Source organism: Bos taurus, chromosome 22 (genome assembly GCF_002263795.3).
Source record: "Bos taurus isolate L1 Dominette 01449 registration number 42190680 breed Hereford chromosome 22, ARS-UCD2.0, whole genome shotgun sequence".
Lineage (NCBI taxonomy): Eukaryota > Metazoa > Chordata > Mammalia > Artiodactyla > Bovidae > Bos > Bos taurus.
In genome coordinates, this window is record NC_037349.1 from 7,172,494 (window position 1) to 7,276,007 (window position 103,514).

General features: G+C 47.7%; 1 protein-coding gene across 1 annotated transcript; it reads left to right on the forward strand.

The window, feature by feature from the left end:
• Positions 1–35,534: 35,534 nt before the first annotated feature.
• TRIM71 (tripartite motif containing 71) lies at positions 35,535–96,694 on the forward strand. Its single transcript, XM_024983326.2, has 4 exons — positions 35,535–36,633; positions 83,950–84,117; positions 90,000–90,134; positions 94,724–96,694. Exons 1-4 carry the CDS (start codon positions 35,758–35,760, stop codon positions 96,173–96,175), a joined length of 2,631 nt encoding a protein of 876 aa, XP_024839094.1. The 5' UTR covers positions 35,535–35,757; the 3' UTR covers positions 96,176–96,694.
• Positions 96,695–103,514: the final 6,820 nt, after the last annotated feature.

Genomic DNA, 103,514 nt, shown 5'->3' on the forward strand with positions numbered 1-103,514 from the left:
GAGAAGCACATGGTTTTATCAGAAACTGCATCTGAATTATTCTGTTGCTGAAACCAAACATTTTAGTTAGGGATCTACAGGAACTGAGTGTGATGTGACCAGACACTACCCAGGAGTGACTCGGAGAAGGGGGCGCGGTTTTCCTTCCGTTTGAACGTGGGATGGGTGTGCACAGGTCTCCTGCTCTTGGCATGTGCCAGTTGCTTTCCCTGGTGGCTCCGCAGTCAAGAGTCCGCCTGCCCGTGCAGGAGACGCAGGTTCGATCCCTGGGTCAGGAAGATTCCCTGGAGAAGGAAATGGCAACCCACTCCAGTATGCTTGTCTGGAGAATCCCATGGACAGAGGAGCCTGGCGGGGCTACAGTCCATAGGGTTGCAAAAGAGTCGGACACGACTTAGTGATTAAACAACAAGTTGTTTTATATACAGAGTAGATTCCTTCCTGGAGGATACGGAAAACAGAGGTGGGGGCCCTCTCGAAGCCTTTTCCAGATGAGATGGGAGTCGTAGGCTGCACCGGTATTTGTCCAAATCTGCAGGAGCTGCTTCCCCAAGCCCCAGATCTGCGGCAGGTCTGTGGGACCCACATGTGTGCCGCAGGATGGTGGCAGCTTTGCCTGTTGCTGTTCAGTCGCTCAGTCGTTTCCAGCTCTTTGGGACCCCATGGACCGCAGCACACCAGGCTTCCCTGTCCTTGACTGCCTCTCCAAGTTTGCTCAAACTCACATCCATTGAGTCATTGATGCCACATCTCCTGTCACCCCCTTCTCCTCCTGCCCTCTGTCTGTCCCAGCATCAGCGTCTTTGGCAGTGAGTCAGCTTTTCGCATCAGGTGGCCAAAGGATTAGAGCTTAACCAGGGCATTTTCCAGACAAAGCCCACCTGCTTCATAAATTGCGAGCCCACCAGGTCTTGGTAGCATATGGGTGGTAAAAGGCCTGTAATTGAATCGAAGGCAATACATCTTTGGAGACATCTCAAGAAACTGAAACTTCCCCCACTTGCTGATTAGTTAGAGGGAAAGCAGGAAGAGCTAAGAGGCCGATGAGGCCCCAGGTTGCTGTTTAAGAATACCCTTGGCTGTGAGTAGCACAAAGTGGATCCGTGACTTAAAGATAGTCTCTATCCCACTTGAGAAGGGGTTCCGAAGGCAGCTGGTGACCTTGGCTTTGGTGCCCAGTGATGCTATCAGGGACTCAGCTCTGTTTTCCCACAGAGCACCTGGACGTTTGTCCCCCTGGTCACAGGATGTTCCAGCATCATATCTGCACTGAAGCAAGAAGACGCAGGCAAGACCTCCCTGGGGGTCCAGTGGTGAAGAGTCCTCTTGCCAGTGCAGGGAACACAGGTTGGATCCCTGGTCCAGGAAGATTCCATGCACCGCGGGGCAACGAAGCCCATGCTCCGCAGCAAGAAAAACCACCACGAGGAGAGCCCTGAGCTGCGCAGCGAAGAGTAGCCCCCACTCACCGCAATTAGAGAAAGCCCGCTCGAAGCAGCAAAGACCCAGCGCAGCCAAAAATAAAATTTGAAAAGAAGAGGGTAAAGGCACCCTGTCGTGATCAGAAACCATCAGGAACAAAGTTTCCCCAGAAACCCTCAGCAAACCTCAGCCTCCATCTCCTCTGTAGTTCAAATCATGTATCCATCCTTAGCTGCAGGTGCTGGTACAACGCTGCACGTCTTACGAGAAGGCTGGTGAAGGGTTTTCCCAGCCGGAGCGCTCTAGATCTGATGCACTGTTGTCAAATTCTGACCCCAGCAGTCCAGCTCTCCCCTCCACAGCTGCTCTCAGCAGATCTGGGCACAGTAAATGTAGGCTCTTCACCTCTGTGACTTGTCTTTCTGAGTCCATCAGCCAGGAAGGCTTCTCCCACTCATTTTTTCCACCACAGTCTGAACCACCATCTCTGCTAATGGAGGGGCTTCCCTGGTAGCTCAGCTGGTAAAGAATCTGCCTGCAGAAAACAACAAAATTCTGTAAAGCCATTATACTTCAATAAAAGAAGAAAAGAATCCTCCTGCAATGCAGGAGACGCTGGTTCGATTCCTGGGTCGGGAAGATCCCCTGGAGAAGGGATAGGCTACCCATTCCAGTATCCTTGGGCTTCCCTGGTGGCTCAGCTGGTAAAGAAGCTCCATATTCTGGCCTGGAAAATTCCATATAGTCCATGGGGTCACAGAGTCAGACACAACTGAGCAACTTTCGCTTACTGCTAATGGAGTTAACCCTAACTGTGCTGAGAGGTTTTAGATGCCATGTCCTGGAAGTTTTTCCTCACTGTCCCAATTTCTCCACCCACCCTCCGCCTCCCCCAACCCTTTGTGTCTCGATCATACCTTTCTTCTATGGTAGATGATGTTCTGCAGTTTAACAGGTGGGGGCTCTCAAAGGGTGGTGTCATAGCTGATGGGGTTGTGGATTCTGAGACAGGCCTCCTTAGCTTTTGTTCAAGCCCCACCACCTGTTCAGCAGCCCAGTGGGCCAGAATTCACGGCATGGGTCCCTTCACAGACTGCACAGGGCGGTCCCCAGCAGAGCCAGTGCCTTTAAGGGTCTCTCCTGTCCCGCTTGTACCCCCACCCCCTTCTCAGAACAGCACTCTGGGTGTTCCCACCATGCAGAACCCCTTATGGGCCAGTCTGCTGGGAGCTCTGCCCCTAACACAACCCAAGTGCCTTGATCTCTGTTGAGCTTTTTGACCCTCTGCACAATGAAGCTAACTTTCCTCAGGTCCTCCTGTGAAAATTAAAATGAGATGCCCGAATGCAAAGCCATTCACTACAGGTGAGTGCATTTACCTTCCTGTTGCCCAAAGGACCTGCTCAGCCCAGTCATCCTCGATGACTTGGAAGCCACCTGGAGGAAGGTGACCAGTGCCATTGTGAACCCTAGAGCCAGACTGCTGGACTGGCTTCAAATCTCAGCTCTCTCACCAAGACAGACTTGATCTGCAACATGGTATTTTGCCTCTTTGTGCCTGTTTCTTTCTTCATCTGTGAAGTGAGGACAATAACAGTCCCTCTCTCACAGACTTCAAATGAGGTTTAAAGCCCTGGACATTGTTGTTGCCGGATATGAGCTCCAGCTGTTCAAAAGGAAATTCTTAATTTTTTTACTGTGTAATATGAAGGATAATCAAAGCAGACTGCTGAGCCACTGGAACTAGGGAGTTGGGTGGTAGAGAGCGAGGGGACCCTTCCAGGTAAATGACTGCCTCCTGAGCTCCAGCTGTGTCCAGTGTCTGGGCCACGAGGGGTGTTCAGTATATAGGGGTATCATCCTATGTTCTCATCCTATACGTAACCTGCCTCACCCAGGCCCTCCTCCTTTGACAGGAGGTCCCTTCCCCACCCTTTCCTCCTCTCATCGGCACCGCAGCACAGCTCCAACCCCCCAGAGAGGTCTCTGCACACCAACCACTCCCCTCTCCCCACTGAACCTCTCTTACATCCAGCGTGTTACAACCAGACTGGAATCTGCTGTCCCCCAGAGTGGTCACCATTTCCCATCCCTAGGACTCGGCTCCTGTTTCAGTGTGTACACACTCTGGCCCTTTCACTCGGCCCCTTGGTCCCTAACTCCCAGGGAGATTCCCTGCTCTGTCCCAAGCCTTCATTCATTCCACACATGCTACCCAGAGGTACTTCGGGGATGGTAAGCTTTTCGGGGGAGCCCCCATGGTAGCCTGGCGGATTTTTCAGTCTGAATCTACTTCTTTTCTTCATCATCTTTTCTTCCCCTTCCTGGATCCTGAATACTTTGAAAACAGGACTGTGTGTGTACAGTGTGTGGATTGTTCTAGATAATAAAGTCTGCAGCACAGATTCTGGGTGCCTTCCTTTCTGGGTCGGGCAGTGTCACAGGAACTGCTTCTCTCAAGGTGGGGATGGCTTATTAACATAATCCCAGGGTTTGCGGGGGGCCTCAGCATCCTTGACCCTCTGAGCCTCATCAAGCCAGTTAAATAGTGACCCAGCATGGGTGGGTTACTGGTCAAACTCAGCCAGCCCAGCCTAAAGCAACCAAACCTATACCTTCACAGAGCAGTTTGCACACTAGGCGTGGCTTCCTCCCTGGGAAGAACCGGGCCGACGTGCCGGCTCCCGGGTGGGAGTGGGAGTGCCCCGGGAGGAGGCACCGCAGTTCATTAGCCCCCTCATTTGGGGCAAAGGGGATCCGTGTGGTGACAAACAATTGTCCAGGAGGATTTAGGCGGATTTGGCCAAGTGTCCCTGTGGGCCCCAAGCCTCCTCCTAATCCAGTCCACATTTCTGGCTACTTAGGATCACATTAAATGTCAAAGCCGGCGTTTAGGGAAATATCTACATTTCGGATGCATCGCCCTAGTCAAAAGAAAAGCTGGAGCGAACCTTCGAGCATTTGGCGCGAGAGGCGCTCTGTGTGGTCCGAAGTGTGAATGGGGAGAGGGGGGCGGCGCCCTCGCGGCCTCCCCGCCCAGGAATGCGGGCTTTTCACATGTAGAAAATGCTAATGCTTTGTCCCAGCCTCGGCCTCCCGGAGGCGCGGAGGCGCCCGGCCGGATTGTCCCAGCTGCATTTGCATGTGAGCGGCCCCTGGTCCCCGCGTCCCCACCCCCTGCGCGCCCCGGCCTCCCCCAGCGCGGCTTTCCAGGGGCTTGTGGGACTGCGCGCCGGCCGCCTGCAAGCGCCCTCTGCCCTCACTGAATCCCTGCTAAAGCCACAGGTAGCTAGCTACTCTGGACGAATAGCCTTTCCCCGGAGGCAGCAGGCAGGTGAATTTTATTTTTTTTACTCCCGTTTCAAAATTTTATTTCACACTTTCAGTTACTTTATAGGACACAGTGTAAGTCCATCGAGGCAGATCAAGAGTTTGCATGAACCATCCTCTCCAGTCTCCGCGATGGTCTGTGGCAAGAACCTGGCGTTTGATGTGACATTTTTCCCCCCCAGGGGCTGCAAAGTCACCATTACTCGCGCGGCTCATCCTCAGAAGGAGCAGCCGAGGGCCCGCAGGTGGCGGGGGCAGGGGAGACTCCAAAGGACTAAGCGCGGGCCGCGGCGAAGGCGCGCGCGGTCTGGGAGGAACCTGCTCGGCCAGCGCGGTGCGCGGGCCTCGGGGCTCAGGGCGCCACCTGCTGGCGGCTGGGTCGACGCCGCGAACCGGCCCAGAGGAGCCGAGGTGGTGCCGACCCGGGGAGCCCCTCTTTCCCCGCCAGGCTCCACGTTTACCGGCTCGGAAAGCCATCCCACCCGAGGGCGCCGCGAATTAGCGACCCAGCATGTCCCAGCGCCGAGCTTTCGTTCTGGCCGACACCCGGGGGCCCAAATGCAGGCGGAAAACATAACGAGATCCTGCCCAACAAACGTAACTCCCTTCCCTCCAATCCTTACAGTGTTTCTTTGATTAATTACATTCCTTCTCATTTTACTAATTTTCTTATATTTATTGTGTTGGCTTTATTTTTAGTTGTTATAGTAATTTTCTTCTATTTCATTTTTGTTTCGTTATTCCACTTTATTATTTTACTCGGCCTATTATTTCATTTTATATTCATTTTGTTTTTACTAGCTTTATTTCATTTGATCTGCTTTTATTTTTATTTTCTCTTTATTCTATTTTTATTCATTTTATCTCATTAATTCATTTGTTTTTATTGTCTATTACTTTATTTGTGGTTGAAGGGAAAAGATGGATATCTTTTTCATCCTGTCCTGAGGTGTATGTATTTTCCTGCCTCTGAGTTTTAATAGTGAAAATGAATACACTTCAGCTCATTATTTGCAGTGTCTGTCTCATCTCCACAACTAAATTGGAAGCACCTGGAAAGTCGGGAACAAGGTTTGATGTCATCATTCGGCCAGGGACATGTGTTGACCAAAAGCCATTAATAAATATTTCTCCAGTTGACACAATGTGCAACCCACACTGCATGTTTGATCAATCAGATATTTAAACTCCATCAAGGTACCTGCTCTGGGCACAGACTCCCAGTCTCTAGAGCTCCAAGCCAAAATTAGGATGGGAGACAAGGACCCAGGAACTGGAACAAAGCATCATGGAGGAAGTTTCACTTCAGGTGGTCAGGTAGAGGGGGCAGGAGACAGCCGCAGGTGACTGGACCTCAGGGGGTACGTTTCAGATTAAATTAGGAAAGAAGTTCTAAGATGTGTTTTGTTTTTGTTTTTCTTGTCACACTGCAGTGGGTCTTAGCTGCTGGAGAGAGAGTGGTATGTAATTTGAGGTAGGTAAGGGTTCATTTGTCAGCGCTGAAACCCTATGGTTCTTTGAGTTCCACAGTGCTCCCCACTTCCCCGAAGACCTTGTGCAATAAGGTGTATGTCTTATGTTATTTGGGGGGAAGAGAAAAATGAGTCACTATTTGCTATCAGTTCTCTGGAAAGCACTGTGAATTGCACTTACGAATTTTCACCTTCAGATCAGATCAGTCGCTCAGTCGTGTCCGACTCTTTGCGACCCCATGAATCACAGCACGCCAGGCCTCCCTGTCTATCACCAACTCCCGGAGTTCACCCAGACTCACGTCCATCGAGTCAGTGATGCCATCCAGCCATCTCATCCTCTGTCGTCCCCTTCTTCTCTTGCCCCCAATCCCTCCCAGCATCAGAGTCTTTTCCAATGAGTCAACTCTTCGCATGAGGTGGTCAAAGTACTGGAGTTTCAGCTTTAGCATCATTCCTTCCAAAGAAATCCCAGGGCTGATCTCCTTCAGAATGGACTGGTTGGATCTCCTTGCAGTCCAAGGGACTCTCAAGGGTCTTCTCCAACACCACAGTTCAAAAGCATCAATTCTTCGGCACTCAGCCTTCTTCACAGTCCAACTCTCACATCCATACATGACCACAGGAAAAACCATAGCCTTGACTAGATGAACCTTTGTTGGCAAAGTAATGTCTCTGCTTTTGAATATGCTATCTAGGTTGGTCATAACTTTCCTTCCAAGGAGTAAGCTTCTTTTAATTTCATGGCTGCAGTCACCATCTGCAGTGATTTTGGAGCCCAGAAAAATAAAGTCTGACACTGTTTCCACTCTTTCCCCATCTATTTCCCATGAAGTGATGGGACCGGATGCCATGATCTTCGTTTTCTGAATGTTGAGCTTTAAGCCAACTTTTTCACTCTCCACTTTCACTTTCATCAAGAGGCTTTTTAGTTCCTCTTCACTTTCTGCCATAAGGGTGATGTCATCTGCATATCTGAGGTTATTGATATTTCTCCCGGCAATCTTGATTCCAGCTTGTGTTTCTTCCAGTCCAGCATTTCTCATGATGTACTCTGCATATAAGTTAAATAAACAGGGTGACAATATACAGCCTTGACGTACTCCTTTTCCTATTTGGAACCAGTCTGTTGTTGCATGTCCAGTTCTAACTGTTGCTTCCTAACCTGCATACAAATTTCTCAAGAGGCAGATCAGGTGGTCTGGTATTCCCATCTCTTGAAGAATTTTCCACAGTTTATTGTGACTCACACAGTCAAAGGCTTTGGCATAGTCAATAACGCAGAAATAGATGTTTTTCTGGAACTCTCTTGCTTTTTCCATGATCCAGCTGATGTTGGCAATTTGATCTCTGGTTCCTCTTCCTTTTCTAAAACCAGCTTGAGCATCAGGAAGTTCACAGTTCACATATTGCTGAAGCCTGGCTTGGAGAATTTTGAGCATTACTTTACTAGCGTGTGAGATGAGTGCAATTGTGCAGTAGTTTGAGCATTCTTTGGCATTACCTTTCTTTGGGATTGGTTGAAAACTGACCTTTTCCAGTCTTGTGGTCACTGCTGAGTTTTCCAAATTTGCTGGCATATTGAGTGCAGCACTTTCACAGCATCACTTTTCAGGATTTGGAATAGCTCAACTGGAATTCTATCACCTCCACTAGCTTTGTTCGTAGTGATGCTTTCTAAGGCCCACTTGACTTCGCATTCCAGGATGTCTGGCTCTAGGTGAGTGATCACACCATCGTGATTATCTGGGTCGTGAAGATCTTTTTTGTATAGTTCTTCTGTGTATTCTTACCATCTCTTCTTAATATCTTCTGCTTCTGTTAGGTCCATACCATTTCTGTCCTTTATCGAGCCCATCTTTGCATGAAATGTTCCTTTGGTATCTCTGATTTTCTTGAAGAGATCTCTAGTCTTTCCCATTCTGTTGTTTTCCTCTATTTCTCTGCATTGATCGCTGAAGAAGGCTTTCTTATCTCTTCTTGCTATTCTTTGGAACTCTGCATTCAGATGTTTATATCTTTCCTTTTCTCCTTTGCTTTTTGCTTCTCTTCTTTTCACAGCTATTTGTAAGGCCTCCCCAGACAGCCATTTTGCTTTTTTGCATTTCTTTTCCATGGGGATGGTCTTGATCCCTGTCTCCTGTACAATGTCACGAACCTCATTCCATAGTTCATCACACACTCTATCAATCAGATCTAGGCCCTTAAATCTATTTCTCACTTCTACTGTATAATCATAAGTGATTTGATTTAGGTCATACCTGAATGGTCTAGTGGTTTTCCCTACTTTCTTAAATTTTCACCTTATCTTCCCTCAACTTATTATTCTGAAAAAGATTAAATTTATGGAAAAGATGAAAAAGAGGTTTGGTGAACACGCTTATACCCTAGATACACCAGTTAACACTTTGCTAATATTTGCTTTGGGCTTTCCAGGTGGTGTAGTGATGAAGAATCCCCCTGTGAATGCAGGAGACTTGGGTTCAGGTTCGATCTCTGAGTCGGGAAGATCTCCTGGAGGAGGGGCATGGCAACCCACTCCAGTATTCTTGCCTGGAGAACCTCATGGACAAAGACGCCTGGCGGGGTATAGACCATGGGGCCACAAAGAGTCAGACACGAGTTAGTGACTAAACAAAAAGCTCACATAGGGTGTCTACCGCCTGGCATGGGCTGGGAAGGGTAGAAAGAAAGAAGCTTTCTTCCAGTCCTGAACCCTGTGGCTCCTGTAGCCACAGCCAGCAGTAGGGCCAAGGGTCCTTCTTGAACACCATTTCTGCTGTTCCCACAGGAAAGGACTCCGTGGGAATGGCAGGGTTGACAAGAAGCCTGGTGAAGACACCGCCCAGATATGACTTTCGGTGAGGCTCTTGTCATTCAAACTGGGCAAAAGATGGGTTTCTAATCCATGAATTTTGGGGAGGTGTCCCATTCTGCTTTTTCATTGGTTGGTGTACCATCTCCTTGCCCACCCTCTCCTCCTGGATCTGGCTTCAGGGAATGTAGGGAACATTCACTCTGAAACCCAGCAGCCTGGGTCCAGATGCCAATCCCACTTACCACTTCCTGTGTGACTTTGGGTGAGTTACTGCACCTCTCTGTGCTGCAGTTTCCTCATTTGTAAAATGGCACCAGAGTAATAGGAACCCCATAGGCCTGTTATGAAGCTCAAGTGAGTTGTTCTAGGAAAAGAGCCTGGCACCTAGTAAGTACCAGTTCAGTGAAGGTTAAACAAATGAATGCAGAAGCTACTATAAAATGCCTTGTGGAGATCCCGAGTCGGGCTCTCTTCTGCAGTCTGGGAGAGAAAGAAGGATGGGTTCATGGCAAAGTCCTGGGCATTGCTCTGCTACTTCCTGGCTGTGTGACTATGTGCAAACTGCTTGCTCTCTCTGGACCCCAGCTTCCACCTCTATAAAATGAGAGTGATGCCCACTTCAGAGGGCAGAGTCAAGAAGTGCTTCCTTAGCAAAGCTGCTCAGCAGATGGTCTCTAGCTGTTTCAAGAGGGGTGTCCTGAGTTTTTGATTTCTGCTTGTTAAAAGCCAAGGTGTACTGCTGTCATGAATTAGGGGGAAAAGAGCCTGCCTTGGCTGCCCCTTGCCTGGAGTTGTTACTAAAACTTTTTCCACAACAGAAGGCAGGCTGAGGTTATGGGAGGAAATCAGGGGTCCCCAACCTCTGGGGTCTAATGCCTGATAAAATGAGGTGGAGCTGATGTAATAATAATAATAGAAATAAAGGACGCAATCAATGTAGTGTGCTTGAGCATCCCCACACCATCCCCTGTACTCCTGGTCCTTAGAAAAATTGTCTTCTATGAATCCTGTCCCTGGTGCCAAAATGCTTGGGGGCTGCTGGGGACTAGGACCGCAGAGAAGGGTCCTCTGTTTCAATCCCCCCACCCCTTTTTTGTGATATTTCTCAATCTTGAGGAGGAATGGGTACAGAACAAGAAAGGGAATACAGTTTTGAACACAGAGGTTAACATACACTCAGCAGAGGAATTTGGTTTTGGTTCCATTTCCATTCCAATTTGTTCCAACCCTTCAAGGGAATGGGGCAACCACCACTTACTACTTCCTGCTGAAATGGGGTGTTGTTGCTGTTGTTTGGTTGCTAACTCCTTCTCTTTTGTGACCCTGTGAACTGTAGCCTACCAGCCTCCCTCTATGCATGGGATTTCCCCAACAAGAATACTGGAGTGGGTTGCTTTTTCCTTCTCCAGGTTATCTTCCTGACCCAGGGATTGAACCTGTGTCTCCTGCATTGGCAAGTGGATTCTTTACCCACTGAGCCACCAGGGAAGCCCAGCCTAACTTGGGGAATGGACACGGAGTTGGAAATAATCTCAGTTTCCAAGCTTAGCATCAGTATTTTATAGCATGCAAACATTGCCTCTCTCTGATTATTTTGTCATAGCACCTGGACAAAATTTTGAAAATGAGTAGACATTACAATGAGGATAACAATCAAAATGTATTTTTGTACTATTTTCTGAATGTATCTTTTCCACCCTGGACATTGGGGTCAAAAATTTGGTTTGGGGGCTTCCCTGGGGGGTTCAGTGGTAAAGAATCCACCTGTCTATTCAGGAGACATGGGTTTGATCCCTGTCTGGGAAGATCCCACATGCTGCAGAGCAGCTAAGCCCATGCATAACTATTAAGCTTGTGTTCTAAAGCCTGAGAGCAGCAAATACTGAGCCCATGTCCCGGAGCCCAAGCACCAATACAAGTGAAGCCCATGCACTGCAACTAGAGAAAAGCCCACACAGCAAAGAAGACCCAGCACAGCCAAAAATAAATACATAAAATTATTGTTTTTTAAAATAATATACGGTTTGAAGGCATGTCCCTGGTGGTGCAGCAATTAAGACTCTGTGCTTCCACTGCAGAGGCCTCAGGTTCTATTCCTGGTTGGGGAACTAAGATCCCACATGCCAAGTGGTTCAGCCAAAAGGTTTTTTAAAATACCAAAAGTAAAAAAAAAATAATAATAAAATGAAATATGGTTTGCAACAAAACAATAGCTTTCCATAATATTATTTAAATTTCTTACCCAGTCCAACAGTATGATCTGAAAGTTATCAAGTGTTTCTAATATAATTTAATATACCAAATAATCCAATTTACTTTACTATTTTTCCTGAGATGCCTCGGGGCCCTTGGGAATACTCAAACTTAGCTAGAGAAAGAAACGTACAGTCTGTTATCAAAAAAAGCCCCATATTCCAGGAAATCTTTGTTCTTTTAACAGGGAGAAAGAAAACCAAATTCCAGGGAATTTCCTGGCTGACCGGTGGTTAGGACTCAGTGCTCGCACTGCTGAGGATGCAGGTTCAGTCCGTGGTCCTGAAAGTAAGATCCCACAAGCTGCATGGCAGAGCAGGAAGAAAAAAATTCCCATCTTCTACCAGTTTACTATTAGTAACAAAGTTGATTTACCTAATTAAATCCATTCTAATTTTAATCACTCCTGACAACCCACAAAAGTCTTCTCTTAAAGTTCCCTTTTCTCACAAACCTTTTACCACTTTTTGTATCCATACGATCTGTCTCTTATTTTTCCCCATCCAGAAACAGCTCTTGAACAAAATTTTCACCATTTTTCCTCAACAAAAACATCTCCATTCTGTATACCTTTTCTCACCTACAACGCATATAGTTCTTTACACTCTGAAATGCTTTCCTTGTCATGCTAGTAGCGTTCATTACATATTTACAATTTTTAACCCTTAAAAGCCTTAACAAAACCAAGAAACAAGTAATTGAATTGTTATACCAGCATTTTACTTAACATATTCCCTAATCTCCAAAAACTTAAATTTTTCTCATAGCACCCTTTCTCTTTAATGTGGAACAAGAGTGTTTAATAAACCCCAAACATCTTTTGAAGTTCTACCGATTAACCTAAGACTGAAGTCTCAGGCAAAGTGGGCTTTGTTTGTATTTTAAGGACACGATAAGAGCTCACGTCAAGCTTTCTCCTAGGCACATTTTTGTTCTCTCAGGATTAGAATTCTGAAAACAGTATTTTATCAGCCCAGCTTTCTCTGCTACAAAAATTGTCCTCCACATCAGACACAAATCACAACCAATTTACAAAATGCCAAAATAGCACAGTTCATACTCAAAAGAGAAGTTATCCGGGTGCACGCTGGTGGACTTAGAGGTGTCTTGGAACTTGTCAGCTCTCCTCAGAGGTGTCTTTTCGTCCCACCAAGGAAAAGCATAGTATGGTCGTAAGGGCTGAGCAGGGGAGAAACAGAGAGGATCCCCAAAACAAATGGTTTCCACTGGGAACGTCCTCTCAAACCTCCTCCTGGGGCCAGCGGCTCCTCACAGCCTTCCCAGTGCGTCATGAAGGTGGTGCCTTGGCTCGGGAACGACTCCCTCCCTGGAGCCCGATGTTGCAAGAACACAGCCTGACATTGGGCACCAACATCTGTTAGCGGGACTTCCCTGGTGGTTCAGTGCCTAAGACTGCATTCCCAATCCAGGGGCCCCGGGTTTGATCCCTGATCAGGGAACTAGATCTTAGGTGCTGCAACTATAAAGATCCCGCATGTGGCAACGAAGCTCCTGAGTGCTGCAACTCAGACTCAGCGAAGCCAAAAAAAGTGAGTAGGCACTCCAAGACAGGGCCAGATCTCCAAAATGCAATGCTCCTTAGCATACAGATATATATAGTAAGTAAGTGAAGTCGCTCAGTCATGTCCGACTCTTTGCAACCCCATGGACTGTAGCCCACCAGGATTCTCTGTCCATGGGATTCTCCAGGCAAGAATACTGGAGTGGGTTTCATTTTCTTCGCCAGGGGATCTTCCCGACCCAGGGATTGAACCTGGGTCTCCAGCACTGCGGGTAGACACTTTAACCTCTCAGCCACCAGGGATATAGATGCATAGATATGGGTTCAATGCCTTTCAAAAGTATAAACTTTGGAATCCAATAAAATAAGATTAAAGAAAGAAAAAAAAAACCTGTTTGTAGGTCCAGGTGCTCCCAGCTTAAAAGCCAGCAAACAAGCAAGAAACACCTGGAATAACAGGCAAACTTGGCCTTGGAGTACAGAATGAAGCAGGGCTAAGACTAATAGAGTTTTGCCAAGAGAGCACACTGGTCATAGCAAACACCCTCTTCCAACAACACAAGAGAAGACTCTACACATGGACATCACCAGATGGTCAACACTGAAATCAGATTGATTATATTCTTTGCAGCCAAAGATGGAGAAGCTCTATACAGTCAGCAAAAACAAGACTGGGAGCTGACTGTGGCTCAGATCATGAACTCCTTATTGCCAGATTCAGACTTAAACTGAACAAAGTGGGGAAAACCACTAGACCATTCAGGTATGACCTAAATCAAATCACTTATGATTATACAGTGGAAGTGAAAAAATAGATTTAAGGGACTAGATCTGATAGAGTGCCCGATGAACTATGGACAGAGGTTCGTGACATTGTACAGGAGACAAGGAGCAAGACCATCCCCAAGAAAAAGAAATGCAAAAAAGCAAAACAGCTGTTTGAGGAGGCCTTACAAATAGCTATGAAAAGAGAAGTAAAAAGCAAAGGAGAAAAGGAAAGATATACCCATTTGAATGTGGAGTTCCAAAGAATAGCAAGGAGAGGTAAGAAACCCTTCTTCAGTGATGAGTGCAAAGAAATAGAGGAAAACAATAGAATGGGAAAGACTAGAGATCTCTTCAAGAAAATTAGAGATACCAAGGGAAGATTTCACGCAAAGATGGGCTCAATAAAGGACAGAAATAGTATGGGCCTAACAGAAGCAGAAGATATTAAGAAGAGGTGGCAAGAATACACAGAAGAACTGTACAAAAAAGATCTTCACAACCCAGATAATCATGATGATATGATCACTCACCAAGAGCCAGACATCCTGGAATGTGAAGTCAAGTGGGCCTTAGGAAGCATCACTACGAACAAAGCTATTGAAGGTGATGGAATTCCAGTTGAGCTATTTCAAATCCTGGAAGATGATGCTGTGAAAGTGCTGCACTCAATATGCCAGCAAATTTGGAAAACTCAGCAGTGGCCACAGGACTGGAAAAGGTCAGTTTTCACTCCCATCCCAAAGAAAGGCAATGCCAAAGAATGTTCAAACTACCACACAATTATACTCATCTCACACTCTGGCAAAGTAATGCTCAAAATTCTCCAAGCCAAGCTTCAGTAATATGTGAACTGTGAACTTCCTGATGCTCAAGCTGGTTTTAGAAAAGGCAGAGGAACCAGAGATCAAATTGCCAACATCTGCTGGATCATTGAAAAAGCAAGAGAGTTCAGAAAAACATCTATTTCTGCTTTACTGACTACGCCAAAGCCTTTGACTGTGTGAGTCACAATAAACTGTGGAAAATTCTTCAAGAGATGGGAATACCAGACCACCTGATCTGCCTCTTGAGAAATCTGTATGCAGGTCAGGAAGCAACAGTGAGAACTGGACGTAGAACAACAGACTGGTTCCAAATAGGAAAAGGAGGACGTCAAGGCTGTATATTGTCACCCTGTTTATTTAACTTATATGCAGAGTACATCATGAGAAATGCTGGGCTGGAAGAAGCACAAGCTGGAATCAAGATTGCCGGGAGAAATATCAATAACCTCAGATATGCAGATGACACCACCCTTATAGCAGAAAGTGAAGCAGAACGAAAGAGCCTCTTGATGAAAGTGAAAGAGGAGAGTGAAAAAGTTGGCTTAAAGTTCAACATTCAGAAAAAGATCATGGCATCTGGTCCCATCACTTCATGGCAAATAGATGGGGAAACAGTGCAAACAGTGGCTGACTTTATTTTTCTGGGCTCCAAAATCACTGCAGATGGCAACTGCAGCCATGAAATTAAAAGACTTTTACTCTTTGGAAGGAAAGTTATGACTAACCTAGACAGCATATAAAAAACAGAGACATTACTTTGCCAACAAAAGTCCGTCTAGTCAAGGCTGTGGTTTTTCCAGTAGTCATGCATGGATGTGAGAGTTGGACTGTAAAAAAAGCTGAGCGCCAAAGAATTGATGCTTTTGAACTGTGGTGTTGGAGAAGACTGTGGTGTTGCAATCCCTTGGACTGTAATGAGATCCAACCAGTCCATCCCTAAAGGAGTTCAGTCCTGGGTGTTCACTGGAAGGACTGATGCTGAAGCTGAAACTCCAATACTTTGGCCACCTGATGAGAAGAGCTAACTCATTGGAAAATACCCTGATGCTGGGAAATATTGAGTGCAGGAGGAGAAGGGGACCACAGAGGATGAGATGGTTGGATGGCATCACCGGCACAATGGACATGGATTTGGGTGAACTCCGGGAGTTGGTGATGGACAAGGAGGCCTGGCATGCTGCAGTCCATGGGGTTGCAAAGAGTCAGACACCATGAATTACTGAACTGAATTGAACTAAAACAAGCAAGGCTGGTGGAAAGGAAAATTAGCTTTATTTTGGATGCATGCAACCTGGAGAGTAGGGCGGACTCCTGTCCGAAAGCCAACTCCCCCCCAACTCCACACAATCCTCGGACAAAAGCTTTCATAGGCTCCTTGCAGAAACAGCATGGTCAGCTCTAACGGTCATCTTGAAATTGGTCACAGGTGGTCTGTCCAGCATCATCTTGATTGTCTTAAGTAGAGTCAGTCTTCAATTCCAGGGTCGGTTTGTCCCCATTTCTTTGATGCCAGTTCTCAGAATTGTGGTAGCGTATGGCACACATACCCTACATGGCTACAGCTTGGTTCTCATGTAGTTAACGTCTTCCACCTGGTGGGGGTTTCAGCCTTTAGCACACAGCTCACAGGATATGGTTCAGAATATTATCTATCGCCCTTGAGGAGAAACTGAAGGTCCTTGACTTTGCTTAATGACTAATCCACTATTAGTCATTAAGTTAAAGTTCAACACCATTCAGAAAACTAAGATCATGGCATCCGTTCTCATCACTTCATGGCAAATTATTGAGTCTTGTTGAACTGTTTTCCTTTATTTCTGCATTCTCTCACTTGTCTGATTACACTTATTCTTTGGCTAAAGGTTTTCCACAGACCAAAGGCAGGAGGAGGACATGGGGAGCAAGGACCACACAATTCTGCTCCACTTCAAAACCTTCCTTTTGGGGAAAAGGCCTGCCCAGAAGGCTGCCCTTTGTCTGGAGTCTGAGTTTTCCAGGCATCCTCTCTTGGGGAAGGAAATAGGGGTTTTCTTCCTTTCTGCCCTTCACTAAGAACAGTGTGAAAATCCCTGAGAAAGCCAACAGCGGCTGGGAGTTCCCTGGCGTTCCAGAGGTTAGGACTCGTTGCTTTCACTGCTGTGGCCTAAGCTGGATCCCTGGTCAGGAAACTAAGATCCTGCAAGCTGTGTGGCATGACAAAAAAAGAAAGAAAAACGAACCCTGGCTTTGTGGATCAGGAATCTGAGGTCAATAGCAGCCCCCATTTGGCCTGTCAGTCCCTCAGATACCATCGAAGTGGAGTGGCTGTGGCTAGTTTGATATTTCTCGTTTGATAATTGTTCTGTCCACTTAAGTCAGAACGTTTTCTAGAACTCTCAGTATGGGTTGTCTTTATCTATCATCTATCTATCTATCTATAACTCTAGTCCAGGCCAGGCTGATCAGGAAAATAGTGGGCAGGATTCTAGGAGGAAATAACAAGCTTTGGTTCACGGATTCATTCAGTAAAATTCATTCAGTTAAGTTCAAGTCCTCTGGGCCAGAAACAACTCTGAACAGTGGGACTGAGGCCAGAACGGTGGGATTGAGGCCAGAATTCGGGAGAGAAAGTCTGCTTTCCTTGGTATGGTGCTGCTGCTGCTGCTAAGTCGCTTCAGTCGTGTCCGACTCTGTGCGACCTTGGTATAGTCCTTCGTAATTTGGGGAATTTCAACTATTTTTCAGTTTAGTTCAGTCGCTCAGTGGTGTCCGACACTTTGCGACCCCATGAATCGCAGCACGCCAGGCCTCCCTGTCCGTTGCCAACTCCCGGAGTTTACTCAAACTCATGTCCATTGAGTCAGTGATGCCATCCAACCATCTCATCCTCCGTCATCCCCTTCTCCTCCTGCCCTCAATCTTTCCTAACATCAGGGTCTTTTCCAGTGAGTCAGTTCTTCACATCAGTATTGGATGCGAAAGTATTGGAGTTTCAGCTTCAGTATCAGTCCTTCCAATGAATATTCAGGACTGATTGCCTTTAGGATGGACTGGTTGGATCTCCTCGAAGTCCAAGGGACTTTCAAAAGTCTTCTCCAACACCACAGTTCAAAAGTCAACTATGTTTAGCTGTTCAAAAAAAATTTGTAAAGGAAGAACAGGGAGGCTAATATGAGTAGCCAACAGGAGAATGGTCTCAGGACCCCCACCCACCAAAGGCAGGGGCCTTAAATATGACAGGTGAGTTTTGGGAGCCCAGAAAACCCTGGTGGCTGGCTTCCCTTCATAGGCCTACCAGAATTCCCTTTGCTGGGAAGGGAAAGGACATTTCAGGACTTCCCTGATGGTCCGGTAGGTAAGATTCCATGCTGCTAATGCAGGGGCCTGGGTTCCATCCCTGGTCAGGGAGCGAGATCCCCCATGCTGCAACTACTCAGCCAAATACATAAATTATTAAATATGTTTTAAAAACAAAGAAAAGGGGGCTTTTTTTTCTTTTCTTTTTTTTTCCTTTTTTTGCCACACCATGCAGTATGCAAGATCTTAGTTCCCCAACCAGAGACTGAACCCATGTCTCCTGCAAGAGAAGATTGGAGTCCTAATCACTGGACCACCCAGGAATTCTTAAGGGATTTCTTCATTATGATCCAAAATAGACATGAGTTTAGGGTGCTGCTTGGCTGGACTTTCTCACCTTCAGAATCCCACTCTGTTGGAGAAAGCCCTTAATTAGGTGGAACAGCCCTGACCCGACCCGCAGAGCTAGTGTCTCTCTTTTTAGAGAGTGATCCCACTGAATTAAAATTCAATTAATCCAACTTTAAGGGCAAGAAAGACTATTTGTGAAAAATCATTAAACAGCACATAAAATCCTTTGAGGAAGGGGGAATACTAGAAGTACAGCCTGGCTTTTGTTAAGACACTTTGGGCCCAATGAGTTAACTTTTTTGAGGAATTTTAACAAGATAGTGGTCAAAGTGGAATTTGTCCATGTCGTTTATTTAAGGTTTTACAAGGCCCTGCAAAGAGTCCTCCCCTGAGTCTGGACAAGAAGAGGGTTTAGTAACAACGTGGTGAGACCTATGAGGAAACCAAGCAACTGGCCTTGATGCTCCAAAAATGTCAGGTCTTGGGAATTCCCTGGCGGGCCAGTGGTTCAGACTCTGGGCTTCCACAGCAGGGGCCATGGGTTCCATCCCTGGTCAGGGAACTATAATTCCCCCATGCCTCGTGGGGCAGCCAAAAAAAAAAAAAAAAAAGTAAGGTCCTAAAAGACACAGGAGGGCTGAGGGTCTGCCCTGATTAAAGAGGATTGTCCTACTGAATAGCACAGGAAACTCTGCTCAGTATTATGTGCCAGGCTGGGTGGCAGGAAGGTTTGGAAGAGAATGGATTCATGTATATGGATGACTGAGTCTTTTGCTGTCCACCTGTAACTATCACACATTTTTAATCAGCTATTTTCCAATATAAAATAAAAAGTTAAAAAATAAAAAAATTTTAAAAGTGTGTATTTTGCTCTCCGCGCCCGCTTGCGCCCAGACCCCATCGGCTGGGCCTTCTGGGTCGGCGGTGCGGGTGTATCGGGCTCATTGCGTGGAACGAAGGCTAGTGAAGGCCCTGTGGCGGCCTCCATGCCCAAGACCTCCAGGCCTAGAGAGGTGGAGCTTCGAGAGGCTGAAGAGAGATTCTCCCAGCAGAGCCGCTGGGCTGCGGGGATTCCCTTCCTAACAGGGCCGGCAGGATGTGGGGCCATGTTGAAGCTGGAATGACCCCAGAGGCTAAGGAGAAAGCACTGCCTTCTGAAGACTCTGTCCTTCTTCAGGAAGAGGAGGAAATGCCCAGATTACAGGGGCTTCCCTGGTGGCTCAGTGGTAAAGAATCCGCCTACCAATGCAGGAGACACAGCTTCGACCCCTCGTCTGGGAAGATCCTACGTGCGGCGGAGCAACCAAGGCTGTGCACCACAACTATTGAGCCTGTGCTCTAGAGCCTGGGAACTGCAACTATTGCACCTACTAAAGCCCATGAGCCCTAGAGCCTGTGCTCTGCAACAAGAGAAGCCTCTACAGTGAGAAGTCTGCGCACTGCAACTAGACAAGAGCCTACGTGCAGCAACGAAGACCCAGCACAGCCAAAACTAAATACAATTATATTAAAAAATAATAATAATAAAATAAAAGTGTGTATTTTACTGCTGAAAGAAATAGAGACACATATAAAAATAATAATAAAATAAAAGAGGATTGGAGAGACAGGACCTCGGACTGTGGCCTGTGGTCCTGGACTGGACCCTAGGAAGGGAAAAACAAACTCTCCCGGAAAGGAGCTGATTGAGACAACTGGCGAAATGTGAATACAGTCTGTGCATGAGATAGTAGTCTTGTAGCAATGCTAAATTTCCTGATTTAGACACTGTACTTTGGTTACATAAGATAATGTTTGTATTCTTAGGAAAGGCACAGGAAGTGATTAAGAACAGAGAAGGTCATCGTACTCCCTCCCAAATGGTTCACAAAAACAAATTTTAATCTATAGCTATAGGTATTTTACATCTATCTGTATTTTATATATAGGTACACATTTAACATATATACATGCACAATACACATACATTATGTGCTATCTACATATTATCTGTATATAATAATACACATGTATGGGACTTCTCTAGTGGTCCAGTGGTTAGGACTCTATACTTTCAATGCAGGAGCCCCGGGTTTGATCCCTGGTCAGGGAACTTGGATCCCTAGCCAAAAATGAATTCATTAACTAAAATAATTATAATACACATGTATATATGGAGAGAGAGAGAGGGTGTGACCATGAATATGGGGAAAAGGTTAATCTTTAGGGATCCTGGGTGAAGGATAGGTGGGAATTCTTTGTATTGTCATTGTAATTTTTCTCTCCAACTAAAATGATTTTGAAATACAAAGTTAGAAAAAATAAAAATCAGTAAAACTGATAAATTAAGAAGAGATAAAAGCTAGGAAAGGGGACTTCCCCGGTGGTCCAGTGGCTAAGACTCTGTGCTCTCAATGCAGGGGGCCCAGGTTCCATCCCTAGTCAGGGAACTAGACCTCATATGCCTCAACTAAGAGTTTGCATGCCCCTACTAAGAGAGCCCACATGCTACAGTGAAGATCGAGGATCCTAAGTGTGACAATTAAGACTTGGCACAGGCAAAAAAAAAAAAAGCTAAGAAAGAAAGAAAGAGGCAGGAAGGAATGAAGGAACGAAGAAGGAAGAACAGTTTATGGCACTAAAGGAAACAGACAAAGTGTTCATGTCTGATGACACATTTATTGGTTTCCTCCTGCCCTAAAATAGGTACCAACAAACTGCACAAGAATTAGGAATCCCCCTAAGAGAGATTTCTAAGCAGACTGGGAAGACCAAAGTCACCTGCTTGCAGTCACTGAAAATGCATGGTCATCCACGTGTCTAGAGTTCAACCAAGAGTTCCTGAAGGCCACTGGAGCCCAGACCCCAGCTGATGACTTAGCTCCACCTCCAAGGAGCTGGCAGTTGCATACGGGAGAGGGATGTGTAAAGTAACTGCAAAGTGATTTGCCGGGAAACAAGACAGAAGCAGGAATGTGGAAGGAAACCTGCCAGAAATGTCTTACTCCCCAGGTGGAGCACTTGAAGTAGGTTTTGAAGGCTGAGTAGGAGTTTTCCAGTAAAGGGACCTTGTGAGCAATAGTAAAGGGGACCGTCTGCCAAGCACAGAGGTGGAAGACAGGATGCAATACTGAGAGATTGGTCAGCAAGTGGTTTTTCATTGAGCCAAGGCCGCAGGCTGGGGGCTGGACAGGTGAGCCATTGGTGTCAGGCATACAGGAGGTCACGGGTTCTGAGCTGGGGTTGAAAGCCGGTGAGGGGGGGTTGCCTTGGATGCACAGATATCACATTTTGCACACAGACAGAGGGAATGTCAGGTACAAAAGTGCAGAGGTCGGGAATGAGCAAATCCCAAGGTGAAGGTCTGGTAAACACCTTGGAGCCTGGGAGTCTGCCCCAGGTGGGGCTGGGCTGCTCTGCTGCTCCCCTGAGCCTGCACATGTACACTTGAATCTTCAACCTAGATTACTATGGTCAGGGGCAAGGCAGAAAAACAAATGACTTTACATATTTATAACAGAGAGAATTGAATGGAGAGGTTTGGCTGGACAGGAGATAGAACCCAGAGGTCAGGCAGAGCCATGGCCTCCAACTTTTTTGGCACCAAGCACCGGTTTTGTGGAAGATCATTGTTCCACATACCCAGAATTGACGGGCTGGTGTGAGGCTGATTCAAGAGCACTACATTCATTGTGCACTTAATTTCTAATCTAATGTCCCAACTAGTAGGACAGGAGGTACCGGTCTGCTGCCCTGAGCTACAGCCGGAAGCCACGGCCACTTCATCTGGCTGGAAGGCCAAAGGAGGGGATGGACGTGCTGAACTCAGGGGTCCCCTGCTGGAAGCCGGAATCACAGCAGGCCTGGAGATGGAACCAGGAAGAGATGCAACCATGGCTGGAGACTAGAGCTGCTACCCAAGGCAGAGAGAGAAGGGGACAAAGTCCTGGACTTTCTCTTCTTTTAGCTCTCTAATCAACCGTGTGTGTGTATGCTGTGCCCAGCCGTGTCCCACTCTTTGCGACTCCATGGACTATCACCTGCCAGACTCCTCCGTCCATGGGATTTTCCAGTAAAGAATACTAGAGTGGGTGGCCATGCTCTTCTCCAGGGGGTCTTCCTGACCCAGGGATCGAACCTGCGTTTCTTGTGTCTTCTGCATTGGCAGGCGAATTCTTTCCCACTAGAGCCAGCTGGAAAGTGTGTGTGAGTCGCTCAGAGTGTCAGACTCTGCGACCCCATGGACGGAAGCCCACCAGGCTCTTCTGCTCAAGGGATTTCTCAGGCAAGTATACTGGAGTAGGTTGCCATTTCCTTCTCCATGGGATCTTCCCAACCCAGGAATTGAAGCCCAGTCTCCTGCATTGCAGGCAGATTCTTTACCATCTAAGTCACCAGAGAAGCCCCCTCTAATCAACTACTGGCTTCCTATTGGCCAAACCCAGCCAGAATCTGACTCAGGAACCTGGGAGCAGGACCTGGAGTTATCAGCCCTCTGACTCTCAGAACAGAGCTGGACAGAGAACAGATCTGAGGGCATACAGGACCAGAAGTAGCCTTGCCAGGACGTCTCCGGGAATTGCTTTCTGTCCTACACATAGGTTGCACAGTCCTTTTAGTAACATGATCAAGCCAAACTCACTCAATTCCCCAACATTCTGTAACCTGGGAAATGTATCCAAGTATCCAACTACTCAGGCAAAAAACTTTGGAGTCATCCCCTTTCCCACCTCTTGATTGCTATCTTTTTTCATTCAAGCCATCAGCACATCTTACTAACTCAACTTTCAAACTGCAGTGTATTTCATTACCTTGAGTAGGCACATTTTTCCATATGGTAATCATGGTATATGCATGTTATCCATTGCCTGCCTGCCGCCTTATAAACCATTCCTATGGCAGAAAGTGAAGAGGAACCAAAAAGCCTCTTGATGAAGGTGAAAGTGGACAGTGAAAAAGTTGGCTTAAAGCTCAACATTCAGAAAACGAAGATCATGGCATCCGGTCCCATCACTTCATGGCAAATAGATGGGGAACCAGTGGAAACAGTGTCAGACTTTATTTTTCTGGGCTCCAAAATCACTGCCGATGGTGACTGCAGCCATGAAATTAAAAGACGCTTACTCCTTGGAAGGAAAGTTATGACCAACCTAGATAGGATTTTCAAAAGCAGAGACATTACTTTGCCAACAAAGGTCTGTCTAGTCAAGGCTATGGTTTTTCCTGTGGTCATGTATGGATGTGAGAGTTGGACTGTGAAGAAGGCTGAGCGCCGAATAATTGATGCTTTTGAAGTGTGGTGTTGGAGAAGACTCTTGAGAGTCCCTTGGACTGCAAGGAGATCCAACCAGTCCATTCTGAAGGAGATCAGCCCTGGGATTTCTTTGGAAGGAATGATGCTAAAGCTGAAACTCCAGTACTTTGGCCACCTCATGTGAAGAGTTGACTCAGAGGATGAGATGGCTGGATGGCATCACTGACTCGATGGACGTGAGTCTGAGTGAACTCTGGGAGTTGGTGATGGACAGGGAGGCCTGGCGTGCTGTGATTCATGGGGTCACAAAGAGTCGGACACGACTGAGCGACTGATCTGATCTGATCTGAAATGAAGTTGCATAAACAATCACCATTTTACTATGCTCACAGGTTGTGTGGGTCTGGAATTCAGACAAGACAGAGCAGAGGTGCTGGCTGGTGTCAGCTTCACAGTGCCTGAAATCTCAGCTGGGAAGATTTGAACAGCTGGGGCGATTCTAAGGGTTTGAGACTAGAATCATCTAGAGATGACTTCACACATATATCTAACTTCATAGCTGGGAAGCCATGAATAGTTGGGGCTCCCTGGAAATCTATTCATCCATCATAATCGATCTAATAATCTATCATTTCTCTACCTGTCCATCTCTCCATCCATCATTATAAATGTTCAGAACCTCTCCACATGGCCCCTTTATTATGGTAGCTCAGGGTTTTCAAGATGAGTGCCCCATTGAGCAAAGTCTTGTTACAACCTTGTGTCCTAGTTCAGATCAGATCAGTCGCTCAGTCGTGTCCGACTCTTTGCCACCCCATGAATCGCAGCACGCCAGGCCTCCCTGTCCATCACCAACTCCTGGAGTTCACTCAGACTCACGTCCATGTGATGTGAGTCAGTGATGCCATCCAGCCATCTCATCCTCTGTCATCCCCTTCTCCTCCTGCCCCCAATCCCTCCCAGCATCAGAGTCTTTTCCAATGAGTCAACTCTTCACATGAGGTGGCCAAAGTACTGGAGTTGCAGCTTTAGCATCATTCCCTTCAAAGAAATCTCAGAGCTGATCTCCTTCAGAATGGACTGGTTGGATCTCCTTGCAGTCCAAGGGACTCTCAAGAGTCTTCTCCAACACCACACTTCAAAACATCAATTCTTCGGCGCTCAGCCTTCTTCACAGTCCAACTCTCACATCCATACATGACCACAGGAAAAACCATAGCCTTGACTAGACGAACCTTTGTTGGCAAAGTAATGTCTCTGCTTTTCAATATGCTATCTAGGTTGGTCATAACTTTCCTTCCAAGGAGTAAGCGTCTTTTAATTTCATGGCTGCAGTCACCATTGGCAGTGATTTTGGAGCCCAGAAAAATAAAGTCTGACACTGTTTTCCCTATCTATTTGCCATGAAGTGATGGGACCGGATGCCATGATCTTCGTTTTCTGAATGTTGAGCTTTAAGCCAACTTTTTCACTCTCCACTTTCACCTTCATCAAGAGGCTTTTTGGTTCCTCTTCATTTTCTGCCATAAGGGTGGTGTCATCTGCGTATCTGAGGTTATTGATATTTCTCCCAGCAATCTTGATTCCAGCTTGTGTTTCTTCCAGTCCAGCGTTTCTCATGATGTACTCTGCATATAAGTTAAATAAGCAGAGTGACAATATACAGCCTTGACGTACTCCTTTTCCTATTTGGAACCAGTCTGTTGTTGCATGTCCAGTTCTAACTGTTGCTTCCTGACCTGCATACAAATTTCTCAAGAGGCAGATCAGGTGGTCTGGTATTCCCATCTCTTGAAGAATTTTCCACAGTTTATTGTGACCCACACAGTCAAAGGCTTTGGCATAATCAATAACGCAGAAATAGATGTTTTTCTGGAACTCTCTTGCTTTTTCCATCATCCAGTGGATGTTGGCAATTTGATGTCTGGTTCCTCTTCCTTTTCTAAAACTGGTTCCTCTTCCTTTTCTAAAACCAGCTTGAACATCAGGAAGTTCACGGTTCACATATTGCTGAAGCCTGGCTTGGAGAATTTTGAGCATTACTTTACTAGCGTGTGAGATGAGTGCAATTGTGTGGTAGTTTGAGCATTCTTTGGCATTGCCTTTCTTTGGGATTGGAATGAAAACTGACCTTTTCCAGTCCTGTGGCCACTGCTGAGTTTTCCAAATTTGCTGGCATATTGAGTGCAGCACTTTCACAGCATCATCTTTCAGGATTTGGAACACAACCTAAAACTATTAGGTGTACAGCAAAGTGATTCACACATATATAGTCTTTTTCAGACTTTTCCATTACAGGTTATTACAAGATATTGAGGGGGGCTTCCCTTGTAGCTCAGTCGGTAAAGAATCTGCCTGCAGTGCAGGAGACCTGGGTTCGATCCCTGTGTTGAGAAGATCCCCTGGAGAAGGAAATGGCAACCCATTCCAGTATTCTTGCCTGGAAAATGTCATGGACAGAGGAGCCTGGTGGTCTGCAGTCCATGGGGTTGCAAAGAGTCGGGCACGACTGAGCGACTAACACTTACTTACTTACAAGATACTGAATATAAGTCTCTGTACTATATAGTAGGACCTTGCTGTTTATCTGTTTTATTATTTTTAGTTTTGGCCACGAGGCATGTGGGATCTTAGTTTCCCGACCAGGGACTGAACTCACACTTTTTGCATTGGAAGCATGGAGTCTTAACCACTGGACTGCCAGGGAATTCTCCTTGTTTATTTATTTTATATAAAGTTGTACACATCTGTTAATACCAATTCCCAATTTACTAGCAGATATTTTATCCCAATTTTATAGAAAAGGGAAACAAGGTGTAGAGAAAGATTTTTACATACAGTAAAAAATTCACAATCCCTAAAAGAATAAATTGACATGGTCCTAGATGCTTCACCTTTTACTACTAAATTCAAGCGCTGGTCTTTGGGTGTCTGACCTTGACGTTCTAGTTTATGCAGTGTCTTCAGAGAATTCTGTGCACTGGCCACTGTGAGGGAACCGTTGGGCCAGAAGTGCTCTAGGTTTAGTAGTAGTGATTCTGCCAAAGTTGATGTTGTAACATGAATATGCAAATGTCAAAAATTAGCAGAGGTCTTGGTCCATATATCAGCGGACAATTTTGTCTGTTTTGTCAGTATATTTTGCAGCCTTAAAGTCCTCAGTGACAAGTTTCTTCTGATGTGTTCTTATTCTCGGGTTTTAACCCTTTGTATCTTTAATGTTAGGACTTGTCTGCTAGAGGTCTTTATTCTTTAAAACTCTTTTTGAGGAACTTCTCTGGTGGTCCAGTGGCTAAGACTCCCAAGGCAGGCAGGGGGCCTGGGTTCCATCGCTGGTCAGGGAACTAGATTCAACAAGCTGCAACCAAGACCCAGCGCAGCCAAATAAAGTACATATATATATTTTAAAGTGATTAAAATGGTAAATTAGAAAAAAAAAAACTCCTTTTGTTTTCTGCAACACTATCTGTGGTTAACAAAAAAGATTCTTCCTCTGCTTCAATATTTGATAGTTGACATCTAAAGAGAATTCTCCATATATAAAACCCATACTCTCTGAAGATTATGGAAAATGACATCTTTCAGATTTCTAGAAGTTTAAGTGTCATGCAACAAAGCAGGAACCCCTGTTTCTCTTATGGACCTCATTTCAATATACCATTTACAGTTTGACAGAATGTATAATGTAAGATTTCTCTTGTTCTGTAGTTTATATTTATTTACAGATAAATATAATAGATATTTTTTCAAATCGTGTGATTTAAAATTTTTCTTCCTTGCTATGATTCACACTTATGTAGGAGAGCACTTATGATTGAATTAAACTTTTGGTTTGATTGCATTTGCACTACATTAAATTTTTTAATGCATGTTCTGATTTTTAAAAAATATTTATTTGGCTGCATCGGGTCTTATTGCTGCACTTGGGATCTTGGATCTTCACTGCAGCCTGTGGGATCTTTAGTTGCGGCGTGTGAACTATTACTTGCAGCATGTGGGATCTAGTTCCTGACCAGGGATTGAACCTGAGCCCCCTGCGTTGCGAGTACAGACTGTTAGCCATTGGACCACCAGGGAAGTCCTCATTTTGGACTGGACTGAAATAAGCCATGTCTTAATGTATGTGATAAACATTTAAAACTTTAATCCATGAGGTTCTCTTTTTTGGCTCTGTATATCAAATGCACTATTTCTTTGGTGAGTGTGTAAGATTTAATAGCTCCATTGTGTGACTTGACAATGACATTTTGGGAAACATTCCCAGCGGTAATGTTGTCTACAGTAGTTCTCATCGGATGCTAGACTTTTCAAAACCACTTTTCTAATAAATTTTGTTGTGAAAACTTAAAAAAAAAAAAAACAGATAAATTGAGCTTCATTAAAATGTAAAATTCATTCAAAAGAGAATGAAGACATAGACTGGGAGAAAAATCTCTGCAAAGCATGTATCTGATAAAGGATTCATAGCCAAAATGCATAAAGAACTCTGAATTAATAAGGAAGCAAAAAACCCAATTTTTAAAAAGCAAAAGCTGTAAACAGACACTGCACTAAAGAAGATCTATGATTTTTAAATAAAACACATGAAAAAAGGCTCAATATCATTAGACATCAGGGAAACACAATTAAAGCCACAGAGAGCTACCACCATTCACCTATGCTGCTAAGTCGCTTCAGTTGTGTCCGACTCTGTTCGACCCCAGAGACGGCAGCCCACCAGGCTCCCCCGTCCCTGGGATTCTCCAGGCAAGAACACTGGAGTGGGTTGCCATTTCCTTCTCCAATGCATGGAAGTAAAAAGTGAAAGTGAAGTCGCTCAGTTGTGCCCGACTCTTAGCGACCCCGTGGACTGCAGCCTACCAGGCTCCTCCGTCTATGGGATTCTCCAGGCAAGAGTACTGGAGTGGGGTGCCATTGCCTTCTCTGCCATTCACCTGTAAGAATGGCTAAAATGAAACAAAACACGTAACTGACTGTACAAAGCTTGGTGAGGATGTGGACGAGACTGAACTCACATTCTGTGGGTAGAAATGTAAAATGGTACAAGCACTATTTAAAACCACTTTGTGGTTCCTTGAAAACTTAATACACACCTGCCATGTGATCCAGCCATCCCACACACATGTATTTTTCCAAGAGAAAATAGATACTAGTCCAAAGAAAGATTTGTGTATGAATATTTATAGCAATCTTATTTGTAATGGCCAAAGCTTGAAAACAAACCCAAATGACCCATAAACCCAAATGACCCATAAACCAAGCAAACTGGTAAGTCAGCAAATTGCAGAGCATCCATACCATGGAATATTACTCAGCAATAGTATTACTGAGAAGAAAGGCAGTACCTATCCACACATCATTATGAATTAATCACAAAGTAAATATGCAGATAAATCGGAAGATTGGGAATGACACATACATACTTCTATATATATAATAGATAGCTGAAAAGGACCTACTGTATAGTACAGGGACCTCTACTCAATACTCTGTAATGACCTCTATGGGAAAAGAATCTCAAAAAGAGTGGAGATATGTCCATGTATAATGAAATCACTTTTCTGTACACCTGAAACTAACACAATATTGTAAATCAACTATACTCCAATAAAAATTAAAAACAAATAGCAAAGTAATTATGCTGAGTTAAAGAAGCCAGAGCTCCATACCCCCAAGAAAAGTACAAATTATACAAAAGAACATGTATTATAGGGTTCCATGTACATAAAACTCTAGAAAATGCAAACCAACCTATAGTTATAGAAAGCAATGGGTGAGAGCCTGGGGAGAGGTTACATGGTGGGTTTATCAAAGGGTCCAAGAAAAACTTCGGGGAGTGAGATACATTTGTTCTCTTGCTGTGGTGACATCCATATATCCAAACTTACCAAACCGTGTACTTTTAAAAGTGTGTAGTTAATTTACTGTATGTCAATTATACCTCAATTAAACTGTTTTATTTATTTTTTGGTCATGCAGCTTGTGGGATCTTAGTTCCCTGACCAGGGAGAGAGGCTGGGCCCTCGGCAGCAAACCACTAGAGTTCCAGGGAATTCCCTAAAGCTGTTTGAAAAAAAAAAAGCTGTGTAAAGCTGTTTTGAAAGAAAGAAAGAGAGAGAGAGGAAGGAAAGGAGGAAGAAAGAAAGAAAGGAGGGAAGGGAAGGAGGCAGGGCGAGAGGAAGGAAGAAAGAAACTTAGGGATGGTAATCTGGCAGAAAATGTGGGGCAGGAGGGGAAGGCAGTGTCCATTCGTCTCCTGCTGTGTAACAAATGACCCCCAAATTTAGTGGCTTACAACAACCACATTATTATATTTCACAATTTTGTAAATCTGGAATTCAGATCGGCTCAGTGGAGAGAAGCCCTGTGGCACCAACTGGGTGGTATTCAGACTGGGATGGTCTAGGCGATCCATATGGCTTCCGCCACTTGCCTGGCGCCTGGCGGGGACGGCAGGGAGGCTGGGCTCAAACGGCCCCCTCTCTCTGTCCATGCTGATTCAGGGACCCTCCATGTGGGTCCCTCTTGACTTCCCTCTTGACTTCCTGTACCCTGAGCCACTATGGAGACCAAGGTGGAAGCCGTCAGGTCTTTCAGAGACGGGGCCGGAACAGGCAGAGCATCCCTTCTGCCATACTCTGTACTGGCTGAAGCAGCCAGGCGCCAGCCCAGACTCTAGGGAAGGGGCAACAGACCCCACCTCTCAGGGAAAGCCTTGAGTTGGAACGGTCTGGCCAGGCTGAAGACTTACTGGGTGCTAAGCAGATGAGTTGGGTATCTATGGGTAGTGGGAAGTGCTTGTGTGGAAGACGTACAGAAAGGGAGATTTGAGACAGGGCAGAGACGTCCTTAGGCTTCCCTAGTGGCTCAGTGGTAAAGAATGTGCCTGCCAACACAGGAGACTCGGATTGGATCCCTGGGTCAGGAAGATCCCCTGGAGAAGGAAATGGCAACCCACTCCAGTATCCTTGCCTGGGAAATCCCATGGACAGAGGAGCCTGGCCGGCTTACAGTCCGTGGGGTTGTAAAAGAGTGGGACGTGACTTAGTGACTAAACAACAGAGAGGTCCTTGGCCATCAGGGTGAGCAGTCTGACTTCTTTAGGTAAAAGGGAGCCCTTTCAGCTACAAAATTGGAGACTCTGGAATAAGAGGCCGGTCAGGCTTAACAGTATGTATTGATTTACGTATCTTTTGATTTTCTGCTGTTTATTTAAAAGACAACTTTTATAGTTTCTGCCCCCTGACTATGAAAGACACACATTTCATTTCATAAAACATAAGGTGAGACCTACGCTTAAACCTGGTGGGCCACACGCAGCTACTGCGGGGTCTTGAGCTGTGAGTGACAGGAGGCAAGACCACATCTCTCTATTATGGAGGGGAAGAAGGGCATGATTGGTGATCTGAAATGCTGAGATCCAGGGGAGGGTGACAAAGTTAAGGGGTAGGCAGGCAGTTTGTAAACCCCTCCACTGAATAAACAAAATGAAAACAAAAAGGTAATATTTAACTGTGTGCTTGAACACTTATATGTATTTGGTATTATATTAAGCACTGTACATTTAGCGGCTCATTTAACCCTGATAGGCTAAGTACTTGGCCCAGTCCTGCTATAAGCATGAGGAATCAGAGGCACAGAGAGATTAAGTAACTTGCCTAAGATCACAGAGTGCTGAGCTGGGAGAGAAGCCTGACTGAGCCCTGGAGTACTTTTAACCATTCAAGCTGGATATTGACTTTTCAAGCTTCTTTACTGTAGTCTATAAAGGTCTAGGTGACTAGAGCTTATATATTCTCTGACTTGTTGCTATTCTGGACTCTGGGCTGTTAAAAGCAGCTGATACGTGCTAAGCCACTTCAGTCACTCTTGGAGACCCTATGGACTCATAGCCCACAAGGCTCCTCAGTCCGTGGGGATGCTCCAGGTAAGAATACTGGAGTGGGTTGCCATGCCCTCCTCATTATAATAACTCCAAGGCCAGAGTCAGGGCAGAGTTAAGAGTTCGCCAGGTGTGTTGAACTCCATTCCCCTTCAACTGACAGGATACAGACAAGGATTCAAGGGTAGTCTCTTTGGCTGGTAACACTTCCCCTGCTCCTAGTGGTTTAAAAGAGTTATTATGATATAAAGTGTTTTTTTTTTAATATTCAAAAAGAATATTCTAGTGATTCATGTATTTTAAAATTATGTGAATGTACCGAGGATGATGGTGAAAGATGCAATTTTACATCAAAACAAGCTGGTATATCAAATATTTAATGAAAGGATCAGATTAAAAAAAAAAATGTAGTCGCTCTGATGGATGGAAATGTGGTAGAACCCCAAGCCCAGGCCTGAGAGAACGGAAGAGGCCAGTGTCCTCTTTGAAAAGAAAATATGGTTACAGATGAATTTGAGAAAGACTGCAAATTTACTGTCTACATAATTTTAGGGCTTTTTTTTTTTTTTTTTAAAGTAGTTCCTTATTAAAATACGAATGATTGATTTTCAGGTTTCAGAAAGATGTTTACGTATTCCCTTTCTAATTTAGGCAAAACTGGACGGCTGCTTGTTCCTCTCTTGCTAAGAAAGGGTGTTTATTAGCTAGGATGGCAATGAAAAATTTAATACTAGTTTATAGCAGGGGACTGTCTTTGACCTTTCATCTGGATATACAGCTCCCGTTCCTCTCATGGATAAGCTACAGCCTTATTAAAATCTCTTCCTAATTTGGTCTTCTCACTACACCATATTAAAAAAAATCGTAACTTTATTTCTCTACAATTGGGATTGAATGAGTTGCTTTAAAAATTTTCCTCTTTCCCAAGGTATGGTGAATTAAGTCTTAATGGAAATTAGATAAGTGCTAATTTAACAATTTACACTGCAGCCCTGCTTCCTGGCAATGTCCTGTCAATTCAGGAAAGGAAAGAAAGGGAAGCTACTTCATGAAGAGAAATCGACGTCTTTTTCCTCCTTCTCTTTCTTTTTGCCTTATTCTGAGCAATTTGATTCCTCTTTCTGGAGTTACAGTCTTCCTGCTCCTCGGAGATGTCTCAGCTGACTTTCCATCTCTGCCATCCACTTGTAAGATATTTAGAGTCATAGGACCAGAAGAGCTGCTAATTCTCCCCTCCCCCTCTCTGGTCATCTTTTTTTTTTAAAACCTTTTTAGATGCTGGTGGGTGGGGCCAACCAAGAGGGAGACAGCAGGTCTGGCCCATCCCTTTTCTGACCCTCTGGGGCCATCTTCCTTCTGGCAATTCTCTTCCCCCATCTGTTTTCCTCTTGTTTTTGTTAAAAAAAAAAAAAAGAAATTAAAAACAATCAAAGAAAGGAAAAGAAACAAAAACCACAGAATACATCCACACCTCTGTTGAAGCAAGGCCAGCGTGGTACAAAATTCTGTAGGAAAATTCATGTGCCAGCATGCACACACTTATTCACAGGTCTCAAACTGGAAGAAACTTGTGTTGGCATGAAAAACTCCTAATATGTATTAAATTTTTATATTGGAGTGTAGCTGATACACAATGTTATTTCTAATATTCAAAGCATAAAATGTTAACTTCTCTTCATTGGTCAAAGAAGGAAATCTGTCCCCCACCCGCCGCCCCATTTTATTGAGATATAACTGATACGTTCTGGGTTTATTCCATAATAATTTTTGCACTCCTCCCACATTTGGGTGAATGTTCACTCAGTTCAGATTTGCTCCAGGTGCCAAGGAGACAGCAGCAGCAGACTAGGTCTGCCGGCTTGTCCTAGAGTTCTTCCCATCTCAAGGCAGCACCAGGCCCCATGATGGCTTTGTCCCACTAGGGTGGTGTTTCTGCAGCATGGGGCCTTCAGCATGTTAAGAGTTCCCTGCAAATCTCTGTGAAATCTGGTGAGCTGCAAATGTGTATGTAGTTTTTTTCTTTTATATTTCACATTTATGATACAAGCATGGATGTTTAGCTTGGGCACCAAGTTATTATTTTTTGAACTTAGTTTACAGCCAGTTTTAATTTTGCACAGATCTTAAATGGCATATCTAGAAGTTTTGACAAATGTACACACAAATACCCTTTCATTTCCCCAGAAGGTTCTCTCCTATCCCCTTTCCCAGTCACTACTCTCTCACCCTCGAGGGTTCTTTTCCTATCTCAAAGCTTAGTTATGCCTGTTCTAGAATTTTCCGTATACAGAATCACACAGTTTGAACTTTGTGTTTGGTTCCTTTCTTCTAACATGATGTTTTTGAGATTCATCCAGGTTGTTTGCATAAGTGGGAGCCAAGCTGTCACTCACAGCTTGATGCTGTTAAGACTGGGACAATCGGTCCACCCGATGGCCTCACTATATACCCTCTAAATCCTGCTATTTGGCCCTCTCCACTCTACCAAGTCAGTCTCTCTCCAGGGCCCAGCGAGTTCCTCTAACCAGAACCGCCCAGGCAGCCTCGGGTAGCACCCAGATGGCCGCGGGGCCATCACCCGGGACCTCCCCCGAACAGCTGCCCTCTGCCCCCTATCTCCACCCCCCCAGTAAAACGCCAAAAGAAACTGGCCCCCAGCAGGTCGAAATTCAGATTCGTTTAATTCCAAACTGCGTTGATGTTTTGCTGTTGATCACAGATATGCAGAGTCCTTAAGAAAACGAAAAAAAGAGAAAGAAACCGGTGTCTGGGGCGGGGGTGGGGGTGAGATCTCACGGGCAGTGGATATCAGCCTCTGCAGATTCAGAATGAAATCTTTTCTTTTTTAAATAAACGGAAGAGTCGCTCTCCACTCCGCGCTCAGAGGGTTTCAAAGGTCGTCACACTGAAGCCCGGGGGCGTTCATCTCCCCAGCTGCCGGGAGAAGGGAGGAGGTTGGAAGGAGGAGGGAGGGAGCACACAAAAGCGAGCCGTGCAGAGAGGGCTAATGTTTCCTGTTTGCCTGGAACCCCCTCCTCTGTGTCCCCTCCCCCAGCCCCCTCCCAGCACTCGGGCGGAAGTGAGTTTGCTCCTTTGGAGATTAAAAGGATTCCGAATTCCGATCAGTCCCAATAACCAATGTACTGAGAGGAGGAGGAGGAGAAGGAGGAGGAAGAGGCGGCAAAGCTGAGAAAGGGGGGACGCGCGCGCGTGCACGCACGCAGCCCGAATTGCGGAGTTGTTCAAAGCCCCAGGCGGTCAGGGCGCACAGCGCGAGCCAAGCCCGGTAGGCGCAACGCTGCCGGGGCCACCCGTCTCTCTCGGCGACTCGTTTTCAGAAAGAAGATGACGCGGGCGCGGGCCGGCGGCGTTGACCACGCGGCTCCTGATCTCACCGCGCTGGGCCGTTGCCGGTTCCACTGATTCCGGCGCGCCTCGGTGGTGGTTCCGTCCTCGCGGCTCGGGATCGGAGGGGGGGACCAAGGCGAGGGCGAAATGGCCCGATGACAAAGGAAATGTGATCCCCCTTCGCTGCCAAGGTTTCAGAGAGGACGGACGCGAGGAGGAGGAGGGGCGCGGGGCGCGCGCAGAGCTCGGATAGCATTGCACGACGGCTCGCGCGGAGCAGGCAGCGGGTACATCTAATATCTTCCTGCCGATGAATAATTCACGACGGCCCTCGGGGACCTGCGGCCCCGCGCAGCGGCGCGGCTAAACCGGAGGAGAAGGAGCGCGTGGGAGGCGCCCAGGCCCTACAAGGCCGGGGCAAGAGGGCCCCGGGCCGCGTGGGGCGCGCGTGCGTGTTAAGCGCCGGCAGCTCCGCGGGGCTCGGCGGGCGCGCGGGAGACTCCAGGCGCGTGGGGCGCGCGTGCGTACTACCCGCGTGCGGCCGCGGCGGGCCCCACTATCTGCAGCTGCGGCGGGGCTCACCGCCCTTGCAGAGAGGCCGCGCCCGGCCGTGCGCAAGCCCGGAGCGCAGCACGCCGGGCCACCCAGGAGCCCCTGGCCGCCGCGTCATGCGGTGGGGCGGCTGGCATCGCGCGGGGGGACACGGGCTCGGCGTCGCGCCGCTCCCGCCTTTACTAGTTTGGGGAGCCTTCCTGTCCCAAGAAGAGACTAAATCCATTTAAAGAAAAGCCCACGCACGATATACTCGTCGAACCAAATTCTGCCTCTCAAGCCGGGACTGGGATTGCACAGCGGACTTAACTTGGGGGTGGGGGACAATTCCCCTCGGCTGGCGAGAAGCTAAGCTGCAGCTGCTCCAGGAGTCCTCTGACCTCCCTGCCCCCGCTCGCCCCTCGCGTGTCGGGACTTGTTCCGGCGCTCCCGCCTCGGAAGGCGCACGGCTCCCGCGTCCTCCTCCGGGAGAAATCCTTGTCGCCTCTGGAAAGTGGCATTTAATGCCCGCTGCGTCGCGGGTGGCAGCGCGCGGGCCGGACGCGGCGAGGCCGAGCCGGCCGCGCCGCTCTGGTGCCGGCTCCCGTGCGTAGGCCTAATCGATGCCTTTTTTCTGAGTGAGTCGGCGGCTCCCCCACCCACCTCGTCGGCGCTCTCCTCCTCCTCTTCCTCTCTGGTCTCCTCCCTCCTCCGGGCCTGGTTGCAAATGGCTTCGTTCCCTGAGACCGACTTCCAGATCTGCCTGCTGTGCAAGGAGATGTGCGGCTCGCCGGCGCCGCTCTCCTCCAACTCGTCGGCGTCGTCGTCATCCTCGCAGACGTCCACGTCGTCGGGGGGCGGCGGCGGGGGCCCTGGGGCCGCGGCGCGCCGCCTGCACGTCCTGCCCTGCCTGCACGCCTTCTGCCGCCCGTGCCTCGAGGCGCACCGGCTGCCGGCGGCGGGCGGCGGCGGCGGCGCGCCGGGAGAGCCGCTCAAGCTGCGCTGCCCCGTGTGCGACCAGAAGGTCGTTCTGGCCGAGGCGGCGGGCATGGACGCACTGCCCTCGTCCGCCTTCCTGCTCAGCAACCTGCTCGACGCCGTGGTGGCCACGGCCGACGAGCCGCCGCCGAAGAACGGGCGGGCCGGCGCCGCAGCGGGCGCGGGCGGCCACGGCAGCAACCATCGGCACCACGCGCACCACGCGCACCCGCGCGCGGCCGCCTCGGCGCCGCCGCCGCCGCTCCCTCCCGCGCCGCCGCCGCCTGCGCCGCCGCGCTCGGCGCCTGGCGGCCCCGCAGGCTCCCCGTCGGCGCTGCTGCTGCGCCGGCCCCATGGCTGCAGCTCCTGCGACGAGGGCAACGCGGCCTCGTCGCGTTGCCTCGACTGCCAGGAGCACCTGTGCGACAACTGCGTCCGCGCGCACCAGCGCGTGCGCCTCACCAAGGACCACTACATCGAACGCGGCCCGCCAGGTCCCGCTGCAGCCGCTGCTGCGGCGGCGGCGCAACAGCTCGGGCTCGGGCCGCCCTTCCCAGGCGCTCCCTTCTCCCTCCTCTCCGTCTTCCCGGAGCGCCTCGGCTTCTGCCAGCACCACGACGACGAGGTGAGTGTGGGGACCGCTCCCGCGGGGGACTGAGGCCCGGCGACTTGGGCAGCGGGTCTGGCCCCAGGGGAGCTGCGGGGGTGTTCGCAGGGGTCTCCGGGCAGGTCCCCGACTGAAGGAGAGAGTCTTCTCCCCCTTCCGGATTTTTACATTTTTCTTTTTGACTACGTGGCAGTCAACTGCCATGGAGCCGACGACCCTGTGTGTGCGGAGAAGAGCTGGCTTCTGTGTGCTGGCCACAGAGGGTCCCAGACGCGAACTTCCCCTCCTCCCGCTTCCATATCTAATTTTCTGGCTGGCCAAACGTGGTAATCGCTGTCTCCAGTATAGGCAGGAGCTGGGGTAACACAGATGTTTGACTGTGTAGACCTGGCCTCCGTGGCCGAGGGTCCCTACTCTGCTCCCCCAGACAGCTCCCGAGGTTGGAGATACCCCCCCTCTTTAGAGACTTTGGTTTCCTCATTTCTGTTTGACAAAACGGGCAGGCTATTGTTTTAAGTAAGGCACGGGATGGAGGCGTGTGTGTGTGTGCGTGCGTAGATGTGGTCTTGTGGGGGTACACTAGAGGCCTCCTGGCATACTGAGGGCTCCTGTTTAGGTTTTTCCCCCACTTTAGTTTTGTTTGTTTAAAGTTCCTCGATGGTTGCTTTTAAGTAAGGCATTGGCCAGGAGTTAGGGGATCGAGTGGGTGAGTGTGGGGTACACGTGCCCGAAATGCCCTGGTTTTCCACGTGCGCGATCAGGAGGGCGGACTATACTTGTAGTTGGGATACCTCCTTGTGTGGGATAAGCGGGCAGTTGCGGATCTGTGAGGGCCTTGGGTCTCCACCTCCCGAGGTTCCGTTTCCGTAACGTGGAGAAAAAGCGCGTTCTGGCCCCTGAACCTCCCTTGTGTGGACATGAGCCTCGTGGGCCACCGCTGCGCCCGGAGCTGCGCGTTGGGGCGGGGGGGGAGGGGGGTACCTTGCTGCTTGCCCTCACCCAGCTGGAAGTCCTCGGGCTGCCCCCGCCTGCCCCGGCTTCGGTCTCTCCGGGAACCGGTTTCCCAGGTTGGGAGGTGTCCCCACCCCGTTCAGCCTGTGGCTCGACTGCCCCTGGGGAACAAGCCGATCCCGGCTGTACGCGGCTCGAACCGGGCACGTAGAGCCCGCGGGCTGAAGGGCAGCCTTTGGGCTCACTTGGCTCTTGGCTGTTGGTGGAATAAACCTTTCTTGTATATTTTTCACCTCGTGTACCACTTTAAAGTTATTGGAGCCCATGAGTGGAAGGGGCCGAACGTTTTGAGGCTCAGCCTCTGCTGAGAGGGTCGGTGCCTTGATGGGATCTACCTGTAGTCCCTCGGGGAGACGTGATGCTAGACTCGCCTTGCAGGGGAATAGGAGTCCTTGTGGGAGTCGCCGCCTGCGAGGTGGGGTGGGCGTGCTGGCTGCGAGCGCGGCTGAGGCTTGCCCCGCGCAGCCTTTTCCACTTCTAACCTGTTATTTGGGGAGGAGGGCGGAGCTATTGCTTGCTGGCCTTAAGCCGGCTTCTATTGGAAAAAAGTTGAAATTCTAATCTACTTCTTGTGGATCCCTCATTTTCAAAGTTTCTTTCTGGGTACGAAGCCTAGGCGGGCCGTTATTCTTTGCCTTCCTTTTTTAAAGCTTTGAATGGACTCTTCTGAAAGTTTTCCCACATTCAGGGCTGAATGTTTCTAGCAGATTCTTTCAAAAAATGGATTGAGGTAAAAGAGATCTGAATCCCAATCTCGGGAATGGAAAGAGGGAACCAACTCACTGGGAAGTTTAGTGTCAACGGGGAGGAGGCGGGAGAGGGCGCCTCGAATCCGCCCCCGTTTCCCTCCTGGCAGGGGCGTAGATGGAACCCTCCCTCTCAGCAGTTGAGTTTAAATGTCAGGTTTTATTTATATTCCCAGTTAAAGATCCGTATACGTTTTATTTGGGTTAAAACAGTACATGCTCAGTGTTGCCAGACTTGTAAAAGGTTTATATACTTTTCAAATTATAAAACCATTCAAATAGTATGGGAGTGTGTGAAGTGAGCGGTGTTCCCCTCACCCTGGGAGGTACCTGGATGCCCTGAACATTTCTATTTTTTAACGTGTGCAGTTCTGATGAAGTTGTTGGGCAGAGGCATTAAGATACTACACTGTTAGACCAACTAACCTTTAAAAACACGAAATTTTCTCAGTTTTGAGCAAACTCTACTCCCCCTGCCCCCCTGTTGGTTTTAAAGAAGAAAACTTGGAAATTAATTTTTAGACCTTTTTAATATTTCCTGGGTTTGGAATGTTACCGAATTTAAGTTTAAAGGGACAGACCAGGGCTGTGAATGGGAAAGTCAGATGTTCAGAGGAAAAGCACCTGGTTCACCCAGGGGGTCCCAGCCCTGGCCTAAATTCTTTCTCTCCTTCCAAGGGAGTGATCTTTAATAGTTTCGGAATGATGTGCCTTCAGAAAGCCCCTTTTCCGATTGGGAAAAGAGCCTGAGGTCACTATCGAAGATGACCGCCTTGTCCTCTGATAGTGATGAAAGGAATGCCTAAATCCGTGTGATTTTCAATGGGTACAGTCTGCTTCGATTTTTGAAATGTGCTGTTCTGAGTTGCTCCGGTGTCAACAGGCTCTATGAAATAATTCAGCTTGCCCTTGTCTCATGGTGACTGATGCCACCTGACCTTGGGCAAGGGGACCCCCATGCCTGGCTCTTCCCCTTTAATTTTAGGGAGAGTGCGTCCAACAGTTGGCATCGAGGAGGGTAGCCGGTCGGGTCTCTTCCCCCAAACTGCGTTCCTTAAGCATCCCCGCTAGCGTGACAAGATGGTTCTCTGAGCGTTGGTTTAAAACATTAACCGGAAAACTAAAAGAAGGGAGCTGGGTTTTCCAGCGGAATGAAGGTTGCTTCCTCCTACTCTGTATTTGGTCCAGGCAAGAAACGAGAGTTTGGGTTTTTTGCCTCGGTGGCGGTCAGTCCAAAAGGCCTGCTGGCGGGCGGCCTGGCTGGGAATCGAGCGGGGGGTGGGTGGTCGGCGCCCCGGGACCGCTGGCCGCGCGCCTCCCACGGGGCCTGGGAGTGGCGGGCGGAGGCGGCTCGACCAGTCCGGAGCCGGTCTCCGCCAGCCGGACGCGGCGGGCCCGAGACAGGGTCGGCAGGCATCTGCGGGGAGAACTGGGGCGCAGATCTGGACCGGAGCGCGCGGCTCCCGTCGTCACGAGGTGCCCTTAAATGTTGTGTTGCTTGCACGTGGGAAGCAAGCTCTTCCTTGGCTGCCTCGGAGGCGACACTGGGAGCAGAAAGGGTGTGTGTGTGTTCAGGGCCGGGCGGCAGCGCTCTGTAAATGGGAGAAGCTGAGTGGGGTCTGAGCCTGTTCCGGTCCCCGGAAAGGCCCTGTCACTTGGGAGTAGGGCAGGGGTGACCTAGTTGCCATCTTGAGCTGAGGGTTTCTTTGTAGACCCCGAAGATGGCAATGTTGGTTCCCAGTTAGGAAGGTGGGAGTGGGGGTGGATTTTCCTGAGTTTGCTGAATGGAAAGTGGGATGAAGGGACTAATGCAGTTTATTTCTGTGTGTGTGTGTATGTAACAAACTCCCTGGAAGATAGGTTCTAGAATTCCAATTCAATATGATCCTAAATGTTGACCCCAAATATTGAGGAAACCACTCTCCAAAAATCAGCTCCAAACAACCTGGAGGAAGAAGGTTTGCTGCCTAAAATAATTGATTGTGGAATGTACTCTTGTATCTTATTTTGAATAAGTTCCTATGAATGGCGACTTTACCCGAATTGGCATCAATATATTTTATTCTGTATTTGCAGAGGCTAAGTTTTCTCAGGCATGCATCCCTTTGTGTTTTAAAATTATGTGTGTGCCTTGTAAATTGTAAAATTTATAGTAAGAGGTTTTTTTGTTTGAGGACAAGAGTAAAAAATGAGTAAAAATGTGCATTCTAGTTGTTTCTGCTCTGCATCCTCTACCAGTTCGATAGGACTTGGTAGATGTATGTCTACTTAGCACACACATCTCACCTATTTACCGGAAAATCAGACCTTCCATACCTTGGAAATAGTTGGAAAGTTCCTGCTTTGAATCCAGTTCAGCAGGTGGATATTTGTAGATTGAAATCTGTTGAATTATGAAAATGTTTGAGGAAAACCTCCGGGAGAGAAATGTTCACTATTGACTTGTCAGTATGTTAATTTTGAATATAATCTCTACACTGTGAACTTTAAAAAAATATTCACATGTGATTGGAGGAATGTGCCTGGTCTTCCATAAACTGCACAAAGATGAGTTTCACCAACATGGTTCCCAGGCAAGTGGCTAGTTTGGCAAGCTGTGCTGGTAAGGTTGCCTCACAGGCACAGCCGAGAGTCAGAAAGGATGCTGGTGATCCTGAGGCTGTTGTGGAATAAGTGCTGTCTCTGGAGACTTATGACCAATTTTTCTTGCTAAGGAGTAAACACTAGTTTGAGAGTTGCATAGACTTAGTTTTGGTCTACAGGATCTTTATTTCCAATGCTAGGAATATATATTTTGCAAACAAGGAAAATATTTTAGGAAGAAAATGGGTACTTTCAGTTCGTTTGATAGCACTATACGTTCTTTATGATTCAGTGTTTACAAGTTAAATAGTTGTAGGACTAAAGCAGTCTGAAAGTGTTTAAAGACTGAGTAAAATTGCCTTTTTCCATCCCAGCTTTCCTTCCCATTTTAGCTACTTATAAATGCTAATTCCAGGGAGTCCTTTTCAGATTTCAGGGCACTAAAACCAACATTAAAATGTAGAGTTTCCTAATTTCTCTGCACATGTAAAATTTTGAGCACAACTGTTTTGCTTCTTATGTTTTCATTAAAAAAAAAAAAAAACAACCAACTTCGCATATGTAGAAAGGGAGTTAGCTTTGGAGGAAGCCATAAATGAGGTGAAATGGTTCAGATTCTTTTGTTGTTGAAGTAGTTTGCCAGGAGAAGAAAGAGTTTATAAACTTTTTTTGCTTATGAAGAATTTTAACTTACTTGATAATTCTATATAGCTCTCACATTTAACCCCCTCCAAATTTTATTTCCTTTGGGGCTTACTGAAGTCACATGGGTTGCTTATTCTCACCAGTTCCTCTCACGGGGCAAGGTTTATTTCAGATGTATTCATTCTTAGGGAATAAAGGACCAATTCGATGTCATTCTTCATGACACTTGAACGAAAGATTGAGAAGAATTCTACCACTCAGACGGTTTCCTCCTGCCTTTCCCCATAACACTAACAAAGAGTTCAGGGCTTGACTCACTGAGGCTGTTTGTGCCACCTCTGTTATTTTGGAAGGGAGGGAAAAGGTACTGATAAGAATTACAGTCGCCCAAAGGGAGCAAGATGCCACCCTCGCAGCCCACTCTGTTCTGGCTGAGCTTTCAAGTTTTGTGACTTGGAGGAGGAAGCCTGAGCCATCTTTCCTCTTCAGCTGATGCGACCTCCCGCTTCTTCAGTCCTAAATTATTCTCCTCCCTTTGAGGTTTTGTCTGTATCCACAAACCTAGTTGACTGAAACCAGATTGACTGTTTTGATTGACAAGGCTCTGACTTGTTAACAGAAAAATTGGGAGGGGTGTGGGGGGTTGAGCGTAGGCAATTTACATCTGAAACTTTGGCTTAAACCCTATTCCAGCGTAATTCTTTGCCTCCTCAGAGGGCATCTTCCACTTCCTTCGTGTTTTACTTTGCTTGCGGTTGGCTTTGAAGGTAGGGTGGAATGAAACAGGGGAAGACCCCTAACTCCTGGCTTTCATCTCCCACTCAAAACCATCTGAAATTTGGGGAGATTCTGGTTTAATCTGAAGCTATCAGACCAATGTTTTGTTTTGTCCTCTTTTATGTAGATTTTTCTTACCTGAGTGTCAGTTCCTACCCAGTGAGTCCTGTTTTTAGTACATCTGTATAATGATCCCAGTTTAAGGATCAGTAGACATGAGAAATTAGTAATTTGTTCAAAAACAATATTCCACACAGTTGCCCTAAGGAAGTGGTGGTCTTTTTTTTTTTTTTTTTTTAATTAAGTTTTTATTGAAGGATAATTGCTTTGCAGAAGGAAGTGGTATTCTTTAGTGATACTGCTTTCAGTAATATACAGACTACAAGTTGAAGTTGTAAATATTGGGAAGAGGAGTCCTGATCATGAATAAGGGCATAATTTATTTAAAAAAATTTTTTGGCTACACCAGGGGGCATGTGGTATCTTAGTTCCCCAACCAGGTATCAAACCCACGCTCCCTGCAGTGGAAGTGCGGGAGTCTTAACCCCTGGACTGCCAGGGCTAAATTCTTGACTGTGATTGCTTATCTGACAAACTTGTGCAAATTGCACATTCTGCCGACATTAATGGGACTTGCATGAAGCAGAGCAGTGTGCATGAGACAATGAAGTGGATCAGGTCAGTTGTGTAGACTAGGGGCTCCCTTCCTGGCTCCCACACCCTATGAATTTTGAGGGTCCCTGAGTTGGTTTTGAGCCTCTGTCAAAGGTCAGCAACTGTATCCTTTAGTTGTCACTCCTGAAAAGTTCAGTCAGCCGTTTCCTTCCATCTAGCCTTAACTGTTCACAATTGAAGATGTGTGTGTGTGTGTTTTCTTTTCTTGAAATGACAATAGGTTTTTGCAAACTTCTTTCATATCTTTGACCAACTGACATAATTCTAAAGGTGTTCTTCTAAGAAAAAGTCTGGACACGGAGATTTTGCTGCACATGGATCTGATAGAACATCTTCAGCACAGGTGTTTAAAAAAACCAGAATGGTGAAGAGGTGGCATCAGCAGTCATGATTACGGTGTGTTTGGGCAGACCACATTGAAGATTTTGGTCTGTATCCTCTACCTCTCTTTAAGATAAGTGTCAGAGGAAGATCTTTTTCTGAGGATCATCTCTAGGCTTGTACTGGATAAGTGCTGAGCAGAAAAGTGGATATAGTAGAGGACATTTTGGTATAGTTGGAAAAATGTTTTTTTTAGGTTTATTTTTACTTAACCACTCTTAGACAATGTGGTTTTGAGATTTCTTGTGCTACCTTAGTTTTCTCATCTGTAACACTTAGCAGTGTTGTAAGCATTCCAATTAATATATTTAAAGTGTCTTATAGCACACTAGAAGGCAATTGTAAATATTTTTAAAATTATTTATTTACTTATTTGTGTTGGGTCTTAGCAGGCATGCCGATTTAGTTGCTCCCTGGCATGTGGGATCTTAGTTCCCCAACCAGGGATGGAATCTGCTTCACCTGCCTTGGTAAGCCAGATTCTTAACCACTGGACCACCAGGGAAGTCCCTGTAAACATTGTTTTTAATTTTTTTAATTGATGTGTAGTTCATTTATAATATTATTAATTTTGTTAAATAGCAAAGTAATTCAGTTAATACATATATACATTATTCCTTTTTTTAGTATTTGTTTTCCATTATGGTTTATCATAGGATACTGAATAATGGTTCCCTGTGCTGTACAGTAAGAGGACCTTGCTGTTTGTAATTAATAAGCTGTTGAGTTTTGAAGCAGACTCCTCACCCCATCCTTTTGCCTCCAAAGAGGATGCTGTAGAAGAAAACTGTTTGCCGATGTTGGAAACTGGCTTCTGTCAGTTTACTCTGGTCTAATTGGAAAGATGCAGTGATTCTTTCAAGTAATGGAAGGTAAACTGGAGAGACATGCATAAACTTCATTTCACTCTAGAAAAACTAGCCCTCAACTTTAACTTCTGGTCTAGACCGTCTTTGGGTTACAGGGCTCCCTGAGCCCAGTGGAAAGATGGGCACAAGTGTCTTTACAGGCTACATCAATGCTTGTGGCTTTTTTATTTTTGGTGGAAGGCCAGTGTTTGTGTTTACATTTTATATAATGTGTTGAGAATCATTAATCTTTAAAGTCTTGATTTTTGGGGGGACCGTGGCATTTCAAGGAAAGAGATCACCTTGCTCAAGGGAACAGTTTGATTTCATAGACTGGAATATTTTATAAGCTCTAATTTCACGGTGTTATCAGTTGCGTGTTTAGGTGTTCCCGAAGAGGAAACTTCAGTTATCACAAGAAAGGCCTTAAATCATTATAGAAAAACTGCTGCTTTACAAATGGGGAGACAGGCTGGGGTGGTGAAGTGACTTTAGCAGGAACTTGCCTGGTCCAGCACTCTGCTCTGCTAATTTATGTACAGTATTTGGCAAATATATTATTATGTCTTAAAATATTTCTGTATTTATGTGGCTGCACTGCGTCTTAGCAGCGGCATAGGAACTCTTAGTTGCAGTGTGTGTAACTTAGTTCCCTGACCAGGGGTGGAACCTGGACTCTGCATTGGGAGTGCAGTCTTAGCCAGGGAAGTCCAGAATTATATTTTTGAAACTAGTCCTTAAAAGTCTGAAATTTAATGCTAAATTTATTGTTTGAATCTTTAGCTTCTTGTGTTTTATTTTGGTTTTGGTCTTTTTTTTTTTTTTTTTTAATAAGGAGAAAATTAGACATACATGTAATTTACAGCTGGAGCCTTCCTGGGCTCAGTGGTAAAGATGCCAGCTGCCAGTGCAGGAAACACGGGTTCAGTCTCTGAGTTAAAAAGATCCCCTGGAGAAGGAAAGGGCAACCCACTCCAGTATTCTTGCCTGGAGAACTCCATGGACAGAGGAGCCTGGTGGGCTACAGTCCATGGGATCACAAGGAGTCAAACACGACTTTGTGACTGAGAATGCACGCACAGGTACAGCTTGGCAAAAGCAAGTGTGACCGTTGTTGCTGTGACTGCCTCTCCTTCTAGGGTTAATGTGTTGTCAGAGCAGTAATTTAGCAAGGAAGAGGCCTTGAGTTTAATCTCTTGAAATGATGCATAAGTCTCATAGGAGGTCTCTCAGTATCGAAGTGAGAAGGATGCTTCCTCTGCCAACCACCTCTAACACAGGCTCACCCTGAGGCCTCAGCACGTCAGAGCAAATATTCTAACACCAGTGGGTTTGGGGCTTTTATGCCAGATCTGGCCTTGGTTGATGTTGGTGGCCTTAAGGACCAAATTGAGAAAGATGATTTCTGGATTGCTGGTTCCCAGTGGTGATGGAAAATGGTGGTGCTGCCTTTATTTTCTTATCAGAAACAAAGGAGACTTCTTTTTCAAGCCACGGAATGGGAAGATGCTTGTAGCTTCTTGGTAAGAAGACCTGGGCTCACAGCCCAGTGTCATCCTGAAGTAACTGTGAGACCTTGGACAAGTCACTTATCCTTGATTTCTGATCTTTCAGATGGAAATGGTTGAAGTAGTTTTTGAGAACTTTATGGAGGGAAGTTATGATTTACATGAAGATGCTTTGAAGAAGGAGCTAGAAAAAATGTTTATCGTGAAAAAAATTTGGCTTCAACGTTTCCTGCAAGTTGCAGTCAAACGGGTAAAATTCCTTCTTCATGAAATTAAATAAGCTGCTTATCTTTCTTAAAAAATGTTTTCTGGTTGATGGCCAAATGATATTTGATACCATGAAATAATTGGGGCAGTTCCTTATTGCTGACAGAGGACTTGATGTGTTAGGATTTGTCATCAAAACACTTGGATGTCTGCTGCTTAGAATTGTGCTCTTTGCCAAGCCTCTGGTTAGTCTCGCTGGGAGGATGAAACTGGAAGAAAGTTGTTTGAACGGGGCAGAGGGATTCTTGGCTTCCTGTGTGTCTACTTTATATGTGGTTTTATTTACATTACTAGAGGAAATCTAAATGTTAAAGCAAGCTCTCATGGCCTCTGAACAGGTTCTGATAGGGAGCTGAGTTTGGGCTGAAAGACAGGAATCTTGGAGAACGATGGGATTTAGGTAGAAGATGGAAAGAAGGCAGGAGTGGTTTTTGGCTTCTAGCAGCTGCATTGGCTTGACTATAGAGTGTTTGTGATTGCGATCTTTTATCTGATTTTGCCTTTCAGCATCCCTAAGAAAGGTGTTAGGCTCCCTCTCCCCATCTTGTAAAATTGAAGTATAGTTGATTTACTGTAGTATATTAATTTCAGGTGTACAGCATAGTGATTCAGTATTTTTATAGATTATACTGTTAAAAGTTATTCCTAAATAATGAGTATGAGTTCCTCTGTTGCACAGTATATCCTTGTTGCTTGTCCATTTTATACACAGTACTCTGTCCCTCTTGATCCCATGCCCCGATCTTGCCCCTCCCCACTGGTAACCACTAGTTTGTTTTCTGTGTCTGTGCGTGTTTCTGTTTTGCTGTTTCCTGTGTTTTATTTTTTAGATTCCACAAATAAGTGATGTCATACTTTTTGTCTGACTTTTCACTAAGCATATTATATTCTCTGGGTCATTTACATTGCTGCAAGTGGCAAAGTTTCTTTTTGTGGCTGAGTAGTGTATATATCTCTTTTATCCCTTCATCTGTGGAGGGACACTTCAGTTGCTTTCTTGTCTTCGTTATGTAAGTAGTGCTGCTGTGAACATTGGGTGCAGGTATCTTGTTGAAGTTTTAATTTTTCCAGATACCTATCCAAGAGTGAAATTACTGTAGTTTTAGAGGTCCATTCCTTTTTTTTTTCCTCCTGCCATCTGCACACCTTGCGTGATCTCCCTTCCCTGACCAGGGACCAGACTCAATAGCTGCAGTGAAAGCACTGAGCCCTAACCGCTGGACTGCCAGGGACTTCCCTTTTTAGGAGGGTGACTATTGATAAGTAGAGGAAATAGCTGAGCTTATTAGTCTGGAGCCAGAGTCACGTTTAGTTACTGTAACAGGTAATTTAACGTAAAGCGTTATTGACTGTTATTTGAGTTCTTCGTGAGTTTTTATTTGGGAAATTGCAGTGCAAGGAGAGACACTACTTACATGCCTGGCTGGCAGGTAGCAGCTGTGGGAAGCAGCTCCCCTCCTTGGGTTGGGAGATGAGAAGAGGAAAAAGTTGGGAGTTATTAATACTCCTGTGGGTTCCTGCGGGTCGGGTCAGCGTTAGAAACCTGGAATCAGGTGCTGCCACTGGAACGACTCGTGACGCTGGATTAGAGAAGTCTGTTGAAGGAAGTGCACACCCAGGAAGCAGAACTCCTAGAGCAAAACCTTTCTCCCCGTCAAGTTCCCTAGTGTCGGAGTCACAGGGATGCAGCTGGCAAAGCAGAGGTGTGGCCCACTCAGGGGGTGGGTTTAAGCTAAGAAGCAGTCAGACCTCGGTCAGCAGCACTTCGTGGAAGATGGACTCCCCCTTGGTGCTTGATTCCATTTGAAAATTTCATGGAAACGTGGGGGAGACCCTGGGCTGAGGGGGACTAGAAGGTAGCCGGAGTTAGCAGTGCCCAGTCCCGTCTGTGTGTTCACACTCGTGCTAACCCAGCTTGCTATTCGCTAACCCAGCGTGCTAACCCAGCAGGCAGCACTCAGCCGTGCCCTGGGCTTGCTTACAGGGGGGACACAGCCTCTGTTGTTCCCAGACCTGTGTGTGTCCTCCCGTGTGCGTACGTGGTCAGGCTTTCCGTCGTGTCCGACTCTTTTTCGACCCAAAGGGCTGTAGCCCTGTTTCCTTCTCCAGAGGATCTTCCTGTCCCAGGGATTGAACCCACATCTCCTGTGGCTCTTGCATTGCAGGCTGATTCTTTACCGCTGAGCCACCTGGGAAGCCCTGTGTCCTCCGTACTTGTTTGTATAAATTACACAGTTTTAAGTAAAAATGAAATCGGTGCAGAAAATTTCTGTGTAAGCAGACCTGTATGCCTATGAACTCAGCTTTGGTGGAAAGTAGGAGGCCCTGGGGACAGAGCAGTGAGCAGAACAGCCTTGAATCCCTTTTCTTCATGGGGCCTGTTTATCCAGCCAGCTTGCTACTGGGGGACTCGCCCTTCTTCCTCAAAGGCAGTGCTCTGGGCCAACAGCTCTGGTGTACAGGGACTGCTGTGGGAACCTCCCTGACTGCACTCTAGACCCTTCCAGCCCATCAGGGCTCTGACCTCATGGAGGGGAGGAGCCTTGGCCCTGCAGGAAGGAGCTCGGGTCCCTGCTTCCCCTTCCTCTCCTCCGCCTTTGGGATGACCTGCCCCCCAGGCTTTGCCCTACAGTTGAGGGGGCAGTTTCAGCTGCAGAGCCCAAGGCTGAGAGGGAAAACCTCATTTCTGACTAAGTTCAGTGATTCCTTCTTTAGTGTTTTTGGCATTGGTTTTTGCGTATTGAGGTAAACATATACATCGTAAAATTGATCTTTCTTTTTTAGCGTACACTTCTGCACCTTTTGACAAGGGCGGAGAGTGCCATCACTCCAGGCTCTAAAGAGCACCTCATCACCCCACAATACCCGTCTCAGAGCCTCAGGCAGCCTCCGACCTCTTCTCCAGTCCTCTGGTCTGGTCTTCTCCAGAAGGTCATGAAATGGCATCTGAGATTGTTGGATCCTCGAATCTGGGCCTTTTCCACTTGCCAGGCTGCGTTCACAAGTCCTCGAAGGTGGCAGGTGGCTGGTGTCAGTGGTTCCTCCCTATTTCTTGCTGAGTCGTTTTCCACCGTATGAATGTACCATAGTTTTCACATTCCCCAGCTGAAGGGCGCGTTGTTTCCTGTTTTCAGCCATGGTGACTGTGTTGATGCCTGAAATAGGAGCAGTACTGTGTTGAGTCTTGGTGGTCACTGTCACCAGCTGGAGTCCCGATTTTCATCCTGGAACATTTGTCAGCAACGTTGAGTGGCTCTGAGACTAGTTCCCACATCACTCTGTAGGATGCTAACAGTTGCATTTGTCTGCCTAGGGCTGTCTTTTCTGTTTGAGGATCAGATGGGGTATTGCCTGATGAAAAAGTGCAGGGTACACTACATATATATTTACGTGAACAAGGACTCACTGTAGATCACAGTGGGTGATCTGTACTCAGTATTTTGTATTAACCTATAAGGGAAAAGAATCTGAAAAGGAAGGAATATATACTTTAACGTAGGTGTGAAACCGAATCCTTGTGCCATACACCTGACACTAACGTGATACTGTAAATCATCTTTTCTTTTTTTAATACAAAATTTAAAAATATAAGTGAAGACAGAAATTCAGAGTTGCAGGAGCTGCTTTGGAGGCTGTGCTGCAGGGGACAGGGGAAGCATCTGTCTGCCCCCCAGTAGCCTTGCCCTTTGTTGATTTTTTTTTTCCCTCTGCCCTTTATTAATAACTTTACAGAACAATTCTCTTTGGTTTTTATTTCCATTTTATTATATTAACTTTATCAGAGCTTTCAGGAGGCATATACAAAGAGGAAAATTTGTCTTTACCAGTTTAACCACATTTTTTAAAAGCTACATGGGTGCATGTAAAAAATAAATATAACTCTGATCAGTGGTGGACCACCCCAGATATCTGGAGCTTTTAGGGGAGTCCTGGAAAGAATCGCTTCCGTGGAGTGTAGATGGACAAGTGTCTCCATTGTAAATGGGAGATTAATAGGGGAAAGGGACGTTTCATATTGAGGTTGTTGATACTTATGGTGGTGAATAGAACCTAGTTACGAGGGCCTAGCAGAATCCTTTCCGAGCCCGAGATAGCAGTTCCTTGTAGGCAACATTTGAGGTTCACAGCAGCTGCTAAGTCTCAAATCTTGTTATTCTCCCTTAAGTATGCTGTACAGTAAAAAGACAGGTGTGCCTTGAGATCTAAGAACGGAGGTGAAGTTGTTAATTACATTGAAATCTTAGTAACATACAGGAACATGCAAAGAACGGCACTCTATCTGGGCATCTCAGACTGAAAATGCAGCTTGTTTAGAATTGGGAAAGTAACCATTTTTCCCTCATAAAAGGGATGGTGTTCACACTTGACTGTTTCCAGCATTCATATACGTGTTTTCTCCCCCTGCATTGGTTGTATGGGGTCTACTGCAGAACCAAGCTCAGAATTTTTCTGAATGTAATGTTCATCAGTGTCTATTTGTTCTAGCCTCCTGGAACTTACTTTCAAGGTTTTTTTCGATGGTTTGCCTGTTGGGATGCAAAATCAATTCTCTTCTTCTCCACCAAAGGAAAAAAAACATCGTGGAAAGCCACAGATAAATATATGGGAATAAAATCTAAGAAATGCATAAGATGGAATGATGAGGATGAGGAGGAGATATTTGGCCTTAGTTTGGGAGAAAGGATTGCGTTTCCAACTCAATACAATACAAGCCCCGATGTTGGCTTGTATAGCTTGGTGAGGCTTGGGTGTTGCATGGGGGGAAGCCCACAGTGTTCTGAGGTTCCAACAGGTTAAGAAAACAGGAGTCTAAACAAATAATTGGGGCGGTATCTCTGTCCTGTCTGCCAAGCTTTTCTCATTTTGGTTCCTTGACTTTCACTTGGCATTTGCACATGTTGCCACTCACGGTGGGAAGGTCTCATCCCATCTTGGGGGTAAAGGCAGACAGGTTTGCCTCAGTGACCTCAAAAGAGGAACCCGGATGAGTGCGTGCTTAATAAAAACCTTTCAACATTTGCAAACATTTGATCGGGTCCATGAAAGGGGGAAGAGGTAACAGTTTTGTTTAAAATTTGTGTTCTTTTAACAACATTGAGAAGTTTTTTTCCTTTCTTTCTTTGACTGACTTGGGTTTTTTTCCCTTAACTGAGTTTTGTTTTGCCTTTTCCTTACCTGAGTTGTGCCTAAGACTTCCCAGCGCTTGTCATTCCGGTGGTGATTTTTCTGAATACGTATATGTCTGTGACTGTTATTTATTTGACCTTTCCTTCCTTCCTTCAGCCTGCTCAGCTTGTAGTTGCTGGATGAATGAAAAATTGAGAGTTTTCTCAGAGCGACTTTGTGTTCCCTCCCAGGAATACTTGATTTGGCCCACTTAACTTGAATCTTTGTTTTTAATTATGCAAGTAACACATAAATGTCTTTGTTAGGATGATCTGTAAGAAACTTTTTTTAAGTATACCCCCAGACAAAGTGTGTAATTTGGGTGTGTTTCCTACCAAACCTTTACAGCTGTTCACACACACACAGACACACACACACGGAGTATAGAAATACAGTCTTAATATAGACATTTTCCTGTACTTACTTTGCTAGTGATTACTGCTCCAGGCTTGGTGTTTGTGCTGTGGAATTTATTTAGCTGTTCCTTTATGTGGGATTTTTCTCTGCATTGGCCATTGCCACTTATTTGTGTCCCTGTGACTCAAGAGCCCCCCAGCCAGGGACTTACGCAGATACCAGCAAGGCACATTTGAAATGTTAATTTGCCTTCCTGCCAGCCACATTTCCTCCCACCCAATCCGGCCCTGTTGCCATCAATCTAATGGGAGAAAAATGGCTCGTCCGTTGACTGACTTCGCATTTCTGTGATTGCTGTGGGGCGGGTGTCTTTTTGTTTATTGACCATTTGGATTCCCTCCCCAAATTGCCTTGGTTCCTGGGCCTCTTTTCTGGGTTTAAAAAAAAAATCAATTCGTAGGCATTTTGGATAAATACTGCTCTTTCTTCCAGCAGATTTTTCAGAGTCCTTGGCTAGCCTCAGTTTAATTTAACTTGGTATACATTTTAAATTTCAGTGTTACTGACGATTGTCTTTCATTGTCTCTGCATACTGTGTCTTTAATCATATCTTACAATATTTTCTTAGTGTATCTTAGGAGGTGGGATCTAATTTTATCTGGAATGAACAATGATCCTGAGGTCCTGACTGTGAGTGAACGGTCTCATTTCCCCTCTTTCTCTGAACCCTTAAATTTCTGGGAAACAGTTGTGATTGTCCACGGGGGGCGAAGAGAAGGGAGTATTAAGACCTTTGCTCAGTGAATGCCAACTGGGTTGCAGTTTAATGTATGTATATTGGATGTTCGTGCTCTGTGGTCGTATACAGGTGATCTCTTAAAAATCTCTTTGGTGTTGGATGGCTATTAAGGAAATAGACAGCAGGTAAATGGTAATGCTTGGTTTGGTGTAGGCCCATTAGACATCAGTCAGTGGGCTTTTGTTTGTTATTATGTTTTTAAAATTGTATTTTTAGCTGCACTAGGTCTTGGTTGCTGCTCGCGGGCTTTCTCTTGAGATGGCTTCTCTTGCTGTAAAGCACGGGCTTAGTTCCCTTGTGGCCTGTGGGATCTTCCTGGGCCAGGGACAGAACCTGTGTCCCCTGCTTTGGCAGGCAGAGTCTTAACACTGGACCACCAGGGAAGCCCATTGGTCAGTGTTTAAGCACAGGTTGTTCTGTCGCCTACTGTGTGCCAGTTATTGGGCAGGGTCCTGCAGACCTGCCTTTTCTTCCCTGAGTTTTTAATCTTCATTGGGTTTTTTAACTGGAAGAGAAGCAAGTAGTCATTTTAATCCAGGCAAGTGCGAAGTAGCTAAAAATATACAATTTGCTAATTCCACTCCCCAGATGTAACTCCTGGTAACAGGCTGGATTCTGTCATTGGTCTCCTTTCCTGTGCTTTTGCACCATTATCTTCATGACTGTATTTGTCATTTAATCTGTAATAGGGCACACTCTGATGTTAATAAAGTTGCTTGGAAAGCATCATTTGTAATACACCTGTTGTTCTACATCTCGCTTTGTCTTTGAGACCTAGTAGCCATTTATCATCATCTTTGCTGAGGTGTAGTGTAGGCATAATCAAATGCACCCATTTTAAAGCATTTATTACTATTTGACTTCGCCAGGTCTTAGTTGCCGTTGGAGGGATTTTTAGTTGCAGCATGCAAATTCTGAGTTGGGGGACCTAGTTCCCTGACCAGGGATCGAAAATTGGTCCTCTGCTTTGGGATTGTGGAGCCTTAGCCACACTCGACCACCAGGGAAGTCCCAAACACATTTTGGTGGTGAGTTCGGGCAAATTTATACATCTGTGGTACCACCACCACGATCATGATGGAACATTTCTACCACCTTAGAAGGTTCCGTTGCCACAGTAATCTTTCAGAGCTCGTGTCTGGAGAATTTGGCCTGCTGCTCTGGTCTTGGGAGGATTTATGGAGACGAGAGCGGGACACAGACCTTTGGATGTGAATTAGACGGATGGCAGCGTTGCCGGGTCTGATGTCCTGGTTTACTGCTGAGGTGGGGGGAGCTGTAAAACACCCTAAAATCTTGACCCTTGAGAGGCATTTTATCCTCTGCAAAGGCCCAGATTCTCTCTTTTTTTCCTGTCTTAAACATTTGCCTTTTCAGGGCCACAATGCAAATGGTCAGGGAACATTGTTTTCCAGCAAGCAGTTGCCTGCTGGGAGGCAAATTCCTCAAGGATTGCTCGGAAAATGTGGAAGTAAATTCCGTTCAATCAACACACTTCTCATTGAACCCCGGCCGAGTGTCTGCCCTCTCCGGGTGTTTGAAGACACAAAGGACTGGAACGGAGGTTGCCTTCTGGGGACCCTTACTTACATCACCATACAGGGAACTAGAGCAACCAGGGATTTGGGGTATTCTGGGGAGTCATGTGCGTGTAAAAGCATTAAGTTGTTGATGAGATGTTACATGCTCACATGTTAAAAAAAAATAACTGTTCCAGGGCTCAGGAAGGCGTAATGCAGTAGAGGGGATGAAGTCCTCCCAGCAGAGTGCTGGAGTCCTGTGTCCTTTGAGCAGGGTCCCCCAGCCTCCGGGATCTGGTGCCTGGCAATCTGAGGTGAAGCTGATGTAATAATAATAGAAATAAAGTGCGCAATAAATGCAATGCCCTTGGATCATCCCAAGCCACCCCCACCCCATCCATGGAAAAATTGTCTTCCACAAAACTGGTCCCTGGTTCCAAAAAGGTTGGGGACCGCTGCTTTAGAGGGTTCTTATCATTGAATCTAGGCCCATGTGGTCCCAAACATTTCTGAAAAAAACTCATAGCTTTCCAGGCCTGCCAAGTCAGTTGGGGTGACCAGTTGGTAACTTCCATTGCTGAAGACTCCCTGTTCAGAAAATTTTGGTTTTGAATTTCTTGGAAAAGTCTTGAGTTGTTACTGAGGAGACACACTGCACTTTGGGGTGGTGGCAGTTCCCTGCCCCAAACGGGCTGTGGCTGTGTCCTTCACAGCCACCTTCCACTGGTTTTAGGCTGCTTTCATGTGCAGACCCGAGGAGCTTCTTTAGTAAGTTGATCATTGAGTGCTGTTGCAGGGGAGGAGTCCTTAACCCCCAGGCACTGTCGGGATCCAGAGTTGGTTTCTGCCGTTTTCCTCTTTCCTGAGGTTTGGCGTCCGCCCCCAGCGAAACCTGGGTCTGCCTGCAAAGGAAGTAGTATTTTGCTGAGCCGAAGCTGGGACGGAATCAGGGTTGGATACTGTGAGAACCGGATACAAGGCCTGAAAGAGAATTTTTTTTTTTCTTGCAAGGGGAGAGGGGTGAGAGTGAGGTGGGACCCACCCAGGTAGAGGGCGAGGACCTCCGGGAAGAAAGGCCTGGGAGCCTTTGAGGGCGTCTGCAAAACTGGGAAGCGCTTTGCTGGGTACCCTGTGGCGATTAGAACGTTATCTGCAGAAAAGCAAATGTTCAACCAGTGTTTGCGGAGTTAATTCAAACAGGCTCCAGGGAGCGGTTGGGCCCCTTGCAAACCTGTGGCTGGGGATGCTGAAAGGAGTCACCCTTGCTTGGAACCATCTCCGCCCTCAAAAAGGGAACGCTACAGTTGTGTCAGCCTTCCCGTCGTCTTCACTGAGGCCCTGGAGTCTCTCATCTCCCCTCAGGTTGTCTGCAGGCTCTGTCCACTGTGGTCCCCAAAAGCGGGTGCCCAGCACACCCGCCAGAGCCCAGGCTAATCTCCCCAGACCCCACCCCAGCTGCACCCCTCCTTCCAAATGTCTTTGGTGCTGGGGATCCCTGAGTGGAACCTGTCTGGCATCATCTGTGGTGATGCAGGAGCTGTCGTTTTAAAAAACCGGCCCGCGAATCCTACCCTCTGGTTTTGAAGGACAGTGAAATGTTTGCAAAGGGTTACTGTAAAAGCCAGCCCCTGGCGGGAATACAAAGAAGACCCTCAAGATAGAGTTAATGATTACATTTGGAGCTTTTGACCTGCTTCCTTTAGAGAGTTTTCTCTCTTGAACTTTACTCCATCACAGCTAGGGACCCTGCCCCCCCAAACTGCATTCTGTGTTGAGAAGGTTGGATTTTAGTGTCTGAGATGGAGTTCTTCCTTGGGCCTTCCTGTCCGTGTGAGGGGCGCGAGGGGCGCGGAGGGGAGTGGGCTTCTTCCCCAGGGCCTCTGGCTGGGGGCGCTTTTTTCTGCCCAGTTTTGTTTGGATACCACCCCACCCCCATGCTTGGGGCAGCAGGAGTTCCTCCCCAGGCCCTTTGTTCCTCCTGAGGGCGGGAATGGCGGCCTCCTGGAATGTGGATGCCCTGGCCTGAGTGGCCAGCACCACTGAAGCCTGGTCTCTGCTCCTGGGGCAGCTCTTAGGGCTCGGGTGGTGGGGGTTGGGGGGTGATGCGTCAGACCAGCTCAGTCACCCCTGGGCTGCGTTAAGTGGACCCGTTTTAGTGCTTACCGTAGTCACACGAAACACCCCTCCGCCCATTAAAAACAAAACTAAAAAAACCCTGGCTGCTGTGCTAATGAGTAACCTCAAAATTCCAGGCTCCCCTTCTCAGGGAGTCACTTCACCCAGCTGGGACACCCCCCCTCCCCAAATCACCAGGAAGCCTCCTGACCAAGATTGCAGGCTCTGGCACGCCCCGCTTCATGCCTAGTTTGTAAATAGTAAGCAATTTCTTAATATGTCCCGTGCAGTGTTTGGGACACGCTTGCCAAACATTGTTGTCTGTTGGAAATTAAAATTTAACTGGGCTGTGCTATAGTTTGTATGACTGTTCTCCGGACACTCCTTAAAGCTACTGCAGGGGCTGAAATCCAGTGAAAGGCTCCCGCGGCCACCCAGCCCCCTGGCAGGACCCACCCCTCCCCCACGCTGCCTTTGGGCCCTACAGACCAGGGGGCCTCAACCTCTGGGAGCTAATGCCTGATGCTCTGAGATGGAGCAGATGTAACAATAATAGAAGTAAAATGCATGATAAATGGGATGCGCTTGAATCATCACGAAACCATTCCTGGTTTTTGGGAAAAAATGTCTTCCATGAAACCAGTCCGGGTCCCTGGTGCCTAAGGGTTGGGGGCTGCTATAGACTCTTTTGGTGAAGAGTTCTCCTAGGTGACAGCAGTTAGTCACAGGACAGAATGCCCAGAACAGGAGCCCTCTGACCTCTTCACCCCCACCCCAGCCACTGGGGATCCTTGCTGAAAATGGTGGCGGAGAGATGGAGGCTCCGCTTGGAAACCAGATGCCAGCTCAGAGGTGGGAGAAGCTTAGCTCTCGACCGTACTCCTGGTGCGTTGCTGCCGAAGACCCCAGCCATCATGGGGAGTGGGGAGGCACACTCCTGTCTGAAGCGTTTGGGCAGTAGTTTAGGAAAAGCAGTTTTGGGATTTCTACAAGAGGATTTTAGGGGAGTCTCGTCCCACATACCATAGGGCTTCTGGGCACTTGTATCTGCTTTTCTCTAGCAAGAGAGAGAAAGATGGTCTCTTCAGGATTTCAGCAGGAGTTTCTGTACCGCGGGGAAGAGAAGCCCAGCGAGCAGGCTGCAGGAGTGAGTGTGTGTTGGGGAGTTTGGAGAAGGGGGCTTCCAGGCTCACTGCTGTGTCTCCATCTGCTGCCCGGAGAACTCATGGTTTGACAGTGTAGTTGTGGCGAATTGCCCATTTTGCTCTGACTGCCAGGAAGCTCGGAGCCAAACTCCTGGTTTCAGTGTAGGGAGATTCGCTGACTTGCTTCTCCTTAGCCAACTTGTTGTTCAGTTGCTCAGTCATGTCTGACTCTTTGAGACCCCATGGACTGCAGCACTCCAGGCTTCCCTGTCTTTTACCATCTCCCGAAGCTTATTCAAACTCATGTCCATTGAGATGTTGATACCATCCAACCATCTCGTCCTCTTTTGTCCCCTTCTCTTCCTGCTTTCAATCTTTTCCAGCATCAGGGCCTTTTCTAATGAGTTGGCTCAAACTTAGTTTACATGTATGTTACTGGCTTTTCTTTGTAAGCTGCTCTTCCTAGATCTGTGTAAGAGTTACTGAAATCAGTTTCAATAAAAATCGAGTGAAAGATGAGGGTGTTGTCAACTGCCCAGGAATGGGACCGTTTCAATCCAATAAATTGGGCTGATGAGTATGTAAAGAAGCATAGCACTTGCAGGGAGCATAGCACTTGTCAGATAAACACATGATCCTCATGTACGCCAGTCCCTCCCTGGACAGGGTCCAGCCCCATGCTGAGGGGCAAGGAGACTTGGTAGAGTGTCCCCACGAACCTCCGGGGGCAACAGGACCCAAAAAGCACCCACCTGTAAAAATCAAAGCATCCTGAAAGACGCCGGGGTGAGTCATGTCCCCTGGAAGAGGCTATGGCTGGGTGTCGTATCATTGGACCCCCGTCCCCCATTTCCCCCACCCAGGGAGCCCTTCTGCAATTTGGTGGAGCTTGAAACCCTTTTTTGAGGAGTGGGAGGAAGTGGTTAATCCCCACTTCCTTCCCTGGGAGTTTTATGGGCCTCTGGGAGCCTGCCTTACTTTGGCCGTAATGGTCATAAATGACCCTCTCCCAGGGCAGGGGCCAGGCCCCTCTGAATCTTTAGGCAGTTAGGTGCTTGAATACGTGGTTTTTTGATCGAGGTGCCTTTGGTTTTCTGTAATTGGGAGGTGGAGTGGGAAGCCTTGTAGGATTACTGGGGTGGTGGCTGGAGCCCTTCCCAGCAGGGCCTGGGCTGCAGAGATTGTGACAGAGCAAGGGCCCCCTGGGTGCTGTAGCCAGGTGGGGCTGGGTGGGGACTGCTGGGGAATCCTGGCAGGTTGGACAGGGTGGAGCAAGGGGAGATGAGAAGGGCTGAGAGATTAGTGTACTTCTGAGGATCCCTCCCCACCCAGTTCCCTTTTTTTATCATTCGTCAGCATTTTAAGATACAGCAGTAACTCATTTTTCATTTTTGATGAAGAAAGCACTTGGGGTGGCCCAGCTCTTGGGACAGGCTTTACCGAGTGGCCTTTCAGTAAGGGCTGCTGGGACTTGTCCAGTGGAGTGATGGCTGGATTGGATCTTGTTGAGGGAGAGATCGCTGGGTTACGCAGGCCCTACCCCTCCTGCTAGCAGTTCCCTCCTTTCCTCCTGTGAGCTAATCCTCTGCCTCCCATTCTGCAGGATTTTAATTAACTGTTTAATCTTCCTCTCTATGCTTATCCCAATAGCTGCTGGATTTTCTGTTCCAGAGATGAGTAACATTCTGGGAGGGAGTCTTCTGGCCCTAGGGCTATTAGAACCTCCCTGAAAACACCTCTGTCTTGCTGTCTCCAGGGAAGGTGCAGAGCCAGACCAGAAGGCGGCTTGGATGTGGGCCTGTGGGCCCTGCTCTTGAAACACACAGCACCAGCCCTTCTTTGCAGGAACTCCTGGATTGAATGTTATGCAAATAACATCAGACAATGTACTTTTTCTGTTAAGGTGCCTGGAGGTGAAACAAAGAACAAATGTCCTAAGCTGTTCGAAAAATAAAGTATTTTATGCAAAGAGCATTTTTGGTGACTGCCCATTTTGCGCTTGTATTTTCTGTTTCAGGGCTTCTTGTTTAAATCAGCCTTGTCCAGTTTTAACAACTGAAGTTGTTGGAGTTCATTGATTAACCCCAGGGCTCCTAACCCCACAGAGATTCTGATTGTTTAAAACCAGGGTGGGGTTCCAACATGCATTTTAAAAAATATTTCTGTGTTGGGTCTTAGTGTCCTGTGGGCTCTTCTGTTGCAGCGTACTGACTCTAGTTGTGGCTCGCAGACTCCACTTGCAGTGCGTGGTTTAGTTGCCCAGTGACATGTGGGATCTTAGTTCCCCCCCCAGGGATCAAACCCGTATCTCCTGCATTGCAAGGCAGATTCTTAACCTCTGGACCACTAGGGAAGGTCCCAGTTTGCATTTTTAAAAAGTACCTTGGGGTTCTAGTGCAGATGGCTCCCTTGAGAGAGAAGTTTTAAGCGGTAACCCAGGAGAGGAGATTTAAGGTCACTGCAGAGCCGCAGCTCTGTATTTTTTTGTATTAGTATTTTAATCCCCAATTACCAATCATTAATTATGTCATGTATCCCATCTAAGTGATTGCACCTGAGTCCTAACCTGTTTTATTGTCAGCTGCCCTGGTTTCAGCGGCCCTTGATTAAAAAATATGATGCTTTAACATGCTGTTTGGTGTTTAGCTTCAAACCATAACATGGGATTTGAAGGCAGTCCTTTCCTCTGAGCCACTTTTTGATTGTTTGTTTGCTTTAAAAAGACACCGGTGCTCGTTATTTTTGGCTGTGCTGGGTCCTTGGTGTGCGGGCTTTCTCTGGCTATGGAGTGTGGGCTGCTCTCCAGTTGCGGGGCAGGGGTTTCTCTTGCTGTGGAGCACAGGCTTTAGGATGTGCAAGGCTTCAGCAGTTGGCGCCGGGGCCCTAAGAGCACAGACTCAGAAGTTGTGGTACATGGGCTTCGTTGCTCCAAGGCACGTGGAATCTTCCAGGACCAGGGACCGAACCTGTCTGTGTTCGCAGGCTGATGGATTCTTAACCACCGTGAGCCACTTTGAAGAGGGTCAAGGGGCCCATTAGTTGATATCCTCCAAAGTTCTCTTGTCTTACTGATGTGGTGATGACAATCCGACTTAGGTCCAGAAGACAGCATTCTGGCCTGTGTTGGAGTGAGAAGCCCCACAGTAGCAGTCTGCAGACCTCTGCCGTCGCTGCAGACCAAAAGCAGCTGGAACTAGGTTAGCCCCTCTGGGACTGGGCACCGGGACCAGAGTCCCAGAGTCTACACAACTGCCAAAGGCTGTTGCCAAGTCTTCAGCCGCTGCTCCTGCTGCCAGTTGGCACCGCCTCTGTCTAAACAGAGCCACGAGGGAGCTCCCTGGAGGCCTTCCAGGGACCTGTCTGCAGGGCACGGGCGGGCCTGGCAGGCACTGCAGGAGCATCTCAGGATGGCTTATGGGGGACACGATTGTAGCACTGCCTAAGAAGTCCAGGCTCTCCTCCCCAGGGCTGCTGAGCACATTCAGCTTGAATTTTGGCTTGAGAAATAATGGGGCTTCCCTGGTGGCTCGGATGGTAAAGAATCTATCTGCCTGTGTGGGAGACCCAGGTTTGATCCCTGGGTCAGGAAGATCCCCTGGAGAAGGAAATGGCTACCCACTCCAGTATTCTTGCTTCGAGAGTCCCATGGATACAGGCGCTAGCTGGGGTAGAGTCCATGAGGTTGCAAAGAGTCAGACACGACTGAGCGACTTAACACTTAAGAAATAATACATGTTTTCTTTTTGACTGCACCACGAAGCTTTCAGGATTTTCCCCTGCACTGGAAGCTCAGTGTCCTGACCACTGGACCACCAGGGAATTCCCGAGAAATAATTCTTGTATAGCTACATTTCTCTTCCTTGGGAAATTGATCTATTGATACTGTCTATCCCAGTTTTTTCTTTTTTTTTTAACCCCCTAAATCTCCATGTTTCCTTGAAAGACTTAAGTCAGTAAATAAAGCTTTTCTTTTTCACCCCCCTCTAAGTCCTCTGTTGTTTCATCCAAACTCTTTAGAGTGGCAGAGCCCACCTGGAATCCATCCACTGCCCCACGCCCCTACCCTAGGAGAGGAGCTCTGACAGGTGCAAGGACAAATGTTCTAAACTGAACACATCTTCTTGAGTGTCCCTTTCATTTGAAGATTGTATTAAAGCAGCCACTGCTATGGAAAGATGGGGCTGAAAAGGTGAGCGGATGGCTGTGACTCCCCCACACCCACCCCAAGGGCTGCCGTTTACTGCCCAGGGTGAATTCCACTGCTTGGGTGGAGACTGGGAGATAGTGACCTGCTCTGATCCAGACTGGCCTACCCTGCTCCTGATACAGAACTAGACTTAAAAAAAGACCTTGTGAAAAATGTAGCATGCCCTTGGGACAAGGAGGATGGGAGAAGGCAGCTCCAGGGGTGGCTGGCTTCTTTTCTTGCTCCCTCCCTCTCTCCTTCCTTCATCCTTCCATCATTCTTTTCTGTCTTACCCGCAGAGCAGTTAGCTCTTTGATAAACCGTGATTTTGTGCCTTTGGCGCACTTCAGCAGGGCTGCAGGGAGTTGTTTAGGGTTACAAACCTCCAAGCTGAGGCACCAGGTAACTGAGCATTACATACCATCACAAACCAGTTGTGCGTGCTGCGGCTTAATAACAGTAACCTGCCCAGTCCCTTGAGGGAACAAAGCACCTTGATCTCTTCCACGGGGTTTCTGGGTCAGGTTGCGCACCAGCCATCTGACCCGGGCCAGACATCAGTTTCCACCATCTGTAAAGATGGAGATGGGGCTATGGCTTGTTAATCGTGCTTTCTATTTATTTCTAAAATTTTCATTAATCTATCTTTGGCCACATGGCACTAGGTGTGGTGGGATCTTAGTTCCTTGACCAGGGATGGAACCCGCGCCCCCTGCAGAGTCTTAGGAGCCGGACCTCCAGGAAGTCCCCGGCGTGCTTTTTTAAACGTGATGATGCGGGGCGGTATCCAGCCCAGTGCCTGACTTTTTGCATCCATCCAGTTGGCAAGCATCCATTGAGTATCTGTGCTTAGTTAAACGCGGCCCCTTCCTCATGTTGGCAAAGGAAGGTCCCGACAACCAGGCAGATCTGCAAGGGTCTGCCCCATCCCCGCAGCCTCTGAGTCTTAGCTCAGGTGGCTCTTTGTCCTGGGCTCTTTTTCCTTTTGAGTTGCGTTAAGACATATTTTGGAAGGAATGTTTGTGTGTCTCCCTGCGAAAGCAGCCAGGACCGAAGCACTACTGACTACCCTGTGACCTCGAGCAGGGCCATTCCTCTCTCCCTTTGCCCTGGTTTTCTTTATGTGTTGCCTAGGGATCAGGGTAGCTACATTCCTGTACCCACAATCTGATCTGTGTTGAGTTCTGACAGTTGCACACCTCGGGGTAGGGTGCGTTTCTCTCTGCCCTCCCTCTTGTTCTTTTGGGGCAAGGAATCCTGCCCAGGGAGTTCCACAGGTCTGGCCTATCCATCGGCTTCTGCACCAGTCAGCAGCTTTCCTCCCTGCTATCTGGGACCACCCCTCTGGCCTGGGGGCCTGAGTCACGGGGCATCAGGTTGTTGGAAATGTCTGTCTGAGGACACAAGGAGATGGTTTTTGCTGATTCTTTGCCCCCTGTTCCTCATTTCGTGTTTCTAATGGCAACATGACTTGCTTTGTTGCTGTGCACAGTCGTGTCCGGCTCCCTGCAACCCAACGGTCTGCAGCCCGCCAGGCTCCTCCATCCATGGGCTTCTCCAGGCAAGAATACTGCAGTGGGTCGCCAAGCCGTCCTCCAGGGGATCTTCCCCGCCCAGGGATCGAACCCACATCTCTTGTGTCACTTGCATTGGCAGGCAGATTCTTTATCACTGCACTGCCCAGGAAGCTCTCATATTTCTAAGGATTGCTTCGTTTCATGCTCCTTTTGGGGAACGAAGCTCAAAAACACACTATACTGCATCCGGGAACAAGAGGATGAGGTTACTTTCCCCTTGTCAGCCATTTTTATCTTATTACTTTTTTAAAAGATATTTATTTGGCTGTTCCTGGTCTTCACTGCAGCACATGGGATCTTTAGTTGCAGCATATGGGATCTAGTTCCCCGACCAGGGATTGAACCCAGGCCCCTTGCATTGTGAGCAAGAAATCTTAGCCACTGGACCACCAGGGAAGTCCGAGCCAGGTGTTTTTAACCATGCTGTGTGTTCTTCATCTTTACCCTTTGGCCACCACTCGTGGCAGCTGAGTAAAGCCCAGGCCAGTAGCTAGGGTGTCAGGGAACCAGTCGAAGAGCAGCCGGGACTCAAGGTGGCAAGAAAATCCAGAGAGCCAAGCAAACCTCCTGTGGCTGCAGCTCAAGGTGGTGGTGGTGGTAGGGGGTTGACCCTCCTGCCCCGACCCCCGCCAGTCACACCAGCCTCCCCTGGAGGAGCCTGGGCCCTGCTGCAGGGGACCCGCAGCCCCCAGCACCCCCCACCTCCACATCAGCGAGCCAGCTCCTTGCAGCCTCAGTGTCTGGGGGTGGGGGAGGGTTAAGACACTATTTTAAAAATTTCAAGGACTCTCTTGTTTTAGGAAATGGGATCCTGGGGATGCTGGCCCTGGGAGGTCAGGGGGGCCTTAAGCAGAGAGCTGGGGGGATGGGCAGGATAATTGCAATTTAAAGTTAAAAGCGATGCTTTGGAAAATAGGCCGCACAAGGTCAGACGGAAGCAGATCTTTTCTTTGGGGTTGAGCTGAGTCTCCCCCCTCCAAAGGCCTTAGACTATAAACCTGGCATCGGGATCCCCTCCTAGGATGGATTTGTAAACAGCCTGGCTGGAGGAAGGAGCCTGTAGAGGGGCCCTGGAGGACTGAGTTTTGATCCTTACTCCTGCACACACCATGCTTGTTTTACCCGAACAAACAGCCCTCCTTTGGCTCCACTGTTTGTCTGATGGAAGGGGCAGAGTTGAGCACACTGGATTCTTCACCGTTTTCTTTTTAATAGGCAGAGACTTACAAGAAGGTAATACCTGTGTGCCCCAAAGCAACATGCACTCTCACAGTTGAGGGCTGCTCCCCTGTAGCGTGTAAGATTTTTGTGGTTGATAGCATTCTTGGGGGATGTCTTGAGTGCCTTTCAATCTAGATCGTCATCTGTTAACCATGAATTTTTACAAGTGGAACGGAACTCCACCCAGCTTGGATGGTGTCAGGATTGAGCCCCCTGAGGAAGCCGTTCTGTCTCTGGGCTCGTGCTTTTTTGAGGGGGATGAGGTGGGGAAAGGGGCAGACGGGTGCAATGACAGCCCTGTGGGCCAATCTGGCTTAAGCCGTGTTTGTGCAGGAGAGTGTGGTGATTAGAGGGGGGTAGTTGTGCATCATTCATTAGAAATACGAATTTTTTTGCGTGTGATGCTCTAAAAGCATGCAAGTATTAGTCAGGGTGAGAAAAGCTAAGAGGAAAATTGTCTCCCAGAGGATTTTTGTAAGGCCTTTCCCTCCCCCTCCTCGTGTTTGACCTATTTATGTATTTTCAGAGCGTTGATGTCATAGCTTTTCAAAGGGATATTGTATGTCTGGACTGCTAACTTCTTTTAAGTAGGCCTGAAATATCCCTGTCTCCATTAATGACAGCATGGTTCCCTCCAGTAATGGAAATTGTCATAGAGTGTCTAGTCATCCAGATGACTGAGGTCATTCTCCCCCCCCCCCACCCCCCCCCGATTTTGGACCCCCTCCGGCAACAGCTGGAATGCAATCGGCCAATAAAAATAACCCAAAGGAAGACTGGCTTGTGTGGACTAATGTTCTTTGGATTCTAAAAACTATTTTGGGATGAACTGCTGAGTCTGGGTTGGGGAGAAAACCTTGCTCACCAGAGTATCTTTTTTTTTTCTTTTTTTAAATCTTCTGACCTATTTATTAGTGAGGCTTTTGTAGGGGAGCTGGTCCCTGCCCCATCCGCCTGTTTCTCTTGTGGGATTAATCATTTCCTTTTGACCTTGTGCTCTGCCCCTAACATGTTGCATTGATCAAATCCCGAAATCTCAAGTCATTTCTCCACCCCCACCAGCCACCCCATTCACATTAGAAAACCTAAGGGTGAGAGTGGGGGAGGGGTTTGAATGGAGAACGTGATTTGTCAAAATATGCAAAATGGAAAACAGTATGACTTTTAAAAAACAACCTTCTCCACCTTCCTGTTGTCTCTTGGACTTCTATGAACAGGCCTTTAAAAAAGCCCCCTTTCCCCAAATACAACTGGAAATATCACTAGCCCAGCCCCTGCATTTTAAAACCTGTTTGACAGTGTTTCTTCAGGAGAACAACAAAAGTTTGTTCTTTTTTGAGAAGCGTTGGTTTTAATTCCATCCCCTCCCCACCACTTTAAAATTCTGCAAATCCTGAAATTGACATTTCAGCCTACAGGGAGCGAATAGATGAATGCAGTGGGTAATAGCCCAGTGCGGACAATTAGCAAAAGAGCTGTGTCCATAACAAGCGTCTGCAGGGTTGACTTTGATTGTAGGCCTTCCTCCTCCTCCACTGAGTTCGCGCAGCTAATATAAAGTTGTTTGAAGTCTCTTGGTCGCCATTATCCACACCTTTTCTTCCGATTGGTAATGATATTAGAGCTGGCAGCTTTGAGAGGGATGGGGCCATTGGGTTTAAAGTAACGACCTCCCGTGTGACAGTCATAGAAATTTACTTTTTGGAGCTTGACGATTTCAGGGTGGCAAGTGACGAGAAGGAAATTTTTCTAAAAAAAGGAAACCTCATTTTACCATCTTGCCGACATCCATGGTTATCTCTTGGGGGTTGGGGAAGGGATTTTCTGTCAGCTTCCCTCTTGCAGGGCGGGAGGGAGAGTGTGAACCGGAGGAAGCTTGTAGGAACAAAGGCTCTGTATTGGGCCAGCCGCCATCTTGGACCCACCTATCAATATTTTATGATTGACTAAGCCTTGCACCAAATTGATCACAGAGTCCCTGGGGAGGGGGTTAAAACTGGAGCCCTGGGGCACATCCTGGAGCAGGACATTGAGAGCTGTGTTCTTCCCTCTGAGTACTAGAGGGGTGTGTGTTATCCAGATTTACCCTGTGTCTGCTGAGTGGTTGGGATGAATGCTCTGTAGAGGGTGAGGGTCTCCATAAGAGTTAGGGGGAGCGTGGGGCTCTCCACGCTGCACACTTAAGAGCAGAGAGGCCAGAGCAAGACAGAAAGCTTTGGGCATCATGCTAAACTCATTTCAGAGTGCCTGGGGAATGTGCTTTTAAGATAAGATGTGTTTGACTTGAGGACTTTATTTTTGACCCATAGGTAGTGGGGAGCCATGGAGGGTTGTTGAGTTTGGGAGTCATGAAAAAAAATTGGAGGATCGATGTTAGCAGTGGTTGTTGGCACACGGCACAGGTTGCCTGTATCACAGGCACATGTATCCATGGGAAATTACAGAGGTGAGTTTTCCAAGGCAGTGGGACAGGGACTGTTGTTACTTTTAATAGAGCCGGCAAACCTCATGGCTCTGACACCTTACTTGTGTGCCTGGGCCAGTTATTGTGTATTCCTCCATTTCTTCGCCTGTAAAATGGAGAATAATAGTAGCTGTACCCCATAAGACTGTGAGGAGGATTAAACAAGTTAATATGTGTCGAGTGTCTGGTCTAGGGCCTGACCTCAGTAAACACTTCGGAGAAATGTTTGCCAATATAAAATTCCTGTTGGCTCTGAGGCTGTTTGGGTAAATGAACCTTCAAGCCCTGTGGGGGAACACAACAACAACAAAAAAATATATATAGAAGATTAAGTTGCTGGTTATCCTAACCCAGAATTAATAATTTGGTTTATATCATTCTTTTTTTTTTGACTATTCCTCGTGGTTTGTGGCATCTTACCCCAGTCAGGGATTGGACCTGGGTAGTGAAAGCGCTGAATCTTAACCACTGGACCAACAGGCATTTCCCTGGCTTGATAACATTCTAGATTTTGTGGCTTACAAGCAACTTCATTCCCCTATTTAGATCATACCATAAATACTGTTCGTATTCTGTTTTTCACTGCACATTACATCACGATAATATCTGCTTTTAGTTTAGTGTAAACAGTAATTAAACATGTAGCTTATCTTAGCAAATATTTTAGGAATGTGAAGGGAATAGCAGAAAGTATTTACAGTTTCATGAGGTTCTAAATAACTATATAATCATGCCCCATTTGGGCATGGAGTGAAAAATATTACAGAACAGTATCCTATGGCATCTAAGCACATTCACGTACCCCTCACTGTAGAATGAGTTAGCAAGGAGTTCCTGTACCTGTTTTCTTCCTTTACACAAACAGCACGCCGTGTATACCACTCCTTCCTTGTTTTCCCCTCAATTGTGTATTTTGGAGTTCATTCTGTTGCTCATATTCTTTTTTATGGTTGCCCAGTAATCAGTCTATTTAATAACTGTAACCAGTTCCCTATTGATGGACATTTAGTTTGCATCTAATCTCAGACGTGGTGCCACAGACCATCTGTTTTTGTTTTTTTTTTTCCTCCAAGGAAGTGCCAAGTTCCTAGCTGGATGGCTTGAACATATACATTGTAGAAGTTCTTGTTTACTGGAGAAATAATATGCCCTCTCTTCTTCCCTGAGAAGAAATAGAGGTTAAGGCTTTTCCTGGGATCGCAGTCGGCTGTGTTGGGAAATACAAATCAGAGCTCTGGACTCCACGTGAGTCAGATCTAGTTTGTCAAAAGTGAGTGGGACACAATGGCTTAGGGGAGACCCCTGGGAAGACACTTAGGGTTGACCCTTTTGGAAGCTTCCTGGGGATTTAAACTCTCCCTTTCCCCATTTTGGGCTTCCCTGGTAGCTCAGATGACAAAGAATGTGCTTGCAGTGCAGGAGAGCCGGGTTTAATCTCTGGGTCTGGAAGATCCCCTGGAGGAGGGAAATGGCAACCCAGTCCAGTATTCTTGCCTGGAGAATTTCATGGACAGAGGAGGAGCCTGGCGGATACAGTCCACGGGGTCACAAAGAGTTGGACTCAACCAAGCAACGAATGCTTTCACTTTTCCCCGTTTTAATGGTTTTCTATTGCATTCTCCTAGGTAGCTACTTCTAGAGAACCGCTTATTCAGAGACCTGGCCTCAGACACAGAAAGATGCTTCTGGTTGGACTGAGTAGGCTGTTGAGGTTCTGAGAGGTTGTGGCCAGCTCTTGGGGTTTGGGGAATCTGCATTTTCTTTGGGCTTTCCCTCTGTGGATGCTGCCTGATCAGGGTCTGGAATGGAATCTGTGAACTGAATTTTGATGGAACCAGCTGTGGGCAGAGCTGGGAAGGACCCGTGACTATCTCATTTAATCCCTAGGCCTTACTCCGCTTCCCTGGTGACTCAGATAGTAAAGAAATGGCCTGCAGTGGCTGGAGACCTGGGTTCAATCCTTGGGTCTGGAAGATCCCCTGGAGGAGGGCATGACAACCCACTCCAATCTTCTTGCCTGGAGAATCCCATGGACAGAGGAGCCTGGCGGGCTATGGTCCTTGGGGTCGCAGAGAGACCCAGCTGAAAGGACTGAGTATGCACGTGTGCCTCCAGGTCTCACTCAAGAATGGAAGAAGGCGTTATCTCTCAGTGAAAAACTTCTTCTTTTCTAATGGATAAGATTGAAATGGTGTTTTAATTATTGATTGTTTCTCATGAGTCAGCAGCAGAGCCTGCCTTTTTACCTTGTCATTGGAGGTGGAAGGCTAGCTGGCCTGGAAGATTGAAGAAGGTGCGCTCCCCTGGCTGGTGATCAGCTGGGGCTGGCGGCCAGGGCTCCTAGTTTCTTCCTGGCCTGGGTTTCTCAGGGCGCTGCTGCTGGACTCAGAGAGAGAGGGCTCCATCGGGGTTTATAGAATGGCCACCACACATTTGATTGGGCAAGGGAAGTTGCACGACCAGCTCTGATTCAAGCAGAGGGGAAGTAGATGGTGTGTGTGTGTGTGTGTGTGTGTGTATTTTAAATATTTACTGATCTATTTGGCTGCACTGGGTCTTAGCTGTGGCATGTGGGATCTAGTTCCCTGATCCAGGGATCTAACCAAGGCCCTCTGCATTGGGAGCACATAGTCTTAGCCGCTGGTTTACCAGGGAAGTCCCAGATTTTATATTTTGATGAGAGGAATAGCAAAACGCCTGCCGCTGTCTTCGATTGCGCACGAGTGGCTTTTCTCTGAAAAGCGCAGAAGGGCACCCTGGTGCTCCCCGCCAGTGATGAGAGCTGGACTTCCCCATCACATCCTGGATTTCTGTCCACGTTTTAATTAAACCTGCACACCGTGGAACCTGCAGTTCTGTCATACCTCCCAGCCTGTGTCCTTCCCCTCTCCTTGTTTTCTGTTTTGTTTTCATCGTGATGTGGGGTGTTTTTCATCAGCAGTTAGAGAGATGGCTAGACAAGGTCCAACAGGTGGCCAAGAACTTGTCCGTTCATCTGGGGACCTGCTGCCAGACGCATGGCCCCTTTCCTGTGTATTCTGCTGGTTACAGCGCCAGTCTCCCACCCGAGTAGTCACTCAAATGTTTATTGGGCTTTCATGTGCCAGACACATGAAAGGAAGCACAGAACAAGCAGAGGAAAGCGTTAAACCGAGAAAATTCAGGAGAGGGCTTCCCTGGTGGCTCAGAGAGTACACAGCACCACCTAGGAAGGAGTCTCTTTAAAACTGATCTCTGGCTCTCCTTCCTGGTGGCTCAGCGGTTAAAGAGTCTGCCTGCCAGTTCAGGAGACACGGGTTCGATCCCCGATCCAGGAAGATCCCACATGCTGTGGAGCACCTAAGCCTGGGCGCCGCAGCTACTGAACCTGTGCCCTAGGGCCCACGCTCTGCCGCCGGGGAAGCCGCCGAAATGAGAAGCCTGCACCCTGCAGCTAGAGAGAAGTCCCCACTCTCTGCAACTGGAGAAGAGCCTACGCCGCAAGGAAGACCCAGCACAGCCAGAAGTAAATAAATAAGATAATTTTTAAAAAAGAATTCAGAGGAAGCCAGGAACCCAGGACCTTAGTGCTAGTAGTCAGGGGAAGGATCTGTCTGAGGAAGCGATACTGACTGGCAGGAACTGAGGGAGGGACGGGGGCAGCTGGGCGCTGGTGGTGCGAGGGGTAGGGTTTTCAAGCAGGGGGAAGCAGGTGGAGCTTGTGTGAAGCAGCCAGGAGTCCAGGACAGCCCAGTGAAACCCCGCAGGCCGAGGGGGCTCAGGCTTGCAGTGGGAACCATGGAGGGCTTCAAGGAGGGGGCACTGCCTCTGACTCTAAGAGGCGCTCTTGGGACTTCTAGCGGTCCAGGGATTAAGACTCAGCTTCCACTGCAGGTTTGATCCCTGGTCAGGGAAAAGTAAATGGGGGGAAAAAAAAAGATTTAAAAAATACGCAGAAGGTACTCTCTGCGTGAGGAGACGCAGGGGAGCAGTGGTGGAAGGGTGGGCAGTGGAGTGAGACAGTACTTTCGTTTCTCTAGCAGCGTCCCCCTGGTGTGGACCTTTTGAGACTTAGGTTCCCCTTCCTCCTGGAAGTCTGCTGAGATTACCCGAGGCGGCCCAGTGTTCAATTTCTTCCCCCATTCCTGATCTTGCGGGCCTCGTTCATCGCCCCTCCTGGTGGGCTGTCCCCTCTTTGAGGGGAAGGAAAGGGCATGGTCCCAGGAGCAGGTGTAGTGAGGAAGCATGCCTGCCTTGGGGATTCCTGTTGAACACATGACCTCTGTTGGTGGGGGCCGAACGGGGCTGGTCTGAGAGTGGCGGGGCAGCTCCGTGGCCGCATAGGAAGTTGGAGACGTTTATCTTTTTAAATTGATTTGGCTGACCCAGTCTTAGTTGCAGCATGGGGGATCTAGTCCCCTGACCAGTGATAGAACCTGGGTCCCCAGCATTTGGAGCATTAACCACTGGACCACCAGAGAAGTCCCCAGTCTGCCTTTTCCGGTTGTATTTATGGGCTATGTAAATATTCCCTTCAGTGGGCAAAGAAAGTCACAGCCCTGGAGAAAGGTCATTGACCATGGGAGGGGCTTGGCAGCCCGTATCAGCCCTGCCTTGCAAACACAGCCAGCCTTGCAGACAGGATTCTGGAGTTGGATTTACCTTACCTCTTGGTTCACTGACCTAACTGGAGCCTTCAAGGCAGGCCACCATCCCTTTCCCCACTGCTAGAACTGCTCTTAGCATCTGGGTTTCATGCACTTGCGAACTCTTCACTACCAACCGTGAGATGAAGTATACACTCCCCACCTTGGGGGGATGGAAAGTGCTCAGTGAGCCCGCTTAACCAAAAGAGCTGGAGAAGGAAGGACCACATCAGCATCTGAACCTGGGTTTTCGGACTTCTCAACAAAAAGGTGGCCCCAGGCTGTGCCCTGGCCTCCTTCCGTGTAGCCCCCTCTGGTGCTTGAGCTCCCAGCTAACTTCGCCTTCAGTCTGCTGCAGGGTCTTCCCTGCACCTAGGCTGAGAAAAGTGCGCGTCTGCTCATAGTGTTCTTTTTAATTGAATTTGTAAATCTTGCATCTCGGTCCCTGTCCTTTTTTTTTTTTTTTGCTGCACTTCGTGGCTTGTGTGTGATTTTAGTTCCACCAGGGATTGAACTCGCACCCCGTGCAATGGAAGCACAGAGTCCTAAGCGCTGGGTTACCGGGGAAGCCCCATAAAAAGTCATTTCTGACTTACCTGCCTCACCCTTAGGCCATGTGACCCCAGTAAATCCTAAGGGATTTTGTACTTCTCTGGATGGCAGTCTTTCCTCTCTGCCCTCGTGTATTTTGGTTAATTCCCCATTTGTCTTAATGATCCTGTCCAGTGAGTTTTCATACTGGGCCATTTTTGAGAGTGAAAGAGGCCGTTGTTAATAATCACATGTAGACAACATGACCATGACCTCCCCAGGCTGACCACCCAAGACTTCTAGGAGACTGGAAGCTTCATGAGTTGATTTTTTTTTTTTTTTTTTTAAATCTCATAAGGCTCTTAGCTCAGAGCCTGAAATCCAGTGTAAATGGTTTTTTTTTTTTTTTAAATAAAGTATGCAAACACTGCATACTTAATGCAGACATCATGGCCTCAGAGTCTACAAACCACCTGTATTAGTGCTGTTTGTGAAACGGTGACATTCACTCCAGGAGGCAACTGTTGGGAGAGCAGGGGGATAAGTGGACAGGCCAGCCTGAGACGTCCCAGTGGGCCTGTTACTTGGGGAAGGCCCTTGGAGTATTAGGTGCAGTGGGTTCTTCTGTCGAAGGGCTGAGGAAGAACCACCTGGGGCCAGAAGTTCAAAACACACCAGTTTGGGGCTTCCCTGACAATCCGGTGGTTAAGACTCTGCACTTCACAGAGGAGAGTGATGGTTCGATCCCTAGTCAGGAAACTAAGATCCCACATGTCGCACAGTGTGGCCAAAAATAAAAACAGAGACACCAATTTGAAGATCCATCACAGACAAATGCCTCCTGCACCTCCCAGGCCTTGCATCTCAGCTGGTTAGGTGCCAGCTAAAGTAAGGGTGACTCCCTCCCAGCGGTCTCCACACAGAGCCAAACTAAGTAAGCAAGTCAGCAGTTTAAAAACCCAAGGAGAGACCTCTTTAAGGACTGTTCCTTTACTGTCTACCTTGAACTTTGGATTACGTAACACTCCACCTGATTGTTTCCCAGCTCAGAGCGAGTGCATTTTGTCTTTCCTCCACCCTGTCAAGTCTGGCCTTTGAACTGGCGTTTATCCTTGAGTATCTGCGTGGTGGGGCGGGGATGCTGGGGAGGCGCAGCCCCCTCCCCTCCTGTACCTCCTGGTTGCCTTACCTGCTGGGTCAGGGTCAGTGGGGCCATCCATTAAATTCTATTGAACAGCACACAGGTGCAGAGCAAAGAGGTGAAGCGCAGGCCTCCTCTGTTGGAATGAAGTGGGGTTTCTGAGGCAGTGCCGTCCATTTCTGAGGCTAGAATTATTCTCATTATCGTTACTGTCTCATTAGACCTTCATTCACGCAGGATGAGTGGTCCTGGGAATTCAGGCTTCTAACAGGAGTTGGACTCTAATCGTTCTACCCCAGTGGATGATCTTTTTTTCTGATTGCATCTTGTTTCTGTCAGTTGGCATTTCCTTGCCTGAAATCCCGCTGGCCTGTGTTGGAGTTCCCCGACTCCTTGTCAAATCCTGCTGTCAGTGCTTCTTTAGGACCACAGCCAACAGGATCCACACGCACTGGTGGGATGGAGGTGGGTGAACTCCAAGGACTCCGCATTCCTGCTGGCCTCACATCTCCATTGCTCACTGAGGTTTGGGTTTTCCCCTGGGGATGGGGACGGGGGGGTAATACCCGCCCTTGTAAACTGCCTGGATCACAGAATCAGGGTCCTATTCGTGTCTCCCAGCCCTGCATGGGTGACAGGTGACTCTTGAAATAAAGCTGGTCTCCTGGCTTGGCCTGGCCCTGATGCATTTGTAGGGGTGTCTGTGGGGCTTCTCTGGTGGCTCAGATGGTAAAGAATCCTGTAATGCAGGAGACCTGGGTTCAATCCCTGGGTTGGGAAGATCCCCTGGAGAAGTAAATAGTAACCCACTCCAGTATTCTTGCCTGGAGAATTTCATGGACAGAAGAACCTGGCGGGCTATAGTCCATGGGGTTACATACACGACTGAACAACTAACATATGGTGGGATTAAGTTTCTTGTTTTGGAGTCCAAGTAGAGTGCGATTTTTAAATTGACTGTCTAAAAGTGCTGACTTGAAAAGGGTTTTAGAAAGAAATCCATGTCTTGATAAGACATAGGCCTGTCGTATCACCTCCAGCTGCTGCACTGGAGCTGCGGTTTGAGGTCCCTCTGCTCTTGGTCACAGAGCGGTGATTCCTGAGGTGTCACAGGGGTCAAGGAGTGTGTCTGTCCATCTCTATTTGATGCTTTCCTTGATGGGGGTGGTTTTAAGGAGTGTCACCAAAACGTGAGGCTTGGGACTCTACAGATGCATGGGAGCCCTTGCCCCAGTCCTGTGCCAAGGGTCGCCCCTCACTGGCATTGAGAGAATTCACAGAAGCCATCCAGTGCTTCCTTAAACTTTTTTTTTTTTTTTTTAATGCCAGATATTAAGTTTGCCGACCAGGGATCGAACCTGTGCCCCTGCAGTGGAGGCATGGAGTCTTAACCACTAGGATGCCATGAAAGTCCCATCTACTGCTTCTTTGGTTGGCTTCCTTCCCCTATTTGATTTTTTTTTTTTAATTCATTTTTCACTCGGTGTGTGAAATCTTTACTTCTCTGACCAGGAATCAAATCCGGGCCCCCTACAGGAACATTCCCCTGCCCCGTCCCCACTTCCCAATTTAAATCATTTCCTGCCTGTGAACAAGGTTCTTAGAGCAATAAATACTCTTGATTTGGAGGCAGTGCTTGATAAGGTTACTGTCCCTGAGAATCGTCAGCAGGTGTGACTGTCACAGTGAGCCACTGGGAAGGCCAGTGTTGGATCTGTCTTGTCTTGCCCATGGCAGCAGACAACCGAGTCCAGAAGGCGTTCAGTTCAAAATAACAGAACTTGTCCAGCTGGGGAGAGAGAGGAAGGAACATTTTTGTTGGTTGTGTTGGAGGGATAAGATTCGCCTTGTGTGCGTGTGTGCTCAGTGGAGTCCGACTCTGTGACCCCATGGACTGTAGCCCGCCAGGCTCCTCTGGCCCTGGGATGTCCCAGGCAAGAATCCTCAAGTGTGGGTTGCCGTTTCTTCCTCCAGATCGAACCCAAGTTTCCTGCATCGTCAGGTGGTTTCTTTACCCTGAGCCACTAGGGAAGCCCCGAGATACGGCTTACTAGGAAGAATTTAAAACCTTCTTCATCTTGCATTTTTTTTCTTATCTGAGCCTTTTATTTTTTTTTGGCTGCGCTGGGTCTTCAGTGCGGCACCGGGCTTCTCTAGTTGTGGCCAGCGGGCTTAGTTGCCCTGCAGCCACATGGATCTTAGTTCCCTCACCAGGGATCAAACCCACCGCCCCTGCATTGCAAGATGTACTCTTCATCAATGGACCACCAGGGAGGCCCCTTGCTTGAGTCTTAGTTTCTGCTTCCTTTCTGGAGATAAGTGCTTTTCCCTTGGTTTTTACATCCACCTGTCCACGTGGTCTCAGCCACAGCGGCCACTGAGACCCCTTAAGCAGCTTCAAGGGGCGAAAGGGCTCAGGTGCATGGCATCACACACTTTTTTTTTAAGAGGTGAGGGCTGAGTTACACGGCCACCTACAGAGTCTGGCCATTTCTTAAAGTCAGCCCCTCTGCTTCCCCGAATCTGGTCCAGAACACAGCAGATTAAAATTGGACCTTGGTTTTTCGACCTCAGAGGCAAACAGGAAAACTGTGTATCTGTGTCAGAATCTATCTTATTGTGCCTGGCTTGAAAATCTGTCCACGGGCAGTGATCTCCGTTGTTGGGACCGATCTCTTTTATTTGCTGCTGGAAGCTGCCTGGGCCACTCATTAGTACATCAGAGGTCAGGTGCGCGCCAGGGCAGCAGCTGGGACACTAATGATTTCGTGCGGCTTTGTGTGACCGCCGGCCGCCTGTGGGGCTGTAAATCGGACTCGGGGTTCTAATTTTATCAAAGCCTCCAGGGAGTTGGTCCGACTTGCCTCTTGTGAGATTAAACTTAAGATAATATTTATAGTGGAGGGCAAAGGAAAAATAATACCTAATGGGAACATTGTGGGAAGAATGGTAGCGACCTATTAGAAGTAAATTATGTGGGGCCATTGGGGTAACTCATTTATGGGCTCAAGGAGTATTTATTAGGTCTTTAGCTCTGAGGAGTCCGTACAGAGCCTGGGCTCCAATCTTCATTGTATTGTGTTGTATTGTATTGACGTAAATACAATCATACATTTTGACAATTTAATTTTTTTGGCTCCGCAGCATGTGGGATCCTTAGTTCCTGGATCAGGTATGGAACCTGTGCCCCCTGCAGTGGAAGCAAGGGAGTCTTAACCACTGAACCACCAGGGAAGTCCCCATTTTGACAGTTCTATACACCTGTATACCCACTCCTTCCTGCAAGATAATAGGAACATCCATCACTCCAGAATATCTCCCTTGAGTTTCTTCCAACCACACCTGTTTTCACCTGTAACTTCTTTAATTTTTTTTTCACTTTAGATTAGTTTTGCCTTCAAAGAAATAGAATTACACAGTATATGCTTTTTTTCTTTTAATTCTAGCTCTTTCCACTAAGCATCTGTGTGGTGGCACAAATCAGTAATTGATCCTCACTGTTAAAAGTATTGTGTGGACAATACTGTTTCTCTGTTGATAGGGAAGTTTTGTTTTCATTTTCAAACTGGAAGAATTTCTGAATAACCCGCTTTTCATGTAAGTAAAGAAGTTTATTTGCTAAAAAAAAAAAAAAAAAAACGTTTGGTAAGCAGCAGCCCCACACACAGTTCTGGCATGTTTGAGAGTGTCACTCGATGTAAGTTGGGTCTCTTGGAAGAAACCCCCGGCACAGGAGTGTCGCGTGCTCTTTGACCATAGGCCACTGTTGGAGTCTTCCAGGAGTGAGGAAGACTGTAGAACTGTGGGCAGTCAACCCTGCTGGCCTTGGCGGGCATGGCTGGCCATGAAGGTGCCTCAGGCTGGTTGCTTTGGGCAAGACTCCAGCCTGAAAACCAGAATCCGACCCAGGAGCAAAGGAGCTGTTGCAGGTTGGGCACTGCCAGAGGTAGACAGGGTTTGGGTGGAGAACTTGTTTATCAGCATCATCTGAGGAAGTAGGATGGCTGCAGACCCCCAAGGAGGCGCTCAGTGACGCCCCCTACTGGGGGCAGGGCCTGAGTACAGCTGGGCAGGCATAGGGAGGGTTGAGTACTCCTGGGTATCACAAGTGAACAGACGAAAGAGTCATAGTTCATCTCTGGAGTTCCCTTGTGTATTGTCCCACACTGAGTATTCTGTGACATCCTGATTATACAGTTATAAATTTCATGTTTCTTTTTGGACTTCACAAAAGCGCTGAGAAATTCTGGCTGAAGCTCCATGTGCGAATTTTTGTCTTCTGCCTGCTGTTTTTCCTTCCTTCCTTGGCATCTCGAGCTCTGCCCTTAGGGCTCTCTTGGGGGTTTTCTCCTGCCCTCAAAACCTAGCTGCAGCCTTCAAGTATCATCAGGATCCTAGAAAAACACACACATGGGTTATACGTCTTTCTTGCCGCCTCTAGGAGTCAGATTTGCCGTTGGAACCTTAGTTTTGGTAGGGGGCTGTGGTGGGGAATATTTGTAAGGCTCCTTGTGACTCTGGGCGAAGGTGTTGTCTGCTTTACTGCATAGAGTGTCCTTGTTTTCTGGGGGCCGCAGTGCTAGAGGAAAACTGATTTCCTTCCAGGATGAACTCATTTCCATTTCTTTTTAAAATAATTCTGACAGTTCTATGAACCCCCAATTGAGTTCTTTCTCCTTTTAGCAATCTGTAGGTAAACTCAGCCAAATCCACCCATTCAGCTGTAGAAATAGAACTTACTTCTCTAGTTACCAGTGGCTTTTCATAAAAAGGTAATGGTTCTGCTTTTGTATGTGTTGATAGTAGAAGCTGTGTGTCCCGGGAGGGTTCTTCCTGGGGTTGAACCCTGAGATAGGAAATATAAAGTATAAAATATAAATACTGCCGGGATATAAAGTGGAGATCCGATGTCCCTGACTCTGGGGTGTTGGGCCCTGATCCCACAAGCAGGAGCAGGTGAAGAGGAGCAAGAGAAACCTGGAGGAAGCCTTGTGGGTGGGGAGCTGGGTCTTGCTGGGTGATAGGTGGTGGTTGGGTGGTGGTAGGAAGGAAGAGGGCAGCAAATGGTCATTGGGAGTGTGAAAATTTTCTTTTGTTCTAAAAAAATAGGAACGGGATTTTGAAGTGGCACAGAAACCTCCAATGAGCCACATGGGATGTTCTGTGATCCTGAACTATGCTTTCCCTTGGCACCAGCAACCACGTTGGGTCTAAAGTTGGCAGAGCAGGGAGTTCCCTGGTGGTCCAGTGGTTAGGACTCTGTGCTGTCACTGCTGGGGCCTGAGTTCAATTCCTGGTTGGGGAACTAAGATCCTACAAGCAGTGCAGCACAACCAAAAAAAAAAAAAAAAAATAGGGTTGTTAGAGCTGGGGGCATTCCTCCTCTCTCTTGGGATTAGATGTGCCTTGATGTGCTGTTTCTGATTTTGGAAAGTTTATACTGTGAAACAGCACCACAAAATAATGAATATTAGCAGTTCTTTGGTGAACTATATGAAAACTCACCCTAAATGGTATAGATAAAAATTAGAAATCATTTTCACGCCAGTTCAGTTTTTGCTGCCACACAACATACATAGAAACTTTCGGTTTCCAGAGTGTTGGATTTGGGGGGACTGCAGAATGGGATTCTGGGCTTGTGTGGGGACTCCCTGTGTTCGTTTCACTGGTGTTTGAATGGCACCTCTGGCAATCCCTCCTCTTTATGCCGCCCGAGACCTTTCCCACTGTCCGCCTCTGGCATCGTCCCAAGTGGCCTCACTCCCCTCCACCCTTGGAAAATCTGGCCACCACTGCCGAGCACTCGAAACCCCAGCCTTGCTTTCTTGCTTCTCCTCTGGGGCCTCCCTTCAGCCTTCCCTTCGACTTGCAGCCAAGCAGAGTGGACCTGTACACTGGCCTTCCGTGTAGGTTTGGGGCGTGTGTGTGTGTTTTAATTTCACTGGAGTACACCTGTTTTACAGTTTCTTCCAAGTGGGTCGGCTGCCTGTTTGTATATATCCCCCTTTTTGTGGATTTCTCTCTCATTTAGGGCACCTCAGAACGTTGAGTTCCTGTGCCAGTACAATAGGTTCTCGTGAGTTATCTATTTTATACACAGCATCAATAGTGGATATACGTCAGTCCCGGTTCACCCCACCCCCACCCCCACCCCTCTCGGAGTCCATACATTTGTTCTCTACTTCCGTGTGTATTTCTGTTTTGCAAATAAGAGGTTTGGTCTCGTGGGGACACAGACTAGCACTCGAACCACCTTTGTTCTTCACGGGAGTGGAGGCCGACTCTGACATCAGGTTATTAAACTCAAGAAGGCCTGCTATCCACACTTGCAAGTAGGGTTTTTTTTTTCCTTCTGATACGTCAAAGTAGCAATTGAATCTATTACCAAATGGAAAATTCTGGGCTTTGTAAAGTGCAATGTGAAGAATATTCACTGCAGCATTGCTTGCGAGTTTTCCAAAATCAGGAAACAGCATTAAAATCCTATCAGCAGGTACTAATTAAATAAGTCGCGGTATATCCACAGACAACGTAACACAGCAGTAAAATGGGCAGCTGGGCCCAGAACAGCCTCCGGGTTAATACACTTAAGTGAAAAAGTCTGCTATAATCTCCTATTTGTGTCTTAGAATATAGCAGGTTTTTTGGATGATTACATAAAAATGCAGAAACAACCGAGCTGTTGGGGCAGATTTAAAAAAAAACCAGTTTGTATATTTTTGCATTAAAAACGCACATATTTTGAAAAGTTTCCGACTCCTTTCCCCCATAAGAGGGTAGCTTGTCCCCCGCTGGACTCTGAGCCAGTGGCGATGGTGTCCGAAGGAGGGTCCAAGATTCCTTTCTTCACTTCCCAGGCTCCCTGAGGCTGCACGTGGTTGGAGGTACGGGACAGCTTGTGTGGATTTGAGAGCCCTGGTTTCCAATCTGTTTTTCCCTTAGTCAAGTGAAGCTCGGTTTCCGTGTTGTTGAAGACTTGGTTTCGTGGCTTGACTTGACTCCTTGAACGTGGTTTACCATTTTTTAATAGGAGAGGCTGCTGAGTGTCATGAACAGATAAGGCTTCTGGTTGTCACCAGCCCGCCTCCCCCTGTAGCCTCCCAGTGTCTGGAAGGGCGGGTGGAGACCTCCTCCTGTCTACTCCTGAGTTTGTGGGAGGCCGCGTGTCCTCAGTTCATTTTAAGGGCTGCCAAAAAATCTCCAGAAATAAGTTGTTGTTATTTCAGTCGGGGCATTGGGACAATGAGAGGCCCCCTTCATCCTTTGCATGTATACTTCTCATTGATGTGGGTAGTTGTGTTTTAACCTGGAGTTCCACAGAGTGTGTGCGTGTGTGTGTTCCTTGTTGGATCCCACGTTGTATAAAACGGTAGATTCCGTGGGCACGCCGTCTTGTTCATTAACAGAGCACTTAATTTAAGCCCTGCCTAAGGTAAACCTGCCTGCTTGGTATTTTTATTTATTTTTTCTCTGACTTCCCCCCACCTCCCCCTTCCTCTCCTGCTGGGCTCACATTCCTAGGTCTTTGTCTCTGCCTGGTATTTTAGAAATTTTGGGAGAGGAAGGCAGTGGGTGGGGCGTTCTGGAAGCTGGGGGCAGGGAAGAGGGTGGTCACTTGCAGGGTCAGAGGTCAGGCCTGCTCCATTCAGCTGGGGCAGCCAGATTGTCGCCATGTGGGGGGGAGGGGGCGTGTCCGAGCATCTGCCCGGGAAGCCCCGAAGGGGCAGCTCAGGCCCTGGAATTCCTGCCGCCAGAGGCCTGCTCCCTCCCTCCTCCCCGAGCCACAGTTCATGGCCTCTGCCACATTTCTTTCTGCCTGTGGCCCCTCTGAACAGCCCTCCAGTTTATTCTTTCAAAATAACCTTAAATAAGCTGGTTCAGAGAGAGTTGCACCCGTGCACACCCACGTACACCCTGCCTGTTCACTGAGTCTCACGAGGTCCAAAAGTGTTGGGTTTTGACCTTAGAACCTGTTAGGCAAGTGAGGTGTGGAGCTTCTGAATGGAGTGACGTCCCTCCCAAGTTTTACTCTAATAGAAAATTTACAGTATGTGATCATCGTGTTTTTTGGTTTTAGATAGTGTGTTCTTGGAAAAAATCAATAGTTGGCCAGGGCTCTGTGACAACCTAGAAGAGTGGGATGGGGTGGGAGTGGAAGGGAGGTTCAAGAGGGAGGGGACATATGTATACCTATAGCAGACTCGTGTCAATGTATGGCAGAAACCAACACAATATTGTAAAGCAGTTATCTTTCAATTAATAAATTAAAAAATCAACAGTTGAATGAACAGCATTGCTGGGGCTCTGCTTTTACCTTCCTTTAAAAAAATTTTTTTTTTTCCATGCCAGACAGCATATGGGACCCTAGTTCCCCCTCCAGGTTATCAAACCCGTGACCCACCGCCTGCATCCCTGCTTTGGAAGCAGAAGTCTTAGCCAGTGGACCACCAGGGAAGTCCTCCCCACTGTTCGTGTCACCCGCAGCCCTGTGACCGGTAGTTAGCCTGGAACTGCAGAAGCACTGGCACTTCGAAAAGCAGAGTATATTAGAGCTACACTGATCCCATGTGAAACACTGTCAGGTGGGGTCATGCCCCAGGACCCCCATTTGCCCGTTGTCGAAGTGCTTCTGGCCTCCTGCTTCAGGCCTCCCCTCTCTGCCTAGGATCTCTTTTCTGGCCTTACCGCTTGGAGGATCCCATTTATTTGTTTATTTCTGGCTGCACTTCATAGCACATGGGCTCTTAGTTCCCCAACCAGGGATTGAAGTTAATTAAGCCCACTGTAGTTGAAGCTCAAGAGTCTTAACCCTGAGACCACCAGAGAAGTCCCTGCAAGATCCTTTGAAACCCACCATTTGTGGGATCTCTTCCCCGGACAGTATCATTCATGTATACTCTAGAGTTTGCAAACTTAAAAGCCCAGAAAAATCACCTTAATGCCAGTTGAACAATTGGCACCTGGAGGCTGGCTTCCGGCTCAGCCCAGAATTCTCTGGTGTGTGGCATTGAGTCCCCAGAGATAGGGTTCCTGGGAGTTCTGGAGTGGAAGGGGTTTCCTGAGGTCCCTGGTCAGACACCACGGGCTCCATACAAGGAACTGAACTGAGACAGGTGACTGGATAGCGGGTGTCCTGGCAGGCAGGTGGTAGTGCCAGGCTCAGGCTGACAGCCTAACGTTCTTCCCCACTTGGCCGGAGCCCACAGATCTAAGAAAGCAGGCAGACACCAGTCATCCTCCCACCGCCCCCCCCCCCCGCCCAAAGAAAAAAGTGGATCCTGAGCAGAGGTGAAGAGAAGATTGCTTAGCTGTTTGGTAAGAGGAGGGAGCCTTCTGCTGGGAGGTTTTCACACTTCACATTAGCAGGAGTGATCCCTTTATTCCCGTGACAAATGGAAGGAGCAGAGGGGAGGGATGTTGTTCAGGCCAGAGAAACGCTTTAGCAGAACTTGGTAAAAACAGAGCGTCCAGGAATTTCCCTACATTTATTTAGCGTTTTTTGGTTTAGATCTCAGGCTGGCTTGAGAATTTTAAATTTATCAAATGAGAAAGATTACATCTCTAAATGGCAGGCCTTTTTCAAAAAGCAATTGGCCTTCACGGAGGCAAGTACCTCCTGGACTCGACTTGTGGAGAAGTACCGCACTCAACAAGTTACAAACCCGATCACGTTTCCTGCCTGACAAAGGGGGTCTAGAAAACTTGCCGGATCACAACCATTTCTTCCAAGCAGGAATTTGATATCCTTAGTCTTTCCTTTTTCCCGTTCTTGGATCCCAGACAGAGAAGAAGCACCCTAACCTCTACTGGGTCACGTGCTGCTCTGTGTGGAGCGGCCTGTTTGCCTGGCAAACAGCCGCTTGGGGGTGTTGTTTCCTAATGGACATGCTCCACCCACAATAAATAATGCGAGCTGACCTGGGGCCTTGGAGTATGGGACGTGCAGTGTAATAGGAACTTCCTGGGTCTCAGAGCACCCCCATCTCTTCTTCCATCTCACAACACTCTGCTTCCAGAATCTCCCGGTCCTGGGTCTTACCCCCTTGGTGACACCTTGGCAGGTGCTTTGTGCCCTGGACGGGGTAGCCAGAACCCTGTGTGTTGGGAGCAGCCCTTGCCACCTGTGTGGCCTCTTCTCCTGGGCATTGAGTGCTGAGGATGTGAAGGCACCCCCCGCCACCAAACACACAAACTGCTTCCCTGCCTGTTGGCTGGCTTCCCCTCACCCCCTGGTGTAACAGAGGCAGACTGAAGCCCTGCTCTTGTAAGCAAGCCAGCAAACATTTACAGACCGCGGTGCCGAGGGCCAGCTCTGGGGAGGGATGCGATGGGACTGGCCCCGCGCCAAGGAGCTTTTGCTGTTGAGAGTTGGGCGTTTATCAGCAGGTGGAGGCGGTGCCAAGCCTTCTGCCCCTCCCAGCACTGGGGGAGCCCCAGGGCAGCACAGAACTTGGCATAAAGCAGCTCTGTCAAGCACCAGCTGCCTCCCAGGGTCAGCTCCTGGGAACAACTTGGCGGGAAAGAGAAAGACAAGAAGCTGGCTGGCTTTTACCATGAGCCTCTGGCCCTCGTTCCAGAAACAGAAGCCCTCACCTTGCTTAAGTGCTTCTCGATGGGGAAGGTGGCAGCGGGCGCTGGTGGGTGGGTGTTTGATCCTGGCCCCCCGCCTGGCTTCCCAGCCCAGAGCCTGGGATGGCAAGAGAAACTTCGTGTATTGGTTAATTCCGGCCACCCATCTCAGACCGCAGAGACATACTCTTGGAACTTCCTCTGGTTAGATTAGGATTAGGGAAGTCTCTGATGGCAGGAGGATCGTTTTGTTTCTTTGTTTCTTGGCCTTCCAAGTGGCTCAGTCATGGCTGTGAAAGAAACTGGAGCAGAACGGGGGAGCTGGTTGGTTTTTCTCTGTGTCGGGGGTGGAGGGGAGCAGGTTCCTCAGGGTGGACGGCGGCGCCCCACCCCTCTCCGGTGGGGGTGCGTGTTTGCCGTGGGGGTCTGCCGCAGAGCGTCCCGCACGCCGTTAACGCCCGCGTCTCTCGTCCCCAGGTGCTGCACCTGTACTGCGACACATGCTCCGTGCCCATCTGCCGCGAGTGTACAGTGGGCCGGCACGGCGGCCACAGCTTCGTCTACCTCCAGGAGGCGCTGCAGGACTCGCGGGCCCTCACCATCCAGCTGCTGGCCGACGCCCAGCAAGGCCGCCAGGCCATCCAGGTCAGTCCCTCCCCACCCTTCACCCGTCTCCCTGGTTCTTCCTGGCACAGAAAACCTTTCCCACCCCCCCTTTCAGATGTGTGCAGATGTTTGGGTGTGCAATGGGACAGTGACCCCGATAAGCCCACGTGACAGGCAGCGGCAGTCACATGAGGGCGGAGCGGGCAGGGCATGGAGACCTTACAGTCTTGTGAAGATGACAGTGGTGTGGCTTGAGTTACTAGCTGCTTGGGGCAGGTTTCCCATCCAAGTTCCTCTCTCCCGCCTTTCCCACACCCCCCGCCCCAATCCAATGGACATCAGCCTGCTTCAGTCAGAACTGTAGGAAGATTGTCCTCATCTTGCTACCCAGATTGGTTTACAGGTGAGAAATAAGTGAGCATGGGAAATTTTATATAAGGTTCAGAGTCTCAAACTTCCCTGGGAGCTAAATAAGGTCATGTAGGAAGGGATACATGTAACTTTGGGACACAGGGAAGTTCGCTTACACAGGTAATAATAGCGTTGCCTGATCCAGGTTGACAGGGTTTTAGGAAAATAAAATAATCAGGTTGTTTTCCTTGTCTGGTAGGATAAGCTTGAAAGTCAAGCATTACTAATCCTTGAGCAGAAATTGAATAGGAAACTGTTGAGAATGTGAATTATTTTTTAAAATAAGATTTTTGGAAGGAGATGGTAAAGAATTGATCATGCTCTAGGGAAGAAGGATGGTTTAGGATTTTAGTAAGTTTCTCAGCAACTGTCAACATTTCTGTGCATGATACTGAAGTAATCTTTCTGCTGAGTCAGGTTATCTGATAGCCACATGCTGGGAAAGATTGAGGACAGGAGGAGAAGGGAATGACAGAGGGTGAGATGGTTGGATGGCCTCACCCACTCGATGGACATGAGTTTGAGCAAACTCCGGGAGATGATGAAGGACAGGGAAGCCTGGGAGGCTGCAGTCTGTGGGGTTGCAACGAGTCAGACTCAACTTAGCAACTGAACAACAGCAAATGTAATCTGAGAATTTCATAAAGGTTTTCCCTGGGGCCAGCCATAGTTTGGATCAGGAATATAGTTGCTTTCCACTTAAGACAGCCTTGATTCTTTATTTACTTCTTCATCACATGTAAGATGCCATTAATTGTAAGATACACATTTATGTAGTATACAACCAAGAAAGGAAAAAAGCCCACTGACAATGTTAAGATGAATCATAGTTTCAAAGGTACACAATGTGATAAAGTATCACTCATATCTGCTGTGGTGGCCTGTATCGGTGACACTTGCTTCTCTCTTATCTTCTGACTATCAGGCCACTTTAAATACCTGTCATCAGGTCACCACTGTTCTCTATGCAGACATCACTAATCGCTTTCGGCACTTTTCTCCGTGAAACCCAGATTTGGCCTCAGACTCTCCTCGCTACTAAGTGGCCGCCACTCAACAGCTGGCATCACTGACTTCCCTGCCCAGATTGGGATCCTCAACTTCAAGTGTTTGATTGAATCTGTTAACATTTGAAGACAACCTTTTTTTCCTCAAGTGCCATGCTTGTTTGGTGATCTTTCTTCTTTCCTCCCTCCCCCGCCCCCCCTTTCTTTGCTTCCTTCTTATTTATTTATTTTAAAAATATTTATTTTTGGTTGTGCCAGGTCTTAGTTGCAGCACACAGGATCTTTAGTTTTGGCATGTGGAATCTAGTTCCCCGACCAGGGGTCGAACCAGGCCCCCTGCATCAGGATCACAAAGTCCCAGCTGTTAGACCACCAGGGAAGTCCCTCTTGTTCTTTTTTAAAAAACTAATTATTTTAGTTGGAGGATTACTTTACAATATTGTGGTGGTTTTTGCCGTACATCAACATGAAGCAGCCACGGTGCACATTTCTTTTTTTATATCAAGTGTGTGTTTCTGTTTTCCAAGCTTCCCCATCCCTTTCACCCACTGCCATTTCCCCCAACCCATCTGCCTCCTGCGTCCTTCAAATGCTCTGCATAGATAATGGGAACTAGTTAACCAGGTCCTGGTCTGTACACCTTGGAGTGCAGTGCTTGCCTGAAAGTTGTGTAGGATTTGGAGAAGAAAGATCCATTTGGTCTCTTCATACTGAGCGTTTATGACTTTGGGAATGGGGACGACTCAAATTAGAACCAGAGCTTTGCTCCCCTTCTACCTGTTTTGGGCTTCCCTGGTAAAGAATCTACCTGCAGTACAGGAGACCTAGGTTCAGTCCCTGGGTTGGGAGGATCCCCTGGAGAAGGGAAAGGCTACCCACTCCAGTGTTCTGGCCTGGAGAATTCCATGGACTGTATAGTCCATGTGGTCACAAAGAGTCAGACACGACTGAGCAACGTTCACTTCAATTTTACCTGTTTGGAAAATGGAAGAAATACTTCTTACCATAGGGTAGGAGGGCCAAACCCAAGGGGAGAAGATGCTGAGAGCAGCCTGGCTAGGAGAGGGTAAGGTGGGGGGTGACCAGACCCTCACTGTCCATGTTGTCATGCAAGGGGGGGTGGTGGTCACTGCCCTCCGGCCAGTTCTTGCCCTGTAGAAATGTGCGCCTGTTATTTCTATTTTTTCTGATTTTAATGGAAAATCAGTTTGGTAAGTAATATGGCATTAATGTAAACCTAAGGCAGCGTGATGCCTTTGCTTACCACCGGGGAGGCATTTTAAAATGTTACAGACATAGGCATGGTTGGCTCAGTGATATAGAGAGGACATCGGCTCTGTGCTAACTAATACCCAGCACCTCTGGAAACAGGGCATACCCATTACTGATGTGCCAACCCGCCCTTGCGTGGTCGTGCTATCTGAGGCAGGGGCTGCAGTGTTTCAAACAGCATATCTGGAAGTGGGGGAAAGGCCCTTGTTTCTTCCTTTTGATTTCCTGTTCTCATCAGCAGCTCTTTTCCCCTCCTGGTAGCAGAAGTTGGTTCCAGTTCCCAGCTGTTGCCACTCCCAGAGTGAGCTGGGCCCTGGGGTATCCCTCCCCATACTTCTGGGTCCCAGTAACCCCTACTTTTCTTTGTTCTCAGACACCAAGGGGTGGTAGCTGCTGACCGAAGTTACTGTCTCAATCCTCAGGGTGCCCTTTGCCCTAGCAGGTCTCCACTTCCTATACAACCGAATTCCCTGCATTAAATCGTCTCTGTTTAAATGTCTAGTGAGGTTTCTCTTTTTCTGAATCAGTCCCAACTGACAAACCTGAGATGTTTTGAAAGCTAGTGACTCTGTTATATCTCTGCTATATACACACTCACTTGATTGATCAGTCTTAACTTTTTCTCTTTGGGGTAATTTGGATACATCCATCTATTTCAACTTGCTGGCTGCTGTATTAGTTTCCTTGCGCTGCTATAAACCGGGTGATTTACAGCAATAGGAGTTTATTTTTTCACGGTTCTGGAGGATCTAAGTCAGAAACCAAGATATCACTAAGGCTGTGCTCCTTGTAAAGACTTTAGGGAAGAACTTTGTCTTGCTTCTTCCTGCCTTGACTTTACCTGCATCACTTCCAGTTTCTGCCTGTGTCCACCCATGGCCCTCCAAGCCTCCCTGGTGGCTCAGACAGTAAAGAATCTGCCCGCAAAGGTGGAGACCGGAGTTCGATCCCTGGGTTGGAAAGATCCCCTGGAGAAGGCAATGGCAACCCACTTCATTATTCTTGCCTGCAGAATTCCATTGACAGGAGCCTGGCAGGCTACAGTCTACGGGGTTACAAAGAGTCGGGCACGACTGAGCGACTGACTCTTTGACTTTTCACCTTCCCCCAGCCCTGTATGGTAAGAGTCATTGGATTTAGGACTCAGGCTAGTCCGCTGTGACCTCATCTTAAACAGTAACATCTGCAAAGACCTTATTTCCAAGTTAGTCATTTTCTGCAGTTTCAGGCACATCTGAATTTCGGCAGGATGGTGTTTAACCCACTGCAGTCATGGGTAGGTGTTCTTTACTTCCAATTTTAGTGAAGGGAGTGACATCTGAGCTGAGTTTTGGAATTTTGGGGTGACTTTGGAGGTGAAAGCCATCCCAGGCCATGGATAGCCTATGAGGCATTCAGATCGGCCAGGTACCAGCTCCCATCCACTCAGTGGGTCCTTAGGCCTCCTGGGGATGTTCACTGTGTCTGGTTTGGGGGCAGCTGCATGGCGTTCCCATGCCATTAATGTGTCTTCCACCTGAGCGTGAAGGGTGGTCAGTTAGGGGTCTCAACTATAAGTGACTGAATGAATTATAGCTGTTCTTGTTGTTTAGTTTAAGTTGTTGTCTGATTGTTTTTCGACCCCATGGACTGTACTCCACCAGGGAATTCCCTGGCAAGAATACTAGAGTGGGTTTCCATCCCCTTCTTCCGGGCATCTTCTTGACCCAGGGATTGAACCCACGTCCCCTGCAGATTCTTTACTGCTAAGCCACCAGGGAAGCCCTTGTCACAACTGATTAGCTGGGAGCCTGGTCCTGAAAATAAGGTTGGTCATGTATTGTTTGATTCCATTTGTCTGAAATACCCAGAATAAACAGACCTATAGAGACAGTAGGTGTTGGATGCCGTGGGGGAGAGGGAGGGATGGCGAACGACTGCTTCATGGGCGTGGATGCTTCCTTTTGGGTGAAGATGGTGCTCTGGAGCCAGATGGTGGTGGTGACCGCACCACGTTGCATGTGCTGAGTGTTGCTCGTGGGATCGCGTCTCAAGGGAGGGGGTATGACTAGGCCTACTTAATTGTATAATGTGGCTAAGTAGGGTGAAGGGAGAGGATGGTTGCGCCTTTGTTGCAGGGGCTTATCAGCTAGGCTTAATAATAGCCACCATATTTGACTCCAGGCCAGGATTTGGACCCAGCTCTTGCCAAGTATTATTCTTCATTTTTCTCACGTTCACCCCAAAGTTGGAGAAGGCCAGGAACACGTCTGAGACCTTAGAAACTAGTAGGAGGTGGAGTTGTGATCTGAACGAACCTGGGTTTCTGAGCCCCAGGACAGCCATCCAGCCTGGCTTACCCAGGATGGGCACCAACCATGGATGCATTCCATGTCCCAGAAAGCCTCCTGTGCCAGGCACACAGTTGACTGCTCACCTGCAGCTGATTGCTGAGCCCAGGCAGGATCCAAACCCTTAAGGCCTCCCTAGTTTCCTCCTGATCTGGGCCACAGCAGTTGGTTTGGAATCCCTGATTTAATACCTCAGTATCTCCAATCCTTGTGGCTTCTCAACACGCATCATGTAATATTCATGAAAACACCAGGCCTTCTGTCTGGATTAATTTTTTATGAGCAATACTATGTCTGATTAAACGGGCTGATTTACTGGGGGCTGGTGGTACAGGGTGGGGGCGTGGCGGGGGCAGGGATGGGCTCTGGCAAGCTCTGTCTGGCCACAGGTGTGGCTTCTCTGTGACACCATTCCCAGTTTGCACTTGGCGTTGCTTCTGAGCTGGGCTGCAGCCTGTGGCATGTCTCCCTCCAGGGACATGCTTGGCCTTCGGGGTTTCCCCCAGGTAGGGACCCAGGCCAGAAAGCCTGTGGGAAGTCACTCGTGTGCCTGGAGTCGTATATTTCACATCTGACCCTCAGTCTCCAGTTTTGGGCTGGAACCCAGCTACAGTGGTTTCACTGTGTCGGAGTATCTCTTTAACAATCCTGACATTCACTGTGGAGGTGCCATTTCTCATACAAAGAAGCCCAGCCCTTGCCCAGCAGCTCCTCCAGTTACATGTCAGACAGAATCCCTTCTTTCTCCCAACGCCCGCTCCCTTTCCAAGGATGGGGACCATGAGGCCTGGGTGGGGGCCCATGGCATTCATTTTTCAGGGCTGAAGAGAAGCAGCCTTAAGTGTTGCCTGTGGGGAGTGAAGATCTTTATCGTGCTCTGAGATTGCTTTTGGTTTTCCAGCTGAGCATCGAGCAGGCCCAGACGGTGGCAGAGCAGGTGGAGATGAAGGCGAAGGTGGTGCAGTCGGAGGTCAAAGCTGTGACTGCGAGACACAAGAAGGCCCTGGAGGAGCGGGAGTGTGAGCTGCTGTGGAAGGTAACTGGGGGCGCCCCACCCCACCCTGGGCCAGCTCGGCGGCCACATGTCCTCTGTGAGCCACAGCAGAACAGTGAGTGTTCTGATATCGTCCCCTGGACCCTGGCTCCGACTTTTGAATGGTCTGCAGAAAGATGCTGCTGCTGCTAAGTCACTTCAGTCGTGTCCGACTCTGTTCAACCCCATAGATGGCAGCCCACCAGGCTCCCCCTGTCCCTGGGATTCTCCAGGCAAGAACACTGGAGTGGGTTGCCATTTCTTTCTCGCAGAAAGATGCAGGCGTGTCTAGACATTGCTGGTGCCCTCTGAGCAGAAAGACTCCTTTTCAGAAGTAGTCAGGTCCCTGAGATTGGATGGAGTCTTGGGTTTTCATGACACTTTCTTGAGGAGGGGGGCATGTGGGATCTTAATTCCCCAACCAGGGATGGAAGCCGCGCCCCCTACAGGGGTAGACCTCGGAGTGCGAGTCCTAACCACTGGACCACCAAGGGGAGTCCCAGGAGGCTCGGGTTTTCTATTGCAGACAGAACAGAAAATTCTAGGCAGAAAGAGAGTACAGTGGAGGCTGCCGTCAGGAAAGCAGGCTGCTTGGACACATCCTTAGTTTTGGTGCCCTGGCTGGTGGGACTTCCTGACCCCTTGTGGAAAGCCAGTTTTCCGTGTGGGGGCAGTGAATGTGTGTGCCCTTTTCTTCCTGTTGGAGCAGGAAGGAGCGCAGCGCCCGCTGGTGTGCTGTTTACATAACATCAGCTGGAGAGATGACTCGCTCCACCCACGTCCCCAGCAGCATTTTCTTGTCAGATCTTCCACCCTTGCCCAGGAAGAAAAGGGCAGGAGGCTGAGAAGGTCCAGTGCCCCACACCAGTTCAACTGGAATCAGGCACCATCTCAGAACACACAACGACAACTACGCAGGGACTTCACTGGTGGTCCACAGGTTCAGACTGTGCTTCCAAGGCAAGGGGCTCAGGTTCCATTCCTGATTGGGGAACTAAGATCCCACGTGTCATTTGGCACAGCCAGAAAAAACTTGAAAAAAGATGCCAGCAAAGACTATGCAGAGCTTATGTAAATGGGTGTACTTGGGTGTGTGGTGCTTGTTTGGCTCATTGCATTTTGATTTTCTTTTGAAAATTATTTGGTTTTGGTTGCACTTGATCTTCGTTGCTGCTCAGGGGCTTCCTCGAGTTGTGTGTGGGGGCGGCGCTACTCTTCTCTGCGGTTTGGGGGTTTCTTTTGTTACGGAGCACAGTCTCTTGGCACACGGTCTGAATTCAGTAGTTGGAGCTCGTGGGCTCTAGACCTGGGCTGAGTAGTGGTGGTGCATGGGCTTAGTGCCCCAAGGCATGTGAGATCATCCTGGATCAGGGATTGAACCCGTGTCCCCTGCATTGGCCGGCAGATGCCTATCCGCTGGGCCACTAGGGCAGTCTGACGGCTTCTTGATTTCTGAAAATGATCCTTGTCAATTTCCTATGCCCTAAAACAGTGAATTGTGCCGGCCTTTTGGAAGGCTGCATTGGCTTCTGCATTGCCCCTTCTTGTCTGCTTTCTGCCTTCTAGGGTCTTTCAAGGAATATGGCTCCCTGCTCCCTCTTGGCAGGAGAGTCCTCAGGTAGAAACGGGCCAAGAGTTCATTCACACGGTTTATTCGGGCACCTCTGTGGGCTTGCCACAGTTTTCAGACACTCTGATGTCCCCCCAGTCTGCTGGTCCCATGCCACCCACGAATGTTAATTATAACCGAAAGAGGCCCCCTTCTTGCAACCTGAGAGCTCTGTGGTGAACTCTGCCACAAACTTGCTCTTCTGGATTTGTGGATGAAAAGGCCTTTGTGTGCGGGGGTTTCTGCAGACCTCACCTTAGTTCCCCTCCCTCTGGTGGGCCCAACTCGCATCCTCCTCCCTCTCAGGGCAGTGCTCTTTCAGGAGCACTAGAGAGCACGCACTTTACCGTAGGAGAAGCAGATTGGGAAGCAGAGTCTGTCTGTTCTTCATGTAAGCAGCTTCTTGTTTACTTGCCTGAAAACTCACTCTTGGATGACCCAAAATCAGCTTGCCCATTCTGGACACACAGCAGTCCCATTCATCTTTGCTCTCTGCTGGAGTGCCTTGCCCCAGATCCTGGGGAAGTCTGCCTTCTCCACTAATTACGAAGTTTTCTGCTCCCTCCTGCCTGTCCCTGCCTGGGCACCTTTGTATAACGTTTTCTTTTTGTGCTTCTTGGTTATTGAAAATACTTTAGTGCTGGGTGACGCAGTTTTACATGTCTGGATGCATGTCCTTTCTTGTGGCTTACACATTTCCAGCCACACAGTTGAGAGATCAGAACTGAGGCCCAGAGATATGGTCCAGAGCGACGACAGAGGATATGGCTTCTCTTTGGTCCCCACCTGGGCCTCTCTGCACGCACGTCCTTCCAGAGTGGACAGGTGAATGTGCAGGAATCGGGTTCAGAATCATGTTATCCACCCCGCAAGGGAAAATCGGATTAAATCCAGCCCTTCTACCAGTGAACCCTTATTCTAAAATAGACACTCTGTGGCTTTCAGATCAGTTAGGCACTCAGAAGTCACGGTCGTCTCTGCAGAACAATGCAGACTAGCCGGGCGGCTGGTTTGTTCTCTTCACAGAGCAAAACACTTAAACTTAGAGGAATCTCAAGTTATTTCATGCGAAAGAATGGAGAGATGGCTGTTTCATCAAACAGAAATCCCACGATCCTTAATAGTGTGGTGTGGGACCCTCAGAAACAGGACAGAAGCCATGTTTTTACATCCTGCAGCATTTTAGGGTTAGAGGCCCCTTTGGAGATAATCCAGGCCAGTGGTTGCCAAAAAAGGCCGTGTCTCCAGATTTGGGGTGTGGGGCCTCTTAGACTCCCTGTTGAAAATCTCTAAAACCTGTGAACAGAGAAAAACAGTGAGGATGGGGGACAGAGGGGGGATTAGTTTGTAATCTGGAATTAGATGCTCACCAAATCCTTCCTTATATTCCCTCCACACACAAAGTGTTCTCCCGCTGATTGTGTGTGTACGTATGTTGAGAAAGAGACAGAGAGAAATAACCTACAAGAGACTTCCGGCCCTTGTGTAGAAGATTCAGTCTGTTGGGATTCAGCTTTGCACTCCAGTCCGTTGGGCAGTCCGGCCGGCCTCTGGTCCCATGTCTGCCACTTTACTCTCCACCTTCAAGGCTATATGTCCCTGAAAACCCTCTGTCTAAGACAGACCTCCCTCGTGAGTCTCCATCACACTCTGTGTCTACCCTCTAACCCCTAGCACTGTCTTAATTATTCTTTTGGTCTTTCGTTGCTTGCTTAGCATCTGTCTTTTCAAATTACAAGCTCAGTGGGGTGAGGCGCGTGTTTTCTGTTGGCCGCGTGTATCTCTAGCACCTGGTGCAGCGGAGCTGCTCAGGAAACATCTACATCTGTCACATGGCTGTTTTTAACTTTTATTTAATTTTTAAGAGGCTTCCCTGATACCTTGGTTGGTAAAGAATCTGCCTGCAGTGTGGGAGACCTGGGTTGGGAAGATCCCCTGGAGAAGGGAAAGGCTGCCCACTCCAGTATTCTGGCCTGGAGAATTCCATGGACTGTATAGTCCACATGGTCGCAACAAGTCAGACATGACTGAGCAACTCTCACTTCAAATTTTTTAAAAAATATTCTGTTTATTCGACTGCACTGGCCTTCATTGGAGCACATGGGATCTTGAGCTGTGGCATGTGAACTCTTGGGTGCAGCATGTGTAATCCAGTTCCCTGACTAGGAATTGAACCTGGGCCTCCTGCATTGGGAGCATGGAGTCTTAGCCACTGGACCATCAGGGGGAAGTCCCTAATTTCTAGCTTAGAGAAAAGTTGCAGGGATAATAAAAGAACGCCATGTATGCATGATCCAGATTCACCAGTGATTTACATCTTGTTCCATTTTCATCATTGTATGTGTATGTGTGTGTGTGTGTGTATATGTGTGGGCGTGCATGAACTGCATGCACATGCCTGCAGTTTGAGAGTAAGTTGGAATGTTGGCAACTCGGCACCTTTACAACTACATGTTCATTTCCTCTGAGCAAGGACATTCTCTTAATCAAAACCAGGAAGTTTAGTCTTGATACGACACTAGTTTCAAATCTTGAGCCTAGTCCGCAGTCACATTTCACCAATAGTAGTTTTTTTGTTACTGGTGTTTTTCAGCCACACCACCAGGCATGTGGGATCTTAGTTCCCTGACCAGGGATGGAACCTGCACCCTCTGCGATGGAAGTGCAGAGTCGTAACCACTGGACCACCAGGGAAGTCCCACCTGGAATGGGTTCAGTAGTAGCATTTTCTCAGTCCAGGATTAGTCGTTGCATTTAGCCATCAGGTCTCTGTAGTCATCGCCTGTGACCAGGGAAAGTTCCCTCGCCTTCCTCTGTCTTTGTATTTTGATATGCTGGGGGCGTGGAGACCAGTCATTTCTGCAGACTCAAACCTCAGTTTGAGGTTTCCCTCGGTGTGTGAGTCTGTCAGCCGATGAATTGCTTTCTGTCTGTCTTCTAAGCCTCCCATGTCCTCTCTTCTGGCTCTCACCTTTCCCTCCAGGTAGAGAAGATCCGCCAGGTGAAGGCCAAGTCACTGTACCTGCAGGTGGAGAAGCTGCGGCAGAACCTGAACAAGCTGGAGAGCACCATTAGCGCCGTCCAGCAGGTCCTGGAGGAGGGCCGGGCGCTGGACATCCTGCTGGCCCGGGACCGCATGCTGGCCCAGGTACAGGAGCTCAAGACCGTCCGCAGTCTCCTGCAGCCCCAGGAGGATGACCGGGTCATGTTCACACCCCCCGACCAGGCCCTGTATCTTGCCATCAAGTCCTTCGGCTTCGTCAGCAGCGGGGCCTTCGCGCCGCTCACCAAGGCCACAGGCGATGGCCTCAAGCGGGCCCTGCAGGGAAAGGTGGCCTCCTTCACCGTCATCGGCTACGACCACGACGGGGAGCCACGGCTGTCGGGGGGTGACCTCATGTCGGCTGTGGTCCTGGGCCCTGATGGCAACCTGTTTGGTGCGGAGGTGAGCGACCAGCAGAACGGGACATACGTGGTGAGCTACCGGCCGCAGCTGGAGGGGGAGCATTTGGTGTCGGTCACCCTGTGCAACCAGCACATCGAGAACAGCCCCTTCAAGGTGGTAGTCAAGTCTGGCCGCAGCTACGTGGGCATTGGGCTCCCCGGCCTGAGCTTTGGCAGCGAGGGTGACAGCGACGGCAAGCTCTGCCGCCCATGGGGCGTGAGCGTGGACAAGGAGGGCTACATCGTGGTGGCCGACCGCAGCAACAACCGCATCCAGGTGTTCAAGCCGTGCGGCGCCTTCCACCACAAGTTCGGCACGCTGGGCTCCCGGCCGGGGCAGTTCGACCGGCCTGCCGGGGTGGCCTGCGATGCCTCCCGCAGGATCGTGGTGGCCGACAAGGACAATCATCGCATCCAGATCTTCACCTTCGAGGGCCAGTTCCTCCTCAAGTTCGGGGAGAAGGGCACCAAGAACGGGCAGTTCAACTACCCCTGGGACGTGGCGGTGAATTCCGAGGGCAAGATCTTGGTCTCAGACACGCGGAACCACCGCATCCAGCTGTTCGGGCCCGACGGGGTCTTCCTGAATAAGTACGGCTTCGAGGGGGCTCTCTGGAAGCACTTTGACTCCCCGCGGGGCGTGGCTTTCAACCACGAGGGCCACTTGGTGGTCACCGACTTCAACAACCACCGGCTCCTGGTCATCCACCCGGACTGCCAGTCGGCCCGCTTCCTGGGCTCCGAGGGCACGGGCAATGGGCAGTTCCTGCGGCCGCAGGGCGTGGCTGTGGATCAGGAGGGGCGCATCATCGTGGCCGACTCCAGGAACCACCGAGTGCAGATGTTCGAGTCCAATGGCAGCTTCCTGTGCAAGTTCGGCGCCCAGGGCAGTGGCTTCGGGCAGATGGACCGGCCCTCCGGCATCGCGGTCACGCCGGACGGGATGATCGTTGTGGTGGACTTCGGCAACAATCGAATCCTCATCTTCTAATCACATTTCCTGGGCTTCCGTGTTTGGGGTGCACGTGTATCCATCTCTCCTCTCTGTCTCTTTCCCCCCCTTTTGAATTTCAAAGAGGAAACTGTCTCAGGGAAAAAAAAAATTTTTTTTTTTTTTTTTTTTTGCTTTTGTTTGAAAGACAACAAGAAAAGTACAACATTGCTTACGTCCTACCTCATCTTTATTTTTTTACAGATGAATGTACTTATCTTTTCTGCAGGGATTGAGCCTGTGAAGTGATATCTCTATCTACCTCAGAAACCTTTTACCTTTCCTTCTCCGACAGGCCCTCTGCCTCCTCCCACACTCGCTCAGTGGGGGTTTCCCTCCCTCCTCCATGGGGTGTGACACGCACAAGCCTAGCATCTCTGTGGCTGGTGGGGGGGCACTGGATGTGTGCGGTGGGGTGCATTCTGTAGATTGAGCCAAGGAAACATGAGAAAACTACTAAGTGAAAAGAAAAAAAAAAAAAAAAAACTATAAAACATGGAAAAATAGGATTTAAGATTCTTAATTGTAGAGTATTTGTGTTCTTAAGAATACTGTGTTTATGGGGTTAGGTTGTATTGTGTGATCTTGATCTTTCTGGGAAAAATCTTTTTTTTTTTTCCTTTTTTTCTTTATTTTTTTTTTTTAATGCTGCAACAGAGAACTTTCCTGTGTTCTCCTTTTATACCTCAGTGTGTTTCTCATCCTGTTCAACATCAGCATGTTTTCTTACTCCTAGAAGATGTGGCTGTGGCTTGCTAGCCGAGAAACGCTGACCGTTCCTATTTTAGGGTATGCAGTCTTTATTTCTTCTGAGGGAGGGGGTGTGTGTATGTGTGTGTGTATAAGAGAGTGCAACCACCTTACACCAAAATAGCAAAACTAAAAATGCTATACCACCTCCCAAAGAACTTTCCTCTCACACTTTGGTTTCTGATAAATAGATGTAGTTCAGGCTTTTTGATTAAAAGTATTCTCAGAAGTTAAGTGATTTTTCGTTTGCTGTTGGTTATAAAGAATACATTTGAAGGAAGAAGAAAAGTCCCCTCCTTCTAAGAATGAGGATTTTCAGGCATGGACTGGAGCGTGGACGTGAGTGGGTGGTGTGCATGTGCTGAGTCGGTCAGCAGAGAGCATGAGACACAGGCGAGGGACCCCCAGACTGCGGTTGATTGTGGTTCTCTGAACACTAGGCGTTTCTCCTCCTAAGATAAGTAGGCAAAGGAATCAACTTTTGTTTTAAAAGCACAATTTTTTTCTGCTTTGGAAGTTCAGGGAGATGGGATGTTTGCAAGTGCAGTAGGAACAGCCCGCTCCCACGCCCTCTCCTCAGCTCACCTTCACAGAGCAGTCTGCTCCTGCGCCACGGGGCGTGGTTCGTTTTCCCCGCAGAGGCCTTTGAATGTTAAGGGTTTGTAAGCCAAAATCACCCCAACCTGAACAACGTATAGGACAGAATACCTCTTGTTCAACCAAAGAAGGAAGATGTAGGAAGCCAGTCTTCCCAGCTGTGGAACCATGAGATGGCATCTGCCACTTTACAGGGTGGGTTTGTCAGGGGTTGGACTAGGGTGCAGAGCCTCGCGCTTCTGAGCCTTGGCCGTCTTGGAAATAACTAAAGTGAGAACCAAATTTCAGAGGGGCTCCAGAGAGGGAGGTGCGCCTGGATGGCAGTGTTGAATAGGATCTGTCCCCTAACAGATCAGTGTCTGGCCCTGTACTGAGGAGAAATTCCTCTTGCAGTATGGCTAGGGTTTTTAACGAACAGAATAACAAACGGAACAACTCTTGAAGAAAAGGAGATGATGGGAAACAGTGTAGCCAGCAAATCAAATCGCTTTTCCCATCCAGCTTTTTGGGACATTCACCATGTTGCGGTCCCCCATCTCTTCCCATTGCTTTATCTCTGGGGTCTCTAAGTGACCAAAATGGGGAGAACCTCGTTCCATAAAGGAGAACCACATGCAATGAAAGAGCCCCAAACTGGAAAGCAGCTTCCAATTCCCGTCACCCAGATGCAGTGTTGCTGGGTAGGGAGGTGTCAGGAGACTTTGTTCGGTAAAAGCACCTCTTCTTTTATTGAAGAATTTAATAGTGATTCCCTAATAGTGAATTCCCCTCTGATTCCTATTCGGTTGTCTTTTATGTTGTCCCTAACTTCTCAGTTCTTTGACTGGTAAAGAGCACATGTAATTAAGCTTTTTTTTTTTTAATTTTGGAATAACTTGGTGCTGATCCTCCTCCTCTTAGTCCTTCTGCTCCCCCAAATAATCACCAAAGACAACTGATTTTAAATGCTTAATTTTTCTTTTTTTAGCTGTGGGGGGGAGTGGATCTTGAAAATTCTTTGAAATGTTCTCTGAAACTCAGGTCACGATTATGGTTGGGCTGAGTTGTTGGAGGTAGTCACTACCTTCGTTTAGTCTGTCTTTCGCTTCATTATCTTTACTCTCACTTCTGCTTCCCAGTCTCCCCATTTGTGGGGAAGTATTGGGACCGGAGTGAGAGAGTAGCAGTAACTACGGCTGCTTCTTGAAAGTTTGTCTGTGGATCTGGTTGTGAATCCAGGGTTTCCACACGTGGCTGAAATGACCAGGGCTTCATTAATCGACTGTCCAGTGTGCAGGCTTAAAGCAAACAGGCCCCCTCCTTGAAACGAGCATGGAGGGTGGATGACGCAGCCTCTTCACTCTTTGTAAAAGATACATCTCCTTACCTTGCCTGCGCCTAGGATTGTGCGTCGCCATTCGAGAAACATGCTCACACTTGGGAAGCTTTTGTTTGTAAAACACTGCCATCTGCGGCTGCTTCCGATTGACTCCTGACCCACAAGGGATTGGTGCAAAGCACTCGGAGTGTGCTTCTTGGACAGTGTGGAATGCTCCGGATCAAAGAGTCATGAGAAAGGCTAGCCTTTGGAGCTCCCTAGAACGAGTGAGGCTGTTCACAATAAGTGGGTACCAGTGCAGGTCTCCCGCCCCTTAGGAGGTGTGACACCAGGGCAGCAGGAATTGGGTCAGAGCAGGAGTCTTTAACGTGGTGTGAAGATAGGTTCCTGGGTGCTGTGAGGGAGGAGGATAAAATGCTTCTGTTCAGGAATGTGATGCTGAGACAGTAATCCCCGTGTATGTCCGATCTGGTCAGGGGATGGGGTGGGGTCAGTATATGGTTTGAGATACCAATTGGATTTAGATGTACAGGTTTAAATATTGCAATGGCTAAAGGAAATCCAAACAACCCACAGAGGCAAACCACTTTTGATTGACACCAACTTGACATTTCAGAAGTATTACTGGTGTTTGGGTTTGTTTTGTGTGGGTTTTTTTTTTTTTTTTGAATACTGGGTTGGCCAAAAAGTTTGCTGGGGTTTTTCCATAAGATGTGATGGAAAAACCCAAACGAACTTTTTGGCCAACCTAGTAATTCCTGTGTGAATTTGGTCACGAGAAGCAGTACTATCTCAGCCTGTGCTGTGTGGTGGCTGGCAGGTGGCACTCAAGTTGGCTGGAGCCCAGTGGCCCAGACAGGACCCCAAGTCCACTGACTCTTTGATTGACAGAACCCTTTTAAGTCTAACTTAATTTGGGGAATCACAAGACTAGGGTACCATAAACAAAATCTAAATTACACGCTGGGCCAAAAACAAGTTGCCAGAATCGAAGGCACTTTGAAATGCGGTTGTAAGAGAAGACCGTGAGATTGGCTCCATCTGCTTTATTCTAGTTAAGCCAAAGCTTAATGATTAGAGGAGGGAAGTCTTACTGCCTTCTGTGTGTCTTCTTCCTCTCTGAAGATCTTAAGACTGCTGTGTCCTGGTAGATAGCGAAAGATATGCCAAAGTTAGAGGCTGGTTTTGTGGTTTTTTTGTTTTTTGTTTTTTTTTCTGTTAAAGAAAAAAATCCGATGGTGCCAAAAAGTATTTATTTAAGACATCACTCTTACTGAGTTTCCAACAGTCTGGGGCTGTATAAAAAGTCTTAATACTTGCGTGTGGTAGAATCGCAGAACTTGGCCCTCCCAGTCTTCTCTGGCTGTTTGCAGGCTGGGGCATAAAACACAGACAGACACAAAAACACACACACCCACCCACTCCACTTCACACCGTCTGCTTTTGTTTGCTTTCTACCTCACTTTTGGCAAAAAGTCGTCTACCTCACACTGGCATCTGACGGGGTCTCTGAATAGTATTAATCCACCGGGAGTGGGTGGGAGCAGGGAGCTACCTCGAGAAGAAAATGCTTTCATTAATTCCAGAACTGACTTCTCCCAGGAGAAACTTGGACCAACCTTGAAAAAGAAACCTGGAAACCAAATCTTCCTATACTCATGCAGAACAGAGTCCTTAAACCCAAATACTTCTTAACCAATCTGGCTTTTTCCTCCCACCAGGAGTTGACAATGCACACCGTTAATACATTGCTCAGTGTTCTGAAACCACGAGTACATCTGACCTGTTTGAGGACTTAACTGCAAATGAAGACCTTTAGGTCTTTCTTTTATTTTTTTCTCTTCAAGAGAAAAAATATTTTATCTGTATTTTGAATGTCTACAAATACAGCCTTTTAGGAGCAATTCTAAGGGTCTGGTTGTTGAAAACATCACATCTATTGGAAGGGAATGAGCATCCTTTAGACCTCATGATTGTATTTATACCCTTCCTGGGCCCAGCTAGGCATGCCTCACCATGACATTGCAGCAATCACTGTCTGACTGAGCAGTGATGGTGCAGGGTGTGTCACTCCTGTGTTTGATTTTTTTCCCCTCCTACCAAAGGTAACACATACTTTGATAGGTTGTTCTTTTCCTTTGCTTGTTGATTAAATACTTGATAAAGTTGAGAAGCACATTACCATGGTAGTACTGTATTGCCTCTCCCCCTCTCTTCCTCCCCTCGCTTCAGTTTTTGTTATAGTTTGGAAGAGAGGGTCCTGAAGACCACTGTCGTCATTGCGCATTCGCTTTAAAGATGTCATGGTGAAGAAATACCTCAATGATGCCTATTTTAAAAACTGATCTTACGGGTTCACAAGCCAGCCTGGTGGGATGTTTTTCCATCATCATTTAACCAGTAATGGTTCTAAAAGTTTTGTGTATCCACATGGTCGTAGACCTCCTTTTAATGATTGTATTAACTTGCAAGCTCAGGTAGTATTTTTCTTAAGGCTCTATCCCAGAGCACACTGACTGAATGTTAATGTGTTTACCTTCTTTAAATAACCAGCTCTGGAATAGTTCTTTGTGTTTCTAGCAGTCTGTGTAGTTGTCTTTTTCAAGAGGAAGATTTTTCACATTTCTGGGATGTTCTTGTTTTTTAGGGCGGTAAGATTTCTTTCTTTTTTATTCTTCTTCAATTCAATGCAGGTGAGAGGGTGGGTGGGCAAGGGATGTTGTTTTTAACTAGCATGTTAGGTATATTTGGGTGGGTGGGAGGGTGATTAGTGTTTGTTGGTTTTTTTTTTTTTTTTTTTAATGAATCTTGCTTAATACTGTCCATTAGCTGTCATGCCCGGTCAACAAAATGTTTTAAATTTGAAAGTGTAGAACACATGGCTTGGTTGAGGGGTTGTTTTTTTTTTGTTTTTGTGAGAAAAGCAAATGCAAAGTTGGAGAAATTAACCCGGGCATGCTGCCTGAGATTAGAATGACTAAGATAAGTCCTTTTTTTTTTTTTTTAAATTTGTTCAAGGCAGACATGGTGTAAGGAATATGCACCACCAGACTAACTGCCTGGGCCACAGAAACCTATGCTGCAAGCCCTCCTGGTTGCTGACTGCCTCTTGACACTTTTCAAAATGGGCATTGCAGCGGTGGTGTGGATCCTGTCCATTAAGTGGAGAACTGGGGAAGTGAAGGGTTTTCCCCAGACCTTTAAGGTGGGTTCTTGTTTGGGGTGGGGTTTTTTTTTTTCCCTCCTCCCTTCTGGAGTTTTACTTTTAAATGATACACTGCAGGCCTCAGGCATGACAGGCAATGAGCAGGTGAAGAACCGATGGGAAAGTGTTCAAAAACTCCTGTGTTAGCTAACAGGCTTCTGAATGTATCGCTGTGGTCCACAGAGGAGGCTGGACAAGGTAGCAAGGAGATGATGTATCAGCTACTGCAGCCTTAAAACAAAGTTGGTGTCTCTTTGGACTTTAAAATTGTTCCTATGCAGCTTATTTTATTTTTGTTTAATCAAATAAACAAGAGGGTTTTTTCCATGGAAAGGCTGTGTCTGTGTGGTCCTTGATTCGAGAATAAAGAAGGGTGTGTACACTGCCATCATGAAAGGGACGTCTGTGATGGAGGATCCAGAGCTAGTACTCTGCTCAGTGGGTCAGATTGGGTCCATGCAGTGTTTGCAAAATAGGTGGATACCAGGACTTTTTTTTTAACATTAAAGAAAAAATATATTTTTATTTATTTAGCTGCACTGCATCTTAATTGCGGCGCATGGGATCTAGTTCCCCTACCAGGGATCAAACCCAGGTCCCCCCTGTATTGGGAGTACAGAGTCCTAGCCGCTGGACCACTAGGGAAGTGCCTAAAACACCTTTATTTTATTTTATTTTTAAACTTTACATAATTGCATTAGTTTTGCCAAATATCAAAATGAATCCGCCACAGGTATACATGTGTTCCCCATCCTGAACCCTCCTCCCTCCTCCCTCCCCATACCGTGCCTCTGGGTCGTCCCAGTGCACTAGCCCCAAGCATCCAGTATCGTGCATCGAACCTGGGCTGGCATCTCGTTTCATACATGATATTTTACATGTTTCAATGCCATTCTCCCAAATCCTCCCACCCTCTCCCTCTCCCATAGAGTCCATAAGACTGTTCTATACATCAGTGTCTCTTTTGCTGTCTCGTACACAGGGTTATTGTTACCATCTCTCTAAATTCCATATATATGTGTTATTATACTGTATTGGTAATACACCTTTATTTTTAAAATTTTATTTTTGGCCATAACCTGTGGCATGTAGGATCTTTCTCCCACCAGGGATGGAAGCCAGGTCCCAGCAGTGAAACTGCCTAACTAACCACTGGACCACCAGGGAAGTCCCCAAGTTTCCTTTTTTTGGGGGGGGGCGGTTAAGGCAATTTTTATTTTAAAGAACAGTTTTAGGTTCATAGCAGAGACGAAGGCACAAAGGTTTCCCAGAGGCCTCCTACCCTCAACGCATGCATAACCTTCCCCTGCCATCCACATCGTGGGATTTCTCTCAAATGATGCAATGAACTAGAACTAGGCAGTGGTGATGGTTTTTACAAGTAAGTGGGTGAATTCTATGGTATATGAGTAATCTCAATAGGAAAAGACACAGTACACAAATCAGTATATCGGGTTATATTAAAAATT

Coding starts and splice junctions, on each gene's coding strand:
- TRIM71 (XM_024983326.2), top strand. CDS start 35,758: ATGGCTTCGTTCCCTGAGACCGACTTCCAGATCTGCCTGCTGTGCAAG. Junction 84,118..89,999: donor AAGGCCGCCAGGCCATCCAG/GTCAGTCCCTCC, acceptor TTGGTTTTCCAG/CTGAGCATCGAGCAGGCCCA. Junction 90,135..94,723: donor AGTGTGAGCTGCTGTGGAAG/GTAACTGGGGGC, acceptor CTTTCCCTCCAG/GTAGAGAAGATCCGCCAGGT.